Below are 121896 nucleotides of genomic sequence, written 5' to 3' on the forward strand. Positions count from 1 at the left end.
CACTTTGTAGACCAAGCTGGCCTCGAACTCACAGTGATCCACCTGCCTCTGCCTCCTGAGTGCTGGGATTAAAGGTGTGTGCCACCATGCCCGGCTCAGAAGGACATTTTCACCAGAGGACTGGTCATTTGTAATTGCTGCCTGGACAGTAAGTGGACAGTACTGGGACAGTAAGCTAGTTCTTTCTTCAACGAACACCTTGAGGCTAAACAGGAAATGGATCTGAGACCTCATAGGTACTCTTTTGTCTAAATGGCAGTAAATATAAGAAAAAATTAGACTTGAAACTTTTTTAAATTTTATTTATTTATTATTTATTTATTTATTTATTTATTTATTTTGGTTTTTCGAGACAGGGTCTCTCTGTGTTAGCCTTGGCTATCCTGGACTCACTTTGTAGACCAAGCTGGCCTCGAACTCACAGCGATCCACCTGCCTCTGCCTCCCGAGTGCTGGGATTAAAGGCGTGCGCCACCGCGCCCGGCTAGACTTGAAACTTTTAAAACATGCATTACTATTATAGTCCAATCCCACTTGTGAATCTGCCTGTGTGTTATAGTTTGTTTGTAGTAATTTGTAAAACCAAACCAAACCAAACCTGTTTACGGTCAGGCATGGCAGCACGCACCCTTAATTCAAGCACTCAGGAGGCAGAGGCAGGTGGATTTCTGTGAGTTCAAGGCCAGCCTGGTCTACATATAGAGTTCCAGGACAGCCAGAGCTACAGGATGAGACCATGTCTCCAAAAAGTATTTCATTAAATAATTCAAGTTTGAAATACTAAATTGGAGATTCATTCCACTGTTCTTTGTTTTGTTTTGTTTTTTTATATATATCCCCAGAACTGCGCTGTCTGGATCACATGTTAATTTTATTTTGTAATGTTTTGAGAAACCACTATTCTATTTACTGCATCAACCATACCATTTTACAGCGCCCCCACCCCACCCCACCCCTGCATGCCACCCCACCCCACCCCTGCACGCCATGCACAAGACATCCAACTTTACACCCTCAGCAGTGCTGATTCTCTGTGCTTTTCAGGGTGGCCACCCTCAGCCATCTCACTGTGGCATGGTTGCGCTTGCCGAGATCAACGGTGCAGCGTCCCTCCACACCTACACTGGCTTGTGCATCTTCCTTGGAGCCCTGTCTAGTGCCATCCCCTGCCCATTAAAAAAAATTGGGCTTTCTGTCTTTTTGTGACACAGTCAGAGGTGATGCCTCAGAATGGAAGTTGGCAACACCAAAGCATTCACGAGGCTGTGGAAACTGGAACTGTCATAGATTATCGATGGGGATGTAAAATGGGGCAACTGTACTGCAAAAATCTCTGGCAGTTTCTTAGATTTAAACACCCACCAACCTAAAACTTGGTGGTTCCAATGCTCGGATGAGACATTTTTATTTTTGTCCCAAGAGAAATCAAAATACATGTTTGCAAGAAACTGGTAGAGGGGTGGAAGAGAGCTTTATCCAAAATAGCCCCAAATAGAAACAGATAGCATCCGGGGAGAAGGTATTACAATGTGGTGTTTTCACACAAAGGGATATTTCTCAGTAATAAAAAGGATCAAACTGTCGATACATGTAACAGTACAACAGTACAACAGTAACATGTTAACCTAGTTTAATCTGATTGGAATTTGAGTGAGATGACGCCCTCCCTCTGGGAGAAGAGATAACCTCCACTGTCTCCTCCACTGACCTGATGCCTCTAGCTTCTCCGGTGTTAGCGAATCTCCCGTGAAGAAGTCAATGCAAAGGTGCTGTGTAGAGGAATACAGAAGTCCCAATAGTCATAGGTGTGATTCTTTTGGCCCCTCAAAAGCAGGAAGCTTTTAATAAATACATTTAAAGCCTTACAGTAAGATGTAGGATAAGCAAAGAAGTGCAGCATTACCCGAATCCAGTGGAAATCCATGCAAAACAAGCAAGCAAAGCCCACTTCTTTTCAACTGACTTTGGTCAAGAAACAGAAAAGAGAACCATGCTGACATCATCCGAGGCGAGGATAAAAGACATAAAATGTGCTTAGTGTTTGTTTTTTTCTCAACAGTTCCCAAGAGCTGTGATTCCCAGGCTGTCTCGGAATTGCACCCTGGTTCCTGGCGCACATACCCCCAAGCGTGAGTCTGCAGTTTTACAGGAAGAAAAGTTTGGTGGTGAATTCTCCAGCAACAGCAGGATTCGTGTCTGTTCACAACAGTAAGTCATGTGTGTAGAGCACTGTCTGGGAAGTCGCCGTAGAGAAGGTGTCGTCTTTGTGTGTGTGAGCAGGGCTATAAAATGGAGAGTGTGCGTTCACTGACTCTGCAGTTTGACAATCTTTGCCACCCATGATCCTCTGGTCCTAGTGTAGGCTCCCTGCCCGCCTGCTTAGCAGCTGAATACACTTGAACAAGTCACTTATAGTCTCTGAAATAGTCTCTGAACTTCGGTTCTTTGATTAAACCAACAAACCTAGGAACAGAGGCTTTGTAAATATGAGGAGGCATAAAATATGAGTGTGTCGCTATTATTCTTACCGCTCTTTTGCGGTTATGCCATCCTGTGCCACAGGAAGGAGTCTTTTGTCTCATGGTGATTTTGGATCATAGAGCGTGGTACTGTGTTTCAGTACTAAGGACTCAGGACTCAGGACTCAGTACTCTTCTTCTGAGTGCTGGGCCTTGTCAGAGAGCTGTCACACCTGTCATGGCATTTCTCCTCAGGTGACAGTACCTATAAAGTAGTAACTTAAGAGAAGCTAAAAGAAATCACTGTCCGCCCGGGTTCAATTCCCAGCACCCACATGGCAGCTCACAACTGTCTGTAATTCCAAGATCTGACACCCTCCCACCAATACACATAAATTAAAATTAAATTTTAAAAAAATGAATGGTGGCCGGGTGCGGTGGCACTCACCTGTAATCCTAGCACTCGGAGAGGCAGAGGCAGGTGTGTCTCTTTGAGTTTGAGACTAGCCTGGTCAACAAAGCAAGCCCAGGACAGCCAAGGCAACAAAGAGAAACCCTGTCTCAAAAAACCAAACCAAACCAAACCAAAACAAAAACAAAAACAAACAAACAAAAAAAACCCCAAAAAACAAAACAAATAAAACCAAACAAACAAACAAAAAAACCATAAAAATAAGGTGGATTTTGTAGTTCTTAGCTAATCCCTTCCAGTGAACCAAGCACTGTTTTGGATTCTCGTTCAGGTCAGTGAACAAAGCGTGCACAGGGCCCTGCCTTCACAGAGCTAGGTCATAAACCCAGAATGAGACACGTATCATAGATGGTGCAAGAACGCCTTTGGTACCCGGTGTTAGAATCTAGGGAGGATACAGGGAAGGGGGAAAGTGGAGTAGAGTGAGGGGGCAGCGAGCATTCGGAAAGCTGATCCAAACTACAGTGCCTCCTTGTCAGAAGGTCTCATTGAGTTGGACCTCAGGGGTTGCTCTGGGCATGTTCCTGGCAGAGGAAGCAGCAATAGAAGGCTGGAAGGGACAGCTTGTATGCTGCAGGCACAGCAGTGTGCCGAGACAAGGCGAGTGGGCGGAAGGTAAAGGGAAAAGAGTGTGGGGAGGCAGTGTCAGGTCCAAAGAAAATAAACACATTTCCCTGGCTTACATACTGCCTCGGTCCATTTTCTGTCTCTGCCACAGAATATGCCAGACTGGGTAATTTATAAAGAACAGACTTATTTGGCTCATGGCTGTGGGAGCCTGCAAGGTCCAGGCACACGCCGCTGGCATCTGGTGAGAGCCTTTTGTGTTGTGTCATGCCATAGAAGTAGGAGAAAGGCAACAGCGCAAAAGAGGACCAAACCCAACTGGGGAGCAAGAAAGCGCCAAGCTCAAGCCCACTCACGCTAATTCACACTACACTAATGTCTGTCCATCCTTGAAGGCACAGCCCTTATAGCAGGGGAGGTCCCCACATCCCACTATGACTCCATTCAAAACTAAGCTTCTAACACGTGGACGTTGGAGCGCATGTTTGAACGTAGCTAAATAATAAGGGTTTCTCTGCTTTCTTATTGATGTGACTCATTCTAAGTGGATTTCCCTGACAGTTAAAATACATGCACGTATGCATTCACTCTAAATAAATAAATTAGACCTCCATCGCCGCCCTACTAGTTTCCTGAGGCTGCTGTACCAAGACTCAGTGCCTGAAAACAGCCAAGACCCTTTCACAGTTCGGTAGCCTTATCAAGCCGACCTCTAGTTAGCGCCCTGCTCCCTACCAGACTCACAGTGCAGCTTCCTTCCTTCTCACTTCCTAGCTTGTGGTGCTTCTTGGCGATCTTTGGCGGTCCTTGGTTTGCGGCCGCATCGATCCAGTTTCTGCCTCTTCCACATGGCAACCTTTCTGTGCCTATGTTTGCATGGTACCCCTGTTGTACGTGTCTCCAAAGGCCATCTTCCCTTTTCTTACAAGGACACCAGCCACGGGATTAAAGACCTACCCTACTCAGATGCAACATCCTCATGACTGGTTACTTGCACAGCAACCCTGTTTCCAGGTCTGGGTGGGAGGGTCAAGGCCTCAACTTATCTTTAAGAGAGGGGAGCACAGTTCGATCCACCACAGTCACCTTTAGTGAAATATTACCATTCCCACCGTGAGAGCAGAGCATCTTGGGAAACTCAAATGGCTTACCAAAGGACAGAGTCAGTCATTTAAAGATTGTACCTCACCGCCTGTGTGCCGTTGATAACAAGCCGGAGATATCAGGGACCTTCCCTGCCTAGAGCAGGAGCTACACACACACACACACACACACACACACACACACACACACAGCATTTTAGACTGTCTATACTGTTCGGCTCATCTCAGAGTGCCCCGCCCACACCCCTCTCCCGTTCCTGTCAAAGGGAAGGGATGCCTCCTCCAGATCTCAATCCCCATTTCACCTCATTGTGACAAATACAGAGGGCATACGCCTTTTCTCATTTCTAGGACTTTTTCCAAGAAAATACTGCTACAATTTCTGTGGTATGTGGAACATTTAGTGACAGGAACACGTTCTTTTTCTCATGTAACATAGGGAACACACACACACACACACACACACACACACACACACACACACGCACACACACGCACACACACGCACACACACACATGAACACAGCACTCAAGTCACTTGGCTTAATATACTCAAACTAGAGTATTCTGAAGCTTTTAATATTTTTTATTGTTCATTATACTTAAGTGCCTCTTAAATGTCTTGTCTGGCCATGTGTGAGTGTGAGGCTACAGTAGGAGCTGTATGTTAGGTACAGTCTTTTGAGATGTGCCTGAAAAAGGAGAGCTACACCAAATGGAACCGAGCACTTTGGTCATCTGTGAGGGACACATGGCTACGAACGATGTCCCAGCCAAAGGCAGAGGAGTGTCTAAATCTCAGTCCGGATTACGCATGCTCTCTGCTGTTTTTAATCTAGTGGTTAAAACAAAGCCATAGGAGGAAGAAAACTCCTGGGATCAAACCAGAAAGACTAGGAATCTACCAAAAAGAAGAGTACGAAGCAAGTTCAATGGTACAGAAGTGCTATGGGTAAAGAGGCCACACAAGGAGGACTATTAAGGGCAAGGAGACTGTACAGGGAGGGCAGGGAGGCTGCACAGGGAGGATTGGTGAGGGCAGGGAGGCTGTACAAGGAGGACTGATGAGGGCAGGGAGGACTGATGAGGGCAGGGAGGCTGCACATGGAGGACTGGTGGGGGCAGGGAGGCTGCACATGGAGGACTGGTGGGGGTAGGGAGGCTGTACAGGGAGGACTGGTGAGGACAGGGAGGCTGTACAGGGAGGCCTGGTGGGGGCAGGGAGGCTATACAGGGAGGACTGGTGAGGGCAGGGAGGCTATACAGGGAGGACTGGTGAGGGCAGGGAGGACTGGTGAGGGCAGGGAGGCTGCACAGGGAGGACTGGTGAGGACAGGGAGGCTGCACAGGGAGGACTGGTGAGGGCAGGGAGGCTGTACAGGGAGGACTGGTGAGGGCAGGGAGGCTATACAGGGAGGACTGGTGAGGGCAGGGAGGCTATACAGGGAGGACTGGTGAGGGCAGGGAGGCTGTACAGGGAGGACTGGTGAGGGCAGGGAGGCTGTACAGGGAGGACTGGTGAGGGCAGGGAGGACTGGTGAGGGCAGGGAGGCTGCACAGGGAGGACTGGTGAGGACAGGGAGGCTGCACAGGGAGGACTGGTGAGGGCAGGGAGGCTGTACAGGGAGGACTGGTGAGGGCAGGGAGGCTGCACAGGGAGGACTGGTGAGGACAGGGAGGCTGCACAGGGAGGACTGGTGAGGGCAGGGAGGCTGCACAGGGAGGACTGATGAGGGTAGGGAGGCTGTACAGGGAGGACTGGTGAGGGCAGGGAGGCTGTACAGGGAGGACTGGTGAGGGCAGGGAGGCTATACAGGGAGGACTGGTGGGGGTAGGGAGGCTGTACAGGGAGGACTGATGAGGGTAGGGAGGCTGTACAGGGAGGACTGGTGAGGGCAGGGAGGCTGTACAGGGAGGACTGATGAGGGCAGGGAGGCTGTACAGGGAGGACTAATGAGGGCAGGGAGGCTGTACAGGGAGGACTGATGAGGGTAGGGAGGCTGTACAGGGAGGACTGGTGAGGGCAGGGAGGCTGCACAGGGAGGACTGATGAGGGCAGGGAGGCTGTACAGGGAGGACTGGTGAGGGCAGGGAGGCTGCACAGGGAGGACTGGTAAGGGCAAGGAGTCCTGACTATCTTGGCTTTGGCTAATGATATGAGTGGAAAGGGACGATATAGGGAAGATTGACAGCCCCACCTACCTTTCCTCAGCATCAGTTTCGCTGTTTCTGGTGACACTGCTGAGCAGCTTCCTTTTGAGACCACATCTTTCTCACCTTCGTTCTTGATTTGCTTTAATCCCTGTAAGCTTTGGTGCTCTGCTTTCCACGCAGTAGCTGACTGCTTTGGAGCTGTGTGTTGAAGCATATGCTTTCCCAAAGCACCAAAGTCTCGGGAAAAACACTGCCTCCTCTCCAGGAATCCTCGCCCTCTCCAGCATGCATTTGCTCTGGTACTGAAAGCATGTGGAAATTACAAGGCTTTCGCAGTCTTCGATCGAATCAGCATGGCCAGTCACCACTGTCTGATGTCATCACCACCCCAGAGCCCTGCTCCCTGCAGCCAGACTGGCTGGTGTTCAGACCCTGGCAGACACAGGTCTATTTGATTGACATGGTAGGATTGGTGGGGGCAGTGCTGGAGTTCAGACCCAGGACCTAGTGCATACCAGGCAAGCACAGTACCACTGCACTGCGCTGCAGCTTTCACGACATTGTTGGCACTTGGTAGCTGCTGGTGAATCGCTGCTGCTCCCGAGACTGCCCCTGCTGGTTGAGAACTATAGTCAGGGCTGGGGAGATGGCTCAGAGGGCAAAATGCCTGCCTGCCTGTCAGAGCTCAGCTGCAGGCAGGAGACAGAGGCAGGAGCATCCCAGGGACTTCCTGATCAGCCATTCTAGCCAACTGATGAGTGGTGGGTGCAGTGAGTGACCCTGTTTTAAAGACTAATGTGGAAAATTAAGAGGAAGACATGAATTGAACCTCTGCGCCCCCCAACACGGACAGACAAGCATATTTGTACACAAACCCTCTACTTGTAATTATAAATCATTTTTCACACACAAACAGACACACAGACAAACACATACATGTGCGTGTGCGTGCACACACATACACACGTTTTAGTGTGTAGCCAAATAAATCAGGAGCCATCTGTTTAAATTTTTTCCCACAGGCTTCTGGCAAATACTATGCTGGCTCAATCCTCCTGTCACTGGAATGGGAACAAAGGCTTTACCCTTATTTCTCAGTAATTTGACATTGTTGAGAAGTTACGAATGCGTTAGCACATTTTAAATATTCAGATAAGAGTCACAATATAAAATGAACTGCTCAATTTATTTTGAAACTTTTTTTTCCCTAAGATTAAAGATTTTAAGCTGGATGTAATGGTACAAGCCCATAATGCCAGCTAATTGGGGGAGCTGAGGCAGGAGAATCACAAATTCAAGGCCAGCCTTGGTGATTTACGGAAGCCCTGTCTGAGAGGGGGGGGGGGAGGGAGAGAGAGGGAGAGATACACACAAGTACAGGGACGTGGATGGGGTTAGGAATGATAGAATTCCTGCACGTGTGAGGCTCTGTGTTCAATCCCCAGTACCATAACACAGTGACATAAAATAACCCACTTAAAAGTGTTTAAATTTATCAGTGCATTTAGTACACAAATTTACTACCTCTGACCCATTCCAAAACAGCTTCATCACCTCAAATGACGCTCTGTGCCCATTAAAAGCCACTCCCCGTCCCCATCCCCCACCTCCTGGCAACCATCAATCTACTTCCCACCTCCATGGAAATGGAGTTGTTCAATATGTGACCAGTTGTGGCTGGTTAGGAAACCAAACCAAACCAAACCCTGTACTTGTGATTACAAATCATTTTTCAGCATCCCGATCCCTAGGCAGGAGAGCTGACGTGCTGTAGGAGTACAGTAGTTGCTGAGTGAGTCCTCCAAGAAAACCACCCCAGGGATACGTGAATCCCTGCAGTTGCTTCGGGAGGGATGCTTCAGGATGAAATTACTTAATCCGCAAAGATGCGAGACTGCGGCCGGCTTTACCTTACTTCACCTCTGCCATATGGCCCAGTCCCTTCAGCCACCTGCCCCGCAGCCCCTGACTTAGGCCATTGTCCTGGCTGTTTCTCCGATAGAACCCATCCTGCAGCTGAACCTGTAATTGATATTTTTGGCTGAGGAGCTAGAGATTAGATTGCCAGCCTAAGCGACAAAGCCTCGTCTCTCCCGAGGGGGTTAGATGACACCAGCTGCTGGGGATAAAAATTTGAGGCATACTTTATGCTGTCATCTCCTGGGGACCTCCTTAGGAAAACAGCCCTTGCCGAGGAGGAAGGGATCCGGGATGCGGACTGCGAAGGCTTGAAATGTGAGTCCCCGCTCCATCTGCCCAGCGAAACCTAAGACAGTAGCACAGGTGGAGAAGTGGGAAACCGTGGCAAACAGGATTCTGGGGGGCTGAAATTCTCATCAGATCCTCCCGTGGTGGCAATGGAAGCCTCGGTTCTACACTTGCAGGGCCAAAGAATTGGGTTGAATGGAGCTAGTGGCTCAGTCAGTGAAGGCCACCTGTACACCCCTCTTCTGAGGCCTCCTGGCAGGCTAGGGCCATTAACAAGGACGCTGGGGCCACGGTTAAATACAAGCTCTTGCTGGCCTGTGTACCTACCACGTGATGTATGAGATCTGGACTGAAGCGCCAGCTTTCAACTCCAAACATTTGCCTGGAAATACCACCTGCAGAGTACTTGGACCACAAAGCTGAGTGCTGGGCTTGCAGTGGGGAGGCAGTTTTGCAGTTCCTCTCCTCTCTCCATCCTGGTCCTGCTTCCCTCCCTCCGTCCCTCCTTCTGTTAGCATGCATGAGGCTGCAAGCGCACCAGATGAGGCCCTCAGGGCTAAGGATATGAATGAAACCCTGCTCTCTAGAGGCTCGCCTCACGCCCTCCTGCTACCATCTGTCTGCTGTCTCTCGTTCTGCTTCTACAGAGACAGCGGAAGACGTTGTGCGCCTATCTGTCTCCCCCAGGAGGAGGTAGCCTGAAAGCCACGGGGTCCCACCTGCTCTGGAGCCTTTGGATCTAGCTTTAGCAAAAATTCCAAGGGCATTGTCGCATGAACTGAACCTCCCGGAATTGAGTTCAGCTATGTAAAGAGATAACAGGATAGAGTGTGGCTGGTGATATTTGAGAGTGTTTTTTTGCACAGAATGCCTGGAGCACAAAAGGCAAAGTAAACACCCAGCACAGGGAGAAGAGGGGCCTCCCAGGCGCGCCATCTGAGCCCTCTGGAAAGAGGAGAAGGTGTTTGCCAGACAAGCAAGGGGGACCCACAGTCACCAGAGGTCACACCAGATGAACATGTTTCCTGGGAGGGGACCCCTGACCACCTCAGTTCTTCCCTTGTTGTAGTGTAACTTTAGAAACGATCCGCCTGATTGGCCTGCAGCATTGGCCTAAGCCTAGGCTCAGTGTCAGTTCCTCAAGAGGTTAAAACCAGGGGAGAAAATTTTGCTGGGTTCCTCACCCTTAAAACGCCACCCATTTTAACTTTTGCCTTATTAAAAATAAGTAAAAGTTCATTTCTTTTCTTCGCTGGCTCGACTTGGCAAGCTTTCACATCCCAGGGTCCTTTCAGCGTTTGGGCAAACATGCCAAATGCCTCCCACGGAAAAGGCAGGGCTCTGTACTCCAAGCTTACAAAGGACAAATGGTAAGAGAGTTTTGCTCCTAAGGAGACCAAAATGGACACTGCACACACAAAAATCTAAAGTCAGCCTGGAAAGGAGCTCCACTACCGTTTCCCATCGAAGCGAAAGCCTCCTTTATTTGCATAGCCACAGAACTAGTGTTAAGTTCTTTGAACTAAATGACTTTAATTCTGAAGTTCAGAGGTCCGGGGAGCAATGAAGAAGGGAAGGCTGTACTGCCCTGGAAAGACAAAGGCACGGAAAGAGCTGGCCACAAGCCTCACCAAGTCCTTTTCATGCCGAAAAACAGCCCCAAAGGAACACTGGAGACAGAACTTAGGTTTCACGTTCAGGATTTGATATGTGCTTCTTTGATCTTGTACCAAATGTCAGCATATTCTACTAGAGTCCTGGTTTATGCTTTTGATTATCTGACAAGTAAGAATGGCTTTTACCAGGACCCAACACACTTCCCCCCATCCCACCCCCACCCCCCCACCCCCCCACACCTCAGGAACTCAGGGCACCATGATTTGAATGGCTCCTGCCTTAGAAACGGTTGCTCACCTGGGCTCCATCCGCACCCAGTGCCCTTCTCTCTGTCCCTTCTGCTCAAGAGCTCAGCTGTCCTCAAACACATCTGCAAACGACAGGTTCTCTGACCCATGCCCTTCCTTACGGACTCCCTCAGCAATTCATGTGGGTGTCTGTCTGCGCCCCATCATACGCAGAGCGTTAGCTGTACCTAGCTTGTGCCTGCTGGTAAGTTAGTCTTCTCTTCTATGAGACGAGACAGTAATCTCCGTGAGCCTGCAGCATTCTCCTGGAGTCTTAATCACACCAGCATCCCAGTTTCTACCCCACATACTGAGTTCTGATGGATACTCAGAAATAAGCGAATGGCTTGAGTGGAAGAAATTTTAAATGCAGGCAAATATCTGTGAGAATGTCTGCCTCTCCTGCCGCCATCGCAGGCCGCATAGCTGCTCAGTCTGTTGTTTCCCAAGGGATCCCCGAGGTGGAGCACACCTCTGGTGCTGTCTGGGAGGTTTTAGACAGTACTGAATGAGTGGGAGGGCACCGTGAATTCATGTGGCATCATCCCAGGGGCTGGATACCTGGATGGAAAGGGGTGGAGGAGAAAGAGCCATTGTTGTCAGCTTTCCCCTCCTCTGCTTCCTCGGCCACGTGGCTGCCCCACTGCCCCATGCCTTCCCATCGGGGCTGCTTGCTCAGGATGCTTCAGAGGAGAATTTCCCTGCCTCCCTTGGCTTGTGCAGCTTCCTCTTTCTTCAACACTGGCAACGTTACCTCTTCCACGAAGGCCTCTCCCCCTCTGTGGACCGGCACAGACCTCATCACAGCCCCTCCTGTGAGTTTCACACCCTTGACTCCCTCTTTAGAAGACCCTTGGGGTTTTCCTGGGTTCACTCAGACAATTGAGGTTAGTCTTCCAGACTCTCTGTCTCTCACACTGAGCTTCCTTTGCCTTGTAAAATGACATGGTCCCCGGCTTTAGGGACTCGGCCTGCCCCGTGATAGGTGGTGGTCTGTACCATTGCCAGCCCTTAAGGGAGATTCTTAAGGGAGCAAGCACCACAGCTACGGGTGTGAAGGCATTCCTCAGGGGAAATGGGCCCTCTGTTAGGGAACAAAACAAATTCACATCTGTGATGCACAGCAGCGTTTACCCAGTGGAGGCTTTGTCTAGTAACGGGGAGCATGACGGCAATAACATCCCTACGAGAGACTAGAGAGATGCCTCAGCAGTTAAGAACACTTGCGGAGAGCATCCAGGTTCTGTTCACAACCAATCCTTGCCTCCAATTCTAGGGACTCTGATGCCCTCTTCTGGCCTCCATGGGCACTACACTGCACTCAGTGCACTGACATACAAATAGGCACACACATATACATACATTTTAAAATATGTTTTAAGAGGCTGGAGAGATGGCTCAGTGGTTGAGAGCACTGGCTGCTCTTCCAGAAGACCCAGGTTCAACTCCCAGCACCCACATGGCAGCTCACAACTGTCTGTAATTCCAGTTCCAGGGAATCCAACACCCTCACACAAGCATACATACAGGCAAAGCACCAATACACATAAAAAAAAAAATAGCAAATCTTTTTTTTTTAAAAAAGAAACACATTTAAAAATATTTATTAGTTCTCTAAAGTAAAGATCACTGAATGTTTCTTTTATCAAAGGTTTTCAAGACTTCTAAACTACAAAAATATGAGCCTACTATACATGAATATAAAAGCAAAATATCATTTTGTGGTAAGCTTACACTTTCATTTAAAAAAAGTGCACTAACTAGGGGTTTAGACTCCACTGCCCAGAAGATTCCAGCAATATCTACCCAGTACTGTAGTCACTAAGAGCATTAAACAAATGTTAACTAGAGAGAGAGCAGGGCCTGCAAGATGGCTTTGGAGGGAGAGGCACTTGATGTCAAGCCTGCATGTGTGAGTTCAGTCACCAGAATCCACATAGCGGAAGGAGAGAACTGACTTCCCCAAACTGCCCACTGACTTACACACACCATATGGTGTGTGCAAGGTATGTACACACACATACAACTAATAATTTTTAAAATATAGTAAATGAAGAAGTTGACCATGTGAAGACTCATGGGAAGGTGATTATGAAGTGGGGAAATGAGAGATGAAAAAAGTGGATCAAAGAAGAAGGAAATGATGAAAGCCTAGCAAATGTGTCCAGAAAAAATTGTCTGGTGAGGTTTAGGAAGGGAAATGTCAACACTGAACCAATAGATATGATTGTATAGAAAGATGAGGTAAAATAGATAAGGTCTTCAAAATCCTCAGAGACATACAGAATATGGCATTTAAACATGTTTTTATTATTTTAAAGATTCACTGACAATGAGACAGGTTAACTCCTGGCCACACCCAGCCTACCTCAAAAAGGATGATGAGCATCAAAGAACCTCCTTATGGAGATGACTTCAAATGTGGCAAACACACCACTGGGCAAAATGTCCTCCTTTCTACCACAGACAGAATTCTGCTTTAAAAAGGTCAAGCTTGGATGCAGGCAGAGTTGACGGCCAAACTCTACCTCAGACAGGGTAAGAAAGATCTCAATAGTTCCTGTCCCACAAATATGTCTGTCAGATATATTGGGCCAGAAGGCTGAAGAAGATGCTCCAACGTTTTAGAGAGTTTTGGGTGACTATTCAGGGAGCAGACTGTCTCTGTCATCTTCTCATTTGGAAAGCTATTAACCTACATTCCTGGCATACTCAGGTAATCAATTTTATTCCTTCTCAAGTCTCTGATGGGGTTGAAGACCAGGTAGCTTAGTTTACAATAAAAAGGAATTCCATGTTTTTTCAGTGAACTGGTTAATATCTGAAGTGTACTTGGGGGACTTTTTTATGATTCATAATTTTTAAAATTCTCAACATAAAAAGAAAAGAAAAGAAAAGGAATGCCGACACTGTTCTATGAAGAGTAAACTTGTAACCTAAGAGAGATGTCTGGCTCCATAGAAGGAGAGTGAAAAGACTTCTCTATTGCTGTGATAAAACATCATGACCAAGGCAACTTCCAGAAGGCGGCGTTTACTTGGGCTTATGGTTCCAGAGGGACAAGAGTCCATAAGCAGCATGGCGGGAGCGCACAGCAGCAGACAGGCCTGGTGACTGAACAGCAGGCTAAGACCTCCTGGGTTAAACCACAAGCAGGAAGCAGAAGGAACAAACTAGGAACAGTATGTGGCTTTTAAAATCCTGAAACCCACACCTAGTAACATAGGTCCTCAAGCAAGGCCACACCCCCTAAGCCTACAAAAATAATGTCATCAACTGGAGACCAAGTATTCAGAAATTCAAGTCTGTGGGGGGACATTATCACCCAACATTAAATGGGCGTGGCATCAATATCACACACCCCCTCCATATCCACCGACAGCATAGCACAAGACTAAGAGTTCTATCGGGGAGGGAACAGGGTGAGGTTAACCTTGGGGTCTCCTCCTTAGCATGCAGGTGGGTGTATGGACGCCAGTGTTCACTCAGCACCCAGCCCTTTCTCTGCACCCCACAGTGTGGGTTCATCTATCTAAAAGTTACCGCTCAAAAGAAGGATGTGTAAGGAAGGAAAGATTAAAAAATAGAACATGAAGCACAATGCAGAAGTTTTCAGTGGATAAATACATCTGGAGATTTTCTTCACCTCACCTTGTTCATTTCACTAGACTGTAAAAAAAAAAAAAAAAAAAAAGTCCCCAAAATATACAGTACAAGAAAGAAGAACACAAGTGTATGGAGGGTCAGATGTTCTGAAAATCATTCCTGAAAATAATTTTAGTATCTCCTTGTATGTTCAGTGCTATGTCATAGTCATACATATACATGTATGTATATATATATCACATATAAATAGTAAATGTGTGTATATTAAATCAACAATGCTTATAGGTACCTTTGTTTTATTTAGAAAATTATGGAAAGGAGTTTCTATTTTCTTCTAATCTGCAGCCTGGAGTATCTTCTATCTTGCTGCTACAGAGAACGTAAATCTGTTAAGACAAAGACACGTGATGTTATGCTGCTTTCCTCCTCTTCTTCCTACTTTTTCCTCTTCCTCTCCTTTTGTCCTCCTCCTTCCCCCTTTCTCTCCCTTCCTCTTCTTCCTTTTCCTTTTTTCTTTGAAATGGGTCTCATCCTGTAGGCCTACTTACATACACTTCACTATGTGGTCTAGGCCAGCCTGGAATTTGGGGCAAATCCTCTCACCCTCTCCCCCCCCACCCCAAATACTAGAATTGTTTGTGTGAGCCTCTACACCTAGCTAGTGCCTGTTTTATACTCTCGTTTGACACAGTGCACTTCATAGACACTCAGGAAGTCGTTGATGGCTGGAATTAGAGAAAAAAAAAATCAATCAGTGTGAGCATTGCAGGATTCAGTGGGAGCCAGCATAAAATGTTGAGAACACATCCTTGTGTACGGTGAGCTGTGTTACACCCCATTTCTAAAAACACTCACAATATTTGTAGGCTGTGGTAGCAATAGACCAGTTACAAAAGAAAATATGTAACTGATTTTAGACCAAGCCAACAGAAGTCATTTGTAAGTCAATCTTGCGTTCACTGCCACAGAGAATGAACTGAGGAGGGAAACCCACGCTGCACGTGGGGGAAAGCATCCCGTGTGATAGGGGCCGGACAGATAAAACGGGGAAGAGAAGAAACTGCTAGAGTTCTGTTTTTCCGTCATCCCCTCCAGAGGCAGAGGAGGAGGCCTGGTGGGCAGCACACCCACCTCAGACCAAGCTACTCCACGGAGCCATGCCTTCCCTGACACGGTGGACCAGGTTCCTTTAAAGTATGAACCAAAATAAATCTTTTCCCCTTAAGCTGCTTATGGTCAGATTTTGTCATGGCAACAGGAAGAGTAACTAATATAGATCCATACTTTTTACCTCATAGAGATTTAAAGGTTTCAAAACTTATTTATTTATTTTCTGTCAGGGAATGTTTTGTCTTACTAAACAGTATCTGCAAAAATGAATACCTATAAATAATTTTGAGTTACTGGGAAAAATAATGCGGAAACAATGGAGAATGCTATTACATATTATTCTATTTTTGTAAACCAGGTTACTTACCCCTTAGAAATGCTGTAACAACCAAAAGGTGCGTGTTTGTGTATTAGAGATCCTTTTAATGCTCTTCAATTTAAATTACACTTTCAGGTTAGCATACAAAGTGGGGAGTTTCCCCATGGCATCTTCATACATGCGTACCATTATCTCATTTGTTTCCCCCCACACACGTTCCTGCCTTCTTCCAGCTGCCTCCCCCCCGCCACGTCTGCCTTCCTACTACATGTGCTCTGTTGCTCTCTGCTTCCCGCTTCCTGAATATCTCTTTCTTTCCTCCCACGGTCCCTTTAGAGTTTTTGTGACGTATAAATACACACGTGCAGACACACATGTAGGTGTGTGTGTGTGTGTGTGTGTGTGTGTGTGTGTATACATTTCAAATCTGGATTCTGCATAGAAGAGAAGCCATGCGGCATTTGCGTCAGTCTGGCTTCTCTTACTTAACGGAACGACTCCTCGCTACTTTGTTCTCCCTGCAAAGGTAGAGATCATTTTGAAATAGAGCAGCTGAGATGCTAGGGGGTTGGACATTTGAAGAGATACAGTGTTCTCGTGCCTGGTGGTTTAGGGGGTAAGAGGTTTGACTCAGCATAAACATTGACTCAGCCACTAATAAAAAAGGAAAGTGTCCCTGCGTAAATCCTACCTGTCCTCTTCAGGTCAAAGAAACACAGTAAATTTCTTCCTCCGGACAGGGTTCAGCAGTGTGACAAAGGCTGTGTGCAGTTCACTGGCTGTGCTGCTTGTGTCAACTGTGGCGAGCGATAAGAGCGTCGGTGTTTGACCGCGGGTGTCATCTTGCTTCCTCCCCTCCCATTCTATGACGGGTATATGCCTCAGCTTGGCCGAAAGGTAGTGAGCTGGCAACCCTGCCCAGCAGGACCCATGCCGTGAGTGGGGAAGCCCTTGCCCCCCTTATTTCCGTAAGCACTGTGCTCACATGTTTGCATGCTGTACTCTTTTTATTTCAGTAACATGTAAAAGCCATGGCCTCGGAGGACATTAAAGTAACAAAGAACATCCACAGCGAGCCTCTGAGTGCTCAAGTGTCAGGTACAGTAAGTACAAAGCGGGTGCTAGGAGTTTGCCAATTAAAGAGACAGATGCCATCTTTTCCCTGTTGGTCTTTGTGTACAAAAATGCCTGGATTTACCTCTGGATCATCTGCACAATGTCCTCTCTGGTCTTGGATTCAGTAGAGCCCACACATAAACAAAGCCACGCCAGGCATCTCGGTGGACGCCGGGCATCGTCCGTGCTGAACTTGGGAAAGAGCTCTTTGGTCTCGATTTGGCGTTTAGTGGCTGTCGTCAGCATTTAATCCTACCATGCTGGCTTATCTCATTTCCCATCTCCCAGGTACCAGGGGCAATGAAATTAGAAAGTCAAAGCGATCGAGGGAACCAGACCCACCAGCCAAATAAGAAATGGTGGCCGGAATAGGAAGGAGGTGGGAACCGTCTTTCTCAGTGCTGTGGCAGGGAAGGACCACCAGGAAGGCTGTGCGTTACATTTTCTTCTCAGGACTTTATCTAGGCTCAATAGCCTTAGCACTGAGCTGTGAAGTATTCTACTTATGGTGTAGTCTAACATGGAGACATGACCACTCCGAATGCCATGGCTTGGCTTTGTCTTTAAGGCAGGGCGCTACTGTGTAACCCAAACCACACGTTGAACTTGCTGTCCGCCTGCTTCTGCCTCCTGAGTGGTGGGACCACAAGCATCTGCTACCGTGCCAGGCAACCATTTTACACAACAAAAGGATAGCATTTAGTTAGCCTCCTTACTCGCCATATAAATTAAAATTACCCTAATAGTTTGCAACAAACAGGCCCCATCTCTGTTTCTATTAGCAGTGCTCAGAGCAGTCTGAGTTTAAACTCTGACGTCAACTCTTCTCATTTGTCCCTGAGCTGGGCAGTGGCTTGGAGCACGGTGGCGGTGGCTGAGCCTGAGCCCGAGCCCGCCTTTCTCGGAGGGATGAAAAGGCCATGAGCGCAGCAGTGTGTTCACTCCGCTTCATTTCCCTGAGTGTGGTATAGCTTTGTGTTGCTTTAACTTTCTGCAGCACAGTCTGTATTTAAAGAGGAAGCAGGAAGTGGCTTATTTAGATGCTGTGCACACTTCTCTTTAGGAAGGTGGAGATCAGAACTGGGGCAGGGACAGCCAGGGAAGGCATTCTGCCGGTTTGCTAACACCGGATGCTTCTTCCTCCCCTCCCTGTCAGCCCCACCTGGAGATGCACACCGTCTGCAGAGGTGACTTCACAGGGTGTCCTTGAGAGCCGTGCCCCACTATAATTTTCTGTGACTTAGACAATGAAATCTACCACCTCCCTTGAGAGGTTACAAAGCCTGTTAGCTCGCCTCATTTCCTTCTTGTGTAGGACGGTGTTTAACTGTGTTCTGTTCTTGACGGTGTGCCTCTCCTACACACTTCTTACCCACACCATCTCCCTTGCTGTGCGGCTCACCCCCACAGCTGTGTGACTGCATGTTATCTGGAGGCGAAAATGAACGGGGCTTCCCAGACATCTCTCATGTAAATCCCTAAGAACCCAGATTTCATTCTGGGGGGGGGGGGGTTTAAAATATCAGTCTGTAAGCCAGGAGTGGTGGTCCACAGTTATAGTCATCACTGCTGCTCAGGAGGCTGAGGCAGGCACGGATCCCTTGGGCCTAGAGATCAGCCTAGGGGAGAGAGTGAGGCTTCTTCTAAAACAAAAAGTAATGGGTTGCTGTAAAGCATACGCTGACATTTCTTCTCGACACGACACAAGAGACTGTGTGGTCCACACCTGTGAGCTCAAAGACAAGGAAGAGAGAGGGCTTTCATGTTCGATGGTGGCTCTAGCGGTTGACCAGGGAGGTAGCTGATTGGTGGGGATCTGGTTCCCCCCCCCCACAGGCACTGCTCCCACCTGCTCCGTGATGATCGCATCATGGGTGCTGTGCTGTGCAGTGCCTACGAAGAAGCCTAGGAAGAAAACTCGCTATTTGTGAGGATTTTTTTTCTTTTATTATTCCTAAATTATAGGTGCTATATGTCACAACTACTGTTTTTCTTAAAAAACAAAACAAAACAAAACATGGCCACGCGCCATTTAGTTTCCACAAAATGGAAAAAGAAAATCTGTCTCCTCACGATTATTTTTTTTTTTCTCCAAAACCAAGTGTAGGTAAAAGGCTGAAGGACAAATGACAAGGACAGAACTGGTCTGAGAAGGAGACCGGAGCGAGTCCTTCACAGCAGGGCTTAAGGAATCGAGGTGGGCAGCTACAGGTGCTCAGCGCTCAGCCTCAGGGCCCCTCAGTGACTGCCGTGCATTCCTTCTCACAGCCACTCCACCCCTAAGCCGCAGAATAGCAACAGGTGGCCTCCAGGAGAGAAAGTGTTTTCTTCCACAACGTCTGGACACGGAAGTCAGGCCTCTGAGAGCGAATTTAAACATGTGACTTGCCAGACCCCAACCTGGAGTCGTTTGTCTCTCTGCCCGCCAGACCACCACCAATCAGGAGCCCTCTTCTTTTGTTCCCATGTATTATTTCTTAATATAAATCGATCCTAGTTTCCTATTTGCTTTTAAAGTGTAGAAACAACACATGCAGAAATCTCTCTTTCTTTCTTTTTTTTTTTTAACCAGTGGGTTGCAGTAAAATGACGTCACTTTCATCTTGGAGGTCACCCTGACCCTCGTGATATAGCCTAAATTATGATTTTATTGCAGTCTCCTGTTTATGTAGCTGAGGAGGACCTTGAACTTCTGATCCTCCTGAACCCAAGGAGGAGGGCTGGGGTTAAAGGCGTGTGCCACCACACCCGATTTTATGTGGCGGTAAACATCAAACCCAGGGCTTCCTACAGTTAAGCGGACACTGCCAATTCAGCTACACTCTCAACTCCTCAACCTGGGACTTCTAATGGAGGAGTCAACTGGGAGGGCCCGTTGCCCGTTATATATGCTGCTGATAAATGGAGTTAACTTATTCTCTATGGCTCTTTAATTAACCCACAAGATATTATTATTTTTTAATAAAAACAATTCAGCCCAATGAAAGCTTCACCTATTGCCAACCGAGAACCCAGCCAACATCTGAGACTGAGGAGACAGAATGGGGTGTTTCATTGGTCTCAGCCCCGCACTGCACAGTCACGTTGGATGGGCACACTGGGAGCTTGGCTCAGTGCACACAAGGATGTGCAGTTCTCCCAGGGTTAAAATCACCCAGCCGTTTTCAAATATCCCGTCACCTCACTCCGTAGGAGCCACCTTCACCCGTGAGCTCATTGACTGTTATTGCCCAGAGGAAGGGCTGGGAGAGGGTCCTGCCAGGCCATAGTTTTTGTGTGTTCTACTAACTTCCAGACTTTTCTCACATAGAATCAGTGAAAAGTTAATGATGAGTACACATATTTTAGGTAGATTTCATATTTTAAAATGATCTTGTATTCACACAAATCGTAACCAGAAAGGGTAGAGGTCTCTGCATAGCATATTGTACATATATGCCCACCTATTGATTTTTACTTAAAATAAAAACCGTTCATTGGCCAGGCAGATTACTGGTGCACACCTTGTAACCCAAGTTGTTTGAAAGCTGAGCCTGAGACTCTCTCGAGCCTGGGTGTTTGGGGGCATCCAGGGCAATATAATGAAGTCTGTCTCTTAAAACTAAACAAATTGGCAAAAAGAATTAAAACAAAACAAAAGAACTAAAGGAGGAAAGAAAAGAAAGGGGAAAGGAACAAGCGAGAAAACACATGTAGCCTTTTAAAGCTGTGTACCTCAATGGTTTGGGGGAGTTGCTTTGTTTTTAGTTTGCTCAAAGTTGGACAGATACTGCTATTTGATTTTTTTAAATTTTTGTTTTTAAATAATGAAATTAAAATAACATCATTTGAAGAAAAGGTCTATAATGCATCGTTCAAACCAAACTCTTAACAATTTTATTGCATTTTATTTTAGCTCTTTAAAAATCCAGGTATTTAAAAAAAAATCTAGATATTTTTTAGCCAGGCATGGTGGCACACACCTTTAATTCCAGCAGGCAGATTTCTGTGAGGTCAAGGCCAGCCTGGTCTACAGAGCAGGTTCCAAGACAGCCAGAGCTGTTATGAAGAAAAACTCTGTCTCAAAAAAAAAAAAAAATCCAGGCATTTTATGTGGATTAATGAATGTCTTGTGCATGTATGTATGTATGTGTGTATATATATATATATATATATATATATTTCTTGTGAGTGCAGATGGCTCTGTCTCTTTAAGGCCACTCACAGTGTGTTGAGGTGTGCTGTGGTTCTTGCTGCTGTGGGGATACATGAAATTATTTAAGCACAGAAAATAACTTCATGGCTGCAGCTGCAGTGCTGTGGTGCTCTCCAGTGAAGCGTCGCTCTGCAGAAGAACTTCTGAGGGCCTTTGGAATCTTGAAGCTGGTGGCAGATATGGCTGGTAGACGCCTTTTATGCCTGTATGCAAGGGCGTAAAAATAGAGCAAAAGCAACAAAACTGCTATGAATTTAAATTATGCTGGACCCTCAAACCAAGGGCAAACTCGGACTGAGCATGGTGAAGCAGATTTGCACTAAATACACAAGGGCACCGAGTGGTGAGTGTAACCGTGGATGACCAGACAAAGGCGGTCAACGGACAAACAATGACTTTGAGTACCTTTACAGAAGAGCTGACTATGTAAGAGGGACGGGGGGGGGGGGTGAGGAGGACAGACTCTGGAGACACCAATAAAGCATTTTCCCCCAAGAATTGCATAAAGAACTCAAAAATTGACAGTGATAAATGCCTTTAAGAATTTGAAAATGTGGAAATTCACACATTATGAGTATAATTGATGAACTTTCAATTGGGTAGTGTTTATTAAATTTAACATTTCTATCCTCTTTAAGAGATAACAGTAGTAACTCTGTAAAAGTAGTAGGTTGAAAAAAATGTATGTGTGGCTGAACTCTTATATGCACACCTGGAGTCTTGGCTGCTTGAGAGGCTGAGGCAGGGGGATTGCTCAAGCTCGGGAGTTGGATGCCACCATGAGAAAAATAAATAATAATTTGGAATAGATGCATAAGGAAAGCCACTGATGCCATCCTGGCAGGCGCAAGAACCTGGGGACTTTGCTTCAGTGATTGCAAAGTTGGCTCAGTAATTATGTTGTAGGCAGATGTAAGGGTGTGTGTAGTATGTGACACTTTTTAAAAAATTATTTATTTATTATTTTTTTGCAAAAATTATTTATTTATTTATTATTTTTTTGCAAAAAAAGGAGGCGTGGTGACTCACATCCTATTTATAAAAAGCATACTTATAGATTAGCCTGTTTGGGATATGTCATCTGGTACTGGGGCTTATTTTACTTATTGCTTCATATGTTTTTAAACTGAGTTAAGTGATTTTTTTTTAAAACTTGTCTTTTTAAACTACTTTTTAAAGAAACTAAGTGATATACTTAAGGCTTTCGAAGATGAAAGATTAAAACAATTTGAGCAAGCTGTTAAAATGTTGAAAAATAGAAGGCCTGAAGGAACCTAATTAATGACTAAGTAAAAATAGCTGCTATTTAGTTTACCAGTTTATCTGCTTAATAAGTGACTTATGTGGAAAAAGATAGTTCTAAAATATATGGAATACTTTGATTTCTCTTCAGATCATATAAATATTTCACCTTTTACTAAACTATATGGAAAATTTTTAACTAAAGTTAAATATTTTGACAATTTTTGTTTTATAATTGTAAAAGTAATGAGCAGCCATTATAAACTCTTTCTTTCCTTTCCTTCCCTCTCTCCCTTCTTCCTTCTTTCCTTCCTTTCTTTCTTTCTTCCTTCTTTGAGACAAGATCTTTCTATGAAGGCCAGGCTGGCCTCATATAGACCAGGCTGGCTTCAAAGCCTGCCTGAGCTTCTTCAGTATTGAGGTTATGGGCATGTAACCCATACCTGTTCTTATAAAACATTCTGAAAATAAATATGAACACTAACATGTTAGTAAAAATTATCTACAACTCAGTCACTTAGAGGATTCAGTTGGCTGAGCCTTAAAGTTTTACAAGTTTTAAAATTTGTAATTTTCAATTCATCTTCACTGATAGTATGCTCCACCCTACTCTTTTGCCTAATTTCTTAATTAGTCGGCGGGGGGGGGGGGGGGGGTTAGGTACCATAAAGAAGTCTCCTGAGTATCCCTACACAAAATTAGCTTTGTTACTACTTTATATTATAATTATATTTCTTTTTCTCGTTCTTTCTTTCTTTCTTTCTTTCCTTTTTAAGCTCTGGGGATTGAATCCAGGTCATTTTGAGTTTTAGGCAAGATCTCTACCACTAAGCTAGGTATGCAGCCCTTAAGAACTTTTGATATTAAAAAACCTTTTTATACTTTTTTTGGGGGGGGGTGAGGGTGTCACATGCCACTGCACACAGGCAGAAGACACAGGGCAGCTTTGGAAGTCGTGCTTTCTCCTTCCATCACTTGGGTCTATGGAATCAACCTCAGTTGTCAGGCGTGGTGGCGAGAGCCCTTCCTTCTCAGCCCCTTCCTTAGCCCCTTCCGGACATTCAAGTCTTTATTTACAACTTGTTTCACAACTGTACACTTTTTTTTTTTCAGCCTTGAGCACATTTTTTGTACTTGAACGGGAAAATATAGTTTGACTAAATCTTAACTTTTTAACATACATATGTGCATATATCAACACTCACATATACCAAAAAGGAATGCAATATTAAATAATAATAATAATAATAATAATAATAATAATAATAATAATAATAATAATATAAATAAAACATTACCTTCTGATGGTTTCTTAGAACTTTGTGTCATTTTAGTTAAAACTACTAACTCAAAGTCTCTGACAGTCACTCACAGCAACTGAAACAGCAGGGAATTTTGCTAATTGGCAAACCTGATAAATCGGCAGAGAAATGCTTAAGCAGCATTCTGTTGTTAAATATGATTTGAAGTGGGAAATGCAGGGCCCAGAGTGGACATCATTTCTGGATGATGCCAAAGAATAAAACTACATGTTCAGTAGCCAGCCAGACCCCAGGACAGAGCTCAGTGAGGGCTAACGAAACATGCAAGGTGCACAGTAGCCCACTATGTCACAGTGGTCCAGATTTTACAGATGAAACTGTTCTCAACACAACACCAACATCTTATAAAAGAACAGAAATGCTAGAGCGTGAAAAGGAGTCGGGAGGGCAGTACCACATGCGAGTCAAACCCCGAAACTTCACATTATTGAAAGAGGGAGCAGAGCTGTCGTAGCTGAGCCAGGCCCCAAAAGAATTGCTCCTCCTTTCTCCCTCTTCCTGGCAGAGGAAGAGAGTTGCCTTTCTCTCACCATTCCCTCCACCGCAGCCTTTATAGCAGTCTCCTGAAGGAGAAGAATTCCCAGCAGGGCACAGATGGAGCCTGCAGAAAGTCAGGGTGGATTCAGCAGGCTAGGAGGCAGAGGCTGACCCCTTACCCGGGGGAGGGGGGGTGGGGTCGGGGGATGGGGGGGAGGGTGGGGCTGAGCTGTGCAGCAGCAAAGGGCAGCCTCTGTCTGTTCTTACAAGTTTTGGTGTACCCTCGCTCTCCAGGCCAGGTGGTATTCCTCTAATAGGCGGAGGCTTTCCCCACAGTTCAATTAGGTATAAAGGTGTTAACTACCCAAAAGTACAAGGGAAAGGCCATTAGCACCTTGCATGCGCTCTCTCTCTCTCTCTCTCTCTCTCTCTCTCTCTCTCTCTCTGTGTTGCAATAAGCAAGGCAAGGCTGACATGATCGGCCAATAAGAACCATGTGGCCAGGGCACAGGAGAATGTCATGTATTTTCTTCACCCTCTAAATAAGGAAAAGTTCCTGTAAAGACATAGATTTATTTTTTTTTTAATGTCAGATGTCACTGTGAGAGATGTTTTTCTTTTCCCCCAGAGGATTCGTTCCACTATAACTAAACAGTGCTTTAAATCAGGGGATGGGGTTGGAGCTTTTCACAGTGTTCAGAAAGAGGACTTTTTTTGTAGTGGAAAGACCCTTGGCTGGTAGGAAGGGAGGATAGTTGAACGGTATAGGAGAGTGTGTTTTTTCAGGAGAAAGAAAACAGGTAAACCTGAAGATGGGTAAAATGAACAAACAAAACACTGCACATAGGCTCATTTAGGGAGGAGGCGAGAAGCTGGGTAGAGTCAGGCCGTTTCACCTCTGTCTACCTTCCTGCCTCAGTCCATTTAGACGGCTGCAAGAAGACACCAGAGACTGGAGTCTTGTTTATTTCTCCAGATTCTGGGGGCTGAGAAGTTAAAGACAAGGGCGCGGACATAGTCAGTGTCTGGAAAGGACCCCTTCCTCATAGAGATGCCTCTGTTGCAACCTCACATGATGAGACAGGTGAGGTATCTCTTGTCGGCCCTTTTTATAAGGGCACGAATCCCGTTTGTGAGGGTTCCCTCCACATCCTCTCCTGCACGCAGCCCCGTCTTTTAATACCATTATCTGGACAGGGACTTGGGTTGAGATTTTAACATAGGATTTTGGGAGGCATGTAAACATTGTCTACTGCACTTACATATACAACTGAACTAGCAATTATCTCTCTCTCTCTCTCTCTCTCTGTGTGTGTGTGTGTGTGTGTGTGTGTGTGTGTGTGTGTGTGTAGAGGGGGAGGGGTATTCTTAATTTACTGTGCCCTGTCTTTTCGAAAGAACTGAGCCTCGTGAGAAACAAATGTACGTCAGAGCTTCTCTAGCACAGCATCTTACATGTACAAGGAACACAGTAGGTATCTGTCTCTTGCTTCATTGAATCTAAGGGTGGGAGTCTGGCTAGCTGCAGAAATTATCATCCTTAGAGGGGTTTGCTCGCTGCATAAACATTACTATCTTCAATTTCTGTCAGGGATCCTGAGGTTGGAGGTGACCGAGTGGGTTGACTCTCTCTTCCTGTGGTGCTAAATGCATTATTGATTAGTGAGGGGATTGACTAGCATAAGTGGCAGTGGCTCTTCTTCTCTTTGTGTCATTTTAGCAGGAGTGAGACAGTTTCCAAGCTCCTCAGAGCTGCGTGATAAATAGCTGCTGGGTAAAATTAATATGCTCTTGTAGATGAGTCCAAAACAAGGGGCCAAGCTCGGCCAGCCTGACTTTGCTTCTCTTTGTTCATCCTCCTGGCAGGAGCCGCCTTGCTCTTGGTTTGGCTTCAGCCCCTCCCTTGCTTGTCTGTAGCTGTGGGTGAGTCATGGCCACCTTGCTGGCCCTGCTCTTCCAAGAGAGAAGGAGACAGGTTGCCACCAGCCCAGGGCCTCTAGCTCCTGGAAACACAGAGCCTAGCTGCTGATGGCCAGGGGGCTCCTAGCCTGGCCTGATGATTAGCTAGCTTCCCCTCTCCCCTCTGCCAGATTTCCTGCTGAGGTAAGTAAAGCGGATGGGGGCTTTCCTGATATTTCTTCAGCTTTCATTTCCTTTTGCATACGACTGGCTTGTAAATGTGGTGAATAAATGCTATAATTATAGCCCTCTTTGACAGCTCTGTAATCTAATTGTAATTCACTCTGAGCATCTTCCTAAGACAATGCTGTGTATTGAAGAAGCAGCTGTTCCAATCTCAGCTGCTAAGCTCACAAGAACTATAGGAACTTCCGACCTATTCAAGACCTAACAACAGAGGGCTATTCTCTGAGTGTGTGTGTGTGTGTGTGTGTGTGTGTGTGTGTGTGTGTGTGCGCGCGCGCATGTGACTGAGAGGCTTGGGCATACCCATGTGTGCCTACTTTCTATACCCTAGCTTGGCAAAAGAGTACTTTGTGAGAATTGTCATTTAAATTGGTTTTATATGAATAAGAAAAGGACCCTGGATTGAGCACATGTGTTTTCTGCAGTAAGCAAGACTGATTTTTTTTGTTTTTGCTTTTTGGCACTTCTTGTTTGTTTTTTCTTTTTAACAGAGGTACAGTACAGTCTTTCTTAACCAGGAGTGAGCCCCTAACAGTACTGGCTGCAGGCAGGCAATTGGAAACTTACTGTTCCTCAGGCATTGTATTAGTTTCCTAGATGTGCTATAACTTAAGTACCACACAGTTGGCAGCTTGAACAGCAGAAATCGGTTGTCTCTCAATGTTAGAGGCTAGAGGTTGGAAATCAAGGCGTCTGCAGCATTGATTCCTTCTGAGTGCACTTTGGCCTCCTCAGCAGGCGTTCCTTGGCTTGTCCGTGATGCTCTTCCTTTATCTTCCTCTGTTTGTGTCTGAGTCCAAATTCCCTCTTTTTACAAGGGCATCAGTTATATTGGATTACAGCCTACCCGAATGACCACATTTTAACTTGATAGCTGTTATAATGACCCTGTCTCCATATAAAGACACAGTCAGTGGGTTTAAATGTACAGAGTCCAGTACATCTTTTTGCTGGGGTCAAGAGAGACACAAGACAACTCCTGACTAGTGTGTATTTGAATATGCAGGACTTTTCTTCTTATAACAGCCAAAAATAATTTGTGTCCTACAAAGCTTTTGGGTAAACATGCAGGCAGAAATCTCACAAGAACATTTCATAATGGTGCTGTCCCTTTCATTTATTTTGAGCTATAATACAAAACAATAAATCTGCCATCATTGCTGGAGTTTGGCCAAGTAGTCCCAGTGCAGCCTGGCCTACCTTTTAACCTTGATTGCCCTGAATACAGCATCCTGAACATGAGACAAAATGAAAAGATCGGTGGTGGGTCACTCCAGAACCTTCTGAGTGGTAGGTAAATTGGAGGGGATCCTCCTGAGGCCAAATATAACAGGTTTTCCACCATCTCTTCTCCCTCTTGCAAGAGGGAGTGTGAAGGTGAATCAAGATGTCCTCCTGGAGTCAGAAAACTCCTTTCTTTGAGGGCTCTGAGGACCAGATGTGAAAGCAGCATCTAAGATTAAGGGGAGAAGCAAGTAGCAGGAAACAGGAGACTGCTCAATGTGGTGAGGACCAGTGAGACGCAGCTTAGGGAAACACTGTGGCCAGGCTCTGCAGTCAGTGTGATAAGGGACAAGCACACACCCCTTTCTCTTACTGTATGGTGTGGATATTGAGCTCAGGTGAGTTCAGCCTGCTGTCCTGCAGCGTCAGGATGCCCAGTAGGTAAGAAGATGACGGGTAGCAGTTCAGTAATAGGTCAGTACTCAAGTGTAAACAGCCGTGAAAGGCAGTGGGTAAGGATGAAACGTGAATGACTGATGAGACTGTTTGGGAAAGGAAATGTGAGGAACTGTTGAAATAAACTCAAGAAAAGGCAGAAGGAGATTACTTGTGACTGAAAGAGGAAAAAAAGGGGGTGGGGGAGTAAAGGCATCCTGCAGCACCTCTAAACATACAGGCAGGATGCCGGACCAGGAGGCTAATTACACAGTTCCTGCTTGTCCACACCCGTGTCACTGATCAGCAGCCACATCTGTGTCACTCACACTTGTGTATTTCTACAAAAAGCTACGTCCCCAAAAGCTCAGATACATCCACATTCGCATAACAGCAAGCTAGGAGAGAGAAGGCCTTTGCTTCTCGGGAGCTGAGCTTAGCAGTTTAGTTAGGAAGACACCCAGTTTCAAGTCTTGCTACTGCAGCCGGGTCCTGGCTTTCCAAGCCCAAGCGTCACCATGAAACAGACAGTGGGGTTCAGACGGCAGACACACCAAAAGGCACTCTGTTTTCACCTGAAGGAGTCAGAAAGCCTGCTGAGTCCCGTGGGAAGAAGAGAGGAGCCTCTGGGCAGCTCTTGGGGTGAAGAGTAAATAATACAAGATGTTAATTTCAAAGACCCATCTGGGATGGAGATTTGTTTCTCTGAACTGCTCCCCCACCCCCTTCCCAATCTTGGTATTTGCTATTCTTTTTGAAATCCCATTCTTTGAAAGCGACCCTTAGGGAAGGGACTGGGTTGCTTGTAAAGCATGATTATTCATTTCTTACCCCCTAACCATCAAATAGGAGGGTGCTGCTGCACTCTCGTATCAAAAGTTCTGATGGAAAGGAGGGCCTTGTGGGTGTGGCTGAAGGAGGAATGAGGTCTGCTAGGAAGATTGCCTGTGGGAGGTGTGGGCAGGCTTCTGAAGTGATGGATAACACTGTAGCGGCTCCCAGAAGGACAGATAGAAAGCAAAACAGTAAACAAAAGGGCTGAAAGGAAATTTCCAAGCAAAGGGATAGCCTTGGACAAAGAAAAAAATAATAATAACACGCTTTGTGTCTTCAAAATTGTAACTGGTAGTCCGCCATGCCTGGGTGTAGGATTTGTAATAAGAGTGGTAGGCCAAGCCTGGTGTGGTGGTGCACGCCTTTAAGCCTAGCACTCAGGGAGGCAGAGGCAGGCAGATTGCAGATCGCCATGAGTTCGAGACCAGCCAGTTCTACACAGAGAAAACCTGTCTGGGGAAAAAAACAAACCCAAAACAAAACAAAACAAAACAAGGTAGTAGGCAAGACCCCATGGAAGGCTGCATGTTAGAGCTAGTTCCTAAAAGAGACTGAATGCTGAATGCTGAATGCTGAATGCTGAATGCTGAATGCTGAATGCCCCGAGGGCCAGTTGGACTTGGTCCTGAAGGTAAGAACAGCCTCTGAATGGCTTTCACAGTGATCAAACCTTTTAAAATGCCCACCAATTTCCATCTGCGGCCACCTGGGGTGTGGCTGGGAGGCGGGGTATGCAGTGGGGATGAGCTGCAGGACTCCCCGGGAAGACAGCGAGAACAGCATGTCCTGCACACATATTTTTATAAGGGGTGAAAAGAATGTAGATTGGTATTTTCTTATAAATTAAATTTAAAATTTCTAGGGAGCTCTACATAAAGCTGAAGAACAGAGTTATCTTGGGTAGGGGAAACGTTGTCATGAGGTGTGGAGCCTCTTAATGAGCTCCTGAGCTGAGGTATCTATCCAAAAGTCCACCTCCCCTCTTTGTCTCCTTTTCCTTTTTCTGTTTTCTGTATAACACCATGAGTTTGTCCTGTTGGGCCACTGACAGCCTGGATTTTTCTTCTTGTGCCTCTATTTGGTGGCTTATATGTTCCTGTGCCCACTCTATTTTCTATAAGTTGGTAATGATTGAGGTGATATCAGATTTACGTATTTTTTTAAAGACTAGTTCATCGGTAGTGTGTTCTTCCATTGGGAGACAAGTAATACTAGGAAGGTGGCCTCGTGTGTGTGTGTGTGTGTGTGTGTGTGTGTGTGTGTGTGTGTGTGTCCATATCCTACATCTATCCCAACAACATTTTTTGATGAGTCTAACTTTCTCTGATGATTGAAGATGCCATTTTTATCACATGCTAAGTTACCGATGTATGCAGTGTTTTCTGTTTTGTTCCACTGATCTGCCTATTTGTGTAACTTTTCATATTGTTTTAATTATTGGAGCCTATAAAACATCCTAATTTCTGATAGGGTGGCTTTTCCTACTTTTCCTTTCAATAGCTTTTCTTCTTATTATTTTTATTTGAATTACATTTTACTTGTATCTTAAGAAGAATAAAATATTTATGTTTTCTAATTTTTTTAAATTAAAGATCAGGCATTTGTCTGTTGATTTGCATGTGTTTGTTTTGAACTTCTGGATTCAAACAGCTCTCCCACCTTGGCCTTCTGAGTGTTCAGATTATAGGCACATCTAACCACTGGCTGGCTGCCTTGAAGCTCTCTTCCTATTTCTGCCCATGATGGTCTTCTGTTTGTTGCTAGTGGAAGCCATCAATCCTTACAACATCAGACCCACTAACTTCTCCTCGGTTGTGGTAGTGTCTTTAGTTGGCCCTCTTGAGTTTTCTAAATATCGCCAGCAAATACACATGGCTCAATGCAGGGTAGTCCAGTCTTTCACACATCTAATTTACTTTGGTTGTATTAACTAAACCTTTTACTAATCCTGACTCAAGCATGCATTCCTTCAGTTGCTAGGAACAGTTTACTATAGATTCACTTTGAGCTTAAACCCAGGTCACCCAACACTTCACTTCTTCTTTGCTGTGAGATGAGACCGGTTGACCTCAGTGGGCATCAGGTCAGGTGGAGGGTGGGTATTATGGGCTTTCAAGTAGTCTCAGGCCGTCCCCTCAGTCTTCTCCGAAGAGGGTCTTACTCTTTGACCGAGGTTGTCTTTGGACTCGTGGCAATCCTCCTGCCCCAGCCTTTCATGTGCTGAAATTACCACCATGAGCCACCACACATGGCTCATGTTCTTATTCCTATGAAGACATTAAACACACAGCTTTGCATTTCATGCCTCTCAGCATGGTAATGTTTGGAATACAGGCACCTTGACGGTATAGTTTCCTTCTATGTTTTCTTCATCACTCCCTCTTTTCCCGTTATTGTAACACAGTCTTGCCATACTTTCTAGGCTGGTCTTGAACTCGTGTGTTCATGTGATTCTCTCATCTCAGACTCCTGTGTTCTGACCACCATATTTCAGCAGCATCTGCCTTTGACTTGATTCCTCCTCCTCCTCTTCGCTTTTCTTTCTTCCTCTTCCTCCTCCATCCTCTTCAGGTCCCCCTTTTATTATGAATTATGCATGATTTGAGTCTCATGACAATCTTCTTACAAAGAAAAAAGACTTCCAGTTCGTTAGGTAAAAATACTCAGGACTTTGATTAGTTTATCATTGGGATAGTGAGGCGGGAATGGCATGTGGCTAGCGTTACCGTCTCGTCAGCAAGAACGACGCTGCACACACAAACAGGATCCTTCTTCATTAAAGCTTTAATGCATCTTGAGAGGGAGAGCATAAGCTTACAACACGTAAAACGGAGACAGAGAGCGCAAACAGCAGAAACCCCTCCCTTATGTAGGAAACTGTCCTCCGCTTAGGATGTGTCAGTCCCTGATTGGCTGTTGCTCATCGGGCGAGATGATGCCACGGGAGAGGCAGAGCACAACGAGTGGAAAATCCCTTCGCACATGCGCAGATTAGTTGTTTGTCAGCATGGGACACAGGGTGTCAGCGCCATCTTGTAATGGCGAATGTGAGCGCGGCTTCCTACATCTCCCCCTTTTCTTATTATTAAGAAACAATAAGACACCCAACAGGGAGAGTGGAGACAGAGGTCAAATCCCCAAGCAAAATATCAGGCCTGCATACACAACTCTCCCCTAAGCTCTTCGCCCGGAGAGGTCATAGCCTGGCCCTGTGCCGTTTTTTCTGGGGGAAGGACACTGGGGCACGCAACCTTCATGCAAGATGACATGCCTCCCTAGAATTAGCTCATATATGCCGCAGAGCCATTCTACTGCACTGCTTCGCTATGCAACTCTCCAGGGCTGCTGAAGCTTACTCACTCTACCTCGTGCAATGAGATGAGACTCTGAGGGTGCAAGAGCTGAGCAGCCAGCGACTTATTGCTTAAGCATGGTTAACCATATATCAGGGGAGGTCCCAGACTCTAAAGCAGCAAGTGCTTGGGTGATAACCACCTTGTCTCTTCTTGTTTGAGCCCTGAGTTTACAGACCAACCATAGGGTCAACACTAATCCACAGCAGATTACAGCTCAAAACAATCCAACCCCAACCCATTCTTTAAAGAAGGAGAAGGCTGAGGATATCCACGACGAGAATCCCTCAGTAAGTGACAGATCCAGCCGTGGGGAATTGACTTGAATGATAGCAGTCCACAATTCTCTTAAGGTCTGTTCAAACTCCGCTGTCCAATTCTGTAAAATAAACTGAGAGAGACTCTTTGACAGATTAGCTGCTTTAGTGAAATTTTCATATTGAACCGAGATAACACATAATCCAGGGAATTTTTGTTCACAGCCCAGTTGGGCCAGTTAAAACCACTTGTCGGCGCCGGACCGTCCAGCGGAAATAAGAAGCCAACAACCAGACTTCTTCTCGAGATCTTTACTCAGGATTAAGCTCAGTGGGAATGGCCCCGAAGAAGGGAAGGGCCAAGCTTAAGTACAACTCAAGGGCCAATCAGCTCATGCCAGGTGTCACCTCCTCATAGGTCCGCGTCAGAGCAGGACTGCTCGTCATCAGATCACCAGTTACCCTTGCACAGCCTTTTGCCACATAAGGACTTGTTTATCTTAGAGAGCGCTCGCCGTCGGGATGGCGGAAGGCGGAAGCCTGCGCCTTGTTAAGGCATGGCACATCGCAGCTCTCCACAATGGCAAATTAGTGATGTGGGAGCAACAGTCAAGATAACTTGACATCTTTCTAACGGGAGTACATCACGATCAGAACGCTGGGAGTTAGGAGATGTGTCTGTAAAATATACTGGTGCTAATGGTCAGGCCCTACCTGGGGGAAGCAGTGCTCTGACTACTTTCCTTGTCCATTTAACTATTGTTGTGTATCATGAGAAAACGAAGGGCATGTGTGACTTGAGCCTTGCTGATGACATCTTGGGCTTTGTGATTAAATATTCAGAGAGCAAAGTGGCTACACGTGAAGCTGCAAGGGTGAGACTTCTTATTCACATGTGATTGCATTGGGTGAGAATCCTGTTTTTAAACGAGAAGAAACTCATTCAGCAAGATGACCCAATTAAGTTCAATTCCTGGAAGCCATGGTAGAAGGAGAGAATCAACTCTCCAAAGTTGTCCTCTGACCTCCACACACATGCTTGTGACATATGCATGCCCATGCATGCCCATGCATGCTCATGCACACATACCCTACATGCATATATACATACAAATAAATAAAATAAAAATTAGAAAGTACAAACCATTGTCAATTGTGAGTGATTGTTGAGTCATTGAAACTAACACTATAACTGGCCCTACAGAGGCATATTGTGGATATTTAATGATTGCGTTAAATTAAATCAAGCCATCCCATTAAATGGGCATTTGAGGGGGAACTAGGGGTTTGGACATGAGCTTTGTGTGTGTTTGATTTAGATCTTTTCACTCAGGTATCCTGCTGCGTAATGGCTCCTGAGAATGAGAGAGGAGGAACACAGATATAAGACACTGTGCTCTTGGCTCTTTAGTGCTTGTTCAATTAGCCTTTATCCCTTAATGACCTCAGAAGGCTATGGTACGCTACACTTTATTATGGTGGTTTTGAGTCAGCAAAATGCTTAGACTGTTCTCTGTGCTCTGTGGTGAGAAGAGCTGTAAAGCTTCCCATGAAATGTAGTTCATAACGCGCGCAATTGCATTAGTGAGACTTCTGTTTTTGTGACGGGAACAACTTACGGTACCTGAGAGAAATAACTTAAAAGAAGGAAAGGCTTGCTTTGGCTTGCAGCTTCAGGGCTTTGGTTGGCTGGAACTGTTGCCTTGAGGCTGGGAGAAACCAGAGCATCGTGCCAGAGGCTGTGATGGAGTGGATGTGCTCCCGCAGCAGCCAGGAAGCAGAGGGGGGATGGGAAGGGGCTCGGTTGGCGGCATTCTCCAGAACTCACAGCTCCAGGGACCTGCATGTGCCAACCAGGCCCCACCTTTCCTTCCTCCCAATAATTCGATCAGCTTTTGAGTCCTTCGGTGGGGTTAATCAGTTGCTGAGGCAGAGCCCTCTTAATCAAATGGCTCCCCCAAGGCCCCCTTAGCTAGAGCTGGGACTGTCGAGTCAGCTCGAGCACTTGCCTAGCATGCGCAAGGCCCTGCGTCCACTGAACAAATAACATGTGACTTATTTCCTGCTCAGACCAGACAACTGTTGTACTGATTTTCCGGACAATTATATAAATCACTTGTTCTCTTTTTCTATCCAGCCTGTGTAGCCTTGGCTGTCCTAAACTTGCTTTGTAGACCAGGCTGGCCTTGAACTCACAGAGATCCACCTGCCTCTGCCTCCCCGAGTGCTGGGATGAAAGGCGTGCGCCACTGCGCTGGTTACGTCTTTTTAACTCTAACCTTCCCCTTCCCTCTTCTTGTCCCTCAGGAATTACTTAATCTCAATGGGGAGTTCAGTGAAGGGCCAGCTTTGAAGCTCGTTTTCCTTCTTAAGCAGGAAGTACGTAAGGAGATAAACACACACACACACACACACACATACACACACACATACACACACATACACACACGTACACACATACACACATACACACACACATACACCCATACACACATACACACACACACACACACACACACACACACAAACACACACAAGCTCAGAGCTTCAGGTCTTGTACACCTTCCTGCCCCATCCCCGCCCCCGAGCCTGGCACCTCACTTGCTCAAACACTGAGGTTCTGTCTCATTGTAGTGCAGCCATTTCAGTGACCACGTCCTCAAACATTATTAAGCTCTGTGTTGAAGTCAAAACAAACTGCTGGAACTTGTGCTGCTGGCCACCTACTCTGTGTCACAAGTACGTGCTCAGGTGTGTAAGTAGAATGAGACCCCTCCTACCAGAAAAAGATCTGGTCTAACAGGATCAAGACTTCAACACAGTAAACAATTAAATATTAGATGATTTAACTAATCTAGCTCTAACAAACGAGCTAGTATGGCTTAGTACAAAGTGCATTAAAAATAAATAAATATTAAAATAGGCAGTTTAGATAGTAGCTGTTCTCATATGGAGTATATGTATTATATATATATAAGATTATAAATACTTTTTCCTTTCTTCTTGTGCTGTATTTATTTTGTTCTATGAAAACTGCATACGATGTATTTTGAACAGATTCATTCTCACTAACTTCTCCCAGAACCAACTTTTCAGCTCTTCCCACCCAACTTCCAGTTACGATGCCTTATTTTTCCCCCATCAAGCCCACTTTGGGTTGCTAGTGTTGGGAGTCAGGCCTGTCCTGGCATGAGGTCATCATTCGAGAAAACTGACTCTCCCCCGCCCAGCAGCCATGAAATGCCAACAGCTCCTCAGCCAGCAGTGGGATCCCATGCCCTCCCTTTTACAGTTTTGTCTCCCTTGAGCTCACGCAGGCCTTGCACATGCGATCACAAGTGCTGTGGTTTCATGTGTGCAACTGCCCTGTTGTGTCTAGGAAACACTGTTTCCCTGGTGTTATCCACCACCTCCAGCTCTGACACTCCATCCGTCTTCCTTATAGATCCTCAAGCCTTCCCATTTAGGCTTCTTTCTGCATGTATGTGTTTGAGCACTTGCATGTGCGTGGGTACAGGGGTGGGGGAGTGAGGGGTGGAGGATGAAGGCTGATGTCAGGTCTTGTCTCCAATCACTCTTCCATCTTCGTTATCTCTGAGGGAGGGTCTGTCCGTCCAAACCACGGCTGGTCCATATGGCTAGTCTTGCTAGCCGGCATACTCTGGGGATCTTGTCTCCTCCATCTTTGGAGCCTGAAATTACAGGCCAGTGGTTCTCTCCTTGTGAAGCCCTCCCCGCAGCATTCACATGGGTCCTAACACTTGTCGATCAAGTACTTTAACCACTGAGTCAACTCCCCAGGCGTTGACTGCCAAACTCATATCTACTCAAGAATGGAGAAGGACAGAGAGCCCACCCTGGGGATGTAGAATTATCCAAAAGACAGCAGGAGACATTTGTGCCTTAAAGTGTCATAGAGGATTCGTAGACTAAAATTCCCTCCAAGATCAGGGCTTCTGTTTCAGCTTTGCTACTTCTAACTATGAGGTGTGAAGGCAATATTTAACATCTTCGTGCTCAAGTTTCCTTTTCTGTCAAATGACAAAGTATACATCATGGAGATGGCCTGAGGGGGAAACAAGAAGAGATGTGAAACTTGATTTGGAAGTCATGGCTGAAGTTCTCTATAGAGGTGGGAGATGGCCAAAATAGTTCAGCAGTAGTGATGGGGAGACTGTGCTCAGAGGTATAAGTAAAGCAAAGTGTCTGGGATAGCGAAGAGCTATCCCAAGGCAGCCAAGGTAATATCTGGGCTAGACCAGACAAGGAGGCTTGCTTTAGGCTCATTTACTGTTGTTTGCTTCAGAAGTCACATACTGGAACTTGAACGCCAAGGTTCAAGGCAAAGGCTGTTGGAAGGCTCTAGACTCATGGATAGAAACCATGCTGCTACAAAAGGCCTGTAGGAAACCATCTGGGACTTCTTGTCCTTTGTCTACTTGTGAGGAACAGCGTTCATTTCTTTTATGACTTTCTGCCATATGCAGACTGAGAAAGAAGGTGTCGCCTATGAAGAAGGGGGCTATGGTGGTTTGAATAGGGGTGGCCCCCACAGACTCATGTGTTTGAATATTTGACCCATAGGGAGTGGCACTATTAGGAGGTGTGGCCTTGTTGGACTAGGTATGTCACTGTGGGGGCGGGCTCTGAAGTCTTCAGTGCTTAAGCTCCGGCCAGTGTGAAACAGAGTCTCCTCCTTGCTGCCTAAGGAGCAAGCTGAGATGTACATCTCTCTCAGCTCCTTCTAGTCATGGTGATAATGGGCTAAACCTCTGAAACTGGAAGCCAGCCCCAATTAAATGTTTTTCTTTAGAAACTGTCGCCTTGGTCATGGTGTCTCTTCACAGTAATAAAACCTGAACTATGACAGGGACCCACAAAAACACTTGTTTTTCTGGCACCTCAACCTTGAACAGGAACATACTCACTAGACACAGTTACATGTTGAGATGCGTGATGCAGTCTCTGACCCTGCAGGAACCATGTAAATGAATGAGAGGCTGCTTCATTCTCAGTCCCGTGGCATATGTGATTCGCCACCTGAGACTACCTCAAACATAGTGAAAACCTACAGTAAAGCTACACTGCGCTTCCAGAAGGATGTACATTTACAGACATATGTCACCTCATGATCATAACATGAACATCAATAAGAACTGCAGAGAGCCTTGTGAATTTAGAGAAGGCGACCTGAGTGATCTGAACACTTTTAGGAGGGGCCAGGCTCAGCTATGGTATTTAGCTATCAACTGAGCTTTCAACTTGAGCTATTTTCAGCTGGTGATACATCTTTTGGGAAATAGCTCACATCAGTCAAGGAGCGTCTTTTATATATGTATAAATACACAGACACGGCCACACAGAGAGGGATTGGTTGGTTTATATTTTGGCATCTTGTTTAACTTGGCATTATGGCTATTTTCCTGAGTGCTGCAGGGCCAGGCCAGTGGATACCACCCAGTAATGTACAGCCAGCATGCAGTGCAACAACTGGCCAATGGTAGGTGCTTAGCAAATATTTATGAATCAAATAACTTGTTTGTAAAGTGTATGTAAATATAAAAAGTTCTGTGTTGTGTTCTGAGTGAATGAATGAGTAATCCATGTAGAAAAATCCATGCTGCCAAGTTAAATAAAGTTATATTAGCTTAGAAACACGGAGAAAAATGAAAAAACAAACCCATGTCTAGCAGTAGGGATATATAAGGCTCCTCCTCATGCCTTGCCCTATTCCTGTAACTGCTCCTCGCCTTTCCTTATGCAGCCTCTAATAGTCCACCTATCACTAAAAATGGGCTTATATTTTTTAGAATTATACATGATGAAATCAGATAAGGCTGTCACAATCCCATGTTCTCTCTTGTGTGCGTCTTCTTTAACTCGTGCTGGTATTTTGAACACCTCAGAGCGACCAATGCTTTGGCATATACAATAGCTCAGTCCTTTTTATTGCCATGCAGTATTTTATTAATATGGACATACTAGTTTGTTTATGAACTTACTGATGGAGGTTTGGATTGTTTTCCTTTTGAAGGTGTCGCAATATTTTCCTACAAGTCATTTCTGTTGGGTATGTTTTCGTTTCTCTTGAGTAAATACCTAGGAGTGAAATGGCTGGATTACGTGGTAGGGCAGGTGTTATGTTTAAGTAACTTCCAGAGTATTTTCCAAAGTAGCATTCTCAAAGCAGTAATGAATTCCTCCTCCTCCTCCACATCTTTGTCACAGCTGGTATGCAGAGTCTTTATTTATTTGTGTATGTACTTTAATGGTGTATTTGCTCAAATCTCCCACTTTTAGTTGGGTTATTTATTTTCTTGTTTTTGAATTTAGGGCTTTGAAATAAGTTTTGACTGCAAATTAATCAGTTTGTGATTTGTCATTTCATTCTCTTACTACCGACTCTGTGTGTGTGTATACATATTCATGTGTGTGCGCATGTATGTACACAGTCTGCATGCTGGTGTGTGCACGTGGGTTGGGGTCTGTGATCAACAAGTATCTCCCCAATTATTCTTCGCTTATGTTTTGAGATAGGCTCTTTCACTGACCTTGGACCTCAACAAATTGTCTAGGCTGGCTAGGCAGGAGCCCCAAAATCCTCCTGTCTTAGCCTTCGCAACACTGGTATTGCAGATGTGCACTGCTGCTTTTTTTTTTTTAATGTGGGTTCTAGGGGATTGAAATCAGGTCCTCATGTGTATGTAGCAAACACTTGCTGACTGAGCATCACCTAAGCCCGTCTTCCCATTGCCTTTTGAAGAGGGGTTTTCATTTTTGCTCGAGTCCAATTTATTAGTTTATTCTTTCATGCTACACTTTTAGTGTAGTATCTAAGTTCTCATAAGTTTCAATGAGTATTTAAATTATTTCCACCTTCCCTCCCACTTCCAACTCCTCATGTGCCTTGCCCTACTCCCCTCCAAGTTCATAACCTCTTCTTCTATAGCTATTACTATGTAGGTAATATACAATTAACATATCATATTTTCCAGCACATTAAGATGACCCTCAACTTTAACTTTAATTTTCCAGTTAAAATACAGAGTTTGTAATATACTCACTGTATAATACGACCCCTCTTCTAACACACACCCTGTGCAACACACATCTCCTCCCAGTGCCCCCACCTCACACACATCTCCCCCCAGTCCTCCCTCCTCACACACATCTCCTCCCAGTCCCCCCACCTCACACACATCTCCCCCCAGTCCCCCACCTCACACACATCTCCTCCCAGTCCCCCCACCTCACACACATCTCCCCCCAGTCCCCCACCTCACACACATCTCCTCCCAGTCCCCCCACCTCACACACATCTCCTCCCAGTCCCCCACCTCACACACATCTCCTCCCAGTCCCCCACCTCACACACATCTCCCCCCAGTCCCCCACCTCACACACATCTCCCCCCAGTCCCCCCACCTCACACACATCTCCCCCCAGTCCCCCACCTCACACACATCTCCCCCCAGTCCCCCCACCTCACACACATCTCCCCCCAGTCCCCCCACCTCACACACATCTCCTCCCAGTCCCCCACCTCACACACATCTCCTCCCAGTCCCCCACCTCACACACATCTCCCCCCAGTCCCCCCACCTCACACACATCTCCCCCCAGTCCCCCACCTCACACACATCTCCCCCCAGTCCCCCCACCTCACACACATCTCCCCCCAGTCCCCCCACCTCACACACATCTCCTCCCAGTCCTCCCACCTCACACACATCTCCTCCCAGTCCCCCACCTCACACACATCTCCTCCCAGTCCCCCACCTCACACACATCTCCCCCCAGTCCCCCACCTCACACACATCTCCTCCCAGTCCCCCCACCTCACACACATCTCCCCCCAGTCCCCCCACCTCACACACATCTCCCCCCAGTCCCCCCACCTCACACACATCTCCTCCCAGTCCCCCCACCTCACACACATCTCCTCCCAGTCCTCCCACCTCACACACATCTCCTCCCAGTCCTCCCACCTCACACACATCTCCTCCCCCTCCCCCACCTCACACACATCTCCCCCCAGTCCCCCACCTCACACACATCTCCTCCCAGTCCTCCCACCTCACACACATCTCCTCCCCCTCCCCCACCTCACACACATCTCCCCCCAGTCCTCCCACCTCACACACATCTCCTCCCAGTCCTCCCACCTCACACACATCTCCTCCCCCTCCCCCACCTCACACACATCTCCCCCCAGTCCCCCACCTCACACACATCTCCTCCCAGTCCCCCACCTCACACACATCTCCTCCCAGTCCCCCACCTCACACACATCTCCTCCCAGTCCCCCACCTCACACACATCTCCTCCCAGTCCCCCCACCTCACACACATCTCCTCCCAGTCCCCCACCTCACACACATCTCCTCCCAGTCCCCCCACCTCACACACATCTCCTCCCAGTCCCCCACCTCACACACATCTCCTCCCAGTCCCCCACCTCACACACATCTCCTCCCAGTCCTCCCACCTCACACACATCTCCCCCCAGTCCTCCCACCTCACACACATCTCCTCCCAGTCCCCCACCTCACACACATCTCCCCCCAGTCCTCCCACCTCACACACATCTCCCCCCAGTCCTCCCACCTCACACACATCTCCCCCCAGTCCTCCCACCTCACACACATCTCCTCCCAGTCCCCCACCTCACACACATCTCCTCCCAGTCCTCCCACCTCACACACATCTCCCCCCAGTCCTCCCACCTCACACACATCTCCCCCCAGTCCTCCCACCTCACACACATCTCCTCCCAGTCCCCCCACCTCACACACATCTCCCCCCAGTCCCCCCACCTCACACACATCTCCCCCCAGTCCCCCACCTCACACACATCTCCCCCCAGTCCTCCCACCTCACACACATCTCCCCCCAGTCCCCCACCTCACACACATCTCCCCCCAGTCCTCCCACCTCACACACATCTCCCCCCAGTCCTCCCACCTCACACACATCTCCCCCCAGTCCTCCCACCTCACACACATCTCCTCCCAGTCCTCCCACCTCACACACATCTCCCCCCAGTCCTCCCACCTCACACACATCTCCTCCCAGTCCCCCACCTCACACACATCTCCCCCCAGTCCCCCCACCTCACACACATCTCCCCCCAGTCCTCCCACCTCACACACATCTCCTCCCAGTCCTCCCTCCTCACACACATCTCCTCCCAGTCCTCCCTCCTCACACACATCTCCTCCCAGTGCCCCCACCTCACACACATCTCCCCCCAGTCCTCCCACCTCACACACATCTCCTCCCAGTCCCCCCACCTCACACACATCTCCTCCCAGTGCCCCCACCTCACACACATCTCCTCCCAGTCCCCCCTTTCCTTCACCTTAGAGAAGGGGGAGATTCCCCATGGGTTCCAACCCCCCAGCACATTAGGTTGTTGTTGTTGTTATTATTATTATTATTATTTTTTACATGCCAGGGATTAAGCCCAGGTGCTCATACATAACAGGCACAGCCTGTCCCCACTGCTGAGCCATATCCTTAATCCCAGTATGTGCGTGACCTTTGAGGTTCATCCTGTTGAAGCGGGGGGGGGGGGGGGGGGGGGGACGACGACGACTCCCTGATTTTCTCCCAGGCATGATGTGCCCTTTGCTTTGCCTTCCGCTCGGATTCATAGAGCAGAGCAATGTTGTGTTCCAGGGCAGGATCTCAGTCAGTCGTTAGCATCCGCGTGTTATGATGTAATGGACTCTCGGCTGTGGCCTTGAAAGAAATGAAATGGCCTTTTGGTTTCGCGCTCCGGAGAGCAAGGTCGAGAAGAGAGGAGACTGAGGTGTTGCGGCCATGTCTTCTGCCTACTTTTTCTGCGCTCCTGGCTGAGTTTACAGCAGCGCCGAGTTAGGCCAGAGTATCAGGAGGTTCACCACCTTCCTGGTCTGTCGCAGCCACTATGAGGAGGGTCCTGGGAAGAAGTTGCCATTTTCTGTGGAAAGCAAGTGGCAGTTACTGGCTACGATGACTGTGTACTTTGGGTCTGGATTTGCTGCTCCTTTCTGTATAGTAAGGCAGCAGCTACTTAAAAAATAAGGATATTTATTCCAATCCTTAAACAGGATGAAGAGTGTTTAAGAGATGATCTGAAAACTGGATTAAACTCTTGAGCTCTTAAACTACATACAATTGTAAATATACTAATGAAATAAATATTTAATGCCTCTTCTCTGAAAAAAAAGAAAGAAAGAAAGAAATGAAATGCCTTACCCTGTTTTCATATAGATACAAGTAGATTTTCCTATGAGAGATAAAGTGGGGGCAGGGAAACCATTATAAAAGCACTTGTTCCCTCATATCTGACCAAGTGCCATAAAGCAGTAAATTGAGGAGCATTTATTAAGTCAACACTTTGATCAGAGAAAGATAAGATGTTAAGCTGGATGTGCCTGAGTTTTCATGAACCACTTAGATTCTGTTTAGAAACAGTAAAGTATTACAGGACTTTGAAACTTCCGTTTGTGAGATGTCTATGGAAAGGCTATTATCAGGGCAACTCATTTCCTAGGAGGAACAAGAGTGAGTCGAGTGCACTCTGATGCTACGGGTCATTATGGTCCAGCCCTCGCCTCCATCAGAAGGATGAGCTGGCTGAGAAATGAAATGGATGCCCCCGAAGGAAGACATCAGACAAATCGCCTGTCTGGGTCACACAAGTATACAGTCACACTGGCTGCAAAGTACTGATTGAAGATCATGTGTCATGTGCTCAGATTCCAACCACACCCACAAATGCTAATTATGGACAGCATATCCAACTTTTAAAGCAATGGTCTAAACAACCATAAAGGGAAAAAAAACCCAAGTGATTTAAGCAGACATAATTTAAAACTTTTATGCTGTAAAATGTGGCACAAGAAAAGAAACTGTCATCAGATGACAGGTGTTTCTGTCCTAAATATATAGAAAGTGTGTAACACCAAAACTACATCCATCAAAAAAGAGGAGACAGAACTGGTGGCGATTTGAGGGGAAATCACAAATGTTGGGATAGGAATTGCTATGGCTCCTTTTGGAAGGGAACGGTGGAGGAAAGCTGCTTGCCTTATGGCAACCAGGAAGTGGAGAGGCAAGAAGTCCCAAGGACACTCTACAAGCTCGTCCTCAGTGACCTATCTATCACAGACCCGGTCCACCTCCTAGTGGCCCGTTCAGTATGACTTCATCAATGGACTAGCCTACTGAGGTCAGTGCCCTCAGGACCCACCCACCTCTCAACAGCGCCACCAGCTGGGTATCAAGGTTTCAAGGCATGAGTCTTCTTTGGGGACTGGGAGGGGCTCTATCCAAACCACAGCTGTGGTTACCTACATTGAGCTCTGCATTGACAGAGCATTTGTTTTGCTAATAGAGATATATATTAAACTGAAATAAATGCAGGACTAGTAAGAATAGTGAAAGGGAAGTGGAGGATAAAATAAAACACCAACTAGCCTGGCGTGGTGGCAAACGCTTTTAATCCCAGCTCTCTGGAGGCAGAGGCAGGTGGGTCTCGGAATTCGAAGCCAGCCTGGTCTACAAAGGGAGATTAAGGATAGCCAGGAGTGATGCGCAGAGAAACTCTGTCTCAAAAACAACAAAAAGCACTAATTATATATCTACTGTTTAAATATCACGGAGGAAGTGATATTTCACCTAACACGGGAGTGCAAGGCATGGAGGCAGGAGGCAGAGGCTAGCTTTGCAGTGAGGAGGTAAACGGAAAGGAAACCATCATGGCTCGTTGCCAGATGCAGCTCCAAGTCTGCCAAGGGCAGGGCCTTTACCTCGGTGAAAGTCCTGTTGGGTTTTAGAACTGGGGAGAAGGGAGTAGAGGTGAGGAATTACAAAGTGGATTCCAGAGTGAAAAATGAGACAAGGGTGCTGACAGATGGACAAAATGATTTTTAAAAAATATTTTAAGGTAGGAGCCCAGGGCTTAGGTTTCATGGTACAACTCTGTCTTTGATTCATTTTGCACTACATTTTGTACTACACAGTGACAGGAGATGGCTTTTCTTGTCTGTGCTGTAAGGGAAGGGAGTTTCTTTTCTTGACTCTTTTTCAGTTCTTAGCTGAGGAACCTATAACAACAAATAGATTTGCATACACATTCAACAGAAGGCTTACGTAGGATGAGAACCTTCATAAGGAAGTGAAGACCCAAAGGCACAGAACATGTATATTCTGTTGTCATTCACCGGTGAGGAGGACTGAAGAGAGTGGGTGGTATTGTTAAAAATAAATAGAGTGAGACACGACAGATCTGATACGGAAAGATTTATTGTAGAAGCACGGGGAGAGAAAGAAAGGGGGAGAAGTGCCCCAGGGGGACAGGGAGAAGGACAGACAGACAGACAGACAGAGTGAGTACAAGAGAGAGAGAGAAAGAGAGTAAGAAAGAGACAAGGTGGTAGGCTGGCCCTTTTATAGTCTGGCACATAACCTGGCTACTACAAGCTAAACATCAGAGGTTGCTAAGCAACCCAGAGGCAGCCTAGTGGATAGCTTGTGAGCTAACATTCCTCCCTTTTCCTATAATTAAAAAAATGAGCTGGGGTGGGGGTGCTGGTAAGGCAAGAATGAGGGTGTTGGACAGCTTCTCATGCAAGACAAGTTATAAATGCAGGTTCGTTGGAAGCAGCTCTTGGCCACCATTGGGGGAGGGCAGAGAAAGAGAGAGACAGAGACAGAGAAACAGACAGAGAGACAAAAACTGAGAGCAACAAAATGTCAGGATTATATGGTGAAGGCGAAGGAAAAGCTCTGGAAAGTTCGGGGTAGAGGGCAGGGTATGCCAGCCATGTCCTGCAGCGGATAGGGACCGGGGAGTGCTGGGAAGACCTGGAGCTGTTTGTCCCGGGGCTGAAGCACACCAGTGGGATCTGGAAGTGAGCAGGAAGAACTTGATGATGCTTCTCCGGGTCCCTGGACCTTCAGTGCCAAGCACGATCGTCCCCTCTGGCCAAAGGAGCTGAACCTCTCAGAAGAGAGTCTTGCTTCGCGGGCAGAACGTCAAGGGCAGGTGAGCATGACTGTTCATCTTCTGTTTTCTTAGATGCCAAGATGCCAAGTCCCACAGTGGCCTAAGTTGATTTCCTCCTTGGTAAGACAACTTCACTGTGGCTGAGATTAGACCCGGTTTCCAATCTGGTGCTGTAGCGCAGTGGTCCTCAACCTTCCTAACGCCGTGATCCTTTAATACAGTTCCTCATGACCGCCTCCCCCAACCGTAAAATCATTTTTGTTGCTACCTCGTAAGTGTAATTTTGCTACTGTTACGAATCACAATGGAAGTACCTGATACGTAGAATGTCTGATATCCGACCCCCATGAAAGGGTCATTTTGACCTCCCCAAGGGGCTGCGACCCACAGGTTGAGAACCACTTCAGTCTAGCAGGCAAAGGGAGGAGCTGCCTTTGGACTTGCCACCGGGCTCGTTTTGTCTTCCCATCCTTCTCTGAGGTGGGGGAGGGATGACACAGTGAAGAGGTGGGGCCCCTAAACAACACAGAGCTGAGTGGGGTTGGAGCAGAGAGGCATCTTACAGTCTTCTCGGAACTATGCAGAGAGACCTTAGAGTCCCTACTGGTCGTTACGTTTTCATATTTTCTAGCTGTGATTTCTTGAGAAATTCTTTATAAGCTGATTTGTGTGAACTTTAATAATAATTAAAAAAAAAAACCCCACAGAAGCATCTTCAGCCTAGATCCGTATCTTATTAAGTGAATGCGATTTTTGTGAAGATGTGCCAGAACCCATGGTGTACCAGGCAGTGAGATGAGCAAGTGTCATCTCACGTGTCCTTGTGATATGGGTATCATCATGCCTGACTTACAGACGTGCAAACGGACTTCTGTTTGTACAGTGCTACCACCTGCTCCCTTTTCATCCAAGGATGACAAGGAAGAAACCTCAAACCTCCGTTTCTCCCAAGTTCGGCTGAAATGATCAATGATCTAGTGCGTTTCCATTACTAAACCTGGAGGAAATTGAGGTCATCTTTGTACCTAAATAACATTATCAAAGTGTAGAAATAGGATGAGCATTCTTGGGTAAAAATCAACCTTGAAACTAAAGCCAACTGCTACGAGAGTCACTTAACACTCAGCTGCGGGAGAGCCTGGGACGCCGTCCTGCTGCCCTCAGTCACCTGTGTGTTAAGAACACCAGCCTATAGTTAAAAGTTTTATCTTACAAATACTTCAAAACTTGCAATCTTGAAGTGTAACTCTAAGAAGGCACGCATGGAGCGGTGTGGTGGCACACACCTTTAATCCCACCAAACAGGAGACAGAGACGGGCAGATCACTGTGAGTTGGGGGCCAGCCTGGGCTACCTAGTGAGTTCCAGGCCAGCCAGCCTACACTGTTAGATCCCATCTCAAAGCAAAACCACATGAAAATCATGAATTGCTAAACTTACAAACTTACTACAGGCCTTCTGAAAAGCAATGAGATTTCAGAACAATTAATTTTATTATTTTTAAAAGTATTCATCTGTTATGATACAGGCATATATTGGGCCCTGAGAATACAGAGTTATGAGGTAAAGTATTCACGAATTAAATATGTAGGTAGTTCCTTGTCTCAAAAGGTATAGGAAATTGCTTATAGGAAATTACAACTTATAAAAGACATCTGATTGGGGTGCAGAGAATACCCTGGATGAGACATGCTAGGGGGCCACTGTAGCCCATGGCGGCTGACAGAGGCAGGGTGGCATCTGACACAGACTGAAGATGGGGGACGCAGGTACCTCAACATAGATGACTTTAGGTAATAAACTCTTTAGAACCTTCATCTCAGTTTTGAACTCCTCTTTGTCATAGGAGGCCAATTAGAGTTTTAAGCAAGGTTCGGGGAGTGATGCTTTTCACTTTACGCAACTACATGCCTAATCCTCAGAGTTAAAGGTAATAAAAGGTTCTTGGGTGTGTCTTCTGCTATGACAGGCTGTTTCTCTACATCTCTGAAACGTATTCCTGAGTCTGGGCATTTTGCCAGTGCGTCTATGGTTAAATCCATCTGCGTGGTCACTATGGCTGCTGTGGTGGTTTGAATAAACATGGCCCCGTAGACTCATGTGTTTGTGTGCTTGGCCCGTAGAGAGTGGCGCTACTAGGAGGTGTGGCCTTGTTGAAGGGAGTGTGTTGCAACATAGACAGGCTCTTAGGTGTTCTATGCTCAAGCTACATCCGGTGTGGCTCACAGTCTCCTTCTGCTAGCAGTGGATCAAGATGCAGAGCTCTCAGCTCCTTCTCCAGCACCGTGTCTGCCTGCACACTGCCATGCTTCCCGCATGCTTTCCCCATGATGATAATGGACTAAACCTCTGAACCTGTAAGCCAGCCCCGTGTTGCCATGGTCACGGTGTCTCTTCACAGCTGTGGACAGGTATATCTCATTCCAGCAGGTGGCCAGCTGGAGTATGAAGCAGTGAAGGAAACATCTTCAGTGTTCAAAGCAATAAAGGAGCTCAGTGTAAGCCAAAGCCCTCACTGCAGTGGTGGCCATGTTCCCCCAAGTGTCTGGTTGACTTATACAAAGACCAGCTAACTATGGCCCGTGGCTCTCAGAGAATACTCCTCGGCCCTTCTTTCCAGTATGGCTGCTACTGACAGGGCTCTTGTGTTTTGTGATTTGTCATGTTGGGAATGTCAAGATAAGCAAGGCATGGACCTCGCCCTCTAGGACCACATGGTACAGCGATGGAGACTGACAAGTAACCAGTGGTTACATATAGTGAATGCTGGGCGTTATGGAAACACGCGCATAGGGCAACAGAGCGGCCTTTGGAAGTGTGCTGGAAGGCAGTCAAGAAAGGTTTCCTGTGTGGGGCAACAGCTGAGGTGGTTTATAGATGTACAGAACACACCCGAAGGGCTCTGTGCACATATCAGCCATGTCTCCATTGCTGTAGAAATACCTGAGATGACTGCCTTTAAAAGACCAACAGTGTACTTTGGTTCCCGGTTTTGGAGTGTTCTGTCCACAGTCAAGGCCTTATTGCCTTGAGCACGTGGCGTCACATCATGGTGAGAATGTGCTATGTGTGGAGAAAGCATGTCTCCAATAGCCTGAAGACTCCCCACACTGTGGGGGGCCCAGCCGTTTATTACATGGGAGACATTTCAGATCCACACAGATTGTGCACATGGTCTGACATGAGCAGAAAGTGGGAACCAGGAAGGAGCCCAGCCTTTCTTCCAGGTCAATATGTAAGGCAAGTCTTGTTCCTAAACAAGTCAGTTTGTCTTTTGGGATAAAGACGTACTTTATATTGAGTTCTTTAACAAAGTTTTTGTATTAGAAGGTTGTCTCTAAAGTACTTTATTTTAAACTATAAATAAAGATACAATACCCTGAAACTATCCGTGCCACAATTAGAATACTCGAAGGTCATTTGAAAGGAGGTATAGAAATTTAATATATGTTTAGAGAGTGATTGTGGGGCGTGGCTTCACTGTGAGCTTGGATACCATTGCCAGCAAGCTTCTTAAGGATCACTTCAGAGGAAATGCAATTAGTGGCCACTTTGTGGTGATCACGGGTGTACACCCACAGGATGAATTGGAAATAAAACCGCTCTTATTTTAAGCAAATGGATATTTGTGGCTTGACATAAAATTTCCCATGAGAGCATCGCATACCGGTTTTCAACTTCCTGTGTGGAGGTAATGGAGCAAAGCTCTTTCTAATTCCTCCTCCTTCTCCTCCTCCTTCTCCTCCTCCTCCTCCTCCTCCTCCTCCTCCTCCTCTTTAGAATCTCCTAGATAACAGAGAGAGCAAGGAACACACGTACCAGCTTTGTCTCTAAGGAGCCCAGGAGACTGTGCAGCCCTGAATTAGAATCTATGGGTTAAAGAGTGGCAAATGAAAGTCATGGCCAAGTTTCTACAGCACCCCAAAAAGCCCTAAAAAGCATGAAATCTTAAGAAACACAAGAGAGTTGGGCATGGTGGCACACCACTTTAATCCCAGCACTCGGGAGGCAGAGGCAGGTGGATTGCTGTGAGTTCGAGGCCAGCCTGGTCTACAAAGCGAGTCCAGGACAGCCAAGGCTACACAGAGAAACCGTGTCTTGAAAAAACAAAACAAAACAACAACAACAAAAAAGAAACACAAGAGCCTAGGATGGGTGAGAGGCTAGGAATGGACTTAGGGAGTTCCGCCCACAGCACAGTTCAGCCTGTTTTCTCTGCCCCATGTGACCTCTGCACCATGTGAAACGTGAAGCTGCTCTCTGGAGAAACAGCATAAGGAGCAGTCAGACTGGGATTCAGACATGGGAGGCCAGAGATAAGCAGCCCTCATAAGAGTGGGGGTAGGTAAAAGTGTGTCCACAGCACAGTGACTACCAACACCCGTAGCATGGAGAGTAGGATGGTGGGAGACCACCATCAAAAACCTGGAAAAGCCGAGGATGCTGACATTTGAAAGTACCAAACTAGAGACGGCTCCAGTGCTCTCCGATGCCCAGCCTCGTTTTACTTGACTACTTGACCTCCACCATGTTTTGGCAAAGAGCATGATTGCCTAGCTAGAGACTCTCTTCCTAGACACCCACCAGAGAGTCGAGTCCAGAGCCTGCCACACTGTTTCTGAAGAAACCTGCTGGCCTTGCATTTTCACTCTTCTTCAATGGCTGGATGTGCTGGTGCTGAAGAGGCAGCCTCAACCTCAGCGACAAGGACAGCGCCCTAAGCTCCTGGAGGAACAGAGTAAAGGGAGAAGTGACTGGGCATGCAGCACAGCTCTGACTCCCATCCTGCCTTGGTTAGGGTTTCCACTGCTGTGATAAAACACCATGACCAAAAGCAGCTTGGGGGAAAATAGATTTTTAGCCTACGTGTCCTTCTCATGGTCCATTGAAAGGAAGTCAAGGCAAGAAGTCAGGGTGCGGATGTGGAGGCAAAAATAGAAGCAGAGGCCATACAGAGGCTACTGCTTGCTGATTTGCTCCCCATGGCTTGGTCTCTTAATACAACTCAGGACCACCAGCTCAAGAAGGCACCACCCACAGTGAGGTGGGCCACATCAATCAAGACAATACGCTATAGGCTGCCTACAGGCCAGTCTTATGGAAGCCTTTTTCTCTATTCCTAATTATTTCCTCCTCCCAGATATATGTCTAGGTTTGTGTCAAAATGAAAAAAAAAAAACCCAATCAGCATGTATTCATAGTACCAAATCAGAACCAGGGCTGAGGGGTAAAGTGAGTAAAGTGCCTACTCTGCAAGCGTCAGTTCCTGAGATGCCCAAGAACCCTCACTCAGCCAACAACACACATGCAAAGAAGCTTGATATGTGTGCATGGTTGTAATCCTACTGTTGAGGAAGCAGAGATGGTAGATCCCTGGGTCTCACAGGTGCTGTCCTCAGCAAACTCCTGACCAATGAGAACAGGAGATGAACTATTCTTGAAGTTGACCTCTAGACTTCATATGAGTGAGCACACTTATGCTTACACGTGCACACACCCCCATATGGGTACTCTCATATACAAGGAAGAAAGGGAGGGAGGGAAGAAGAAAGGAAAAAAAAAGAAAGGGGAGGAGGATGGAGGAAGGAAGAGGGGGAGAAAGGCTTTGTAAGGATGAAGGAGCTGCCTTCTACATGTCCTGCTCCATCCATTAACTTATGTAGTGTTAAAGTAGAAATAAAAGGCTGACCGGTTTGAGTCACCGTGTTTCTTGGCTCATTTGTTGTAGCAACTCAGCTTCTAAAGTAAGTGATGGGAAGTGGGAGGCGGGGACAGTATGGCGTCATGGGACATCCTTAGAATCCTAGCGCTTGGGGTGCTAAAGAAGATGGTAAATTCAAGGTCTGCCTGGGCTACATGGTGAAATAGTGAATTTGAGACTAGCCTGGACTACATAGTGACTCTGTCTCAAGAAAACCAAATGTCTTATTAATTAAAAAAAAAAACAACTGTAAACAACTCTTGGCTTTTCCCCCAACTACTCTCTGATGAAACCTACCAATTCCTACCATGGGCTAGCTTACAGTCAGATTCCTAGTGACTCCTTATTAAATATGAATGACCAACCAAGCATCATCGTGAGGCTTTTGATGAAAGCATCCAGCATGAGAGGCTGAAGGCAGAGGGGAGCAGAAAAGGGAGCTCAAAGGAATTGGAATGCGGGGAGCAGAGGAATACTTCAAAAGAACACGGAGCTAAACCGTCCAAGACATAGGAAGAATATACTGAATATATGAATAAAGAGCAGGTTGCTGTTCCTGCAGAGAATAAAGAAAGGCTCGGAGACATTAATCATTTAAGGAGCAGATAAATCAGTATGGAGTTTGGAAAATGAAGATGCAGAAAGTAAAATAGATGAAGGGATGGGTAACAGTGAGGGAAAAATAAGAAAAATGAATGTTCCTGTAACCTTAACATTTAGAAAGATAGAAAACAATAAAGGGGGTCACAAAAAACTCACTAAAGTGGTTTGTATAGTGTGGGCTTACGAGACATAAAAGTTGACTAGACTATTTCTGAATATTAATTCAGAATATTATTTTATTTAAAGGTATAGTAATAATTATACTACTTTGAGCACACATTAACTTTTACCTTTTGTTGTTGTTTTGTTTTGTTGTTTGTTTTTCAGGACAGGGTTTCTCTGTGTAGCCTTGGCTGTCCTGGAATTCGCTTTGTAGACCAGGCTGGCTTTGAACTCACTGCAATCCGCCTGCCTCTGCCACCGAGTGCTGGGATTAAAGGTGTGCGCCACCACGCCTGGCTACCTACGTTCTTACAATACATTTAAGTTGCCATAAATCTTTCAAAAAGCTCTGTTTATTTTTGCTGGACTACAAGCAACATGGCCTTACTGGGGAGATAGGGACATGCTGGAGACTCAGGGTCACTTAATATTTGGCCAGAGTTGATAAGTTCTGGAAACTTTAGAAGGTTTTAAAAGCTGAAGAATAGAGTGTGAAGAAGGTAGCCTTGCTCCCTTCAGTATGCATACAACGGTGGTTCTCCAAAGCTGAGCACAGTGTTCACCTGCTGGCAGTGATGCTCTATTTCTGGGGAGTCTGGGTGGCTTCTGGTGCCATGTCCTGAAGTACAGGTCAGAAGGAGCTGTACATTTAAGAAAGCCTATTGTATATTGGCTAATGGACAGCTCATTCTCCACATGGGGAGGTGGGGGGAGCAGGCGACTGCCTCTGACACGAACTCTAGTGCCCTCGATTTGATCACTGCACCTTAGGGGAGGGGTCCTATTGGAACTCAGAGGAAGGGAATCCAGGCTATACAGATGAGACCTGATAGGCTGTGGTCAGATGGTGGGGGAGGAGGACCCCACCTGTCAAGGGTCATGGGGAGGGGCATAGAATGGAAAAAGGAGGAAGGGTAGGAATGGGAAGATAAGAGCGAGGGGATTACCATCGGGATGTAATGTGAATAAATTATAATAATAATTTTTTAAAGCCCATTATGCATTTAGCTGCAGACTTACTTAGTGGGATACCTCCAAGATCCCCCAGTTGTGGCTGTGCTGTCTGTCTTGGTTGTTAAAGTTCAAACATGGCTACTCCTCACAGATCCCTCGTGTCCACGGTACATCCTTCTCTAAGTCTAGTCTGGAGGGCTGTTCCATGCCACTCGAATCCAACCCTGAGTTTTCCTGCCCCAGGCAGCCTTCACTGCTTCCTGGTTCCCTCCACACCTTTTCTCACCTCCGTGTCCTGTGTTCACCACCCAGAGACTTTTCCCTGGCTTCTGAGCACCCTATGTCTTAGTCCATTCTTCAAGACCAAGTAAGTCATTTCCTCTTGGCCAGACAGCTTTCTTCATCTGGAGACTACAGTCCCCTCCTGAACTAACCACGCCATTCTCCCAAAAGCAGTCACTACCCTTTCTTGTCCTAGGCCCATCTTCGTCCTCTCCGGAATGCCTGTCTTATTGTAAGAAGGCAGTAAATAATTGCTGAGTGGGTGAAACAGGATCTAAGTGAGAGGACTGTGTACCTGTTACTGCTGGGTTTCCTTTACTGGAAGTTTTATGACTTCTTCAGAATGTCTATGCAGAGTAATCTCTAAGTCCTGGAAAGGTCACCCCAAGTCTTATGTTTATAATATATTTCATTACACAGCATACCTGTACTCCCGGAAATACAGCGTTTGCTGATTTTCTGGACCAAAGCTCGTTGGGGCTCCTAGTTGTATTTTAGTCACCTTCTTTAGTGTAAAATGGAAATAGTAGTTTTCCACTTCCTGCACTGGCTTCAATTAATCTTCCAGAATTACTAGGGCAGGTCTGTTTTGAGGCGCACTGTCCGGTTTGTTCTGCCACTGCAAACCAACCTCCTATTGTAACTTCGACAGCCAGGATGAGTCACAGTCTTGGCTGGAGCTGTTTCCTGAAGTCAGGTCCAGGAGCAGAATGCTTAATGCTACCTCCGGCCCTATAATCTCTCCAACACGCAGCCCCTGACTGCTTTATTTAGACGCTTCTAATGAATTGGTGGGTTTGACAAAAAGCGGCTTGCACTAGGGGTTTAGGTAATTTTATTTTTCTGCTTTACATCTAATTGCTTTATTCACTCTCTTCAAGAAAATTCAGGCTAAATACAGGCTTTGAGGTGTTCAGCGCCTTAATCTGTTAAGCCCAGCACCATTTGGCCTTTGATCTAGGACGCTGCTGATCGAGAGAAGGAAAGACAGGAGTCATTGTCTGCAGTCCCTAGGGCTGTGACCGCCAGCCCCAGTGCGTCGTCTCAGCTGGTGTTCTGCAGTGCAGCCCTCCACAGCGGGAGAGGAGACTTGAGAGCCAGCCTCCTATCTCTGAGGCTAAACAATGCAACATTTCCTCTTATTCTTTCCTTCTCCATCGATCTGTGTTAAGAAAGGGGTATGGTCCCTCCAACCTAAAGTGAATGTCAATGCAGTCAGCAGCACACAGCTCCTGGGAGGCAGCCCTCCACCCCACCCCACCACCAACACCACAGTCACATGGAGTCAGTTACACCGCTTGTACAGCCCCTCAGAGCAACTGCCAGAGGCAGAATTCTGGGTCGGATATTCCAGGGGCTGTTTTCTCCTTACTGGAATTGGAACCCTGTCCAAAGTCAGCCCAACGGTGCCTGGGCCTGACCTGGCTCCTCTGCAGAAGTTCGATCATAACATAACCACCTCCTGGGCTCATATGAACCGTGCACGCTGGCACCGCTCAGTGCCTCTGGTTGGGATAGCCAATCAAGGAGAAGAATTTTGCATCATGACCAGGAAATGTTAAGCTCTGGTCAGTAAGGAAGGTAAGCATGTGGAAGGAGAAGGAAAGGAATTGCACTTCCCCCCCCCCCCGGAAATGGCACGGGCAAGACACAGATGTCATCTTGTGACTTTTGCTTCTAGAGCCCTTTTCCCTCTATAAGGTCTTCTATAATGGCGTCTCCTCTGCAGTGTCATGGTTTCTGAATTCTGTCTTGAAAGCAACAGAGTGATTTAGAATGGACCTCTGGCGTCCTGCTCCTCCTGCACCTGTGTTTTAATAAACTTGGCCAACTGTGACAGGAAAGGGTTTCCTTATGGCAGGACCAAGGACATTGCATATAAGTCAAGCTTTGTGCTGTGCGGCTACTGTCCTCCGTGAGAGTTGTGAGAGGCGTACGACCCGAGACCTTCCTGCTCAGGGCCCTGCTCTCTCTGTTTCGTAAGCTGACTGTTATAGCCAGGTGTGGGTATATAGGCTATATTTTATTAATTCTTTGCCAGTTTCATACATGTGAGCAATGTATCTTGACTCCCACACCCTCCTCTCTCGTCCCCAGGCATCCTCAACACATCCCCTCTCGCTCTTCACGTCCTGTCCCTCTCCTCTGTCTCTCTGTTGGCTGGTCTCGGCTTGCTCCTCTGTGGGTAGCCGTGGCTCCATAGCGGCAGTGAGTTGCTGAGCGCCATGGCCTCACTGTGTTCAGGAGGCAGCATTTCACAACACCCTTCCCCATATCCTGCCTCTTAAATCACTTCTGCCTCTTCTTCATGTCTCCTAAGGTTGGAGGGAGCTGGGTATTCAGTGTAACACTTTGTCCACTTAGGAATCTCTACATTAACAACTGACCACTGCGCTAATCTATGTGTATAAGCATGAATATATATTTTTGGAGATAGGGTCTCACTCTGTCGCCCTGACTGGCCTGGAACTTACTATGTAGACTGAGGTTGAGTTAGTCTTAAATTCACAGCTCTCTCCCTGCCTCTGCCTCCTGCATGCTGGAATTACAGGTACACACAACTATATCTGACTTAAAACGTAAGTACGTAAAAGATAGTTTAGTCATATGTCTACTTAGCAAGAGCACAGTAGTCGAGTCCCTCAGAGGGTCTATGAACTCCCTCAGGCATGAGCTTTGGACCAGGGTTACAATACATGAATTTCCTCCTATGCAGGTTATGCCCGTAATGTCTGTGCCACTATTGCACCAGTGGGTGCATCTTGCCAGGTAAGGTCAGTGTTGTAACAGGCAGAGTTTGATGCTGAATATTATCAGTGATGGCTGTTCTCTTTCAGCAGCTTGCACGGTACCTTCTGGAACTACGGAAGCTAGCCAGCAGGGAGGAAGTTTTCAGGCCACTTCCAGCTTGGTTTTGCCATGGCAGATAGTCTATTTTGAAGCCCATGAGTCCTGTTAGATCAGTCCTGTGTGGTGAAGTTCTTCTCTCCCCGTAGCCTTTCTCCTTCCGGCTTTGCTTCCTGTGTCCTGAGTCTGTGTCCTGAGTCTTTGTTTAGCTTCTTCCTGTGAGGGGACAGTTGTTAGTGACTGCTGAAGAACAGCCGTTTGGGCCTTCAGAGTTACAGCCTGTGGTTGGCATCCTGCTGCATAACTAGGAGAGCTGTTCCCACCCCAAACGTCCCAGGGTGCATCTGGGTCAGCCTTTGCCTGGATGACACACAGACAGAGCTTCAGAAAGTGTCCTCGGAGGCTGAGGATTCTGAACATGAGTTTTCCCTGGCAGGTATATAGTTCACCCAAGGAGGTGGATGAAACATCATGGCGGCACCAGAATGTGCTTAACCTTCCAAGGGACCATCTATGGGATGCCACTGGAGAATTTTTGCTGTATCAGCCTGACACAGACTCTTCTTGCAGACAAACAAGAACAGTGCCTATTTCCTGCTGAACAGTCTTGAGGATGGCCAGTGCAGTTGGTTTTCAGAGAACTTGTTTTTTTTTTTTTTTTTTTTTTTGAGTCAATGGGAAATAGCCTCAGAGTAGCTCTGCTTGCTTTGAGTGAGCTGGAGCTACAGTTCAGCCGGAAGTAGTCAACTGCTCATGTGACTCCTGTCACACTTCAGAGGAGTACACGTGGTGGGTACAGAGACAAAGGACAGCCTGTTAGCCAAGCATAGGTTTTAATTGTATTAGTATATTGATTTATGCAGTGCTGGGGATGGAACCTGGGGCCCTGTGCATGCTGGCCAAGTACCGTCCACTCAACCGAGTACCCCAGCCAATTGTTTGTTTGTTTGCTTGCTTGCTTGTTTTACTTTTGGGCTTTCAAGACAGAGTTTCTCTGTGTGGCTCTGGCTGTCTTTTTTTTTTTTTTTAAAGATTTATTTATTTTATTTATTGTATATGAGTACTTTATGTGCAAAAGAGGGTATCAGATTACATTACAGATGGTTGTGAGCCACTGCGTGGTTGCTGGGAATTGAACTCAGGACCTCTGGGAGAGCAGGCGGTGCTCTTAACCACTGGGCCACCTCTCCAGCCCCTCTTTTTTTTTTTTTTTTTTTAATGTAAGATGTAACCTGGAGGGACGTCTCAGTGATTGAGATCACGTGTTGCTCCTGCAGAGGACCCAGGTTTGGTTCTCAGTGCCCACATGGCCCTTTGTACAGGAACATTAAACAGGGCTTCCATTGAATAGTTCTAGAATAGTCTCCTTCCATCTCCCTCCTAATATCCAGATGCTACACAGGTACTTGGATATTGGTCTAGAAAAAGAGCCTCTGAGAAACTGGTGCAGAGGAGCTGAGGGCCCCTCCGCAGCCTCAGCCTTCCGGTGTGAGTGCCTGTGTGACCTGGTGGCTGAGTAAGAGCTCATTAGAAACCCAGGTGCTTCCCCATCTGGCATCTCGCCACATTCGGCTTCGCTTCTCAAGGATAGAATAGAAATTACTAGCAGCTTCACGGACCCTCCCAGCTTCCGGACACCATCATTTGAAAAGTGTGCAAAAACTACCAAGAGAGCCAGGAGCACAGCTCAGGGATACAGAGCTTGCCCGGTGTGGGCAAGACGCCATCTTCAGCATCTCTCAGGCAAACAAACCAGATTTCTTCTAACCGGAACGGGAATTTTACATTGACAGTAAAACATGTTCAGGAAGTAAACAAAATACTTTCTTAAAGTTGTACTCCTAATTAAAAGTTTTCAAGCTAAGCCCCAGCCAAGCTAAGCATATGCTGAGATCCAAGTTTAATAAAGCTTTCTTCTTTCTGTAATTAGGAAATGGAGGATTTTTGGCCCTTAACTAAACAAGATGTCCAAAGCCAGAGTTGAGCATCAGCTCTGGTCTTGGTGGCACCAGCAATGCCATCCAATCACTCTGGTGGCTCTCGGCCCATTTTTGCTTGCAATGCTTTCTCATCCTCATTTAGCAAGAGTGGCTGTCACATAGGCAATGGCTTGTGTGGATAAATGGTTTCTGACCCTTGTATCTTAATGAGATGTGTGGCCATTTTTTCTTAACACTTTACAAATATGTTTTAATTTATCCTAGCAGGGAAAAAAGTCTCTGTCAGAATGCGTGTGTGCATGTGTACATGCCTGTGTCTGTGTGTGTGTGTGTGTGATCGTGTGCGTATGTAATGCTGTGTGTGTGCACACATGTGAACTAGAAACTAAGGTGTCTTGAAGTAGTTCTCGCCCTACCTTGTATTCCATTTTCATTCCTTCTAACTATTTTGAAGATAGTGTTGCTCATAACCCGCTAGGTAGACTGCCAGGCCCACTCACTTCTTGTCAGACTTCTTGTCACCTCTCTTCCCCAAGCTGCACCTGCTCCCGGCTCCTCCATTATAATACGCACGCAACACCACCTCCTCTGCCATCGCTGCCACCGTACTCTGGACAAGAGAAGCTCATCGGCTTCTAGTGGGAATTCTCCCCCATGCCCCAACAGGGCTCCAGTTACCTCTCATGAAGGACCAGCCTCGTGAATGCTTTGTGAGGTCTGAGAATCAGCATAGTTCTCCTCCTAAGGTGTTGAACTTTTAGCTGGCATTAGGAGCTCTGAAATTCCTTTAAGTGTGCTCTTCCTGGCTCGTGGCTTTGTACAGCTGGCTCCAGGACATAGGCAGGCCCTCATGTATATCTGCCTTGACTACACTGGAAAACAGGACTCTTGCAGGGGCAGTGGACTGGGTCTGCTGTACAAGAAGGTACAGGTGGCACAGGTGGCACAGAAGCCCAGGCAGAGTGAGTATTCCTGAAAATGCAAGGCAATAAGAAAAAGCAGGCAAGCAAAGACAGGGTTTGCACGACCTGAGTAGCCTGAAACAGAATTGGCCTCCACGAAAGCTGTCTCGGTATCACTGGCCCATAAACCTAAGTGTGTTTATGGCCCATCAGACTTTGCCCCCTACGGCTGAAAGGAGCCCTAAGTGGCTACTAGAAAGCCCTGCTGTCTTAGTGCATGTTTGAAGGCAAGTGTTCCAGTTTTTTTTTTTTCAATGCAGGGGCAAAATATCTTATAAAAGCAACATAAGCTAGAAAGGGTTTATTTCAAATCCTAGTCAGAGGGTATGGTCCATCAGGGTGGGCAGGGGCAGGGGCAGGGGCAGGGGCAGGGGCAGGGGCAGGGGCAGGGGCAGGAGTGGGAGGCAGCTGTCACGCTGCGTCTCCAGACAGGAAGCAGACAAAAACTCCTACTCAGCCACTTTCTCCTCTTTTTCTTATTTCTTCAGTCAAGGTCCCTACTCTGGTGTGTGTGTGTGTGTGTGTGTGTGTGTGTGTGTGTGTGTGTGTAGGGGGGAGTGTGCTACCCATCTTCAGGATAACTCTCCTTCCAGCACTTTCGGAAATACTCCCACCCAGAGGCGTACTTCCTAGGCAACTCTGAATCCAGTCAAGTTGACGCCAAACAATTTCCCATGCCAGCATGTCTGCACGACCGCCCAGATTTTGAGAGTCCTACATTAGGAACTGTGAGCCTCGCCGCATCGGGCCCAAGCGTAGCAGTGGGATGGCAGAGGGCAGACGCTTGAGTTCTAAGACTGAGAGGCTCTTCTTGAAAACTGAGCCCATCAGACTTTGTCCCCTAAGTGGCCACTAGAAAGCCCCCGCTGTCTTAGTGCATGTTTGAAGGCAAGTGTTCCAGTTTCTTCTGCCTAGAGTAAGGTCCTGGATCCTGACGCAGAGCGTCGATATTAACTGAGTCAGCCTCTTTGCCAGTTTGCAGATGCTGCTTCAGCCTCTCTCGGGTGCCAAAGGTCACTTCTTTCGCTGAAGACGCACAATGGTTACAAAGCCAGCGTTGGGGGGGGGGGAGGGGAAGCCCAGGGACTATAATAGAGATCGTAGTTACAAGTTTGGGGGACCAGACATAGCCTAATCGCGTTTAACATCCTAAAGAAACATGGCCTCGGGGCTGGAGAGATGGCTCAGGGTTATGAGCACTGGCTGCTCTTCCAGAGTGTCTAGGCTCAGTTCCCCACACCCACATGGCAGCTCATAACTGCCTACAACTCCAGTCCCAGGCGACCCAACACCCTCACACAGACATACGTGCAGGCAAAAGACCAACGCACATAAAATAAAAACTTTTTAAAATATTAAAAATAAGAAGTGAGTCCTGGAATTGAAAGCTGGCGGGGCCTTAGCATATATTATTTATGGTTGCCTCACTGAACATCTGCAGGAGAAGCTAAAGCCCTTGGAAGCTCCAAAGCTGGACAGATGGCTAGCCCTGGGGCCCTCAGACTCGCGTGCTGGTGTCTTCTGTCTCTCCACTTGAAATAAAGATTTCTCCTTGCTTCTGAGAAAAAGTAAACAAAATGTAGTTTCTGTTTTACTCTTGGACTCAGTGATGTGAAAACCAAGAGCAAAAGAGAAAGCGCAATGCCAACCCCAAGTCCCCTGCCAGGTTTAGGCGACAAAAATCAGAGTGTTTGACATCGGGAAGAGCCCTTAGTTTGCTGTGGTCTTTTGGAATTCCTGCTGTTCTCCCTGGGGTGTTGGGGGGGGGTGATAGAGGCTTGTGGAAAAAAATGCACAGGAAACATATGCTTTTTGAAGAATCGACAGTCAGCGTAGACCAAGATGCCATCTCAAAAGTGAGTCCTAGCAGAAGAGCCACGGGCAGCCCCGAGGTCTCCTCCTCTGCCTCGCATGGCCCAGTAGCCACCGGTCAACAAGGTTTCTTTCCGTCCAAAAAATGGATTGAAATGGAGATCATCACCCTTTCAAATCTCAGACTAGGGGCTTCCTACCCCGCCAGTTTCTGACGCACAGGTCAACTGAAAACGTCTACAGAACAGGTGGTGCTTGGATAGTCTTTGCGTCCTCGGACCAAGTCAGCACCAGAGAAAACCTTTTATGGAAAGGCTGTTACCATAGCTAATTACCTTCTCCTACAGAATTTTGTTTCCCATCTACAGAACCCGCTTCACCGTCTCACGTGGTTCAAAAAGGATAAATGCCTCCGCTAGGAACTTTGAGCACAGAATTCCTGTAGGGACCGTGTTAGGACTGTGTCATCCAGCCACTTTGGGCTCCCCGTGCCTCTCAGTCTATGGGCAAAGAAAAGGTTACCATAGGGATTACTGGGGGTGCGGGTGGGGGTGGGAGCAGGGCTGCCCTGAAAGGGTGGGGGGGTGGATGAGAAGAGTTCTTCTAGGACAACCTGTTCTGTACTCCCAGGTTTGTGATGAAAGGCTGTGGAAAACCAAGGCAACCTAGTTCAAGGTGACCAATGACTTGTCAGCAGGGAAGGCGTGGAGCAATCCCACCAGTCAGGGAACCACAGCCGTCTGGGGCAAAGGGAGCCTTAGCACTGTGTAGTACAAGAAGTGCGTGTGAGTGCGTGGCAGCTGGGGAGTGACTTGGTTAGCGTTTCTGTGGCTGTGAAGAGACACCACGGCCACAGCAACCCTGATAAAGGAAAACCTGTAATTGGGGCTGGCTTCCAACTCAGAGGTTTAGTCCAGTTGTCGTCATAGTGGGAAGCATGGTGCCGGAGAAGGAGCTGGGAGTTCTACATATGGATCTCTAGGCAGCAGCAGGAAGAGAGAGACACTGGGCCTGGCTTGAGCATTTTAAACCTCAGAGTCCACCTGCAGTGACACACTTCCTCCAGTAAGGCCACACCTCCTACTACAACAAGGCCTCACCTCCTAATAGTGCCTCTCCCTGCTGACCGGGCATTCCAATGTATGAGTCTGTGGCGGGCCATTCTTCAAACCACCACAGGGAGTGTGTGGGTGTCTCTGTGTGTGTCTGTCTGTCTGTCTGTCTCTGTGTGTGTGTATGCATGCAAGTGAAGGCCAGATGTCAATATCAGATGTTGTTACTCAGAAGCCGTCTAGCTTGGTTGGCCTTGTTAATTAGACCAGGTTTGCTGGCCACTGAGCTTCAAGGGTCTCCCCGCTTCTACCTACACAGCTCTGGAATTGCGAGCTTGCGCCACTAACGCCCAGTTCTTTAAGTGAGCTCTGGTACTTGAACTGGGATCACTGTCCTTGTACAGCAACCATTCTGGTGCCTGGGCTGTCTCCATAGCCTCTCCGTTCTTTTTTTGCAGTATTGTGGCTTTGACCCGGGGCCTTGTGAGCCGCAGCCCTTTTTTTTTTTTTTAATATTTCAGTAGAGTGGGCGCATGCACATGGAGGTCAGAGGACAGCTTGCAGGAGTGGGTTCTCTCCTTCCGCCATGCGGGCCCCATGGATTGAACTCAGGTCTTGGTGACAGGCACCCTTTACCCACTGAACCATCTTGTTGACCCACACCCAGCCTCCTTTTAGCCTTTTATTTGGGGACAAGATCTTGCTCGATTACTCACGCTGGCCTTAACTTTGTAAAACTTTTGCCTCAGCCCTCTGAATACCTGGCCATCCCATTATGATAATAACATAAGAGATGAGGAGGAGGAGGAAGTTGAAATTAGAGTTTAAGTTACAGAGGATCAAAGGGGGCATCAGAACACTGAAGGACATCGCATCTCTGGGGGGTGCTTTCAGGTGTGGATATCATATATTAGTGCACACGTTGCCTTTATCTTGAGATTCCGCTTTACTTCAGAACATGAGTATGGATGCCAAACTGAAAGCACTGAAGCCTGATGATTATTTTGATGTGTCAACTTGGCCAATCTATTGTCCCCAGGAACTTAACGTCGCCTAACTGAGCTGTGGACAGGCGCGTGAGCCTGTGTCTGTGAGTTGCATCCTGTCCTCTCTGACGATTCCAGACGTTCTCGGTCAGGGTTGAGCCGATTGTCTTAACACATCATATACAAAGATACATGTGTCTGCCTCTCTGTTTTCATACTGGTTTTATTCTCTGATTGGAGCCCCTCTTTGTGGATTTTGTCTTATGCATCAATTTCAGCAGCTGGCCCAGAGCAGACCCTACAAGTGTTTAGTGTGGAATGTGTAGAGTTGCCATGGTATTGTTTTTCTGCCCTTGTGTGCCGTGGCATCCGTGTGTTGTGCCCTGTGTTCCATGGCATCTGTATGTTGTGCTGTGTGCCATGGAATCCGTGTGTTGTGCCCTGTGTGCCGTGGCATCCGTGTGTTGTGCCCTGTATACCGTGGCATCCATGTGTTCTGCCCTTGTGTAGAGGGCCCGGTTAGCTTCTGCAATTCATCTGGTTCACAGTCAGTCACTGACTCACAACACCTTCTGAAACTTAAATAGCAGAGACTGGCAGCGAGAAGCCACCACCCACACACCTTCTACTGTGTGGGAGAGATGTATCCAAACACAGAGGCTTCACGTTGGAAATCCTTTCTGCTTCTGTAGCTATTTCTAAATATTTGATTTCCCGTGTGAATGGTAAAGCATATGTAAAAGAACACTCTGACAAACCAACAGAAAATACTAGAGATATTAACAGTTGGTGTGGTTTTGAGGGATAATCAAGGGGAAAAAAACAAAAATAGTTGCCATTTTAGTCAGAAGGCCTTGCCTATACCTGGGTAAGCACAAGCCATTTCATGAGATTATGTTGAACGTAGGTACTCGAAATCAGTACGTGTTACTAAAAGGAAAAGTAAGATAGTAAGCAAAAGCCTGTCACTGGCTCCCAGGGTGTATACCTCGGCATTCAGGACGTTGTGGCAGAAGGAGGTTTACAGTTTGAGACCCTGTCTGGAAAAATAAATCACACACACACACACACACACTCCACACACACACTCCACACACACACACACACTCCACATACACACTCCACACACACACACACACACACACACACACACTCCACACACACACTCCACACACACACACACACTCCACACACACACACACACATATAACACACACACACATAACACACATAATTGATCAGGTTCAATGATAACTTCCTAGTTCTCTGTAAGTGAAATTTAGTGTTTCCCCAAATTACTGTGCTGAATTATAAAGTACTATCCCAGACTTGGTGCTAAGGTGTAAATTCTAGCCCTACTTTTAATAGAAACCTTATTTTAAAGTGTAGCACAATTGTACAGATGTAAAGAAATGATTAAGAAATACCTAAGTACTCAAATAAACCCAGGTGTGGTGGGACAGACTTTTAAATCCCAGCACTTGAGAGGCAGAGGCAGGCAGATCTCTGTGAGTTTGAGGCCAGCCTGGTCTACATAACTAATGAGTTCCAGGCCAGCCAGGGCTACATAGTGTCTGTGCATGCGTGTGTGCGTGTGTGTGCATGTGTGTGTGTATGTGTGTGTATGTTTACTTATGTCTATATATACTTAAACATAGTAAATATGGCACTTTACGTGGATGAAGTACTGACATTTGCTTGAGCCCATTTGCTTGCAGCCTGCAGCTTTGGGAGGGCTGCAATGAGGTAATGGAAGGAGGGCTGCCTGAAATTAGAAGGAAGCCTGCAACCACTCATACGTATCTCCTCACAAAGATAGTAACCCGAAGTGGCTAGATGTTTGGAGTTGTGTCTTATTTCTACATACCTCATCCAGTGAGGTACAGTTTTCTGCACTCACCTCCTGTGTCTTGTGGGTAGAATGCATCCATCCATCCAGCAAGGGAGATTGCAGGACTGATCAGGAGCCTAGAGGAACCCAGATCCGTTATCTGTGCTGCCAGTGTCGCAGAGGCCTTTGTAAGGCTGGCGCAACTTCATGAATATTGATGTCTTCCCAAAACGTTGTGTTTGGTTATTCAGTGCTGTCTTGGACCCCACAGCATCTAAACATATCTCTCTGCAACTGGGAACGAACTCTGATGTCAAAAACACCCGCCATAAAGGGGTAGGAACAGATAGCTGTACTGTTGCACATCAGGCAGTATTGTACTCTGTAGGCACAGAGAGAAGTGAGGGCATCCCCTATTATCCCTCATCTTTCATCTGTTCTGGGGACCCCTGCCCTGTTCTAAAGGGGTCGTGACACTGTCTTCTCTTCTCAACATGGCAGCAATTGCCTTCTTCCCTCCCTGCTTCCCCCTGGGAATGGAGAAGGACGCGTCTCTCCTCTTGTGACCTGGCAAGCTGTCGGGCTGTCAGCCCACTTCTCCCTGGGTGTGGAGCCCTTGTCCCTGTTTTGCGCTCTCGTGTGCGGTGCAGAGTCCAGGTACCTTGCTGCCAGCTCCTTAGTCATGACTAAAATCTCCCAGGACCCTGGGATCTGGTGCTAGTGTGGTGTCCATGAGTGTCTCTGCATCACAGGGTGTGTTCAGGTATCTTTTTAAACTTGGAAGTTCCCTCTCAAAAAGTGTCCAGGTGGCCCCGGGGTAAGGAAACCCCCTCCATAGGTAGAATCATGGGGTTCAGACAGTTGCTATGTACCATATCTTAATGGATAGATTTACATGTGTTTGCACAAGTTTACATAAGTGGAGTCCCATGTTAACTCCCATGTTTACAGAGGAGTGTGAACTGGAGTTTAGAGGAAAGAAGGGTGTGTGTGTGTGAGTGTGTGTGTGTATGTGTGTGTGTGTACGTGTGTGTATGTGTGTGAGTGTGTGTATATGTGTGTGTGAGTGTGTGTGTATGTGTGTGTGTATGTGTGTAAGTGTGTGTGTGTATGTGTGTGAGTGTGTGTGTGTATGTGTGTGTGTATGTGTGTGAGTGTGTGTGTGAGTGTGTGTGTATGTGTGTGTGAGTGTGTGTGTGTATGTGTGTGTGTGTGTGTGTGTATGTGTGTGTGTGTGAATGTGTGTGTGTGTGTGTGTGTGTGTGTGTGTGTATGTGATATAAGAGCACTTAGCGATACATAATGAAGTCTACATGTAGCCCAATGGTAGAATATTTGCCTAACATTGCAGATGGCCAAGAGAGGGGTGTGGGAAGTGGAAGTCGGAAAAGAAGAGGAGGGAAGTAAGGAAGATTCAAGAAGACTGTCAAAGTGAGTGCAGAGAAGCCCACTGGAAGCAGCAGGGCCTGTAATCCTAGCACTTGGGAGGCAGAGGCAGGAGGATTGTCACAAGTTTGAGGCCAACCTGGGTTACACAGTAAAACTGTCTGAAAACTTAGAGGAGCAGGAGGAGTAGGAAGATGAAGAGGAGGAGAAAAAGGCAGAGGAGCAGGAGGAGGAGTAAGAGCAGCAGGAGGAGCAGGAGCAGGAGGAAGAGCAGGAGGAGGAGCAAGAGGAGGAGCAGGAGGAGGAGGAGCAACAGTAGGAGGAGCAGGAGGAGGAGAAGCAGGAGGAGGAGGAGTAGCAGGAGGAGGAAGAGGAGGAGGAGCAGGAGGAAGAGGAGGAGGAGCAGGAGGAAGAGGAGGAGGAGGAAGAGGAGGAGGAGGAGGAGGAAGAGGAGGAGGAGCAGGAGGAAGAGGAGGAGCAGGAGGAGGAAAGTCAAGTTTCTTTAGCCAAACCAGACTTCAAGATAAACTTCAGAATATACGCTCCTATCCTGTGCTCTGTGGAGAGCAGTGGTAACAGCACATTAGGGATTCTGAAGCCGCCTTCACAGAGCTGCGTGCTTCATTTTATTTTACCTGGAGTCTCAGGTGTTCTGGTCTTACAAACCTAGTGTCAACCTCTGCAAACCTCAGATTAACACATTAATCATGATGCTTACACTGAATTGAGACATTTGTTTTCTCTGTTGGAGGCATACTCTAGAACTCAGCGCAGAGAAGCTAGATGCTTTAATAACTTTAGGAAAATGAACACATAAGAATTTTATCCATATGAAAAATGAAACCTATTTGACTTTTCTGGTCATTTTTAATTTTTAGGGTTATCTATATAAATTAGCTGCTATATGAGGCAGGTCTCTGGTGATATATGATCATGTCCATGAAATAACGGATAATGAGCACTTATTTAAATGAAAACATTCCCTCAAGCAATTATTGGACAACAAAAATAAATTAATTTAATTCAGTACTTTGAGAATGAAAAGCACTACGATCCTAAAGCAGCATTATGCATATATAGATTCGTTCATGTGGAAAATTAAAGTAGAAAAGTGCTGAAATATTAAGAAAACGTGGCACCCCACTGCTCACCCACGAATTCAGTCCTGAAACTGAAGATGCTGAGTATGCAGAGTCTGGGAGGTAGATGCTAGTCAACAATAGGATTAGGATTTGGGCCAAATACTCTTGTCTTTGGAGCCCACACATGTAATCCCCTGCTGTCTCTCTGTGGTAGCCAGTGAATACCCACTTGACTAGTAGTTAGCATTCTCCTCTCTCTTTTCTGAGCTGTCCCATCTACCCAAGATCAGTAAGGTTTGTGCTGTAAAATCCTCAGGCGTCACCTCGAGCACTTGGCGTTGGAGAATTTCTTGCTAATCTCCGCTCTGTGTGGCAGTGTGCTCGCTCCGCAGGAGTGTGCTGTGTTTCTGCTGCATTGTTGAAACGGCTTCATTCGTTCATGGCCCATCTGTGCCATGAAAAATATTAACAATATCAATTTCTGTTCCTAAGAAAATAGTGCCTACCAGGGGCGGTGCCCTCAAGCCGGCTGATTCTGTGGAGCCGACTTCTGGTGTCCCCTGAAGTCCTGGGTTTATTAAATGGGTGTTTGTGGCACACGTCCAGATTTGTGGCAGGGAATTGCAACTGTTTTATAACTAGCTTTGGGAGGAATGGGAGGTCTTATGTTTGAGAATATATATTGGGACATCAAATAAAAATAAGGCATACGCCTCCTGCTACATACTCCACACCCATAAAGTTTCACCATCATTGCTGCCTAAACATGTGCTGAACAAGGACAGCAACAAAAAGACATGATTACGTGGTGGTGTGGGGGGATGGTAGAGGGCCAGGGAGGCGGGAAGCGGGAAGCCCACGAGGCCTCAATCCTACCCGAAGAACTATAGGCCACTGAGGTACGCTGAGTGGGGGATATAGTCTTCCCCAGCAATTAGCCAATACCAAACGGTTCACCCCGAAAGCATACATGCAAGTAACATTTTACAGACTAAGCTGTTGTGTGTGTGTGTGTGTATTCGTATGTGTATATACATGTACAAATGTAACAAGAATTAATGAAAGAGAAGCTGAACTTGAAGAGCAAGAAGGCCATATGGGAGGGATTGTAAGGAGAAGGTAAGAGTAGGGGGACATGGAGCCGGGCGTGGTGGCGCACGCCTTTAATCCCAGCACTCGGGAGGCAGAGGCAGGCGGATTGCTGTGAGTTCAAGGCCAGCCTGGACTACAAAGGGAGTCCAGGACAGCCAAGGCTACACAGAGAAACCCTGTCTCAAAAAACAAAAAAAAGCAAACAAACAAACAAACAAAAAGAGTAGAGGGACATGATATAATTATATTTTAATCTCAAAAATAAAAGAAATAATTTTTAAAAATTCGCACTTTATTAGTGTCACTTTATATCTTACTGTCTAAATGTAGGACAGATATGTATCATTATTACTAAACCTTTTAAAAATTAATCTTAGATTACAAATTTAACAGTAAAATAATCATAAGATGAACGTCCAAACTTGATATATAAAGACATTTCTGATAGGAAGTATGACGTAAGTTTTGGAAATGAGGATAGGGAGTGATTTTTCCCAATGGAGACATCCTCAGACACTAAGCAGGCATGAGCTTGTGTGTTCCGCATCTTCCTCTAAAGAGAAGATGGTGTCATTAGGACTTAGGGTCCTTTTTTCTCCTTGTAGTCCAGTGGAGAGGAGGGCTACATCTTACTATTCCTTTTCCTCTGCGTTAATCACAAGGTGTTGCTGACATGGCATTCTAGAATCCCTGGAAAGGGCACTGCCTGACACTTGGACTTTGACAGGTCTTCCAGGATGATGTCTGCATGTACACTCTCGATAAAGGGTGGTTCGTTTAAGGCGTAGCACAAAGCTTGGCAGCATTCCCACAGCGGGCTACCCTGCCACAGGAAGTCCATACAAGGCTCCTAGCCAAAGCTAATGTGTCCCAGCACCCTCTCCAGCACCCTCTCCAGGCCGTCGTTTCTTTGTCCTTGCATGTGTGTGCAATGCTCTGATCGCTTCTTCAAACAGTGTGACCAGCCCAGCAAATGTTTTCCTTTCTGGCTTTTAGAACAGTTAGACGATGTCAAGAGCCTCTGGCTGACGCGCTTGAAGCTCACCTGTAGGTTTCTTATCCGAGGCTCTTGTCCAGAGACTAGCTTCTCACTCACTGTAATGTGCTCACTTGGTTCCAGCTCACCTGGACATCAGCAGATCCACCTTGGCATGGCTTCATGATACAATTGCTCCTTTATTTATAAATTAAGAATGTAATCTACAAGTCTCTGCTTTGCTTGGGGAACTAGACTGTGTGCCCATGCTAGGGTTAGGATGTCCTAACTGGTGCTTTTTTTAAAAAAAGATTTATTTATTTATCTATTTATTTATTTATTTATTTATTACATAATAAATATTGCTTGCATGTATGCCTACACAACAGAAGGGAGGATTAAATTACATTATAGGTGGTTGTGAGCCACCATGTGGTTGCTGGGAATTGAACTTAGGACCTTTGGAAGAGCAGCCAGTGCTCTTAACTTCTGAGCCATCTCTCCAGCCCCTAACTGTTGCTTTTAATCTGATTGAAAATCTGGGTTGAGAGAGTTTTGTGGTGGGAAGACAGCAGATAGCTTTATAAGAGGCAAGAGGAAGAATTATGCCTTGAGGGTAAATGGAGTACACTGTAAGTTATGACTATTTACTGTGATGCTGCCCAACCTACAAGTCAGCTGTCACTTAACCTGTCTTCAGCCTTGTCATCCACTAATGTGTCATCCACTAATGTCACCAATATCCACCCGAAGCTTTAATTGTGTCTCTGTGTGTGTGTGTGTGTGTGTGTGTGTGTGTGTGTGGTCGTGATGGGGGTTACTCGTGAAAGCCAGGCAGCTGTCAAGATTATCACTAAAATATCCCCTGAAAACATATGAATGTATGAAACCAGAGGCTCCTATCTTATTTAACCCTTTGTGGGGTGCTTTGAGACGGAGTCTCACTATGTAGCCGTGGCCGGCCTGGAACTCACTGTGTGCGTTAGTCTAGTTTCAAACTCACAGAAATCGGCCTGTGTCTGCACCCCAAGTGTGGAGAGGAGAGAAATGAGCTGCCACACCTCGCCTTGCTTTCACCATTTTAAGGTGTGATCTTAATTGTGTTGTACATTTCTCTTGTCTCACAAATCACATGCACTCCTTTTTTTTTAAAGGGGGAAAAAGCATATTGTATACTATGGACACAAGACATCTGACAGGTTATAAATGGGGTCTCATTTCAGGGCCCACTGAAGTTGAGGTCTGTGCACGACCGTAAAGGTGTTTCTGTTTGCTCCCTTGGCACCTTATGTCGAGGTTTGGCGTGAAACAGTTTGAACCAACGCTTACTCACTTCAGTCTCATCTGTGCCCTGTTTCGAGACAAGGTCTCACCCTACAGCCCAGGCTGACCTGAAACACTCGGCTTCACCATTTTTATGATGTCTCATAAGGGGACTCACCAGGAAAAATGCAGCTCTGGCTTATGACGTCATTGGCCTGCCTGCCACACCCAGGTTCCCCCTCTAGGAGGCTCTGGGGACTCTGGTGGCTTATGTGTTTCCTGTGGGTGTTTTCGGTGCATGCTATGACCTTCTGTTGGCCTTCTCCTTAGATCCACTCACTCTCACTTCAGGAATCTATCCCCCCCCCCCCGGAGCGCAAACAAGAGATTTCATATGTTTCTCTGACCCCTCATGCACAGACGGGGACAGTAATGCCGGCCACGATGTCACAGAGCCACCATGGGAGCGTGGTCTTTCCAGCAGGTCCTTGGAGTGGCAGCAGGGTAGTGAGGGCAAAACAGTTTCAGAGACGGCCGTGAGACTGCCCCGCGAGCTGCTCCGAGGTCCTCAAGGAAAGATGGTAAACTACAGTACTTTTCCGGTGGAGAAGGGTTTACGCTTTCTGTCCTGTGGTAGACCTGGAGTGAGCTGGAGGAATCTGTATCCAAAAGAGCAAACAGAGTGGAGGAAGGTACTGCTGAAAAAAATCTTCAGCCATGTTTGGCAGCAAGCCTCAGTCCCTGGTGGATGCAGTCCTATATAGGCAGAGGTGTTAGCAACTGCTTGGGGTCTCTTCATTGGAAACATTTAAAAGAGACATGGAGGGTTGAACTGGGTGCCAATGGGACAAAGCCTGTGCCAAGAGTTAACCACTATTGTCTATATGTGACAATTTGTCACATCCTACAACAGAATGATTGGGGTGGTTTTATATTGGATACTTTTGGAAATCCTTGTGTAGTGTGGATGCTTCTCTCAGCTTCTCCCAGAAAGTGGCCCTGATCATCAGCGTTGCTAAAGGAGGCACCACCCTCACGTGGCATGTGTGTGGCATGGCCCACTGGCCTTGCAACTTGGAGCCTCTTCTTGACCCTTTAGAAGCCCGAGGGTCAGAAGGTGCCACCGTGCCTGTGGCTTGTGCCCGGCCTCACTGTGCACCTTGGCGCCTGGGCGGCCCTGACATTCTCAGCAGCGGGCTTGGTCTATGGCTGACCTTTGCCCTGGCTCACTTGGGCAGAGGTGGCTGATTGGTAAATCGTTCCTAGTCGGAGGCACAGCCCTATCAAACTGCAGCTGTGTGTTTGTCTTGCAATTCATAGACAAGAAGAAGGGAGGCAAATTCCAGCCTTTTAAGAAGTTCTTTGGCAAAAAGAAAAAGAAAGGCCCTCCGTCATCTCAAGAGGAATCGGCTGCCAGCCAGAGTCTCTCTCCTCAGAGTGCCAGCAATGGGACCTTCTCTTCGGACGAGGAGACCCTGGAGAAGAGTCTGAGGTAATAGCTTGCCCTTTCCTTGCATGTCTCTGGCAGAGTTCCCGGGGTGAGGAAAGAGGTCCCTGGAGGGGCAGGTGCGGGTTTTGGATGTGGAGGGCATGAACAGCATCACAAAGGAATCCCACCTGAGCATGGGGAGGGGGGGGCATTGTCCCACCTGGTGTGCTGGGTGCTCAAGTCACCTTGGGGATCGAACCTGTGTCTCTCTGCCTTCACTGGTGGAGGAGGGCAGCACTTCACTGGCTCGGCTCAAGGAGGGTGCTCTGATTGAAGACCAAGCTCCTATGACCCTTTCCTTGGCAAAGAAAAGATGTCCACAGTCTAGTGCTTACGCGTGAGGCCAGGGGGCAAGGATGCAGACTTCTGAGGCTCAGCAAAGCCACAGGAAGCTTCTAGCTGCTTTAGGAATGTCCTTCAGGACAGACACTCCTAACTTTTACCTTTCTTCTTCTGTCTTGCTCCTTTATTCTTTTTCTTTCTGCTCCCACCCGCCTCACCCGCCCCCACGCCCCACCCCACCCCCTTTCTCTCTGTCTCTCTCCCTCCCTAGGACACAGGCACTAAATCTGACCAGGAACCTTAAGAATCAGGGCTGGGCGTGGAGGGTTGGAGGGTGTGGTCCTTGTTACCTGAGGGTGGAGGTGGGGGTGGGGAGGGGTGGGACTTGAGGCGGGAGTTAGAGCTGACGATACTCTGGCAGTGCTCTTGAGAACCATCCCTTTTGAGAAGCCATCCCAACCATCGGTGTGATCTCTTCAGCCTTGCCACGCTCACTAGCACCTCTAGCCTGACTCAACGAACACGCTGCTTTCTCTGGAGATGGTTGCTTTGCTTGTTTCTCTCTGGTCTGGCTCACGAACTCAGGGACCAGGTTTAGTTCAGCCTCCTATGAGTGCTGGCGCCTAAACACACACCAAAGACAAAGATGCTCCCCAGAGTGTACAAGCAAACTGCAGTAGATGCTATTTCTGTTTCCAAAACTGTCAGACGGGCACCGCATGCTGAGCCTCGAGGTGCGGTGCTCACCCACCGCATCTGTTAGTTCTGGCCAATACTGACTCGGCCTCCACAAGCCTATGTTTGCTTCCCATTGTTTTTTTTTTACCACATAAGAAAGTGGCCAACTTTAACTGCACCCCTTCAGAGTAATAACACTCTGTGGAGGGAAAGGCCTTGGCTGAAAGGAGAGCATAGCAAGCAGTAAGTAACGGGATGCCGTAGTGTGCGCGCTGCCATAACGTTGACTGTTGTTTGATAGGAGTCAATTCTGATTTCTCTTCCGCCTCTCAGGGTGTAAAATGTGAACGTGGATCTTTTCATCTCAAACCAGAACTAAGTACAAAACCTAGTGGACTGGGACCAAGACTCGGTTGGTTAGGAAAAGACGTCAAGTCTAGAGAGTGCACCTTCCGACAGATAGCCCTCTGAGGACGCACTTCCTTTTTTTTTTTTTTTTTGGTTTTTTTTTTTTGGGGGGGGTTGTTTTTTTTTTTTTTGGTTTTTTGAGACAGGATTCCTCTGTGTAGCCTTGGCTGTCCTGGACTCACTTTGTAGACCAGGCTGGCCTCGAACTCACAGCGATCCACCTGCCTCTGCCTCCCGAGTGCTGGGACTAAAGGCAGGCGCCACCACACCCTGTCACACTTCCTTTTTGTAGTAGGTTTTGTAGTGGGTTTGCCCGCTCCCTTGGGTCCTGTTGGGTTGCTTTGGACTCTCATGTGTTCTCTTCCCATTTAACTTCTGCATTCCATGTACTTTTTGAGGAGTTTCCTTAAATCTTTTAAGAAATCTTGGGAAATCCCACACTGGGTTAAGCAACTCCATTACTGTAGAGAGGTAATGTCGCCTGCTCGCCTGCTCTTATTCTTGACTTTTGTTCAGAACCCCCTACAGATGGTATGGGACATATTTTAACTACATATTTGTTTATGCAAGTGAAAAATACTCTTTCTTCTCTTAAGTAAAGAAGCTCAATGGGTCCTTGACCTATGAATTTTGTGCCTTGTCTTTAAATTTAAAACAGTAGCATAAGAAAGCAGAAGTAACTTAAAATGTGAGTTCAGCATAGCAGTACACGCCTTTACTTCCAGGACAGAAAGACTTAAAAGTCAGGAGCAGCCTGGCATGGATAGTGAGTTCCAGGTCAGGCAAGCCTACATAGTGAGACCTGTCTGCAGCAGCAGCAGCAACAGCAGCAGCAGCAGGCGGCATATCCCTTTTCTTCTGGGATATATTACAAGAACACCTTGCAGTATAGCAGAAGTTCTGCTCATTTGCCCTATTTACAAATGGGGGGGGGGAAGGAAAACTATGAATTCCTACAATTATTTTCAGTTTACTGCTCAGTTGACAGACATGCTACTGCACACTGCACAAAGATTTAGAAATGAGCCTGAAGGTTTTCCCCTTCTATCTCCAAAATAGAAAGTGCTCACTGACACATAAAACTCAAGTTCCGGGGACATGATCTGGTTATAGGTTTAAGGTGGAGGATTTCAGTCCAGCGTTGAGGGAGAGTTTCCTGAATACTGGGGTTACCCTAAAAACCTAGGAGGCTGAGTTCGTGTCCAGGAGGATTGGGGCCCAGGAAGGTGAGATTTCATCACTAAAGTTGCTGAAGTCAATCCGGCTAGACTCCAAGACTCTGTGGTTCTAGAAATGTCTCTGTAGCCAAGAATAGCTCTTCACTGAAGTCGTATGTTCCTTGGGGTATTCAGAGCACTATGTTCTTTCTGTGGTGCATGAGCCTTCATGGCTCTTTGGCTGGCGTTTTTAAATTACATATGCCTTTGGGGTAGTTTTTAAAAAACAATTTAATAACATTTCCTTTTTTCATTAAATGCAATTGATAGTATATTTCCAAAAGTATGTTAAATAAGCCTTTCATGTCAGCATTTGGTAGGCTGAGACAGTGGGTGTGCTGTGAGTTCAAGGCTAGCCTAAGCTGCATGGTGAGTACCAGACCAGGCCTGTGTATGTTGCTGTGTATAGCAACACTTGGTGAATGCAGATGTTGTCACTCATGAGCTGGGTGACCTGAGGCAAGCCAATCCCTTGATCTGCTAAGCCAACAGGCCCTCATCTCCCAGGGATATCTCGAGGTCAAAATATGCACACGATATTGCACAATCTGTTATAAAGCTCTTTATAAACACAAGGCGATATTACCAGAGATAGAGATGCCGCTGATGATGACCTGTGCTTTATTTACAGAGCACAGGCCTAGAGGAAATTGATTCACATGATAGTGAGTGAGATTTATGAAGAGACCTTTTCCCGTGTGAGGCACCTGAAAAATAACATAGGAGTCCAGAGCTTGAGAGGCACGAGACATGGTCCCTTGTCCTGTGATAGAGGGACAATTAGACAGCTCCTACTTCTAGATGGCTTACAATTTCAGAGCGTCTTCCTTTCTTCAAATATGTATGGCATACCCTATTCCTGTCGTAATTGACGGATAATCTGGTACTCTGTAGTCTATTGAGCACCACGTATTTTTATAGGATTCCAGAATCCAGAATATGTGTTGAAAGTGCCACGCTTGATAAAGTCTGGTCCCAGTTTTTTTTCCAACAACTGTAGTTTGTTTGAGGATATTTAATTGCTCATTAGCATTTCATTTGAATGAGGTTTATGGATCTATTTAGAAAGAAAACTGCTGATCAATTGCAGTTACCCTGTTGTCATAGAAACAAGCTGAAATTGGACTGTAATTATATTTCCTTATGCCTGAAGTCATTGCTATAGTAATTACCCAATATCTGTGGTCCCAAATTACATGATGCTTGCCCAGAAAAAGAAAAAAGACAAAGGATAAGAAGCAGGGAGTGGAGGGGTGTGCCGGCCTGAGGTATCAGTCACTGTGCAGCTGTAGGGAGGAGCCTTCACTTTCAGATTGGAGAATGTCCCTCTGTAGGCTGGGACTCAACAGTGTTGTCAATGGGTCTTGGTGTGTGCCCAGTGCTTTGAGTAGTAGCTGGGACGCTGCCAGGCAGAATGATTTTAGTTCTGCAAAGGGCACGGGTAAAGCGTCAGCAGCCACTTTTAAACGTATCACCTGATGTTGTGTGAAATACGGAGGACTCGGTGAGCTCAGCAGTATCGTTAAGATCTAGTCAGGGGCTGGGCCTGGCTCAGCAGTTAATGGCACCGGTTGCTCTTCCAGAGGACTAGGATTCAATTCCTAGTGCCCACATGGTGGTTTACCAACCATCTATTACTCAAGGGGATCCAGCCACGAGGTCTTCTGTCCTCCTTGCGCACAGTGCAAGCTTGTGTTGCACAGACATGCATACTCAGCTCTGAGTCCTTCCCATCATGACTTCCACTTTGCAGAGCTGGAGTAATCCAGGCCCAGCTCCATCCTGGCCGGCCGGGACAATGTTGCAGCTTCGTTCCATGATATTTTGGCAGAGGGGAAGCACTGCTTGTTTTCCGAGCTGGCAAATGGACTGTGCACAATTAACGCAGAGCTTAAAGGAAAGCACGATTGGAGAAGGCTTGAGTCGGACATCATTACAGATGTCAATCATATCACAGTAGACTGGAGGTGAAGCCCAGGCGACAGTGACGTCATCCACCCCTGCTTCTTAGCCCGACAGCTGCCCTCAGTGGTTCAATCCTTTTCATTTTGTGGGCCCCACATATACATGTCTTCTCCTGTGACCAAGAGCGTGGACTCTGTGACCCCACTGCCTGTCAGCCCCAGCAACAGAGCATCATGCCGGCAGCATCCTCTGAAACGGTCCAGAGAAGTAATCTGAAATGGCTTCCACATTGGCAGTAACAGCGAGGGTAAACCCTTCGCCTGAACAGGGGTTAAAATATCCGTCATTATACTGCTGCTGCCACTGAGGTTCTTAGGATATTAACCCAATCCACGCATGGCAGCAGAGCACAGTGATTCAGCCAAACGTGCCGTGCCGGGATCCTTCAGCACACAAGTGGGGCCTTCAGAACAGACCCTGTATTTTGTTCTGTGTCCTGACACAGTGGGCCAAGAGTGCTGTTATTTGCTCTGAAGTAGCTTCCCACTAGAGTTAATTCCGTGGACGGGGCACATGAAGTGCAAGAGGAGAAATGCCAGTCTCTCCTTCCTCCTGTCCTTCCAAATGCATAATGAGCATAGTTCAGGGGATTGAATGTTCTAGAACGTAGAAAAATAGGACCCTCAACACCACTCAAAGTATCCCAATGCTAATACAAAAGGTGTTACCTCAGAATTGCCTCCACCTATTCAAAGCCTCTGGCCCATGGTTAGTAGGTCCCAGAGTGCTCTCCCAGCATTTGGATCTCCTAGATGGGGTGACTAAGCTGGAACGCTTGGGGCTGATGCTCTGGGAACCAGACACTGGCACTCTGCACCCCCAAAGCCTTTCCGATGTTAGGCCAATGTCAAAAACATCTTCTCTTCTTTATCTTCTTCCCTCTACACCAACTTTCTCTTCCTCTGCCTCCTCCTCCTCCTCTTTTGTTCCGCAGCACTTCTAATCTTCCAGATAGTAATTTAGGAGTGCCTATTGAGGTGACATCAAGTCTTTAGGGTGATAAAAGAGCTTTTGGTCCACCTGTTCAGTGTTTTAGGTCTTCACATAGTTATGGGTCAAAATGCTATGTTGATTTTTACTTATTTATTTATTTATTTATTTATTTATTTATTTATTGAGACAGGGTCTCACTGTGAAGCTCTGGCTGTTTTAGAACTTGCTTTGTAGACCAGGCTGGCCTTGAACTCACAGAGATTCACCTACCCCTGCATTCCAAATACTGGGATTAAAGGCATGCACCACCACATTTGTCTATATTGATCTTCAGTAATATTGCTATTCATTGTTGCGCTGTTCAAAGCAGCCAACAAATAGAAACAGCCCAAGTTTCCATGGATGGACGAATGGCTAAGCAAAATATGGATTATAGTGTACAGTGATTCAGGATTCAGTAGTTAAAAAGACTGGAATTCTGACACTGTATGACGTGGATGGATGTTTAAGATACTGTATGAGTGAAGTCAGGGGGTACAGGTCGGTGACTGAACCCTTGCCTGTGTGTGTCAGGCCCTAGGTTCAAAGCTCACGGGTTGTCTTTTAAATGTATTATGCTAAGTGAAATAAGTAAAGCACAAAAAGAAAAAAAAAACATACTGTATGATTCAACTTTAGGAGGCTCCTAGAACAGGCAAATTTGTGCAGATAGAAGATAGAATAGAAAAAAAAAATAGCGGTTACCAGGGACCATGTAGGAGAAGAAAATGCAGACTTATGCAGGGCTATGGAGCATGTTTAGAATGGGTAGGATAGTAGTTGTGTAATATGAATGTGCTTCATGTCAGTGAATTGTACAATCAAAGTGGTTCAAATGGTAAATTTTGGTGTTAAATATATTTTGCTAAAATTAAAAAAAAAAACTTCAACCAATCTTATAGATATCTTTAAAATGCATAGACACCCCATGTCACGTTTGGTGTTGACAGGCTTGGAAGTAAAACTGGCTTCCTGTCTTCTGTGGACACTCTGTAATTGTGGGTCGCTAGGGCCCTCTTGTTTGGTGCTCCTGTCTTGTGACTGAGCACCTTCTTGCTCATGGTGCATCTGTGTTCACTCCAAGCATCTTAAAGTGGTATCCTCTGCTATGTGAGTCAGTGTAGTCTGAGACTCTCCTCACTTTGCTGGGCCTTGCATTCCTCAGGCCTGAAGGTGTCATGTGTACACAGGCCTGTCTACCATGTCTGGTGGTTCTGGGAGATCAGCGACCAGTTAGAGTTGATGCAGGGCAGCCTAGGTTAGCAGCTTCCCTTTCTCCACCTGCTATTTTAAATGATCCTGGGTACCATGTAGGGATGCGAGGATCAGCCACCCCAGTCTCTGTAGAGAAATGTGGGCTGATGGGGCAGACAGCAGGCTTAGGATAGGCCTGAGAACTTCGAATCATACTCCTGAGTCCTGTACTGACCTTGAGGGGTCATTGCATGTGAAAGAATAACCATCAGTCATGAAAACCTTAGCCTGAAAGAAGCAAGGAAAACAAGTTTTATGGAAATGTCCAGTTTGACTTCATTCATACCGAGTTGGCAGAGAAGACCATGTGGCAGGCTCCACTGTGTGGCATGAGGCGAGTTAGAGAGTTATTAAAGATGCTTCTCTTCTTTACAGCAGTGGTATTGGATAACAGTTACATAAAAGCGAAAGAAAGGCACAGGGTAATGCCAGAAGATTCCACACTCTTCTGTTATGCTGAGTGCAGGAATCCACAAAGAACAAAGCTGAGACCAAAAGCGCATCCTTGGGCTTGTGGAGTCTCAAGCTAAGTGTTTGGAGGTTGAACCTCTCTGCCAATAACAATAATGCCAATGACAACAGCAGCAGCCAGGACAGAAATAGAGAAATGGGGTTCTGATGTCCCTGCCATCCTCCTTTTGTCACTTGCAGAGCTGACTGACAGCTAGAAGTCCAGAAACTCCTGACACATGGGCCTAACAGGCTGGAAGTGGCCATCTGTTTGACCTCTAGAAGCCATGGCCGGGATTCTCAGCGTTGTCTGAGCTTCCAAGTGGCCTCTCTTCCTCTTTCAAGAACTTTCTGCTCTTTCCACATATGCATGGGTTCAACATCAAGTCTCTTTTAATCCTGCAATGGGCGTTTAAAGCTGTGAGATTGGGGGCGTGGTGCTTTACACATCTCTCGCATCCTTTAGAAGCTGGTCCCTTTCTCCAGCGTCAGGAGAGAAGGCTCCGCACACCGCACACCGAGCCCCTCCTTCTGTCTGAGCAGGGCGAATCTAAAAGAAAGCTGTAGCAAAGAGACCTGAGGCCTCTTGCCTCCTGGTTCCCTTACAACAAAAGAAAAGAGAAGCAAGTGGGGCTGGCCTACTTCGCGACCAATTGTGAAATGCCTTTAAGTGTCTCGAATAAAGAGGCCCAGATGAACCCTGCTAAGGTACAATTTGTGGGAAATTGTCCCCCATTCCCAAGCATGTAATTTGAAGTCTCCAGCTGCTTAAGGACAATGACCCCAGCATGCTCTCTGTCCTTTGGACACAGTTCAAGCTGTGCTCTCCACCGGGCAGGCTCTTTGGTTTCTTTTCGGGTAGTATTTTTGTAGTCTTTGTCTCGGCCCCTCACTCAAAGAAAAGGAAGCCATCTACATGGTAGAGGTGTTGGAGCCAGAATTGACTTTTGCGATTAGAATATTATGCAAACAGCTGAGGGCTTAGCTGCAGTAACGTACAAGAGAGTGCTCCTTCGTGTGACTAATGAATCGATTGCTACCCCCCCCCACACACACACACTATTTCTTCTTGCTGCCCTTAAGCGAAATGAAAACTAAATTTAAGAAGAAACCACATAAACGCGTTTGACTCCCCTTAAGGGTAATGGCCAAATATAACAGGCTGGCCTTGGCACTTGCTCTGCCCCCAGGATGACCTTGAACTTCTGATCCTCCCAAGGGCTGGGAGTGCGGAGCAATGGCTATATCAGCACACACTTCTGACCTGTCTGTCCTATGCTAGAAACTTAGTAACTATCAAAAGCCCTTCATTTACTTCCCCCGTGATAAAGTGGGGATCACCAGGGCCTTTGGGAGGCGCACCTAGGAAAGCATGTAGAGCATTGGAGATGTTTGGCGGCATTTCCTTGCTGTTAAGGCGTAATCACGAGCACCTGAAACCGAGAGAGAAGGGAGCCCAGAGCTGAGCCCAGTCTTCTGCACACTGTTTTCTCCCCCATAGTCACTAGTGGCTTTTGGCTTACGGCAAGAGGACAAAAAATGCAGGTGGCTGAGACAGAAAACAGCAATCTCCAGGGACTGGACACACAAAAATTTGGGTAAGCCCCTGGAGCTGGAAACACAAAAATTAGAGTTTGAGGTTGTGATAGGAGCCAGTGTTTGAGAGATTAAGATCTCTCAGACTTTGGATCTATGTGGAAGAGGAAGCAGAAGGATTGAAAGAGCCTCAGGTTGGTAGGAACTCCACGTAGACACTGTTTTCCAGACCCAGCAGGGCAGCTGCACCCCTATGAACTCACAGAGACCGTGGCAGCACACACAAGACCTATAGGAATTCAAGACAAACAAAATTCTAGCGTGGACACCAAGTCCCACCCCTAACCAAGAAGATACCTGCAATTGCTACCTGCTGTGGGAGGGAAAGCGTGTTTTCTCCGATGGCGTGCCACTGCGTGTCTCTACCACACTACACGAAAGGCCCCGTGCTCAGGAGTAACTGGCTGACACAAAAGGGAGCCCGTGTTTTCTGTGACATGTTTTCATTATGGTTCCATATTCTTTTTGTCTTTGGGGTTTGGTTTTGTCTACTTGTTTTTGTTTTTAATGTTGGGGTTGTTGGGGTCTTTTTTGTCAGTAAGGGAAAGGCATGAAGTTGGTTGCGTAAGGAGGTGGGGGGAAGGGAAGAATATGATCAAAACATGAAAGCGTTTAAATAATTCTTTAAAGAAGAAGGGGATGCTGGGAAATAATCCGGGCTCTCCGGTGAGACTCCAGGTAGACTGCACCTTAGAGGTGAGGACAAATCAAAGATGAGTCCAAGCCTTGCAGAAGCCGCTGGTCAGCCATGGACCAGTGCGCCAATGGCTTTTGACGAGCCTCCTTCCTTGCTGTTTGCTGCCTGCAGGAAGATCGTCAAGCCCTCTCTAGAATGAGGGAACCCATGCTCTTAACGTTATAGTTCATAGCGTGTAGAGCTGAACACCTGTTCCTAGGCCTCTCAGAAACAGACTATGGGCGTGGGGGGGAGGAGGCTGAGGGGGATGACAAGAACAGCAGTAGAGCCAAGGGGGCTAAGATGCTGGCATCACGGACATTTTTCAATAACTATGGTTGGTCGATTCAAGAAAGTAGTTGCCATGGCAGAGAATTTTGTTGAGGAATTGAGATCTATTAAGAACAAATAAGTGATGGTTTATATTTAAGAAAAAATCTGAAGAGCTTCAACAAGTTCTTTTGCTAGTATATTAGACAACGTCCAAGTGAACAAGCTACAGCACAGGTCAGCAGGAAAAGCTGGACCGAGCTGTGGTAGATACAGATTAGTAAAGTTTAGTCTGGGTAAAAAGAATGATAGATATAGAAAAACAAACAAAGGCAAATGGCTCATGTTGAAATTTCCCATCAAAGGGTCTAATCCCATCATGAAAGTACTTGCAGGAACATGGAGAGAGAGAGAGAGAGAGAGAGAGAGAGAGAGAGAGAGAGAGAGAGAGAGAGAGAGAGGAGAGAACTGAGGAAGATAGGATTAGATTTATGTAGAAATGCAGAGACAAGGTAGCCATCTTGGGAGCAGGGGGGGATAAAACAGAGCTGCAAACAAATTAGATATTAAAACTTAGGAAACTTGAGACAGAACGTGTTTGTTTCTGTCTTGTTTGTGGCTTTGTTTGTTGTGGAGTTTTGTGTTTGCTGTTGTTGTTTTTAGTCAGGGTCCCAGTATGTCTCCCCTACTCATACTTGTGGCAGTACTTAAGCCCCCGTCTCCTGAGTTCTGGGGTTACTATCGTGTGCCACCATACTCAGCCAGGACGGGCTTATTTCTGCCTGTAAAAGAAGACAAGCAGAGGCCAGGATCCGAATGACACTGACACTCCCAGTTATCACAGGCCTGTGAGCTTTAGTTTCCCATCTGGAAAGCAGACTTAATAACAGTTCCTACACATAGATTTTAAATATTACAGCAAGAGTGTTTAGATGTTATAGTAAAGAGGTACACACACACACACACACACACACACACACACACACACACACACACAGAGTCTTACTGTGTTTAGCTAGAATTGTTATTAGTATGTACTTTTTATAATTGTTATAGTTTTTTGTTTCGTTTTATTTTTTTGAGACAGGGTTTCTCTGTGTAGCCTTGACTATCCTGGACTCGCTTTGTAGACCAGGCTGGCCTCACAGCGATCCACCTGCCTCTGCCTCCCAAGTGCTGGGATTAAAGGCGTGCACCACCACTGCCCGGCTAATTGTTATAGTTTCTACAACTAGCACTTTTATTCTTCTCATCTATTTTTCAATACAATCACTTAGAGGCAGGGATGTTTGGACACCAAAGCCTGGGGCCAGCACAGCAGGGCAAGCAAGTGCCAGGTCTTACTTTACCGACAAAAAATAAGAGGAACACATATGCTAAGAACTTCATGACTCGGTCAAGACAGACAGAGCAGCTGAAATGGAACTTAGCCAGGCATTGTTGTGGTCTGCACACACAACTTTAAGAAATCAGTGGACATTTATTAAGCATCAAACATGGAATTGTGTGTGGGCACGTACACACCTATAGGAGTATTTGAGAGCCTGCATGTGTATGTAAATATTTGAAAAACACCATGTGGACAGGTTGGGGAGATAGCTCAGCAAAGTGCCTGTCATGCTTGCATGAGGATTTGCATTTGGGACCCAGTACCCAAATGAGAAGCCACGTATGGAGACAGGAGGGTCCCTGGGTATTCCAGCCAGCCAACTTCACCTAACGGGCAAGCTGGAGGTGTCAGTTAGTGACATTGTCTCTAAAAACAAGGCAGATGGCTTCTGTGGAACAACAAAACTTCTGGCCTCTATGCATGCGTGCACACATGCACTTCCACAAATACACACTAAAATATAATTTAAATAAAAATTTGATAGATCATGTAGAAGTGAATTACTCTTCCCTTATCCAAATTGAGGCCAGAAGTTTGAGTTTAAGACAGATAATATGGAAAGGTTTAGTTTCAGTGACTGAAAACTATTTCATGACATCATTGGATGAGCCTGGAAGTTCTTTTTTCTCTCTTTCTTTCTTTCTTTCTTTCTTTCTTTCTTTCTTCTTCTTCTTCTTCTTCTTCTTCTTCTTCTTCTTCTTCTTCTTCTTCTTCCTTGTTTTTCTTAGTTTTTCGAGACAGGGTTTCTCTGTGTAGTTCTGGCTGTCCTGGGCTTGCTTTTGTAGACCAGGTTGGCCTGGAACTCACAGCAATCTGCCTGCCTCTGCCTCCGGAGTGCTGGGATTATAGGCACTGGGATCACAGTGTCACCACGCCTGGCGCTGGAAGTTCATTGTGTTAACCTACGTGGGTAGCATCACCATTTCTTAGCACTGGGAGATGGTGAGAGATTCCATTTACCTTCATACTTCCAAAAATAGTAAGGCACCATGGTTCACAAGCCGAGCTGCCTCCCTGCGGAGGCCGGTGATCCTCCTGAAGGCAGAAGCATTATTCTAGCTACTTCTTCTCTTCAGCCTTTGCACACACCAGCCTTCCTGGTATGTGCCTTCCTCTCCCATACTTTGGCCTTATTGGGCTACCATACTCTAACACTGTCTCTGAGATACATCGGCTGGAGAGTACAGAATTGTGTTCAGCCGGTTAGTCTACTGTTTCAACATCGATGGCTTTAGCTTTGGATGTGGTGATTTCCTCCTGAGCTTGCCTCTAATAAGAAGCCTTGCTGCTGTCTGCACAAGAAGGGAATGGTTGTGCCCTGAGACTTCCTTCTCCTGTGTTTCCCACTGTTTGTGTCTCTCATCAGGTGGATGTCCAGACGTCGTAGAGATGCAGCCCTACAGCTGGAAAGTGTCTGCTCTTTTCTTCTTCTTCTTCTTCTTCTTCTTCTTCTTCTTCTTCTTCTTCTTCTTCTTCTTCTTCTTCTTTCTGATGCTAGAGATAAAGCCTAGGGCTTTGTGGGTCCTGAGCCCTCTCCTAACCACAGTCCATTAACGTAACATGACACCTGAGTCCCTTGAGGCTGGGTTCATACAGAAGAGTTTGTTTGGCTCTGTTTGGGAAATGGAAACTCCAAATAGCGTGGCACCGGCTCTGGCCCAGGCCCTCTAGTTACCTTATGTCATGGTGGATGACATCACAGTAGGATAGATGCAAGCCAGAAGTGTGTGATTCTTACATAATGTCTCGCCTGGGTAGAGGGGAAGGCAGAGTGTGGGGAAGAGCTAGGCTGCCTCTTCTCACACACTCAGGAGAACGATGGTCTCACGAGAATGGCATCAATTCCTCCTGAGGACAGTGTCCACAGTGACCCCCACATATTAAAGGTTCTATTGTTCTCTAACATTATTACAATGGGGACCAAGCTTCCAACACCTGGAGCCTTTAATTCAAGCCACAGCTAAACCATAACAATTTGCTATGAACTATGAATCCATATCATGATCTATGTATGCAAAACGTATAGTCAAAATGGCTCCAACATGGATTTCTCCCCCTTTGTTGTATTCTTAGATCATTGAATCAAAGACTTCTTTCAAAGTCTTTGCTCTGTATATTTGCACTGCAGCCTGACTGAATGTGAAAAACTCTTGCTTCTTCTAGACCTGCATGTTACTCCATAAATACTACTTGGCAAGATTTTCTGGAGCAAACCTGACAGAGATCAGCTAGGCAGAGCCTCTAGTTACAAATTCAGCCGAGCCGTTGCTTCTACAGATAAATACCTTGTTCCAAGTTCTCGCAGGAAGTGGTTCTGAGAAAGACCGTGAGAGAGCCACATTCCCCCGTTGCCATGGTACCCTGTCATCTCCTCTGCCCCTTGCCAACCCTCTGCAGGAAGGCCATGGTGTTGAAGGACTTTCCGAACAAGCCAGTAAATGTGGGTGGAACCCTTTGAGTCAGGAAGAGCAGAAAACTGAATCCGGAGAAGACATTTATCATCCTAATAAAATGAAGCACATGATTTGCATTCCAGGTTCTTCAACTATTCTATGGGAGCACGGGCGTTCTCCCATGACAGTATTTTTATCCCTGATGGGGGAGCAGAAAGTGAGCAGACAGTTCAAGCAATGTCACAGGACAACATCCTGGGCAAAGTCAAAACTCTTCAGGTAAGACAGCTGGAAACTGGAAGATCGGAGCCAGAGGACCCCAGGCCACCCCTCCCCTCTGTAGAGGGGAGTGGAGTCGTCCCTGGCTGGATCTTGAATGGCAGAGTGGGAGGTCCAGAAGTCACTTCAGGGGAGAAAGCTTTGGCACTTAGCACTGCTACACCCACCTGCACAGCCCTGCCTCTCCCCTTTCCTCTTCAAGTGTTGCTTCCTTTTGGACCGGACATGAGAACAAGTTCCCTAGAGAAGCTTCAGGGGTTGCATGTGGGGAGAGAGCCTCTAACCATGAAGTTGTCAGGGCTGCTGGCAGCAGGGTCCACCCTATACACTTCCATCCTAGGAGAGGAGAGGGGAGACTGTTGTGTCTGGAAACGCAGCTCCCAGCCACCTTGTCTAGAGGGAAAACCGTATGACTCCCCTGCCTTTGGCCCTGTAATGTGGGCAGTTTTCTTACCTAACATTGACTCAGCTGGTGACTCCCTAACAGTGAAAACGTGGTAAAGCAGTACTTTACTAAATGGGCTTTGAATAACGGGTCTAGGAAAAGTTAAAGGAACAAAGACTATGGGGTCTGATCATGTAGGGTTGTCCCATTGTTTGCCAGCATTTCGGTCACCAGGAAACAATGCCAAAGGGAGCACTTCTCTGGCATGAGAAAAACACTGGGGACCGGAAGCTCTCAACCTGTGGGTCATGACCCTTTTAAGGGTAAAATGATGCTTTCACAGGGTTCGAATATCAGATATTTACATTAAATATTATTCATATGTAACACAAATTACCATTTGAAGTAACAACAAAGAAAATTTTATGGTTGGGTCACCACATGAAGAACTGTATTAAGGGATCACAGGATTAGGAAGTTTGAGGAACGTTGCTCTAGGCTTTGGACAGAGGGGTGGGGTCTGAGCTGCTGGGTCCCACCTGGCTGTGTCTATAACAGTAAATGGACGATCACGGAATGAATGAGAAGAGGGAAAGCAACAGGAAAAACAAGTAACTGATGCAAAGAAGCACTGCACTCAAATGTCGTGTTTCCGTTCTATTTACTTGTTCTTTATTTTGCACCCCCCCCCCCCATCATCACGCCCGGCCCACGAGTTCTTGTTTCTACTGAGCACAAGCTGTATTACGTTAGATCACACACTCGGTGGAGGGTGATGTATGACAAAGCAGGAAGCACCCAACACCTAGGAGCCACAACCCCAAGCTTGCCCAGATCTCCCTGCCTCCCGGCACCACTGGCCAAGGCCAGGTTCCTGCCTCGCCTGCCTTGCAAACCCCAGCACTTTCCAGCCGGGTCCCTCTGTCTGTTCCTGCTGGCTGGTGCTCTTACACTACTAGACCCTGGAGAAACAAGCTGTCACTTTTCACACGTTGAAGAAAGGGAGACGGGACTAGTCAGCAGAAACTTTGACCCGTTTCTCTCTTTCAGTCTTTTGATTGCCAATAGGCTCTGAGACCCTGGCTTATCATACCCCCTTTTCTGAAAGGGGTGATGTGCAAAGCTCAGCTGTGAAATAGCTATATTTTACAAGGGCTTAAAGAAATTCCTTCAAGGGTAGGAAATGGCGTGTTGCCTTTAATGATACCTGCTCTATAACATTTACCACATAGCACTCCCCTTCAAAAAGTGGGTATAAGGGTTGTAAAGTGCGGGTCATTGTGCAGTATTGAAAAAAAGAGCCCCAATGAACTATGTGGGTGACTGTGATTTCTGTTAACAATTAGATATGGTTTTAAGTGACAATTTGACTAACATAAGAAGGGGGTGGGGTGGGGTGAGCAGAGCAAAGTGACCATTTAGTGTGAGTGGTGTCATTTGGACAGCATCAGTCACATGAGGTCCACCTAGTTCTGCTGCTGCTGCTCCACCCAGGGACTTACTTTGGTCTCTATAGTGATGACTCTGGAAATTACAGGCTTTGCTCTGGAAGGCGGGAAATGGGGATCACGGTCAGAGCAAATGGGATTTAAAAAAAAAAAAAAAGTGACCTGAGGTTTAACTGAATCACTCCCAAAAGACTATGCTTTATTTTTCAGTCGACTAAGCAGTATGTTCCTGGTAAGTCCCCCCCAAATCCGGTGACTTCGCACACTTGCATGAGTGCTTTGCCTCTGCCACAACGGGTCCTGTGGTGTTGATGCTCAGTTAGGAGGCGGTGAAGCACACGAGACCGCCTCCTCGTTGATCCAGCATGGAATGAGAGGGTTTAGCTGTGTCAGAGGCATGTGTGTTTCTATGTCCAGAGTTGCCCTTGTGAACATGTCTTTGTTCGTTTCTTTTTTATTTTGGTTTTTTGTTTGTTTGTTTGTTTTTGTCTTGTTTTACAAGAAAAGGAACGGATAACACCCTTTGACAGTGAATGTCCTGGCTAGATGATTAGACACAATTATTTAAATATTCATTTGTAATGAAATTCTCTAGAATATCATTCATTTAACAACAACAACCCCTCCCCCCCCCCCAAAAAAAAGGTTTAAGAAGCTGTCCAGCTTTCGTGAACATGCGTGGAAAGGTGTTTGCATTTGGAGACACTGCCCTCTAGCGCCCACTTTTGGCATAGCACCTAGAACTGTCCCAGTGCGCCTCGCTGGTGGGATGGCAGATTACAGCACCCCGAGCCTACCCTGTCTTGAAGAATGTCACTGTATCATGGCAAAGTCTCCATGGCAAGCTATTGAGATTCTTAAAAGAACAAGCACACTTTTTTTTTCTGAGTATAAAAATGTGCACCGTGAGAACAAATTTTAATAAACATTTAATTATAGGGACTAAAACAATCAGTTTCCTTTTTGAGGACTTGGTGCGTAAGTCGTTTGCTCCATGGCCAGTAGGATGTGTACCATTTGGATGAATGAGAGAACACAGGGAAATGAAAAGTATGTGTAAGGCTCCTGCCACCGTGTGGTCATATGGCCGCAGGCCAAGTGATTATTTAATCTCTGCGACTCCCACTTTCCCTACTTGAACAATAAGGAGGTACATGGACGGGCAAGCAAGCCTGCAGGCTCCTCCAGGTCCTGACGTCTGTATGAAATCACTGCTCGCTCCTGCACGTAATGGCTGCTTAAGCTTTGCACTTACAAGTTGTATTTGTGCCACAATAACCTTGACCTGACCTATCGAGCTTACCCTCGTCTCAGTGATCGGGGAGAGTGCCTCTCTATATAAGACCGGCCCGACTGCTGATGAAACTAGGGGTAGCCTATTCTTTGCCTGTAGGTGATCTGTGCAGTTTGTGTCACACTTTAGGCGGGAAATGTCTATATCATTTGTACCGCAGGTTATTTAGCACAGGTGTGGGGTAGGGGAGGGGCCATCCTTGGTAGCTAACATCTCCAACTGAACTGGATTTTACTTAAGAATTCCAATATCATACCTTTGAAAATTCTGACCTCTAATACAGCCGTCAGGGTCAGAAAGAATAAACACCTGCTTTTGGCCAGTACTTCCTAGAGCAGGTATCTAAATCCACATCCTTTCTCTTTTCTTTTTTTTTTTTTCTTAAAAAAATCATCTTTGTGATGGAAGTGTCTGTGGTCTGCTCGAGAAGACAGCACCTTTCCCCCACTTCTGATGTTTGCTGTTATAGACGTGGTTTGAAAAATAAATGGCTGCAAAAAAAGAAATCGGAGAAATTCTAAATACTGGCAGTGCAAAGAGCTGCGGAATACAATGTGCATGGCTTTTCCACACCACAGCATCCAGCCTCATAAATATGGATGTACATTCCTTTAGCATAGTTCCCGGGCATTCCATGCTGCAACAAAGTGGCCCAAATGAAATGAATAAAATATAGCTCCTTTTTGCTCACATTCCTGTTGCAACAGTAGCGCCATTCACAGCTGCTAGCAACACGCTCTCCTCTCCCGTTAACCGTGACATGTGCAGAGGCAGAGCTTGTGGGGGAGATAAACTTCAGGGCCAGCTTATAACAGCCCAATTTTCAGTAACTGCTCACTTCTGTCACAGGCCCTCCCGTGACAAGGCCAGGATTCTGAGCAAATGAAGGCAATAAAAATAATTTATGCCCATAGAGCTCCCACGACACCTCAAATTACCAGCTAGGTTTTTAGCAGTAATCTTTTGATTGTCAATACATCTTACAAAATGTCGCTACAATCCAGTCTCCTTTGAGTCACCTAAAGGGGGTATTTGGAGAAGGGGCTTGTGGCAGGGTGCGAGAGCCTGGTCCTTGAACACAAGAGGCTCAACCAAGCCAGGCATTGGGCTCCACGTCCCGCCCCAACCTTGGCCCACCAGCTCTTGTTGAAAAACCATAAGCCACTTCTTTAGCCGGACAAAGGGAGCAGGCACCACCCACAACCCCCCACCTCCTGCCTCTACGTTCCTCTGCCTCAGTTGCCCAGCCAGCAGCCCAAGCCCGTTTTCTCTAGGGAATCTCAAGTCAGCTTGTACACTAAGGGGCACACTTTTATTCTCCATAGCAACAGCGTTACTTGTTTTCCCAGTATAAACGTGTCTGTGACGGAGATGAACCCTGTAGCATGATCACATTCCCTCTGCCCTCCACCCCTCGCCTGTCATCCAGGCCCACAGCCGCTGTGTGCTCTGTCCTGGCTCATCGCCCTCTTCTTGCCTCCACATTGCCCGTGTCACTGCCATCTCCCTCCCTGTCCTCCCTTCTTAGCTTTCCACTTCAGATAGTTTTAAGTTTTTATTTGATTTTTATTTTATCTGCATTGGTGTGAGGGCATCAGATTCCTTGGAACTACAGTTACAGACAGTTGTGAGCTGCCACGTGGGTACTGGGAATCGAACCTCGGTCCTTTGGAAGAGCAGACAGTGCTCTCAACCACTGAGCCATCTCTACATTCCTCTGCCCATTTCCCAGCTTGGTTCTATGTGCTTTACTGTCCCTATCCTTATCCCATCACTGTCTTCCCACCCCACCCCACCCCACCCCACCCCCTTTGCATTCCCTTTCCTTTTCCGTTTGTGGCCACAACAGTCATTTTGCCATTGGACTTTATTTCTGTCTAGGCTGTGATTACATTTGCCGCATTCTTTCTTGTCTCTTAAGCATCACAATGAGCCACCAACACTATTCTAAAAAGGGCCCTGGTCAAGTAAAGTGGCGTGCTTGCTCTTTCTGTGATGGTGACACTAAAGTGTTATGCCAGGAAACGCATTAATGCATGTCCTTTCCATCGTAGGCATAAGAAATGGCTTTCCTCTCCACTGGTCAATGGGCACATTACAGTTAGGGAGACAATTAAGTCGTAGTGTTCTATAGCACAGTAGAGTAACCGTGGTTAATAATTTATAGCGCATTTCAAAATAGCTAGAAAGGAGAACTTTGAACATTCCCAACACAAAGAGGAGGGAAATGTGTGAGGTGATGGATAACCCCAATCGCCCTGTGTTGGTCGTTATGTGTTATACACAGGTAGTTAATCTCACAATCTTCCACAAATATAGTTATTATTTATGGAAGAAAAGTGGCAAATGCGTGTAAGTCCCACTCTCGGGGGGGGGGGGGGTGTGCAGGCAGGAGGATCAAGACTCTAAGGCCAGCCTAGGCTACACAGCAAGAGGCTGTCTCAGAAAAGAGGGATCCTCTTACCCCCCTCCCATCCCAGAGCGCTGGTGACAAAAGACACCCCCCCCCAACGCCAACGGGGAGTCTCCACAGCCCAAGGAGATGCAGAACAGTTTCAGGCTCATGGCCAGTGCCCCCAGGGAAGGTTGGATTGGGAGGCCACAGGAAGCGCCCCCACCCCCTCTCCCCAGATCCCCACCCTCTTCCCCCAGGGCTGCAGAGTGAGCCTGTGGCTGTGACTCCTTGTCCTCCTGTTTAACTCCCTCTGCTGTTCTAACTGTGCCTGCTTACTGACCCGCTTAGAGTAGATACTGACTGCCGCTTCCTGCCAGACTTGTTCTTGGGAGACACCCTCTTTCAGCAACCCGCAAACTTTGGGGGGGGGGGGGAGCTGCTGAAGCTTTGCTTCCTTGGCCGAATGGGAGCTTTCAGTGTGCACTTCTCCTGTGAGGCCAGGAGCTGGGTACCGGCTGGCATGCTGGGCGGCTGGGGGTGGGGTGGGGCGTGCTGTGCAGAGAGGGGAGTCGCGGGGCTCATCTCTGTCCGTGCACTGGGTGAGGCTGGGGTGGGGGATGGGCTGGGTGAATGTGGGTGGACCTGGTCCCACTGAGTCCTAAGGGAGAGGGGACAAGTCCCTCAAGGGAGTGTTTTGCCAAGGATCTTTAGAGAGCTGTTAAAACGCCACCTCGTCCTTTCATGTAACCGTCCCTACAAGAAGCAAGTATGCTATCAGATTCATGAGAGCTGCTGTGAAGTACAGTGGCCATAACTCTGGACGCTAATTTTGAAGCCCCGGGCTCAGACCCCTTTGAGCCCTCAGCCTTCCCATGAGCCTGGGCCAGTCACCTCTCCCCACAGGAGCCTGGGCTTGGCCTTGCAAAGTGACTGGGGTTTGTCCTGCTCTGGTTTCCCACTGTTGTAAGAAAACACTGACCAAAAGTAACTTGGGGAGAAAAGGGTTTATTTCATCAAACAGACCACAGCCCATCACTGAGGGAAGACAAGAGTAGCAACTCGAGGCAAGAGCCCGGAAGCAGGAACCGAAGACCACGGAGGAAGGCTGCTTGGTGGTCCTCACTTACCTACCCTCCTTATCTAGCCCAGAACCACCTGCCCAGGGTGGGGGGCAGCACCCACAGTGGGCCAGACCCTCCTCCATCAACTAACAATCAAGAGCACATTCTACAGATGTGCCCACAGATGGGCCTGTCTGAGGGAAGAAATTTGTCAGTTGAGGTTCCGTCTTCCCAGGAGCCTCTAGTTTATGTCAAGTTTGGAAAAGCTTTAGCAGCACAGACTCGGAGTGGAGATTTGCTAAATCTCTCACTGGAGGTTCTGTTGGATTAACTGTTAGCCAGAGGAAACATAAATATCAAACCCTATATGGACCTAGATAGAGAGCGGTGGTTCTTAGCTGGGGCCAGTTTATCCCTTTTTAAATCGGGCCCTTACCCAGTCTACTGTTCGGATAACTGTTCACAGCTGCTTCTCCCCTCCTTCCTTCAGAGGCCACCTCTCAGTCATCAGTCCCTCTGTGGCCCTGTTCTCCCCACCCACAGCCTGGGTTCCTTACGTCCCCTATTTCATGATATGTAATCATAGCAAAGAAAGAAAGCTTGGACCATTCCCACCCCTGAGGTGATCTCAACATTCATCAAGGAAAGGCTTGCTGACCCTGGGCCTGGCTTCACCTTGCTGTGACCCACCGTGATGAGGGCATGTGGCTTTGATATGGGATTCACAAGCTACGTGAAGAAGTCTAAAGAGTCGCAGGGAATGTATCCTTGAAGTGGTTGTCAAGTTTGTGTTGTACTCACCTTAAGAGTCTTGGTTTCTCCCCATGGGTCCTACGTTTTACATAACTATTTCCTATACAATCTCTTCATACATTAAAAAGACTTTAGATCTGTAGATGGGTCATAAGATTCAAAACATACATTTTCAACCTTGGTTCAGAAATATGGTCCCCGTCCCTCCGGACACTGTTATTGTTTCCATACAAGGGGTGGCTGGAGTTTTTAAAGCTCTGAAGATGGAAACAAGTAGACCCCCTGTGGCATTGCCTCGAGGATCCTTGGCATGGCGGTGCCTCTAGAAGGCAGCTGGGCACACCTCTCCCCTTGTTTGCTTCCTGCCTGTGCCGGGCCACCAGCTCATGGCTGTGGAGAACTTGAGTGTTTCAGAGTATCTTCCCTTTGTTTTCTCCCCAGCGACAGTTGGGCAAGAATATCAAGTTTGGGCAGCGGCCACCTAATGCTTTCCCCATGAAGAAGGCAGGCAGTGCAGACGCCAGCTCAGAAGAGGACTTCTGCCTCACCAGTCCCATGGAAATTGTGACTCAGCAGGACATTGTCCTCTCAGACACAGAGAACAAAGTAAGTCTCCTCCATGGGAAATTGTGATGCGGACAAGCCAGAGACTAGAATGCAGGCAGCGGACAGTGGCATCTGATGAGCCTACAGTCCAAAGGGGGGTATGGGGGGGCGGGAGCTGTGGAAGAAATAAGGTGCTGTGGCTTGAGGGTACTGAAGACCAATGAGAAAGATGGGGAGGAGGAAAGCACACGCTCTTTGCAGATGCTCTTGCCAGTGCCTTCTACACATCCTTCCAGGCCTGGGTGGCTGAGCTGCTTCTGGGGCGGGGGGGCGGGGGGGGTCCTGCCTGGCCTCACCCCTGCAAACTGCATTGTCTCGTCTATGCTTTGCATCCATATCCCCCATCGGTATCTGCTCACATAAAATTGTTTCCTCTCTTTCTCTCAACGCTGGCTTCTTTGTAACTGAAACTGCATGGTGTGCATCTCTGTCTCCTCAGGACTCAGAGCCGGCCAGCTGAGAGCCCTGACTAATTATTTGTCAAATTGGACTAATTTATAAGAAATGGAAAAGAAAGCAGTGGGGGGTCCAGTGAGACAGTGCACCGCACAGGCCAGCTTGGCGTCCCCTCCATGTGGAAAGAATGTCACATTCCAGCACCTTGCAGGCTAAATTTGTCTAAACTTTCCAGGACGCACTTTGAATAGATCCCCAAATTCGGGGTTCTTCCAGGCTACATGTAGAAGAAAGGGCACAAAGGTCCCTTCAACAGCCAGAGCCTGGGGTTCTCTAGTGACAGGTGGCCTTCGAATCTTTTTTTTTTTTTTTTGATTTTTTTATTAATTCTTGTTACATCTCAATGGTTATCCCATCCCTTGTATCCTCCCATTCTTCCCTCCCTCCCATTTTCCCCTTATTCCCCTCCCCTATGACTGTTGCTGAGGGGGATTACCTCCCCCTGTATATGCTCATAGGGTATCAAGTCTCTTCTTGGTAACCTGCTGTCCTTCCTCTGAGTGCCACCAGGTCTCCCCCTCCAGGGGACATGGTCAAAGGTGAGGTACCAGAGAGTATGGGTGAAAGTCATACCCCACTCTCCACTCTACTGTGAAGAATGTTCTGACCATTGGCTAGATCTGGGTAAGGGTAGCCTTCAAATCTTTTAAAAAGTGTCTTCTACACTTTGCCTATCAGAATTCCAGAACTTGGGTGTGTGTTATTAAAATGGGCCCAGCTATTGTCAGCTAATATGCCAAAGAGTAGCAATCAAAACAAGCAACTTGCGCTGAAGAGGGACAGTCACCGCTACTGCCACCCCTGTTGGGGCTTGGTCATGATGATCCCGAGCACCCACATGTTGACACACGGGTTGAGGGGAAAGCAGGGAACTGGTGTCCTGCCTTCCTTGTTGTGGGTTTGAAAATGCTCTCCCTGGCCTGTCCAGTATCAGGCAGCGCAGCCTGCCTGATCGCTCTAACACAGAATTCCCGACGACTGATGCGTCCCAAGTGGGAGGTGCTGTGGCCTCGGGAAGGGGGCGAGGCTCTTTGCTCAGCCGACCTTGTCTTAGGTGTGGGTGTTACCGAGATGAGCAAGATTTGTCCCGGGAGGGCCTCTGGTGGTTTACATCCCTAATGAGAGGGTGTCGCCGAGCACACAAGTCAGCATGCAGGTAAAGGTAATAGTTTCAGATCAGGCAGAATGCTGCCTGCCGAGAATAAGGCGGTGAGTACCGCAGTGGGAACAGGGTCGGGTTTCTAGACGTGGGCATGTTTAGAACAGACCAAGGGATGGCAAGATGGAAGAATGCTCTCTCTAGGAACGGAAATCAGCCAGAATAAAGATCCAGAAGAGAGCAGGCTGATCTTGAAAAGACGATGGGAAAGCTAGTCAGGTGTGGCTGGCTGCGGGGAGGACGCTGAAAACCACGAAAAGGGAGAGATTCTGTCTGTAATTCTGAGCAATAGGAAGCAAGGAAGGATCTGGAGCTGATTTTCTTTATTTTATTTAAGTGTGTGTGTGCATACGTGCACATGTGTGTGCTTATGCATGTGGTTGCACACCGTGGCACATGTGTAGAATTCGGAAGACAGTTCTTAAACATGTCTTCTCTCCTGTCCCTGCTGCCTTCTGGGTTCTGAGAATTCAGCTGGAGTCATCAGATCTGCACCTACCCATGGGGTCACCCCACAAAGCCCCGAATTGTGTCCCTAGACACCTTTTTAAAATGGGCAGCAGTGTAGAGTGGACTCAGGCAAGCCGACACACCAACACAACGTAGACGTTCAGCCACCCATCCTAAAGGTGTATGTGACCTTATGAGGATGTTTCCGGGGCGAGCCTGGTGTGTCACCCTCAGCTTTTCCCTTCCTGCTCTTTCACCTTCTCAGTCTGGCCTTCCTCATCTGGCTTCTGGGAGGAAGTTTTGTACTCGTGCTCTGCTTAGGAGTCTCACAGGTGAAAGGTAGAAGGGGCTGCCAGCAAGTCGGAAAGCTCTGAGGTTGGAGCTGTGTATAACACGTCAGGCCCTACTTCCCGGGGGAGGGGGGGCTCATGAGGGGGGGAGGTGGCCTCCAAGCAGCCTCTCAGCTTCTCTCAGGCCTTGGAAGGAAGCAGGAGGACTTGAGGCTGGGAGTTAGCCAGGTGGGAACTACTCTGAACTCAGGAAATGGAGTATTGTGCCCCTCCCAGTCAGCAAGTCGCCATGGTGATCCCTGTTGGTTGCTGGAGAGCAGATGTCCCCTGTGGAGTAGGAGGCTCCCTGATCAGGCCTAGGCCACGCTAGTGTTTGCCCAGCACTTCCTGTCCCCACATTTAACTGCAAGTGCTCTCTCTTCTGTTCCAGTCCAGTGACACGCCAAGTTCTTCAAGTCCTCTGAATCTACCTGAAGCCGGAAGTGAGATGGAAGAGAAGGTAATGGGACTTGAACTTTTTTATTTAGTCTCTTTCCTTTATTATTTACCATCTGCTGTTTCATTTTCTATTCGTAAACCAGCGCAACCAGTGGTAGAGGCGAAAGCATCCATTTCCATGGCAACACAACCACTAGACTCCTGAGCCCTGCTCCAAAGAATAGCCATACTCCCATAATGCCTTGGGAGTTTTAGACAATGATACTTTCCCTAAACGCAAAAGCATTGTGTACTTCAAGACATTGTTAATCCGTTGAGAAGGCCATTCTAGAATGCCTGCAGCTACTCAAGGCTGTAGGGAAAACCTTCTATTGTGTGCAAATGTAAGAAACAAACCCCAAACCCAGCCTTACCTTTCTCTTGCTTTAACATATATATATATATATAACATGTATGTGTATATATATATATATGTATATATATATATAACATGTATGTATATATATATACATCATTAATGTCCCTTTATTAATTTATGTGTGTGTGTATGAGACTGTGTATGAGTATCTATGTGTGTGTGTGTATGTATATCTGTGTGTGTAAGTGTATACACACTTGCACACACATGCTCATGCATACACACACAAAGAGAAGTCAGGATCCCACTCTACCCCTTCCTTGTTAGTCTCTGGAGATAGACTCTTCTCACTGGCCGGGGACCAGCAAGTCCCACTGGTCCTTCCATCTCCATCCTCCACAGCGTTGGAGTCCCAGGCACATGAACGACCATGGCCTGCTTTTTACATGGCTGATGGGATCTGAGCTCAGGTCACCTCCCTCATGGCCCGGTATTACACCTGCAGTCTGAGGAGTCGAGAACCTTCATCCTGAGCGTGTGTCCTGTAGGAACTGGGTTTCCTCATGAGAATTCTCAGCTCTACGTGGGGTGGGCCTTCTCTGAAGAGACTGAAGGATGTGCCACTGACCAGCTTTGTACCCGTGAAGGGTGGCTCTGAAGAGCACCACTACCCAGACGGAGATGCGGCCCAGTGAGAACAGCTGGGCTTGACACTGAAACCCCAGCCTTGAGTGCCTCTCCCTGGCACCAGTCTGTCACGCTGGCTCTGCTATTCACCCATGTACCCCGTTAGGAATGGGAATTTTATATGTTATAAGAGTGACCATAAACCATTGAAAGCTACAAGGCCAAAGGCTGGAAATACTTGTCTGCTTCCTAACTCATGAATTCATGTGTACTAAGCGGTCCTTGCTGACTAGAATTATGTACTAGCTTGGTCTCTCATCTTTTGTGAATAGATGTGGGAGGTAATTGCATGCCCTTTGCATGCCAGCCTCATGGACTTTCCACGTGCAGTGCCAACAGTGCGCAAGCCTGGCCCTGTCCAGTGCTGGCCTTTGTGCACGGAGCTGCTGCTGGTGACACTGAATGGCTGTGAGCGCCCCTGCTGCACATTGACATAGGGGCCCTTTGCTCACCAGAAGTCTACATTCTCGCCGGGCGTGGTGGCGCATGCCTTTAATCCCAGCACTCGGGAGGCAGAGGCGGGCGGATCACTGTGAGTTCGAGGCCAGCCTGGTCGACAAAGTGAGTCCAGGACAGCCAAGGCTACAGAGAGACCCTGTCTTGAAAAAAAAAAAAAAAAAAAAAAAAAAAAAAAAAAAAAAAAAAAAAAACCAAAAAGAAGTCTACATTCTCTAAGCTGCAGGTGTGGCCTCCTACTGTCATCTTTCAATGCGTCCTCTGAGGAGGCTGGGCCACGGCCACTAACTTCTCTAAATGTGTGCGGTTTGTCTAAGGTTTTCAAAAAAGAGTTATTTTATTCTTTGTTCATGAGCGTTTCGCCTGTATGTGGGTATGTGCACCACAAGCATGCCTGATGCCCACGGAGGTCAGAGGGCCGTATCAGATTCCCTGGAGTTACAGATAACTGTGAGCCAGCATGTGGGTGCTGGGGAGTGTTCTTTACTGCTGGACTATCTCTCCAGCCCCTTAAATTACTTTCTGAGACAAGAGTCTCATGTAGCCCAGGCAGGCCTCGAACTCAGGGTGGCCCACGGTGCCTTTCCTGATCCTCCTGTCTCCCCAGTACTAAGAATACAAGTATGCATCACCGTGTGGGGTGGGAAGTGACCTTTTAGTGGATGTATTTTCAGTCCAGAACTGCAAGGCTGTTCCACTTTCTTTTCAGAAATGACACTTATCCCTGGGTCGTGTTTTTGCTACTTGGCTTTCTTTCTTTCCTTCCTTCTTTCTTTCTTTCTTTCTTTTTATTTATTTATTTTTTTATTTTTTTTTTACCGGAGCACTTGTTAGCTTTTTGGTGTCATGTCCTCAGCATTCTATGGCTTTGAGTGAGCACGTCAAAACAGTTAAAAATATTTAATAATATATATACCCACCTCCCTACCCCCCAGATTCTTTGACAGTTTCATCTGTGTGTACCTGTCTTGCTCATACCCATCCATCCCCGACTCCTCCCCTCCGCTTTCCCTCCAGCCCTCTCCCACACTATACCCCCTTCCTACTTCATTCCCTGCTCTTCTTAGTTGCTCCCCCCCACCATACCACCCCCCCACTGTGTCCATGGCTGTGGTGCCTTCTCCTGTTTCTCTGCCCTGCCTCTGTACCTCTTTATGCCCTGTAAGCAAAACCCTTGGCTTCCCCCTACTTCAGAACCTAGTTGGGAACTGGCTGTGATTTTCAGAATTTTGTATGTGGACCGACTGACTCTCCCTACAACAGCATTCCCTGGGCTAAGCCAGGCAAGCCGACCCCAGTGGGATTCCCTGTGAATCATGCTCTGATCCGTGCTGACTTTTATATCTTAATCTGCACCACAGGCTGCTCCAGCTAAACCGTCTCGGCCAAAAAGGCACTTCTCGCCTGCTGGCACCATCGAAAGTGTCAACCTGGATGCCATCCCCCTGGCCATTGCCCGTCTGGACAACAGTGCTGCCAAGCACAAACTCTCTGTTAAGCCAAAAAACCAGAGAGTCTCAAGGAAGCACAGGTGGCTTGCCCAGGTGCGTATTGTCTGTCGTTAGCTGCTAAGCCCTTGCTTGCCTGGCCACGCGTGCTGCACTGGAGAAGAGCCATAGTAAGTCTACGTCTCTCCCTGAGTGGTCAGCAGTGTACAGCGGTCCCTTTACCTTCTATGGCCTGAAGTGGAAGACCTTAGGGTGCTGCCTAAGGAGGGGTGCTAGATGCCTGGGAGTCTCCGGTGCCAGAAAAGCAGGCCAGCTCTGCTTAGCTGAGGGTTTTTTTAGGGTGTGTTTTCAAGTCACGAGCTTCGGGGGGCAACAGTGAAATCCAAATCTTTTTTTTTTTCTTCTCACCTTCCTAATGCCGGTTATTGTTTTTCCCTGTTGTTAATCCATACTAAGAAAAATAAATTTGGAAATGGCAAATGAAATAGCTGGAGGGCAAAACAAAATATATTCTTTCTTCTGTTCCCTCAACTACTCTTGCTTTGTATGATTTCACTTGGGAAGGAACACATTTTGAGACTCCAATGAATACTCTGTCTCATCCCATGCGTACTATATGTACATACATACCTATGGTAAGGTTTACTTCCTAAATTAGGTATGGCAAAAAGATTTACAACAGTAACAAATTAGAATAGTCATAATGACATCCTGTACTCAGTTGTTTAAAGCATGTTAGTTGTTTCTGGAGATTTACCCGGCAACTGGAACGGTGGGAGCAAAACCTCTGATAAATGGGATATATTAGCTACCACTCTCATCGCTGTGACAAAATAGCTAACAAGGGCAGTTTAGGGCAGGTTTATTTTGACTAACGGTTTTGGGGTACAGTTGCTCATGTCCCAGAAGTCATGGCAGCAGGACTGCAAGGCAGCAGTTGCTTTGCCCGCAGGAAGCGGAGACAAAGGGTAGCGCTAGGCTTGTTTTCTCCTCCTTACTCCTCCTACCAAGGCCTCAGCCTTTCCCACCTCAGTTAAGAGGTTCTGAAAACATCCAAAAAGTGTGTTTTCATGGTGATTCTAGGTCCAGTCTGGTTGAAAATGAGGCTTCAAGGTCTTGGGCAGCTGCAGGGATTGTTGCTGTGTCTGTAACTTGAGAACACATGCCCTCTCGAGATTGAGGGGGGGGTCGCCTGGCTGTGGCTGGGACGTTAGGGTGGTGTAGGAAAAGGCTAAGTCTGCTTCCCGCTTTCCTTGTCAGGACCGACAGAATGAACCAGGCAGCTTTGAAAGTCAGTCCTCCCTGGACCAGAATGGGCAGCCAGGAGAAGACAAGCATATTTGGCATGATGAGGAACCAGAACCTTCGGATTCCCACGAAGAGAAAAGACTCCAGGAGGACTATTGGCGGGAACTTGAAGCCAAGTGCAAGCGGCAAAAAGCCGAGGCAGCTGAGAAGAGGCGCCAGGAAGAGCAGAGGCGGCAGGCACTAGAGAGGAGGCTTTGGGAGGAGAGCCTCAGGCAGGAGCTGCTGCTGGAGGAGGAGGAAGAGGAAGAGGAGGAAGGCGAGGAGGCAGACCTGCAGCTTGAGGCAGGGAAGGCACCTCCAGGACAAGAGCAGCAGTCGGGTCTGGAGAAGCAGCGCTGTGCAGAGCTAGGGGAAGCCTACGACCCGGCACTCCCGGAGGGAGAAGAGTGCATGCGGCAGCAGGAAGAGGCCAAGAGGCAGGAGGAGAAACTGAGGCAGAGGGATGCCCAGAGGCAGGAAGAGGAACTGAGGCAGCATGAGGCTGAGAGGCAGGAGGAGGAACTGAGGCAGGGGGAGGCCCAGAGGCAGGAGGAGAAACTGAGGCAGAGCCAGGTCGAGAGATGGGAGGAGGAACTGAGGCAACGCGAGGCTGAGAGGCAGGAGGAACTTAGGCAGCGTGAGGCTGAAAGGCAAGAGGAGTTACTAAGGCAGCAAGAGGTCGAGAGGCAGGAGGAGAAACTGAGGCAGGGCGAGGCCAAGATGCTTTGCACTCAGGAGGAGGTGACTAAGAGCATGCTACAGGAGGAAGAGGAAGAGGCCAAGCGCATAGAAGAGCTGAAAGGGCAGGAAAAGGAGGCGCTAGAGCCGCAAATGGAGGAAGGCCGTCAGAGTCCAAAAGGGGAGAGCCAGCCTCGGCTAACAGACGATGCTGACCAGCAAAGCCCACTGCAGCAGGACCTTGATAAGGCAGAGGAACAAGGAAACCTGGAGTCCGTGGGGCAGAGAGCGATCGCCGAGGAGCAAAAGAGAGAGGCTGAGCTGGTTGGCGAGCCAGCAGGGCAGAGGGAAGACTTGGACGCGGAATGCAGTGGTGTACACTTGGAAGGGAGAGAAGCGCCTCAGATAAACATTCCCCAGCCACAAGAAGGACAGAAGGACGAAACACCAGCGCCAGAGGAAAAGAATGAAGTTGCTGCTGCAGACAACGACCGAAAGGTGGAGGAACTCCGGTGGCAGGAGGTGGAGGAGCGGCAGACCATGCCCCGGCCCTACACGTTCCAGGTGTCCTCCGGGAGTAGGCAGATTCTCTTCCCCAAAGTCAACCTGAGCCCGGTGACACCCGCCAAGGACGCCAGCCTGGCCCCAGCGGCCCAGGAACCGCCGGTGCCCCGCAGTGCCGCCCCGCACGCCCTGCCCTCGGCGCTGAGCATCCCACACACAGCCATTCTGGTCACCGGAGCGCAGCTCTGCGGCCCGGCGGTCAACCTGAGCCAGATCAAGGACACGGCGTGCAAGTCCCTCCTGGGCCTGTCAGAAGAAAAGCGGCCGGTGGACGTCCCCGTGGTGGAGCCCAGGGCTGGCGGCGGCAAGTCCAGGCCTCCCCCGGAGTCGCCCAGCAACGCGACCGCGCTAGCCGAGTGGGCTTCCATTAGATCCAGAATCCTGAAGAACGCGGAGGGTGACCAGCGTGGCGACAGAGAGCCGGCCAGAGCCGGGGATGAGCCTGCTCCCCGAGCGCGGTGCGATTCCCGAGGGAATGTGCGGAGGACTTCGCCAGTCAATGCCAAGTTCTCCATCATGCCCGCCTGGCAGAAATTCTCGGACAGTGGCTCAGAGACCTCCAAACAGAGCCTGGATGGTGAAAGCGTAAGGAAAAAGCCAGGGCCAGCACCCAGTGAAGAGACAACATCCCAGCCTCTGCCTGCAGCGGCTCTGGAGCCCCAGAAGAGCCTGGAGAAGCAAGAGGTTAGCCAGGAACCACCAGACACCACCGATGGATGCAAATTTGCCAAAGACCTTCCATCTTTCCTCGTCCCAGGCCTGCCTTCTCCCCAGAAAGCTGCGTCCCGCACGGAGTCCACGACCACTTCGGACAGCGAAACCGCGAGTGACGTAGGAAAGCCAGACCCTGTGATGCCAGGAGGTGAGGAAAAGGCCTCACCCTTTGGAATAAAACTGAGAAGGACCAACTACTCCTTGCGCTTCCACTGTGACCAACAGGCCGAACAAAAGAAGAAAAAGAGACACAGCAGCACGGGAGACAATGTGGATGGGGGCACCCCCGCAGCCGCAGCCGCAGCCCCAGCCGCAGCCGGGAACGCCCCTGGAGAGAGAGAGCCTGAAGCCATGGCCCTCAAGCATGGCCCATCCCTTCCCCAAGAGAGAAAGCCAGCCCTAGCCCCTCGGAGGGACTCTGCGGAAAGCCATTCTAGCGGTCACTCTGTTGCTGTAGCCCAGTCGGGGTTACCACCAGCCGGTAGCCAGCCCCCAGCCCCAGAGCGCGACAAGGCCGCAAGCAAAATGCCACCTATGCAGAAGCCGGCCCTGGCTCCCAAGCCTGCCAGCCAGACTCCACCTTCATCCCCACTCTCCAAACTGAGCAGACCCCACTTAGCAGAGCTGCTCGCTAGGCGAGCCGGGAAACTTGACCCCGAGCCCAGTGAGGCTTCCAAGGAGAGCCAGGAGAGCAGTGATAACCAGCCTCCCTCACCATCACTGCCAGAGGAGCCGAAGAGGCAGAAGAGGGATGAGGAAGAAGTGCCAGAAAAGAAGCCGGCTTCCCCGCCTCTGTCAGCCAGCCAGCAAGAGAGACCTTCCCTAACTCCTGAAACAGGTAGAAAAGGTAGGTATTATGTGGCGGCAGGTTCATTTGGTGGAGAGGGAACTGAGAGAGGTTTAGGGAGACCTTATTCAGGAACACGTTTGCCCCAAGCCATTTCCTCTACATCTTCCACATTCTTTGACTTGGAATGTAATCCCAGTTAACACAGATCTCATTAACCATTTCGAGCAAGTCTGTAGAGACTATCAAAAATAAGAGTTTCCATCTGAGTAACAGGGGCGGGAAAGGTGGGAAGGGAGGTCAGGGCATCAGCTCCACTGTGCTTTGTAAAACGCAGGCAGCTGGGGCAAGGCACAGATTGAGAGCCACTGTTTACCCAATATGAAGTCACTTAGAGCAAGGCATAGCAGGGCCTCAACAAGTCCTTTTCATTTTTATTCCTGTTTACAGGGTTGTTGTTGTTGTTGTCATTGTCAGTTCACCCATGCATTCATAAGGACAGGCTCCACCAGCCCAAGATCATGTCCCTTAGTCCTGACCAAGAGTGCTTCTCTTGCTATGGCAGCCTGGTACTCCAACAGAATCCAGATACCTTTCTCTTTCACGCCTTTCTTTTCCACATTGTTTTCCTTCACTCATTTCAGAAATCATCTCTAGTCTTAGAATTATTAATATACTCAACATGCAGATTAATTCTCTTGACAAGAATCTTGCTCTTGACGGGGGTTGGGTGGTGGGGGGGGTGGTGGTGGTGGCGGCAGCGGCGGCGGTGCACACCTTTAATCCCAGCACTTGGGAGGCGGAGGCCGGCGGATCTCCAAGTTTGATGCCAGCCTGGTTTATAGAATGAGTTCCAAGACAGGTAGGGCTACACAGAGAGCCCTGGTTTTTTGTTTGTTTGTTTGTTTTTGAGACAGGGTTTCTCTGTGTAGCCTTGGCTGTCCTGGACTCACTTTGTAGACCAGGCTGGCCATGAACTCACAGTGATCCAACTGCCTCTGCCTCCCAAGTGCTGGGATTAAAGACATGTGCCACCATGCCCGGCATCCCCCATCTTATAGATGTGGCCAAAGAAGCAACCCTATGTTTTCTAAATGGCCCAGAGAACATATATAGTATGCTTCTCCTCTTTCCCTTTGTCATTTTAGTGGAAGACGGTGGCTCAGCCCGACAGACTAGTCCTCTCCAAGCGATCTATTCGCCTCATTCATTTTCCTGGGTGAAAATGAGACTTTGATAGTAGCCTATGGATTCAATCCTACAGTGACTGCTGTTTGATGGGTCAGCCTTGGTTTTTGTTTTGACTTTAGCTTTTGTGTTATTAGCTCTTGTTCCTCTCAGCCTGATAGCCTCCATCAACCTCGTCTCTTCCCCATGAAGAAAACGCTCATTTCTCTTAGAAGCACTACTTTTGACTATTGTAACTTTCTTCCCCAAACTATTGCCGCCCCTGTTTTCTTTCCTTGCGTTTAGATTTTGGGTTTTCAGACCCCAGATTAAATAAGCTGGGCATAGTGGCTCAGGACCCCCAAGACCAAGTTTCCAGCACAAAGGAAATGTATTTGCCCCAGAGTGGCAGAGGGCAGAGACTAAGACACAAGGACAGGAGAAAGAAGAGACAGACGTGGCACATAGGAAAATTGCAGATTATAAAAGTAAAGGAGAAACCCATGTTAGGATCAGGTGTTTAATTTTAGTTGGACGTGACCATTAGGTGAGACAAAGGGGCCTTTTGACTGCTGGACTTCAATGCTTTGATAGCTGGAGCTCGGTAGTCAGCCTCAGGAGGAGGAATTGGCCACATAGGGGAGTGGACCTTGGTGGCTAGCTTCAGGGGTGTCATCTAACAGGCGTTAGCGAGGCAGAGGGGGAAGGGCAAGGCCTGCCAGCGCCATGCTCACCACAATCAAGCCGAGTCTCTTCAGCATATGCCTTTGATCCCAGTACTGGGAAATACAGGCAGACAGGTCTGTGTGAGTTAGAGGCAAGTGTGGTCCGCATAGCTAGTTCCAGGCCAGCGGGTGCTGGCTCCGTGGTTAAGGTCTCCTAGTGCTCTTACAAGCACCAGCGTTCAGTCACAAGCACCCAGCTAGTGAGAGCCTGCCTCAAACAGACAAAGAGAAATAAAACAAATAAGCGTGAAAACAAAGACGACTCGTTTTAGTTGCTGCCTTCCTTCACCGGAGTCCTGCTAGTCAACTTTTCTAAGCCAGGCCTGACTGTCCCCTCAGATCAGACACGGCCACTTTTGTTTATTGCTTGTATCCATGCAGAACCATCATTAGCTAACACCCCCAGCATGTTATCCTACACCTCAAGCAAGGTCCAGGGTGGGCGATGTGTGTCTGCTTTGCAAATCATGGCGCCACTTTTTCTTCTCTTTGGCTAAATTCTTGTCCGATTTGATCTCTTTACAAAGTGGCAGGCAAAGAATTTGTTGCCTCTGCCATTCTCTGCTGCTTTACAGTAAATTAATTAATAAAAGTTTATGCCATTTACTTATCATCTAAAGACTCATGTAGCTAAAAGGAAGTCTATTCCAAATAATTACCTGGTTATAGAATCTTCTAATGTGCTAAAAGTGAGAGTAAACTCACTGCTCCTTCCAGCTCTGCACAGTCCTGTGCAGTCTTTCCCAGTTTTCTCCCAGATTCTTAATCCAAGTTACTGTGTGGTGGCACACACCTTTAATCCCAGCACTAGGGAGGCAAAGGCAGGTGGATCTCTGTGAGCTCAAGGCCAGCCTTGTCTACATACTAAGTTTCAGGATGGCAGAGCTATATAGTGAAACTCTGTCTCAAACAAACAAACAAAAAACCAGATTAAAAAAAAAAAGTATTCCTAATTACATACAACCCTTGGTAATGTGGACTGAGTGCAGGTGTCAAGGTCAGCCTGGATATTATTATTATTATTTTTACACTTAAAAGTAGAGAAATAGGGGGTATAAAGATGGCCTAGGGGTTAAGATCGCCTACCGCTCATACAAAGACCAGAGTGTGGTTGCAAGCACCCTCCTTAGGTAGTTCACAAATACTTGTAATTCCAGGTCCAGGAGGATCCAATGCCTCTGGCCTCTATGGGCACCTGCACTCATGTGCACACACAGCACCACACACACACAATATACATACACACACATGCATACACGCATATACATACACACACAATTCAAAATAAATCTTTACAAGTAGACAAATTGAAACACTCATGATTTCTTCACCTGATGAAATGTCTTATGCACTCTCTGTTGCAGTCAACCAATTTTCAAGACCACTGACTCACAAAGGAGCCTGTTTCTAGAGGCTATGCAAGGACAGCAGGACAGCCAAAAGAAACTCTAGTTTTAGCTGCCGCCTTAGTTTTTCCATGCTCTGGTATGTCCTGGTGGTGGCTGACTGTTTCAACAGCCAGTCCCTAGCAGGTGGCTCTGTACTTTGGAATATGCGAATGTGTAGTGATTTTTTTTTTTCCACAAGCCTTGTGAAAGTCCTTGGCTGAGGCGCAAACAGAAATCCAATTTTAATGTCCTGTTTATGGTCCTGTTATGGTCCTAATAAGCCTTTACACTTAATCTTTTAAAATCTGGTCCAAGATACCTTGTTAGGGCAGTAATTGATATGTCAGCCTTAGAAAACACCATTACCCCAGACTACTCCAAGTGGAGGTCTCAGGAAATACAAGCTTCCTCTCTCTCCACTTTAAAACAATTTGTCTTCATTTTCTGTTTGTTTTTAGGAAATAGATGGCAAGAAATACACTGTGAAGTTGTAATTACCCCAGCACAGAGTGTGAGCGCTGATCAGGGCTTTGGCACAGATGGCTTTGCTGTCTTTGATGGCTGGCACAGACATGGCAGGGCCGCTGTCCGCCGGCTTCTGTGATCTAGACTGAAGACCTGATAGGGATGCGTTTCAGACACTGGCCTCCCTCCCCCTGGAGTGGACTCAGCTGTTTGTAGCTGGATGTGATCCCTGCGTTCTGCCTCTAAGGGAAACTCTCTTGTAATTTGGGGTTCCCTTCATTACTTTGTTCTAGTTGTGCCAAACCCTGGTTAGTGAACTAACATAGCCATGTTAGTTTTCTTTGACTCGAGGTGAGTCCTGCTGGTACCTGCAGTTCCCCATCACCGGAAAAGAAAAAAGGAAGAAAAACCAAACTGTGCCCCATTTTGGCTTAAATTTTTGATTCCGTCTTGTTTTCTCCTTATTTGGTCTTTCTCTTTATCTGGAGTATAATATAAAGTCCATCTGCCTGAGTACTCTGGTTATGCTAAGACTCTGGACCGTCAAAGTGTAAACATCTATTAGATTCCCGAGGAACAGGCTGTAGTAAGCCCTTTTCTCTTGATGTAATAAACAACTTGATACAGTTATCTCTGAAAGTATGTGATATCACTTAACAGAAAAGAAAGGGACTTTTGTCTCGTGGGCATAAATAATAATTGCAGTTCACTTTTGTAAAGGGTTTAGTATAGGGCAAGCAGTAGTCTACTAAATATTATAAGCATAAGGATCTCTTTGCATTTAAAATATTTTTTGGGGGGTGGCTGGAGAGATGGCTCAGAGGTTAAGAGCACTGTCATTCTTCCAAAGGTCCTGAGTTCAATTCCCAGCAACCACATGGTGGTTCCTAACCATTTGTAATGATATATGGTACCCTCTTCTGGAGTACAGGAAGAACACTATATACATAATAAATTAATAAAGCTTTAAAAATATTTTTAAAATAAAATAAAATATTTTTTTGTTAAGACTTTTGCTATATAGGCCAGGCTGGCCTTGAACGTATGATCCTTGGGAACGATACATGTTGATTATGGACCAACTTTCAACATAGGCATTGGTTCACAGTCATGGGACTCTTAACTGTGTCCCAGGAAGCCTTGACCTCAGCAGCTGCTTCAAATATTTAACACTGCTGTTTTGCTGTTGTTTGTTTTTGGTTTTTGTTCTTCAAACACTGCGGTTCCCTATAAGATATCGTTTGAAAAGAATGCTTCCATTGCTAAAAATAAGTCTCACCAAGGCAGTGAACTGTCTGGATCTCCTGTAAACATGAGTTTTCACTACACTGGAGATTTTGTTTTCTTGTAAAGTAGTTCCACTTGGAGGGAAGAAAAATGCCCCTGCTTTCTCTTAGTCAAAGATGTTGCCTCCTGCCCTGGGCATCAGCATAAAGTTCATATGCTCGTTAGTCACCAGGATGCCACAAGTTTTTCGGGATGAGGAGCTAAGTCAACTGCTAATTGCAGCAAACGGCGTCTTTTTCTCCCACAGAGAAGCCCGTGCTTCAGAGCAGGCACTCTTTAGATGGCTCCAAATTGACAGAGAAAGTTGAGACTGCTCAGCCGCTGTGGATAACACTGGCTCTGCAGAAGCAAAAGGGATTTCGCGAGCAGCAGGCCACTCGAGAGGAGAGGAAGCAAGCTCGGGAGACCAAGCAAGCAGAAAAGCTCTCCAAGGAAACTGTGAGTGGCCCACTCTGTTTTCAGTGTTGCTGTCCTAAGCTTAACTCTCTTCTGAGTCATGGGATTTATCTCTAAGATGGTAACTGAAGGTGCTGTTCAAAAAGGGCAGGGAAGTAAATAAATTGACAACCTTTAAATCAAGAAAGCTTTTTATTTAAAAAAAAATAATTTATTCATATTACATCCCGGTTGTTATCCCCTCGCTTGTATCTTCCCATTCCCACCCTCCCTCCCTTGTTTGCCTTGTTCCCCTCCCTCAGACCTCGGACAGAAGGGCACCTCCTCTCTCATCATATGACCACAGTCTGTCAGGTCTCATCTGGATTGCCCGTTTCCTGTGCCCACCAGGCCTCCCCAACCAAGGGGAAGTGATCAAATTCGGGGCACCTGAATTCACGTCAGAGGCAGCCCCCGCTCTCCCCACAACCATGGAGAATGAGTTTTCCATTGGCTAGATCTGCACAGGGCGTCTGCATGCATTGTCCTTGGCTGGTAAAACAGTCTGTGCAGGACCCCCTGGGTCCAGATCCTTCAGCCTTGATGGTCTCCTTGTGGGGCTTCCATACCACTCTCACCTGGAGTCCAGCAGTGAGTCCCAGGATCTGTCCCCACCCTCCACTGCATGAAGACTTTCATATAGAGGACATCTATGTTGGGCTAATGTCCACTTATAAGTGAGTACATACCATGCGTGTCTTTCTGGGTCTGGGTTACCTCACTCAGGATGATCATTTCTAGTTCCATCCATTTGCCTGCAGATCTCAAGATTTCCTTGTTTTTAATAGCTAAGAAGTATTCTAGTGTGTAAATGTACCATAGTTTCTTTGTCCATTCTTTGGTTGAGGGACATCTAGGTTGTTTCCAGATTCTCCCTATTACAAGTAAAGCTGCTATGAACATAGGTGAACAAATGTCCTTGTTGTATGGTAGAGCCTCTTTCAGGTATATGCCCTTGAGTAGTATAACCAGGTCTTGAGGTAGCACTATTTCCTATTTTCTGAGAAAGCCCCAGATTGATTTCCAAAGTGCTTGTACAAGTTTGTACTCCCACCAGCAATGGAGGAGTGTTTCCTTTTCACCACATCCTCACTAGCATGTGCTGTCACTTGAGTTTTTGATCTTAGCCATTCTGATGGGTGTAAGATGAAATCTCAGAGTGGTCTTTATTTGCATTTTCCTGATGACTAAGGATGTTGAGCATTTCTTTAAGTGTTTCTCAGCCATTCGATATTCCTCGGTTGAGAATTCTGTTTAGCTCTGAACCCCATTTCTTAATCGGGTTATTTGGTTTGTTAGAGTTTAATTTCTTCAGTTCTCTATATATTTTGTATATTAGCCCTTTGTTGGATATAGGGTTAGTGAAGATCTTCTCCCAGTCTGTAGGCTGCCATTTTGTTCTGTTGCCAGTGTCCTTTGACTTACAGAAGCTTTTCAGTTTCATGAGGTCCTATTTATTAATTTTTTATCTTATGCCTGAGCTATTGGTGTTCTGTTCAGGAAGTTGTCTCTTGTGCTGTACCATTGAGTTCAAGGCTTTTCCCTACTTTTTCTTCTAACAGATTTAGTGTCTTTAGTTTTATGTTGAAGTCTTTAATCCACTTGGACTTTAGTTTTGTGCAGGGTGATAAATATGGGTCTACTTGCATTTTTCTACATGTAGGCATCCAGTTAGACCACCACCATTTGTTGAAGATGCTACCTTTTTTTCCATTGTATGAATTTGGGTTCTTTGTCAAAAATCAAGTGTCTATAGGTGTGTGGATTTATTTCTGTGTCTTTGATTTGATACCATTGATCAACCAGCCTATTTCTATGACAGTACCAAAGTGTTTTTATTACTATTGTTCTATAGTACAACTTGAGATGAGTGATGGAGATTCCTCTGGAAGCTCTTTTATTGTACAAGATTGTTTTAGTTGTTCTAGGTTTTTTTGTTTTCAAAGTCTATGAAGAATTGTGTAGGTATTTTGATTGGGGTTGCATTGAATCTGTAGATTGCTTTTGGTAGGATGGCCACTTTTACTATGTTGATTCTCCCAACCATGAGCAAGGGAGATCTTTCCATCTTCTGATGTCATCTTCTATTTCTGTCTTCAGAGACTTGAAGTTTTTTTCATAGAAGTCTTTCACTTGTTTGGTTAGAGTTACACCAAGACCCTTTATGTTACTTATGTCTATTGTGAAGGATATAGTTTCCCTATTTTCCTCAGCACATTTGTCTATTGACTTGAGTTGATTTTTTTTTATCTAGCCACTTAGGTGAAGGTGTTTATCAGCTACAGGAGTTCTCTGGAATTTTGGGGGTGACTATCCTATCTGCAAATACCAATACTTGGACTTCCTCCTTTCCAGTGTGGATCCTCTTGATCTTTTGTTCTTATTGCTCTAGCTAGAACTTTAAGTACTAAATTGAGGACATAGGGAGAGAATGGGCAGCCTTGACTACTCCCTGATTTTAGTGGAATTTCTGAATTTCTCTCCATTTTATTGTTTAGGTATGTGCCTTGTATCCCTGGTTTTCCAAGTTTTTAAACATGAATCAGTAGTGGATTTTTTTCAAATGCTTTTTTTTTTTTTTGGCATCTAAGATGATGACCATGTGGTTTTGTTTTGTTTTTTCCTTTCAGTTTGTTTATATGGTGGATTACATTGACAGATTTCTGCATATTGAACCATCCCTGACTGCCTAGGATCCCTGCCTACTTGGTTATGGTGAATGACATCTTTGATGTGTTCTTGGATTTGGTTTGCGAGTATTTTTATTGAGTATTTTTGCATCAATGTTCATAAGAGAAATTGGTCTGAAGTTGTCTTTGTTGGGTCTTTGTGAAGGTTAGGTACCAAGGTGACTGTGGCCTCATAGAATGAGTTTGATAATGTTCCTTTCATTTCTATTTTGTAGAATAGTTTGAAGAGTATTGGTATTAGCTTTTCTTTGAAGGTCTGGTGGAGTTTTGTGCTAAAACCATCTGGCCTTGGGCTTTTTTTTGGTTGGGAGACTTTTGATGACTGCTTATATTTCTGTAGGATAAATAGGACTATTTAATTTGTTTACCTGATCTTGTTTCAACTTTGGCAAGTTGACTCTATCAAGAAAATTGTTCATTTTCTTTAGATTTTCTAATTTTGTGGTGTATAAGTTTTTTTATTAATTTGTTCATATTACATCTCAATGGTTATCCCCTCCCTTGTATCCTCCCATTCCTCCCTCCCTCCCATTTTACCCTTACTCCCCTCCCCTATGACTGTGACTGAGGGGGATTACCTCCCCCTGTATATGCTCATAGGGTATCAAGTCTCTTCTTGGTAGCCCGCCAACCTTCCTCTGAGTGCCACCAGGCCTCCTTATCCAGGGGACGTGGTCAAAGTGTGTAAGTTTTTGAAGTAAGACCTTATGATACTTTGGGTTTTTTCAGTGTCTGCTATGTCTCCCTTTTCATTTCTGATTTTGTTGTTTGGATAGTGTCTCTCTGCCTTTTAGTTAGTTTGGCTAAAGGTTTGTCTATCTTGTTGATTTTCTCAAAGAACCAGCTCTTGGTTTTGTTGATTATTTGAATTGTTCTCTCTGTTTCTAATTTATTGATTTTAACCCTGAGTTTTTTTCCAGCCATCTACTCCCCTTGGGTGTTCCTGATTCTCCCCTTCCTCTAACCCCAGGGCTTCCACATGTGTCATTAAGTTGCCTGTATGAGATGTTTCCAATTTCTTTATGAAGGCACTTAGTTCTATGAACTTTCCTCTAGCACTGCTTTCAATGTCTCCCATAAATTTGGGTGTGTTGTATCTTCATTTTCATTGGATTTTAGGAAGCCTCTAATTTCTTTATTTCTTCTCTGACTGAGATATCACTGAGAGTTATTCAGTTTCCAAGTGTGTGTAAGAGTTTTGTTATTTCTGTTTTTGTTGAGGCCCAGATTTAGTCCATGGTGGTCATAGGATACAAGGTATAATTTCAATCTTCTTGTATCTGTTGAGGCTTGATTTGTGACTACTATATGGTCACTTTTGGAGAAGGTTCCATGAGATGCTAAGAAGGTGGTATAATCCTTTGTGTTTGGGTGAAAAGTTCTATAGCTACCTGTTAGGTCCATTTGATTCATGACGTCTGTTAGTGTCATTATTTCTCAGTTTAGCTTTGTTTTGTTGACCTATCCTTTGGTGAAAGGGGGGTGTTGAAGTCTCCCACTATTAATGTGTGGGGACCAATGTGTAGTTTAAGCTTTATTAATATTTCTTTCACAAATGTGGGTGCCCTTGTAATGGGGGCATAGATGTTCAGAATTGTGATGACATTGTGGTTGAATTACTTTGAGGAGGATGAAGTGTCCTTCCTCATCTCTTTTGATTAATGTTGGTTGAAAGTCTATTAGATATTAGAATGGCCACTCCAGCTTGCTTCTTGTGTCCGTTTGCTTGGAAAACCTTTTCCCAGCCCTTTACCCTGAAGTAATGTCTATCTTTGTGGCTGAGATGAGTTTCTTGATTGCAGCAGAATGCTGGGTCTTGTTTATGCATCTATTCTGTTAGTCTGTGTCTTCTTACTGGAAAGTTGAGACCATTGATCTTGAGAGAGATTAGTGACCAGTGACTGTTAGGTCCTTTGATTTTGATGTTGGATGAGGTAGTATGTTTGTGTGTTTGTCTGCTTTGCTTTGCTAAAGTGAAATTATCTATTTACTGTGTGGTCCTGGGTGTGGTTATTAGCCTCTCTGGGTTGGGGTTTTCCCTCTATAATATTCTGTAGGGCTGGATTTTGTGGATAGGTACGGTTTGATTTTATTTTTTGATTATTATGTAGCAGGAGGATTTTCTTTTCTGGTCTAATCTATTTGGTGTTCTGTAGGCCTCTTATCGGGAAAGCTTTTTTTTATCCATTATAAAATTTAATTTGGTTGTTAATATGCTTGTAGGTGAGCCTGATTTGGCAGAATCTACGATGTATGTATTTACAGCAAAGCTCACGCACAATGGTTTCAGTAGTGGCCTATTCCTTGTCTGAGGTTCCACTTCCCACAGTTTGAATGACCTGAAGTCAATCATGATCCAGAAGTAATAAGTGGAAAACTCCAGGAATAACAATTCATGGACTTAAATTGCCATTTTATGTGATGAAATCTCTTGTCCTATTCCACGGGGCATGAATACTCTTTGTCCTGCATCTACACTGTATGTGCCAAGTACCAGCTAATCATCGGATGCCCATTTTGGTTGTCAGATCCAATGTCACGGGGTCCTAGTGTTTGTGTCTACCCTAGTTTACTTAATAATGGCCCCAAGGTGTGATGGTAATGAGACTGGAGGTTAATGTATGCCAGGAAGCTGCAAAGTACTTCCTGGGTTAAAAGCTCTTGACTTAATAACAAAAGAAAAACAATCATGAGCTGAAGTGGTTGGAATCTAAGGTGAGCATGAAACAGGACAGGCTTCAGTTCTCTCCCTGGTTTCAGACCTCTCACGAGGCTCTTATACCATGCCGGTCTTGGAGAAGGAAAACTGCTAACTATTGGAGGTACAGAAGTGAGTTTGTGCAGTGGGCTGTCCATCCGGTGCCTTGTTCTGTTCTGTGACCTAATTTTATAATCATCTTGATGGGGCTCTTCATCCTTGGTACACACCACTGAGTCTTCACTGGAGGCCTGTCTTGAAGGCACTGCTCCCAAGTGCAGCCCAGTCCCTCTCACTGGGGTGAGAGACCATGCACTGAAAACATACATTCCCTGTCGTTCCCAATGCAGGCCAGCATCAGCCCACAGCCTGGAAGCAGTCGATTAAGCAGAGCTGGTTCCCTGCACAAGTCTGCTGCTCCATCAGAAGATAAGAAGCCCGAAACTGCAGTGTCCAGGCTCCAGCGCAGAGAGCAGCTGAAGAAGGCCAACACCCTTCCCACCTCCGTGACAGGTAGACAGCTTGCCTATAGTTACAGGTTTTATTTCCTACCACGTGGGGACTGCCACAGACTCTTAGACATCACAGAGCACAGGCTCTCTGCAGACCCAGGCATGAACTCCGATGCTGATGCGAACCCAGGAATCCCTCAGCTCGCAGCAGAGACTGTGAGCTGTCTTTAGTGAGGTACAGAGCCCTTTGGCTTGTAACCTTTACTCTCTTCCATGATGGAAATCCTTCAGCTGTGGCTAATTTGAAGCTTCTAATATGACACCAACTGGCTTGCTGGGTTTCTGAAATTTTAACAGGACAATATGAGTCATAGCCGGTCCCTCACTGTCCATCATCTGGTTATTATTTATCTTTTTCTTTGTTTGCTAGTAAGGAAGAACATATACCAGAACTTTTTTTTTTTTTTTTTTAAGGAAGAGATGAATATAACAAGGTTGGGGAAGGCAAGTTTAGGTAAACCTGAAGCAGAATGAGCCTGGACTGGTCCTGTCATCTGAAATGACAATAGAGATAAGTATGAGAAAGTCACCACCTGGGCCTCTGTGTGGAGGTTGAAAGTGGAAGCTGCTTCCACTTCCTGGTGACTCACAGTGCAGACACTCAGCCATTCCCACTGATGTGATGCTAGAGACGGGTTCTGATTGTCTGACTTTATGGAGGAAGTTTTCTCATCACTGCATCCTTAGTGCTAATTAGCAATGGGCACTTTTCTTGTTTATGACACTTGAAAAATGTTAAAAAATAAAATGTCCCAGTTGTAGTTTTAAACGAAAATACCAGGTTATTCTGTTTTATCAATAAAGACTCAGGAACCAGATGCTGAGGTGGAAAACCTGCTAGTCCAGAGAGGCAGAGAAAGCACTTAGCGGATCTTCCTGCTCAGCTCACGTCCTGATGGAAAAGGCCCCCACAGGCTCACTATCTAAGTTTTTCTCTGCTTGGAACTTGATCTGGATCAACTTTGCCTTTCTGGGGATTACAGACTGTTCCTGAAAAAAAAATACTAGGAGGTGATTCTATTAATTATCTAGGATACAAAATAGGCCTACAGAAAATTAGACCACAAAATGTACAAATCAGGAGAGATCAATTACAAACTCTTAATCAGATATTAACTGGCTACCGTCCACAATTAGATTAACTACTCAAGAGGCTGAGTAAGGTGATAAGAACTGAAATAGTCCAAGAAACTTAGCAACTAAGGCTGAGAGCGAATTGGCTGTGGTAGAAAAGAAATTATAGGATGTACATGTGGAGTGCTTGGACCTAAAACTAGATTGTATTTTGTTATTTTGCCTTCTACTCATTCTCCCACAAGAATTCTTATGCAGAGAGAAGATAATAGCTTAGAATGGATAGCTTTAGCACATAAACAGAGTAAAACAGTAAAGACCTATGTGGAAAAGATTTCTGAATTGATTCTGAAAGGAAAACTGAGACTTTGCCAATTAGCAGGAATGGACCCAGCAGAAACTGAGGTACCTTTTACTGATGTTGATATTGCCTCATTATGGGGAGACAGTGAACACTGGCAGGGAGCTTGCAGTGGTTTTTTGTTGTTGTTGTTGTTTTGTTTTGTTTTTAAGAAATTAACAACAGATACCCAAAGTATCTCAATTCATAAAAAGAGCTAATTAGATTCTCCGTTGTATAATAAAAAGGACTCCAATTTCTGGTGCTCCTACATTTTACACTAATGCCAATAAATCAAAAAGGGCAGGTTATAAGTCAGAACACATAATGAAGGTTTGTTGAGAGTCATTATGATTCAGTTCAAAAACCAAAATTATATGCAATTCTGATAGTGTTATCAGATTTTCAAGAATCTCTTAATATAGTAACTGACTCTCAATATACTGAAAGAGTTGTTTTGCATATAGAAGCTGCTGATCTAATTCAGGATGACTCCAACTTAACTTCACTATTTATTCAATTACAATGAGTGATCAGAAATAGAAATCATCCATTATATATAACTCATATAAGATCTCACACGGGTCTACCAGGCCCTCTAGCACAAGGTAATGGTGAAATTGATCAACTGTTTTTTTTTTAATGTTATGTGAGATTTATTAAATGAGCATGGGGGGAGAAGGAAAGGGTGGAGGGGTACCCCAGAGAAAGAGAGACCGAGACAGGAAGAGTAAGAAGAAGAGAGAGTAGGAGGAAGAGTCAGAGGAAGTAGAGCCCAACTATTGTTAGGAATAGTTCAGAGTTTCATAAAAACAGCATGCTAGTAGCAAAGGTTTATAGAAGGAAATTTTACCGTTTGACACTGTCTCAAAAAGAAGTGACGGGGGTCATGGCAGCTGGTAAGATCCACAGGTTCACCTTGGGGCTCAGGTAGAGTCAGGAAGATTGTGAGTTTAGGGCCATAGCAGCTCCAAGGCAAGCTCGATCATTCGTGGATTGACCTCTGTCTAAGTCAAACTCTCACCCTGGAGAGGGGACTGGGGAGGTGTTTGCTAACAGATACAACATTACAGAGAAGTTCAAGAAATCTGTTGTATTTCCTGATCCCTGTTGTATCTACAGGGATCGTAGATAACAACCAACTGGACTCTTAAAATGATGAGAGTAGATTGTCAATGTTGTTACGTAACTCTGTGACTGTCAGCTAGATTTAGCTGTTCTGGGATGTGTGTGTGAGCACATTTCATCTACAGTGAGTATGTGTAATTCTGTTGAGTACACTTTCTGTTTTTATGTGGTTCTTACTTATTTCTCTTTCCCTTTGAACCCATGCAGTGGAGATCTCAGATTCTGCGCCCCCAGCCCCACTGGTCAAAGAGGTCACCAAGAGGTTCTCCACCCCAGATGCTGCCCCTGTGTCCACAGAACCTGCCTGGTTGGCTTTGGCCAAAAGAAAAGCAAAGGCCTGGAGCGATTGCCCACAAATTATTAAGTAAACAGTGACTTTTACCCATTTCTCTGGCCAGTTGTTGGCTCTTTTCTTGCCCTTTTTATTTATTTATTTTTTATATGAGGTAAAGAAACCAAGCTAGGGAAAAGAAGCATGTTTTATAGGCTCTAAAATAATGTTTAGAAACTGAACTGGTGGTGTTCATTGTAAAGAGTGTATTTGCACAACCCTGGGTCCTGGTGCCTTGAGCTCCCCCTTGTTCTCAAGAGACAGTTTTGTCTGAGGGACCACATGAAGCGAAATCTGCAAATGAGAGCTCCTCAGGAGAGCCTGCCATGCCCGCCATCCCATGGCCCTCACATATGCACACCCATGCACCATTTCAGAACATGTCCTTTTGCCAATCTCTGTAAGTTGTTTTTTTTTTTTTTTTTGATTCTCTACTCCAGAACATTTACCCCACTATGTTTGAATATGTAACAGTGACAGGTTCACATGTACATAAAACATGGTGTCACTCTCCTGAATGCAGTAACTGGAAAGTTAGGAAAAGCTGGCTCCCAACTCTGTGCCTATGTCTGTCTTTTTGTGAATTTTCCCCACCCTAAAACCATCACAGAGCAAATCCACTCACATTCGTACCACACTAGATCCATGGCATGCCTCGTCATACCAGTACCCTCTTGAAAGACACATGGACCATTTGGCCTAGCTGGCTCCTAAGGAACATTTGTATTTATTCTGATGAAAAAAAGGAAATCCTGTGCCAGACCTGTCTCTGAGACTCTCCGTCAGTGCTGTGGCCCCTCAGCAGCCCAGGTTGCAGTCCCACCTCCTGGGAGCACAGGGCTCAGCATATATATTTTTAGGGAAGACTTTTCAGATGGATTGTGATCTAACCCAAAGGTGAAGAACCTTGGGGTGTGGCGACTGGTGTCATCTAGCTTTTCACACTGAAGAGAAGGCTTGTCCATCCAAAGATGCAAAAATGAGACAAGAAAATAAAACCGTCACCCACACCAGCCATGTATGTACGATAGTTGAGGTTGCTGGCATTCCATGCCTCTGAAATCTCCCCTTGGCCTTTAGGGAAAATGAACAAGCCAAGATGTGTAACCTGTTTGTACTAAGGACTTCCAGCAGAGATTTTTTTTCTTTACTGTACTTGAATAATTCTGAGTCGAATGTTCCAAAGCATTTAAAATTTAGAGCATTCACCTTGATACCTTTAAAAAAAAAAGCATCTCAGAGTTTTACGTGGCCTTGTTATCATACACATGTGCATACAAAGAAGGGACTTGGCAGTTTCAAAGCCACCTGTATTTGTTTATTTCTCTAGATTTGCTTTCCATGACGCTAGACATACCAGCAAATGCCTACATACTGCTGGCACTAACTTTGTATCTCAAAGTGTTGGCATATTTTCCTTTTCGTAGATTCTTACTCTGAAATATCAGTGCAGACCCTTTGCCCAGTGCAGAGGAAACTGCGTCCTTTTTTCCTCGCATACTAACATGTTTTATAGCATCCATTACCACTTTTCCTTTGTGCTTACTCAATATGCAATGTGCTGTATTCAGTCTACCCTTCAGGATGACAGGGATGCTGTTTACCATATAGGAACCATTTTCTCTCTAGAAACAATGGGTCAGCTTCATAGAGCAGCTGGTGTGTGTGGTCAAGTGGATAGCTGTACTATTGCAAGTTGGATTTAGTGTCATATATCCTGGACCTTCAGACTGTTAAGAATCAATATAACTTTTTTTCCCCACTGCTATTGTAAGCAACTAATATTCCACTGCACGTTTTCCACACTGGTGTTCATTTTTAAATCTGATGTGTAGATGTTTGTTAGTTCAATGATTTCCTCACTGATCTATAACACTTTTGAATGGGAATCTTTCCACCCAAAGCCCTAGAATTATAGTGCTACAGCGATTCTTCCAAACTGCCTCCTCCTTCTGTCCTGTCAGCTTTGGCCAGTATTACAGTCAAAGCAGGAAACAGGTACAGAAGTAAGATGAGAAACAATAGGGCTGGGTGTGGTGGCTCTCGCCTTTTATCTCCCTTTGTGAGGCAGGGGCAGGCGGGTCTCTTATGCGTTCAAGGCCAGTCTGGTCTACACACTGAGTTCCAGGCCAGCCAAGCTACATGATGGAGACCCTGTGTCCAAACAAACAAACAAAGACTAGTAGATGCCTTCACCCCGACTCAGCACCACCAGCTGAGTACTCCACAGTACAGGACACAGCTTGGTTAAGGATACCCACCAACACCTTTAAAAGAAGAATCTACTGAAGAAAAGGCAGCCATCATACTTGCTAAAGAGTCCATGTTTAACATTTCATTTAAAGTCGCCCCACACCTGCACTAAATACCAATGAAGTGTTATTCTGCTTTAGTTGTGTTGCACTCTTCTGAGCAACAAACTATGGGGAAGTTCTGTGAAAACAAAAAAGTCAAGACTTCTTTTTCTTTTAATGAATGACTGCTGTATTAAATATACAAACTTCTTTTTAAATTTAAACACACTTCTGGCAAGGTTATAGATGATTAACCTCTGCTCATAGACTTATCTATGAAAGTAGAATTTTTTGTTTACTTTAAAAATGTTTCAAGTGCAATTGTTTCTTATAAAACATGATTGATTACCATTAAATTCTCATTTTAGCTGGCTATCTGCAAATGTATAGTATGTATCCACCGTCTCTTCTTGTGATGTTTAGTTTGCTTATTTTAAAGCAGCAACATTAGCTACAAGTGTCTTGCAATATTTTTACCAACAATAAAATTAAGTAGATACTTAATAAAAATTCCTTAGTGTGATTTTAATATTATTTTGAGATTTTGGTTGTATACAGTTTGAATGTAAAAATGTCCATTATTTAAGGGGAAAGACCTTTCAATAAAATACTGACAAGATCCTTGGCACTCATGGAATATCCTTTTTAAGCTCAAGTTCTGACTGACTTTAATGGCCATCTATGAGCAATCATCTATTTACAGAGTTTTGGATGAATAAGAAAATTTCAAGTTGTTTCTAATGCTACTTTGTTTTTCTGAAAAATTCCAGTGGAAGAACATATGAATGAGTGAGAGTGCTTATCTCCAGTCCAAACGGCGAGTGCTCTCTCTGCATCTCAGATACAGTGATCTTGCACTCTCCTAACTGTAGGCCACAGCTCAGCAGCCTCAGTTAAGGGCCTGTGAGCAGTACAGCTGCGGGCCAGCTGCCACAGGGCTACACCTTGGCCCCTCCAGGAATGTGACCTGCAAGAACTTGGTGGAAAACTGTGAAGTCAGCATGGGCTGCATAGCAGGGATGATGAATGCCCAATGTTACCAGTATCACGTTGAAACGGTGTATGTGTAGAAACATAAGGCCCTAGTTCCGTGGTAGAGTGCTTGCCTAGCATGAACAAAGCCCTAGGTTCAAGTCCCAGCAATGCACACACATGCTCCCTCCCTCTCCCTCTCTCCCCCTCTCAGGCTAGAGAAATGGTTCATTAAGAGCTCTTGTTTCCCACAGAGGAACCAGGCTCAGTTCCCAGCATCTACACAGTGGCTCACTCCAGCTCCAAACGATCCCATGCTCTCTGCCGGCCTCTGAAGGGAATGCACATATGGTGTGTTTACATACATACAGGCAAAACACAGAAAATAAAAATCTTTTCAAATTTACAGTATAAACAGTAAATGGTGTATTCTGTTTCTAACTCACAAAATATGTTCTGATCCTTTCTTTTCCACAGAGATCTTGAAACCCCCCCTGAAAGCCACAGAACTACTTTAATGTATTAGGGTTCTCTAAAGAAACATAGTCAGATATATTTATCTAGATGGAAAAATGAAAGGTTATTTATTAAAAATATATATAGCCTAATATGATTTCTCCAGAGAAACAACTAACAGATGTGTATAAAAGTAGAGATTCAGGAATTGGCTCATGAGGGTAAGGAGAGTGCAAAGCCACCATGTGTTGTTTGCACACTAGAGACCCGCAGAACGTGTGCTGTAGTTCGATTCAGATAAAGGCCAAAGGCCTCAAGACCAGGAAGCCGATGGTGTAGCCTGCAGGCCTGAGAGTTGGGGGTCTGGGGTGGGGGTGGGGGTTACAGTAGCTGTTGCTAAGTCTCAGTCTGAAAACGTCCCAGACCAGGAGCTCTGTGTCCAAGGGCAAACGTGAACGGCCAGCTCAAGAAG

At 46.5% G+C, this 121896-nt stretch overlaps 2 protein-coding genes across 4 annotated transcripts; both read left to right on the forward strand.

Annotated features, from left to right (window-relative positions):
- The first annotated feature begins 2075 nt into the window (after positions 1-2075).
- CRACD (capping protein inhibiting regulator of actin dynamics) lies at positions 2076-120615 on the forward strand. 3 transcript variants are annotated; one of them, XM_084760498.1, is made up of 10 exons: positions 2076-2208; positions 71750-71921; positions 85613-85748; positions 93526-93690; positions 96476-96544; positions 99346-99528; positions 100693-103522; positions 108742-108932; positions 114668-114830; positions 117579-120615. In XM_084760498.1, the coding sequence occupies exons 3-10, from the start codon at positions 85629-85631 to the stop codon at positions 117737-117739; spliced, it is 3882 nt and encodes a 1293-aa protein (XP_084616624.1). In that variant the 5' UTR covers positions 2076-2208; positions 71750-71921; positions 85613-85628; the 3' UTR covers positions 117740-120615. The 3 variants fall into 3 exon arrangements, with proteins under 3 accessions (XP_084616624.1, XP_084616622.1, XP_084616623.1); XM_084760496.1 differs by lacking the exon at positions 2076-2208 and adding an exon at positions 54573-54781; XM_084760497.1 differs by lacking the exons at positions 2076-2208; positions 85613-85748 and adding an exon at positions 54573-54781.
- LOC311584175 (cytochrome c oxidase subunit 7C, mitochondrial-like) lies at positions 16934-42686 on the forward strand (the record flags this gene model as incomplete). Its single annotated transcript, XM_084758287.1, has 2 exons — positions 16934-17000; positions 42364-42686. 2 exons carry the CDS (start codon positions 16934-16936, stop codon positions 42567-42569), a joined length of 273 nt encoding a protein of 90 aa, XP_084614413.1. The 3' UTR covers positions 42570-42686.
- Positions 120616-121896: the final 1281 nt, after the last annotated feature.

This window comes from Acomys minous (genome assembly GCF_964271855.1).
Source record: "Acomys minous genome assembly, chromosome: 15".
Lineage (NCBI taxonomy): Eukaryota > Metazoa > Chordata > Mammalia > Rodentia > Muridae > Acomys > Acomys minous.

Coding starts and splice junctions, on each gene's coding strand:
- CRACD (XM_084760498.1), top strand. CDS start 85,629: ATGGGAGCACGGGCGTTCTCCCATGACAGTATTTTTATCCCTGATGGG. Junction 93,691..96,475: donor TCTCAGACACAGAGAACAAA/GTAAGTCTCCTC, acceptor CTTCTGTTCCAG/TCCAGTGACACGCCAAGTTC. Junction 99,529..100,692: donor AGCACAGGTGGCTTGCCCAG/GTGCGTATTGTC, acceptor TTTCCTTGTCAG/GACCGACAGAATGAACCAGG.